The sequence below is a fragment of the Silurus meridionalis genome, chromosome 9 (assembly GCF_014805685.1).
Source record: "Silurus meridionalis isolate SWU-2019-XX chromosome 9, ASM1480568v1, whole genome shotgun sequence".
Taxonomy (NCBI): domain Eukaryota; kingdom Metazoa; phylum Chordata; class Actinopteri; order Siluriformes; family Siluridae; genus Silurus; species Silurus meridionalis.
In genome coordinates this window covers 25,274,499-25,418,677 of record NC_060892.1, presented here as the reverse complement: position 1 = coordinate 25,418,677, position 144,179 = coordinate 25,274,499, and the positions used below count along the sequence as shown (strand labels likewise).

The 144,179-nt window shown below is 40.7% G+C and overlaps 3 protein-coding genes and 1 long non-coding RNA gene across 6 annotated transcripts in view; 1 reads left to right on the top strand and 3 right to left on the bottom strand.

Annotated features, from left to right (window-relative positions):
• thsd7bb (thrombospondin, type I, domain containing 7Bb) overlaps positions 1–27,983 on the bottom strand; it is a 60,884-nt gene extending 32,901 nt beyond the window's left edge. For both annotated transcript variants that reach the window (XM_046857445.1, XM_046857446.1), the window contains exons 1-2: positions 27,698–27,983; positions 15,601–15,754 (exon numbers count right to left, since the gene is read on the bottom strand). In XM_046857445.1, the coding sequence (XP_046713401.1) occupies positions 15,601–15,727 (127 nt within the window). In that variant the 5' untranslated portion in view covers positions 15,728–15,754; positions 27,698–27,983. The remainder of the gene's footprint in view (positions 1–15,600; positions 15,755–27,697) is intronic.
• Positions 27,984–31,727: 3,744 nt separating this feature from the next.
• On the top strand, positions 31,728–36,928 carry lims1 (LIM and senescent cell antigen-like domains 1). 2 transcript variants are annotated; one of them, XM_046857447.1, is made up of 10 exons: positions 31,728–31,917; positions 33,366–33,528; positions 33,711–33,777; positions 34,052–34,172; positions 34,652–34,801; positions 34,889–35,039; positions 35,266–35,358; positions 35,473–35,521; positions 35,595–35,670; positions 35,812–36,057. In XM_046857447.1, the coding sequence occupies exons 1-10, from the start codon at positions 31,889–31,891 to the stop codon at positions 35,945–35,947; spliced, it is 1,035 nt and encodes a 344-aa protein (XP_046713403.1). In that variant the 5' UTR covers positions 31,728–31,888; the 3' UTR covers positions 35,948–36,057. The 2 variants fall into 2 exon arrangements, with proteins under 2 accessions (XP_046713403.1, XP_046713404.1); XM_046857448.1 differs by lacking the exon at positions 35,812–36,057 and adding an exon at positions 36,129–36,928 and having other exon boundaries at positions 31,730–31,917.
• LOC124391100 lies at positions 35,921–40,219 on the bottom strand. Its single transcript, XR_006926904.1, has 3 exons — positions 37,863–40,219; positions 37,003–37,131; positions 35,921–36,047 (listed from the first exon to the last, which is right to left on the bottom strand). It is a non-coding gene; the product is annotated as an uncharacterized LOC124391100 (long non-coding RNA).
• A 16,548-nt stretch (positions 40,220–56,767) lies between these two features.
• cntnap5l (contactin associated protein family member 5 like) lies at positions 56,768–135,620 on the bottom strand. The gene is made up of 24 exons (XM_046858268.1): positions 135,372–135,620; positions 115,233–115,343; positions 110,440–110,633; positions 98,140–98,287; positions 97,280–97,483; positions 94,922–95,106; positions 90,042–90,185; positions 88,498–88,768; positions 88,116–88,265; positions 86,531–86,702; positions 86,214–86,320; positions 80,307–80,426; positions 78,607–78,807; positions 76,695–76,851; positions 75,369–75,439; positions 74,912–75,115; positions 72,303–72,521; positions 70,223–70,459; positions 67,691–67,921; positions 67,058–67,191; positions 61,976–62,063; positions 59,734–59,946; positions 59,500–59,574; positions 56,768–57,692 (listed from the first exon to the last, which is right to left on the bottom strand). Exons 1-24 carry the CDS (start codon positions 135,448–135,450, stop codon positions 57,514–57,516), a joined length of 3,894 nt encoding a protein of 1,297 aa, XP_046714224.1. The 5' UTR covers positions 135,451–135,620; the 3' UTR covers positions 56,768–57,513.
• Positions 135,621–144,179: the final 8,559 nt, after the last annotated feature.

Sequence of the window (144,179 nt, the reverse complement as noted above, 5' to 3'; positions counted from 1 at the left end):
AGGTCAGGAGCTCGGTGTGGATGGTACGTTCAGCTGAACGCACCACCCTCTGGAGGGCTCGTCTGTCCTGCATGGTGCTGTTCCCGAACCAGGAAGTGATGCTACCCGTCAGAACGCTCTCGATGGTGCAGGTGTAAAAAGTCTTAAGCACCTGAGAGGGTAGTTTAAAGTCCCTTAAGCGTCTCAGATGGTACAGACGCTGCCGGGCCTTCTTCACCAGGGTGTTGATGTGACAGGACCAAGACAGGTCCTGTGTGATGTGAACACCCAGGTACCGGAAACTGTCCACTCTTTCCACTGGAGTCCCGCAGATGTTTAGCGGTTGGTATGACCGCTCCTGCTTCGTGCTGAAGTCCACGATCAACTCCTTAGTCTTGCTGACGTTCAGGAGAAGGTTGTTCTCCTGGCACCATCTCTCCAGGTTTTAACTTCCTGTAGGTAGGCCGTCTCGTCGTTGTTGGAGATCAGGCCCACCACAACGGTGTCGCCAGCAAACTTGATGATGGTTGTGGAGTTGGAAGTGGCCACACAGTCATGTGTGTACAGTGAGTACAGCAGGGGGCTCAGAACACAACCCTGGGGAGCTCCAGTGCTGAGGGTGAGGGTGGATGAGGTGTGTTTTCCCACCCGTGCAGCTTGTGGTCTGTCCGTCAGAAAGTTCGAGATCCATTGACACAGCGGCAGGCTGAGTCCCAGGACCTCCAACTTAGAGGTGAGTGTGGAGGGAATTATGGTGTTGAATGCTGAACTGTAGTCCACGAACAACATCTTTGTGTAATTCCCATTTCTTTGGTCCAGGTGGCTGTTTGTAGTGTGGAGAAGATGTGCAATTGCGTCCTCAGTCGAACGGTTCTGACGGCACGCAAACTGTAATGGGTCCAGTGTGTCTGGTAGTGATGCAGTGATGAAGTCTCTGACCAGTCTCTCAAAGCACTTCATCACTACTGAGGTCAGAGCTACAGGATGCACCTATAGCTTAGTGAAAGCAAATGAGAAAAGTGTATGTCTTTCCTTCCTGGCTGAGTCTACAAGAATTCCAGCAAAAGTAGCTTTTATCAAATGCTGAATTACAGAAGGTACATTAACAAGCCCGGAAGGCATTACTTGCTATTCGAACTCTCACTAAACCTTGGCAGAACATCAATTCAAGCCTGTTTAATTGGATTCATGTTTAAAACTCTACATGTAAGTCCCTGGACAATCCTATACAACCATTAGTGTATGCACATGTTTCATCAATGCCGACCTCCTTACCATTCCTTCGACCAGGAAACTGGCAGATGAAATGCTTTACGGCTGAAACTTTGGAATTTGTTAAACACTTGGTGAAAGAAACACCCAAAGGACCGATCACCAAATCTGTGTTTACTGAACAAACACGGATGGGCTCTGGTCAATAACTGTATCCTATAAAGTGTATTTGTTTGTACGGTTTACCTGATAAAATGTAATCCATTGAAAATGTGGATGCATGCAGATATAAACCAGAGGTACTTTTTTTGTGTTCAGAGGAAACATTGTAGGCAGTGCTTTCTGAACATTCCATTCCATATTTAGTCCCCCACTCTTCTGGAAAGATGTTCCACTAGATTTTGTGTAGATTTGTGCTCATTTAGCTGCAAGGGTGTCAATAAGAGGAAGCCTAGGGTGCAGTCAGCATTCCGATTCATTCCAAAGGTGTTTATAGCTCTACAGCAATGAGATCTTCCACTCCAAACATGTAAATATTATTTTCATCAATCTGGCTTTGTGTCATGCTGGAACAGGTTTGATTCTTCTAGTGAAGGTAAACTTCATGGTCACGTCATCCAAAGACCTCCTATACCATTGTGTTCCCCCAACTTTGTGCAAACACTTTGAGGAAGAACCACATATGGCTGGAAAACTCAGGTGTCCCAATCCTTTTGTCCATCAATGCATCAATGAGCCTCGGCTTCCCATGACCATGTCGCTGGTTTACCACTGGTCCTTCCTTGAAGTACTTTTAATAGATACTGATGACTGCAGACTGGGGAGATCCCCTGACCCAATCGTCTAGCCATTACAATTTGTCAAACTCCTGCTTCTAACACATCAGCTTTGAGGACAAAATGTTAATTTGCCAAATGTCAAATTGTCAACTCTCTTTCCCAATCCATCCATTGTCATAGTAGCGGAAAGCAGACAGATGAAAAGAGAAAGAGATCATGTTTTTACCCATGTGCATGAGGGAGAAGCAGCTAGTGCTTTATGTGGGCGAAAGGTTTGGATAATAAAATGGTGCATTGGAAACAGCAAAACCCATACCCATATCCAACAAGTCCCTCCAAAAAAATAAACTATATTCTGTTTGCTCTAGATTAGTTTTGTCACAATAGCTAACTCTGAAACTCAGGGTTTCTGCAGGATCTAAAAAAGACCAAAGATCAAAAGAGGTTTAAAGATTAAGTCTTAAATTCACTGTTCTAGGCCTTAAATCATTTGAAACAGTTCTTAATTTTCGACTGTCTATGTAACGCTACCTCTAATGCTCATTAAAATTCTCCTGCAGCACTTTAGAAGGTTTTTTTTTGGGTTTGCTTTCATGGTGTTGTCTTTCACAGGTCCAAATGTAATTTACTGTATTACAACTAGAAATGAGACAACCATGCAACAGGCAATCAGCTTTCTGTCATGCTTATTCATTTTGACTGTATGAAAAGAACAGTGAGGGGGGAATTGCATCGCATTTGATGCCCCATTATTCTTTATCTAACTCTGGTTATAGGTACAGAAAAAGAAATACCGCCGAAGAGTATAATGTGGCAACCTACAGTTCATGCATTCCTGACCTACACATTAAGTCCATTTAGGGTTTACTACAGGGGTTCCTAAACCTTTTTCTGTGAGGGACACATTATTTTTCCTTACTTTAATAGGGGGCTGTAACAGAAAAAGACATGGGCTGGAGTGTATTATTGGCCTTTCAGCGTATGTGTCTCTTTGGCTGGTTCCATAGTGTCAGCGCGGATTGTATTTTTTGAACACAGACATTGTTTCTTGACCGATGAGACAAATTTCTTCATCCAAAAAAATAGTCAATGTTTGGTTAAATTCCTTCCATATTTAAAATTACATTTTCAAAATCTGTCTCTGGCATCGTTCAAAGAGCCGATCCATATGTGGGAGCTATAGTTTGGGGACCCCTGATCTACTACATGACAGGTTTTGCATTTCAGCACCATTTACTGAACAGCACCTCAACAATGATGGACCTGTAATGAATGGACATTTGATGATGAGGATGAGGTTCCCTTTTGAGTCTCAAGGTTTCTTCCTTGCACCATCTGAGGAAGCTTTTCCTTCACCACCATCGCCACTGGCTCGCTTATTAGGGATAAACTTGCAATTTAAACTCTTTTATACAAATTTATAACCGCTTTATCTCTGTAAATCTGCTTTGAGACAATGTTTATTGTTAACGTCGCTCTGCTAATCTCTACTGATAAAATTAGTCCTTATTTTTGGTTATATTAAAACCCTTCTATTGACCTGCACAATTTGCTGCCACATGATCATGATCAGTATAGATGGCATTCCTATCAATCTGGACAGTATAAATATTTCAACACTGGTTCCGTAATGACAATTTCAGGTCTGACAACTGACTTTATAGCTTTATATATTTATGCGATATTTCTAAATATTTACAGCAGTGCCATGACAGTTATTCATTTATTCATCCAGTTCAGTAAATGCTTTATCAGCTGCCACCCCCCCTTTCCCGTCGTGCATCACGAGAGAGTTATTTGCCTCTTTATATAAACCCTGAGGTCAAATGTGTATTATATTTCTGCTTACAATTCTCCTATGAATACTTCAGCGCATGATTCAATGCTTCGGCTTCAAATACAGCACAAGTGAACAGGGTTTGTTGTGTTTCAGGAATGCCCGGAGAAATAAGACCTCGGGCTGAATCCAGTCTTAATTGGGGTACATTCATTTTCCGCTGCGAATGTATTTATCGATTTATTCTGCTATCGCTTTTCTTTGCCAGATATATACATTTATAGTTGAAGCAATAGCGTTCAGTAGTGTAAAATCCATAACAGGATCCTGTTCCTATTGTTACAGTTGTTCATCAAGATTGCATATTATAATAGTATTATAATAGAACGTGCTGCATATGTCCAGGTGTTCCTGTGAATATAAGAGTCCCGTAAGCGGAATACATCATTAATTCAAAACTGAATGTCATTGTAGTGTTATGTTATAGATCGGGTGATCAGTCTATACTCATAGACGACCCCCAACAAACGTTTGCGGACACCTGACCTTTCCTGCCATTTGTGGTTCTTCTCCAAACTGTTACCACAAAGATGGAGGCAATTGTATAGTATGTGGTATAACATAGCCATTTTGCGTTCACTTGAACTTAGGAAAACAAAACCGTTCCAGCATGGCAACATGAAGCGAGCTCCATGAAGATCTGCTTTACATGATTTGGAGAAAAAGAGTTTAAGTGTCCTGCTATAGAGCTCTATAGAGCTCTGTACCCTCACCTCACCTACATCAGTACCGAATGACTTTAACACCCTTGTGGCTGATGGACACAAACGTCCATAAGCATACATAAAATCCAGGGAAACATCTTCCCAGAAGAGTGGAGGGACTAATTGGGATTTGCTGTTATAGTAACTTCCACTCTTCTGGGAAGATGTTCAGGTTCTGATGTAGGAGGAGGTCTGGGGTCCATTCTTATTAATCCCAAAGGTGTTCTATAGCTCCATAGCAGGAGATCTTCCACTCCAAACCCATGTAAAGTAGATCTCATGGAGCACCTAGCTGAATCTACTCGTTCAAATGAAGGGAAAATTCATGCTACTGCAATCCTCTGAAAGTTGGGGGAAAGAACCACCGATCAGGTCCCAATTCTTTAGCCTATTTAAAACCTGCAGAGAGGCAAAAAAAAGTGTTTTTCGTTCACTTATTTAAAAAGAAAAACCCCTCAATCTTCCTTATTGATATTACTGATATGAATTTATTAAATTCCATATTCATTAGCATTGAGTGCATACTGTATTTCTAATCAACGAACTTGTTCCGCTGCTCACACTCTTCTCAATATTTAAGTCCGTAATAACTGCTCTTTGCATAATTGCTTTTAAAAGCGTACATTATTACGCGTCTTAACAAGCGGGCGACGGCGCCGAATTAGCGAGAGCCAAGAGGGCAGGGAGCGTCAGCACGGAATGGCGATCACAGTAAGAATTATGCGGCCGGCAATGTTAATTAGAGTACGGTTAATTATGAAAAATCTTCATGGCTTTGCCGATGGGGCTGCAGATGGAATCCGAGGCTTGATTGATCTCGTTTTAGCAGAGTGGATAAATAACATCTCTTGGATGGGCAAGACATTTCATCCCAAGCCTGTCAATCAGGCTGTTGTCATAGCAGTGGAAAGCAGACAGATGGAGAGAGGGGTGAAAGGGAACGGGGAGGGTTTGTTCGCCGACGCGAGTGTCGCCCAGGGTAAAAGCTAAGTGCGTTGATGGGGTTAGCGTATGGATAACGGAGGCATGCCTGATACCGAATCAGGCAGGTCAGCGGATTTCCAATGGAGGTTCTCCAATGGATGGAAAAAAAAAACAGAACAGAAAAGAAAAGGTCTGACGAGTGTTATCTTTAGATCATTCAGTTGTGCTTCGTGTTTTATCAAGTCATGCTAAAGCAAATCCTGTCATTTGTATTCCTTGGAGGTTTAACAAAGTCGCATCGACTAATTTCAGCCAATCACATGCTGGAACAGGTTCGAGTCTTCGAGATCAAGCGGAATTCTTTTGTCCATATAGTGCACTTCTGGTCAAATATATGAGGTACTAATTGAACAAGTGAATGAATGCAAAGGGGAGGTGGGAGCTTAGTGATTAAGACATTGGGCTTTAGATCCAAAAAAAGTTCAATTCACAGCCACACCAATCTGCCACTTCTGGACCTGTCAGTAAGGCCCTTATCCCAATAACTGCTTATTTGTATAATTGAGATAAATGCAAGTCGCTCTGGATAAAGGCGTCTGCTAAATGCCATAAATGTAATTGTAAATGTCTGATTTAGGAAGACAGAACTTTCCCAAAAAGCCATTGTAAGTCATTCAAAAACATTTTTCCTTTCATGGTTTTTATATCAAAGTAAATGATTTGTGCATCATAAATATATATATATTACATATATTTTTCCAGCTGATTATTAACCGTAGAAATAATCGACTGCAGCATTAATGCGACTTCTAGTTTTGCAGAACGGATTCGGTCTTGCTGTGCTGCACTTTAACGCACCATGGTTCCCATTCAGCTTCTAAATATCACCTCTCCATCTGAGAACCTCTTTCTCTGGCACGCCAATTTAGGGCACGGCATGCACTTTCGTACTCTGAGTGATCCGTTGAAAACCCTTCCTTTCGAAAAGAAAGTGTCCTTACTTAGAACAGAGCCTTTCTATCCGTACAGAGCGTGCTAAACTCTGGTCCTTTTATTTTCTTCAATTTTTTTGGTTGTGTTGTTGCTATGTGAAGGCACCAGACAGCACCAATAAAATTCTTCCTGAAGTAAGGCCAATATACTGTTCTCATCCAAAACTTTATCAGGAGGACCATACGTGTGCTGAGTAACCCCCCACACCACTTCCAACAATTTTGCTCTTAGAACAATTCCTTACTTATGGACTGGAGTTGCACAAGGTGTTGGATATGTTCCTGTGAGGTTTGGTTCCAGGTGGGAGAGAATGAAATCTACTGCAGATTTGTCACTATCATATTCATGCTGTGACTCTCCAAATCTACCACATCCCAAATGTGTTCTATTGGATTCAGATCTGGGGGGAGGAGGCCATAAAAATTTTTTTTTACTCATTGCCATGTCTATGCAAAAAGCTTGAGGTGACTTGGCCTATGCTTGGAGTAGCCATTATAGCAGGGGTCCCCAAATGGCACTCTTAACAATGCCAGAAGCATATTTAAAAATAAATGTAAAAAACATTGTTTTACTCATCATTTCTGTATTTAATAATATCTATAAAATCCATACCGATAGTTTTTCCGGCTTCTGGTCTGCTATCATTACGAGAGCGGCCTCTAGGGGCAAATCACTGACGCCAGAGGCTGCGAGCTGCACGGAGAGCGCTATTTATTATTTATAATTTATTAATGATATTATTATAGTTATTAATTACTATATCCATATGTAATTCCTCAAGCACATTTTTATGATTCTGTACTGTTTTTATTTAATTTTTTTAAATAAAATTCAGTACTATTTTACTATTTTATATTTTATCCATTAGCCATTTTAAAAACGCTATTATTTGTTCGATTCACCCACCCACCATATGCATAAGTAAGTAAATGTTCTCATTTTAATAGCAATGAATATGAACAAATATCCTTATGATAGTAAACATTTTTTTTTAATAGGCAATATTTCTTGATTAAAACTTACCGTATTTTTCGGACTATAAGCCGCTACTTTTTTCCCACGTTTTGAACCCCGCGCCTTAAACAACGAAGCGGCTAATTTATGGATTTTTCCTGGGTTTTTCCCGGTATTACAAACTTCAAGCCAAAAAACTGAGCGACATACCATTAGACCAATGAAAATTCCGAACGGAAACAAAAACGCACTTCACCTGTGTTCTGAGCTGCACGGCATCGGGAGAAAAACTTCCACCGGTGGGGATTTTTAACGCACGACGATGCCAAAAGATAAACTTTCGAGAGAAATAGTTGTGAAAGAAAGGAGGAAGACAGTGAACAATGACTTTCTTGGTCGGCTACTGTTTAGATACAAGCCGTTGTAACATGTTGAGTCTGGGTGAAGGGAGAGCTCACTAACTCCAGTTCATACAGAAATCATATAAGCACAGACAGGTTTCCAAAACTCGTGCTTTTTTTATTTTTCTTAGCAACAGCGTTACGGGTTAGTCAAAGAAACTTAGAAATGACCATCAGAAAATAATAAGGACATATTCCTCGGTCTTGGACACATGCAGTAATAGCGAAAAAATGCGGCGGCAGGCTATTCCCAAAATACCGCTATGCTCCTTAAGGAGCCACGACATATTTCACCCGTTACACCGTGTAACAGACACTGTCTTTTGTTAAAGCCTGTGTAAAGTTCATTAGTTTCAGTATAGACAGGTGCGGCTTATTTATGTTCAAAATAAAAATCTTTGTCAAATTCAGTGGATGCGGCTTATATATGGTATATTACGGTAATTGTCTGTATGGTGCAGAACAGCAGACCGACCCAGCCCCCATTACAGAAAGGAAAAATTATGTGGCTCTCAGAAAAAAAGTTTGGGGACCCCTGGTTTATAGAATTAGTAACTTATACTGTGATAAACAGTGTTAATGTTAAAAACGGGACTGGATTGGTAATAGATACAGTATTAAGATTCTGAAATATTCAAACCAGCCTTTCCGGCAGTAGATCACATATTTCCTCATTGTGATGTTTTATGAACTGAAGTTGAACGGAGGCTGAGCCATACAGACAAAACGATCTGGACACTTGACTTTTCCAGTTGTTGGTGCATTTGCTTTTAAAAGAATGACATTTCTTTTCGATGTTTTATTGTCAGGAGTGGAATAAGTGCCTTTTTTGTTTACTTTTTCTCTCTGTCTAACTACTCCATTATAGAAGCAGTGGTACGAATGCCGAGACAATGGATACGTAGCCCTGGATTTTGCTATTACCAGGAAGCACATTGAAATGCACCTAGTCATTGAACATTAAGCAAAGTGGAGCGTTTTTCTGATCCTTTTGTTCACGCTCTTTACCGGAACAATCCTAGTGTTACGGCTGACACGTGATGGAGTCGGTTGTCACAAAAATTTACATCTTTCGTTTCGAAAATTAAAGTAAAGCCATTCTTGAAAGTGCAAAATTACAGTATTTATCTGTAATCGCTCCATACTTTCATTATATAACCTTTAAGCCTTAATAAAACGTGTCGAGCGAGTTTTCTGTTCATTTTCATGATTTTTTAATGATCAATTACGCAGTTTTAATGTCTTGATTTACAATACGATCTATAGACATAAAATTGTATTTATAGATGAAAATGTGTTTTCTAAACCCTGAGTCTCCACACTCAATTTTCTGAGTCTCCACTCTTCTGGGGAGATGTTCCACTAGATTTTGGAGTGTGAGATTTTGTGAGATCTTTTCAGCAAAAAGGGTGTTAGTAAAGTCGTGATGAGGGTTGAGGAGTTTTGGGTTGCAGTCAGCGTTAAGGTTCTTCACAAAGGTGTTCTATAGAAGGCCAATCAAGATCTTCCAACCATTGTAAAATGATATGTTCATGGAGCTGGATTAAATAGTGATTTTATTGTGATTAAATAGGGACTAGATATGGAATGGTATGTTCAAAATTCACATCCAAATCTTATGGTCAGGTGTCCAAAATCTTTGGTCCATATATTGTATTTTGTATTAATGTTAGAAAAACCTCTAATCAAAGTACAGGAATCATGATGTTCTGAAGCCAGAGAAGACTTGCTGCTCAGAAGGCCATACGTTCAAACCCCAGCACCAGTAACCAGCCTCATTTGGGACCTTGACCAAAGCCCTTAACCTTCACTGCTCAAAGGGGGCGCCATACCATGACCTTTACTTCATAAGTTCGGATGTTGGAGTAAAAAGAATTTAGCTCTTTTGTGAGGTAAAAAAAAACATTTTGAGCATTTTTGAATATAAATTAAGACTTTTGTTTAGGATACTCATCCAGATGAAGATGATTTTTTTTCTTGCCTACGCTATGTGGCTCATTTCCCACAACAAGGAGTTGGCATTAAAGACAGATATGAATCACTTAGAGAAGCTTCCCGATAGACAAAAAAAAAAGAAATAAAATTGTTCGAAATTGTTCAATAATGCTTGTAATGAGAATGTAGCCTAAGATGTAATTAACTTCAGGTCAATGCCTGAGCTTTAATCAAGTCTAAAAGCCTTTATTAAGAGTGCAGAAAAGGCGGTTTTTTCTAATAATGAGAGTCTGTTGAGATCCCGCTATTAGAATAACGATCTCCGGGGAACGAGAACGGCGATATAAAACCGAGCGACGAGACGGAAACCCACAACAGCAAGAAAAACAACACAACAAAATGATCGTTTTCACAAGGACAATAGGTCTCTTTATGTCACAATGGCCTAGAGATCTTTGAATAATTCTCTCTCGCTGGATACACACACACCACACACACACACACACACACACACACATCAGTGAGAAGTGTGAAGAATGTCAGCTCTTGTCAGTAGTAACAATAGGGCAAATGACAGAATAATTACACAGTAATGGTCATAGAAGCAATTACAGTGCTCGTTTCCTCACCCAGGTTTTGGCAGAGAGGATGTGAATACTTTTATCTTGTCATTGGTGTCGCTTGGAAAATGATGTCTAACCAGCTTAGGAAAAAAAAGCACGTGTGCACAAAAACTACGCAACTGAAAGACCGGCGAAAAAATTTAGCCGCGTCCAATCTGCTAGTTAGGATCACTATTTGGCAGCAACGGCATGACCTACCACATGGACCCAACAAGAATCCAGTCTGGTGGAATTGGTGTAATGATGTAGGGAATGGTTTCTTGGAACACGACGTGTTCATTGATTGCATCAGTGCTTAATGAGACAAGTTTTGTTGCTAATCATGTGCACGATATTTATTATTTCCGAATGGCGACTCCCTGCAAGATAATGCGCCACAAACGAGTTTCATGAACTTTTCTGCTGGCTTAAACTATTCAGAACTTTATCAGACTTATGTTTTAATACATTTTTGGCCATGAATATGTATTCAATTAATCCCAGTAGTCTATTCTTTTCATTTCATAGCGTTTACGTTGGAGTTTTTATCCAATCTGATAGCCGTCACATCATGTGTTCCCGGGTTCAAACGTATCGCCATTGAAGGCCTTCAATACAAACACTGTGCAGTTAAAACTGTTTCAAGACTGTTGGTTCAACCAATCAGGTTGCGAGCTGGACTCACTGAAGCGCTGTCCAATAATGTCAGTTCGATTTAATGGTGCACTAGTCAGAACTCGCAAACTGCATATGTAGCAAACTGCACAAGCTTGAATACATTCCTGTGGATTTGATAGCTTTTTTTTTTCCTTCCACAACGGCTGACGAGAAGAAATGGATTATTAGATCGATTAATAAGATGGATTTCATCGTGAAGATCAAAGCAGTCACGCGTTTTCATGAACCCTTTATCAGGAAAACTGTAATTCACTGAAAAAAACAAAAAATTTCTGAGCGAAGTTTTGATGTTTCTTTTAGAAATGATGAGCAGTAGGTGCTGTGGCTACAGTGAAAGGAGACGTGTTAAATTTTGTTTGTTGAGTCTCTTGCATTAGTAATACCATTCCTTCTCGCTGTATGAGATTCCTTCCTCCCACGTCTCTTTATACTAGCGATGCTTTCTATAGCCATGGCGTCGTAAGGACGGTATTGAGAGATGGATTGATTCATGCAGGACGCCACTGAAGGCCTGGGGGTGAAATGCACGACCCAAGAGTGCGTCACAGTGAGTTTAGCGTTCTTCAGAATCCCTTAGATCACCTTTGGAATTAGGGTTAGGGACATTCAAAAAAAACAAATCCACAGGAATTGCATCAAGGGATCTTTTGAACCTAGAGAACTCTTGCGGAATCCATTCAGTACAGTGTTCCTAATAAAGTGTTCAGAGATTTTATATATAGAAAGAGAGGAAGAGAATGAGAGCGAGAAAGAGAGAGAGATTGAAAGAGAGAGAGGAAGAGAGTGGGAGTTGTGATCGTACACCCATAATATTATGACACAGATTTTTGATATTGTAATAACATGCAATTTTCTGTGCTACTGGGTTTTATATTTATGTATATGTATATATAGATCTCCAAATACTCTACATGACAGCTAATATCTCTTCACTACTCTTTAGAAATGCAATATGATTCGCATAATTTGAAGAAAATGACTTCAGCTGCATTGTACTTTGTTCCAAGGGCATGCACTTACTGATGCGAATTCCTTTTCCTACCCCTGCTTTCTTTCTCTCTCTTTTCTCTCTCTCTCTCTCTCTCTCTCTCTGCTGCATGTGGGTGCTCCTGTATCAGAAGTGATATAGATGATAAGGTGATAAGAGACTGGCGAATGCGATGAAATGGCATATTGATATACTTGATGCATTACAGACAGACAATTATCAGTGAAAAAATATTATTATTGTTCCTACATTTCATCTATATGCCATCATTTATTTGCATATATATATAAATATAAATATATATATATGCATAGTGGCTCTAGCCAGATTTTACGAATAAAATCACGATTTGGTGCCCAGTCCTTTCTCTCAGGCCTTTCTGAAGAGTGTGTAAGATCAGAACCATGAGCAGAAATTGATCATCAGAAGACTAATTTTATGGTAGCTTTTCTCTCTGTGCCCATTAAATAATCCAATTTCAAGACCAACTGTGAAGTAAATGGGAAGGTCATGAGTTCACATCCCAGCACTACTAATCTGCTGCTGGGTCTTAAAATTTTTGATACCACCCCTGTGTACGTTGCAGAAGATTTGTCCCGAATTTTGGTTCCTGCTGCCTACACAATACACACGCATAACCTCCAAGTGTGTATAGGTGTTTGGTATATATAAGTGTGTGTGTGCCATTATTTGCTTCTTGTTCTCGCTGCAGTAATTAAAGAATTGAACGAACGAAAGGGCGTGGACGCGCGCTTAATTAATAAAGATAACAGAAAACAAAACGCGGAGAGGGATGATTGCGCCGCGAGACGCACGGCTTTATCACGTCTCGTTTGATTACAGCTCCAATTCTTTTTTCTTCTTCCTGTCCTGAAGGGGGGGCCGGGGGGGCTATCGCTCTTATTCTTCTATTCTGTCTATCCATCACCCGTAAAATGACCGCGAGAAAGGGGAAAAAAAACACCAAGTCGTGGAATGAAAAAGGTCAAAAAAGAAAAATACAATGAAGAACCGCGGGTCCAGACGTGTTTTCAGCGTGTCCTTGCCCTTTGTGCCTGATCTTTCATGTCAAACGAGACAGGGCATCACGGCAACACTAACGTTGTCATGGCGATGGAGACGTCTCATTAGCGGGAGGGATGTTTTGCCTGGTAATGAAATGTACATGCACAAAGGCTCATGGGATACGCAGGACGAAATCGGATCAGCGTGTGTGTGTGTGTGTGTGTGTGTGTGTTTTTATTATTCTTTCTTTTTTTTTTTACTTTTTTGATCACATGAACACGGCTGCCAATCAAACCCAGGCTTTTTAAACGATTGCATTCAGAACCGATTTTCCTCTTTTTTTTTGTCAGCGTTCGCTTGAAACTTTGAAGAATTCTAAATGAGCCGTTTGCTTTCTTTCGCATGCAGATTTGTTTGTGTGGCGCCACGCTTTCTCGCAACACTTTAATGGCTGGAGCTCCTGCCCGATAATCCCGCTTCCCTTCAGTCGAAATACGAGAAGGCCATTTACGACATCCCGTTAATGACATCGGACAGAGAGATGTGGCTCTCGGGGGGCAAACCCCAGCGACGACATCGACACATTTACATTTTTGCCTTCTTCCTTGCCTTTTGATTCACTTTTATCCTACCCTTTGGTCAGCCGTGTGTAATAAGAAGGAATACACTTCTCCTGACTGAAACATTGCTATGTGTTTTTCGAACATGCCGTTCCACATTTAGATCTTATTTGTTGTTATAGTATAATTTCCACTCTTCTGGGAAGATGTTTCACAGGAATTTGTTGCGATTTCTCTGAGATTCAGCCACAAGGCTGTTTGTAAAGTCGGGTACTGATGTAGGTGGTGTGAGGAGGCCTATGGGAAGCCACTCAAGATCTTCCAGTCAAACCTATGTAAAGCAGTTATCCAATAAAAACTTCCTTAGATGTTATGAGAAAGAAACCTTGAGAGGAACCAGACTAAAAAAGGAACCCATCCTCATTTAAGTGACATCAAGAGTGTGATCATAGTCTTCAAACAATACAGAACACGGGAGAGAGAGAACTAGATTATGAGTAATGATCTTTCTACAGACTTCTACAGTCATTTGTGGTTATAAAACCAGGAGCTACTAAGCAACTCATGAAACAGCTCAACATTTGCAATCATCACAGATCCAACACCAGCTCCTCCATGCCAGAGCCTTTAAACACTCAAAGAGGTCCAATGTCCAAACTCCACATGAAGTGGGATCCATTTGGCGCCGGTACGTCTCTAGATGGTTCGGGATGTTTGCGGGTTGGCATCTACTAAATCTATTAAAGGTCCACCGTTGTCCCAATACTTTTGACCTGTTTTACGAGTTATATAACCATAACCACACCTAAAATCTCATTCTAGGCAACGTAGAAGTAATATTTTGTTTCGGAGTCAATAATTTAAGTCCCAATTTGAGAAGGTCCACTTGGACAGCATGTCCAGTTGGACCTCACAAAACGAAAAAAAAAAAAAAAAGAAAACACTGATTGGCTGAGAATGATTTGTATTTTTCCAGTTGTCCTTCTTGTGAGACACATTAGTTTCCATGGTGCTAAGGATCTGTGTAGCAGTGGAGCTCCAGCTGGGCTGTAGGCTCTGGCCATTCTTCTCACATTACACGCACAGATGGACCAAAACGCTTCCTGCTACAGATTCACGCCGTTGATGGGGATCAATACAGCTTTGTATTTATTTGCTATGTATGTTTTCAACGTGTCCTGTCGCTTATAGAACACCCACTGATGGCCACACGTCCGTCACGCTCTGACACAAGCGTCTAGACAGAGAATCCGAGTTCGAAGCTTATAAAAGGGTTCAAATATGGATTTGAAATGCATTGAATACTTTTTTGTGTTGCATTGTCGCCATTGTTTCGCTTTGAAAATCATTACATTTAATATAGCAGGTTAAATAAATATATATTTTTTTTATTATAAATATATATATATATATATATATATATATATATATGTTCACTAGATTTTGTGTAGATTTGTGCTCATTTATGCACAAAGTGAGGTCCTGATGGGATGAGGAGACCTGGAGTGCATTCACATTCATCCCAAAGGTGTTCAATAGGGTTTAGTTCAGATCTCTATAGCAGCCCATTCAAGATCATTCATTCCAACCCGTGTGAATCATTTCTTCATGAAGCTGTATTGTGAAACAGGTTTGGGTCTCCTAGTTCTAGTAAAGGAGGACATTTTAATGCAATGCATCCAAAGGCACCTTATTCAATTGTGTGCCTCTAACTAGATGTTCCAGTGGATCTTTGGAGGTTTTGGTGATTGGTGCTCACTCAGACACATAGGTGTTGGCCTGGGGTGCAGTCAGAGTTCACATTAATCTCAGTAGGATTGAGGTCAGCGCTAAAGCTGGAGATCTTCCACTCTTACCCAGACGCAAACCCTTCCACTGAAATCTCACACACTTATTGCTTCCAAATCACACAATTGAATCTTTAGAAACCAAAAACGAATGTCCAGCAACATTTTAGTGGACCGGCGACTCCTCGACTAGCCTCGGCTCACTCTCGGGTTTAGAAACGCCTGAAAAATCGAGCGGGCAGAGCAAGAAATGAAGTCGCACCTGCTTTCCATGAGAATGGATTCTTCTTGGGAACATCCGTGCTCGCTGCGGTGGCAATTAGGGACAGGCAGAGCAGAGAGTTCTGGATGGAGGAGAAAAAGACCAGGTCGTGCTTCAGAAACCACATCCTCCCTTGCGTTCGGCTTCGACACCCCTGAAAGAGAGAGAGAGAGAGAGAGAAAGAGAGAGAGGAGCACATTGAGATTTTAAATTAGCGGTCATTAATTATGAGTCCCAAGGACTTGCAGTAGCAGCAGGGCTTTGGTCATTTCTTTGCTTTTACACACCTAATTAACCTGGCGATTAAGCGGAGGGTTGAAACGGAGTACTTTTAAGGAGCCATGTTTTCTTCTTTGAAGTGCCACCCTGTGGAAAATGTGCCCTCATTAAATCGTGTGTGTTTCGGAAAGTGGAAACGTTTGGAAATAACTGCGTGGTCACCCGAGTGTGAGATACATAAGATGTTAAGAATAAGCTCCACTCTGCTAAGAAGATGTTCCACCAGATTTGTAAGTGTGCTTATGGAGATTCATTCAGACACATAGATGTTCAGTAGGGTTTGGATCGCTGCAGAAGGAGATCTTAGACTCCGACCCATGGAAAGCTTACAAGCTTTCATTGTCATGCCGAAACAGGTTTGGGTGTCGGAAACAATCGAACGCCTCCCGTTAAAGTGATAACAGTTTGGCGAAGAAGCACAAATGCCCGGGAAAAAGTCATAAATACTAAAAACGTTTGTCCCTGCAGTGTATATGAGAGAAGCACAGTGCAAATCTTCCATCTCCAAATTTTCATGTTAAACCGGATTTGATTAAAATTGCATTCTTCTCAATACAACACCGGTTTCGATGCTTTAGGATCCAAATGCGCATAACGAGAATCGAACTCTGTCGGACACCACATTCGTAGACGACCATTCACACACAAGCACGTTTCAGCAGGAGGAAAACATAATGTGTCTGCAGTCTCCTGCTTGAGCTAGCCACAGAAAAGGCTCTCTCAGTTGGAGAGGTGATATTTAAGAATTGAATAGGGAACTCAGAGAGATAGAGAAAGAGAGGGTTATAAGAGAGAGTGGGAGAGAGCACGATGAATCCGTTCAGCCAAAAAAAAAAAAAAAACACATGAGTCAGATTCACACCATGAAGAAGAAAAAAATAACCGAGAGATAACACGCCGCCATGTCATTATAAGACTCCAGTTTTCTCTCTTGTCCGCAGGAACACAGAGCAGACGAAAGTACACGCAAAGTACACAGCTCATTAAACCCATGTCCTCCTGGAAATGTGTTTCAGGCTAGACGAAAGCAAGCCGCGCCACAGAAAAGAGTTTTTTTTGTTACCGTGTGCTCTAGTTAGCAGTGATTTATTTACACCGGCAGATCGCACGTTAACCCGATTCTTGTATTAAATGGGAAACGTGTTTCGGCTCGAACCGCGGCAGACGAATCTACCGAATCAAATCGATGGCTCTTCGATCGATGCAGACCCTTCATCTTCGCCTGTGTTCCTTTCAGTACACGCTGTTGTTTTTTTTTTTAAAAGAAACAAATAATTGGAGATGTTTATCAGAAGAACTGCATGTGGAATTTCCCTCCAAAGAGAATTCATGCGCAGAAGAAGGACCATGGTTAGTTAAGCATGAACTAGATGGAGCTCTGAGAGGAAAAAACAACTACTACTACCAAAAAACCCCAAAACAAACACACAATATGAATCTGTTGGACAGTAAGAGTTCATCTGGAGTTCTACAGATTTTTTCAACCAGCGCAGGATCGAAATCGTCCTTGATTTAAAGGGATCCTGTGAAAAACCAGACACAATATAAATTAGCCTGAAAATCATCACGCTGGGTATTTAAGCCTGCGAAGCCTTCAAGTGTGTCTGAATCTGATCAGACACATCCAATTAAGTCATTGCAATGGTGTTTGGCTTTCTCTCTCTCTCTCTCTCTCTCTCTCTCTCTCTCTCTCAGTGTCCTTTGTGCTGTTATCTAAACGCGAATCTGATTTGCATTTATGCTTCAAAAACAGGTCAGATATGAAGCTTTTAATGCTCTTCACAACAAACGACTGGATCATTGGTCAGGAAATTAGCAACAATAAATGAAATGCTAAGGGCGGGTAAGAGTGGGCAAGCATGCGGGCAGAAGGACGAGACACTGATGTTTTAATTAATGTTGACAATATAATATAATATCATTTAATATAATGTAACAATGTCGTATAATGTAATATACACATTTATGGCATTTGGTAGACACCCTTATCCAGAGCAACTTACATTTATCTCTTACATAAAACTAAGCAGCTATGGGGTTGAAGGGTCTTGCTCAGGGGCCCAGTAGTGGCAGATTGGTGTGGCTGGGATTTAAACTCACGGCCTTCAGATCCAAAGTCCAATGGCTTAACCACCTCCCTCACCTTCCATCTTGCTAAATATTGTACAACACTGTATATAGCAATACAGAACATATACAATACAGTATAAGTATATATGTATATACAAGTGAACATGTGTGTGTGTGTGTGTGTGTGTGTGTGTGTGTGTGTGTGTGTGTGTGTGTGTGTGTGTGTGTGTGTAAACTGACCAGTTTCTAGCGTTCTAGCAAATTTTCTGCCCAGTGATCCAGACCATTAAAAGCTTCATATTTTGATATTTGAGTTTTTTTTTTTTTTTTGCTCAGGAGCGCACAAGCATTTAAGTCATTTTGGAATGTTCAACCTTTTCTCGGAGGAAAAACTCCAGAGTTATTTCAAAAGATCCTGTGGATTGTCTCTAATCTGCCTCTTGAACTGAATCCTTTTGATCTCATTCCCAGTATTCAGTTCCATGCCAGCGCTCCTTCTGCTGTCTCCTCCCATCCTAAACACACAGACAACACTTCTGTGCTCTTTTATCTCTGCACCGTTGGAGAACAATATTAATTTGTGGAGTTCATAAGCAGAGCATAATTGCGAGAGTTATTGAGTCCTCGGGGTGTGAGACGCAGAGGCCGGTAATGGCCCTTTTTCGGCTATCAGACCTTCAGCTGTTATTTCCGTCTGCCCGTGGAACACATAAACGTCTGCAGACTGACACTTAGCATAGGCCTGGACACTCCGGGTTGAGACTCTTGGCCAAGCCTGAGTAATTACAAAGCTAATCATTTCAGACACGAATCCATTCACGGACACACGCACAAAGACGGACCTCCGAAAATGTTGCCTGATTAAAACGATCAATCTTTTTTTTCTTTAATTAAATAGATTTATTTTCAAAACAGGAAGTATCTGTTAGGACGTCTGATTAAACTGTTTGTTTGACTAATTAAAGGAACACCTTTTCATTACATGAAGCATGATGTAGACATGTTTCCTCCATATTGTTGATGTGTTCCTGATTGATCAGATGATGCTGAAGTTCTATAACCGCAGCTCTAAAAGTTGTCTGGAAGGTTGTTCTAATACCTTCAGGTTTCTATAGTAACAGTTGTTCCAGCATGACAATACAGCTGTGCACAAAGCCAGCTCCATGACCTCGAGTGGAATCTTCTAGAATCTTCTAGATCTTTCTTCTTTTAGAAGTGTGGACGTTATTATAACAGCACATGGAAATTAAAAACGTGGATGAAATGTTCAAAAAGCTCAAAAACACCTCTCAGGTTCTAACTGAACTTGCTAATATTCGCCTTTCCTCGTTTGCACGTTTCTAAATACCCGAGAAGTTTATCGAACCCGATTGCTAACGTCGTTGCTTTAATTAACCTGGACGAGACTTGAATTAACCTCATGCTCCTGCATCTGGAATGCTGCGCAGATGTTGCCTTTTCATCGAAATAAATAAATGAGTAAACAAACCTTATCTAAATAATAGCCTTTCAGCAAAAGGTCTTCGGTCGTGATATCAGCAGGGAGCTGGGAAAAAAAAATCTTTGTTGAACTATGATCATCATGATCCCATGAGATCCGAGATTGCAGAAATAACCTTCTACATATGCCGTTTCTCCATCGTTTAAAGGCTCAGGCATGGAGGAGTAGGTGTTGAATCTGTAATGATCTCGAGCTAATTTAGGAGTTGCTCAGGAATGTTTTATTTAGAATCACACTCTTGGTGTCACCCTGATGAGGATGGGTTCCCCTTTTGAGTCTGGTTCCTCTCATACTATCTAATGGAGCTTTTTTTTCTTGCCTCACAATCGCCCCTGACTTCTTTATCTGAGGTAAATACACATGCATGTACATTTAGTTCTATAATTCTCCAGAAATAAACTTGAATTGAATGGGAAATTGGATTGGATACCAGATTTTTGAAATATTAGTTAAGTTAAATCAAATATTATTAAAGGTGCAAGAAGCATTCGCAGGGGTCCAAGCACCCAGATTCAGTGAGACTCAGTAAATCAAATTAAAGATGAAGCACAAATCTGAAACATTCAAGAGTTATTTGTAGTTTCATTCGTGAACCATGGACAGATGGAATTCAGACTCTAAGAGGTCTGGCACCTGCCAATTCTCATGTGCTCTGTGCTGCTGTTTTTGGAGCTTGTGGTTGTGATTGGTACTGCAATTGTATATTCAGGTCCTAAATGAGGGTCTACCATCGTGCACGTTACACAGACTTGTTGTGTTTGATGAATGTTGCACAAAATTTACAATGGAGGATTAACAGGACGAAGGAACCAATTAGAACAGGAACGGGTCTCTGCGGTCTTTGGCGCATGCAGCGTTAAAGCTCAAGCAAGGAACAGACACCTTCTGAAATGGCCACCAATGTCTAATCAGCTGTGGTTCTACCATGCCATGGAGGTGTGAAATGAGGGACGAGGGGTTGAGACTCGACAAAGGCAAATTTTTTGCTATTGAGGAGAAATCTCAAAAAGGTTCGAGAGAGAGTGCTGAGTGGGTATTCTTTCTCCAGTTTTATCCAGACGCTGAATCAGCGTCATGATTTTAAGAATCTGAACCTCCACACCAGAAAAATGATAAAAAAAATCATTATGTTGAAGTTGCTTCAAAGAGGAACGTTCTAGCTTGGGCTCACCTCCACTGTACTATCATACATCCTATCATGATCAACCACATATTCTATATGTACTATATGAACAAAAGTATTGGGACGACAGCCCTATGTGGTTCTTCACCAAATTTTTTGCACAAACTTGGAGGACGTTTTTGGATACAATAGCATAAATTAGTTTCTTAACTCAGGCAAGGCTCAGGCAAGGAGGAGTAGGTGTTTAGTCTGTAATGAATAAGAGAACTTGATTTATGAAGATATCCGACCAAAATGTCTTCAAGCACACTCCAAAATCTAGTGGAACATCTTCCCATAAGCATGAAGGTGCGACATGGACACGCTTGGGATTGATTGGAACACTGACTGCACCCCAGGCCTCCTCGCATCACCTACATCAGTACCTGTATTTGGGCTGAATGAGCACAAATTTAGTTTACATGGATTGATTCAAAATCTAGTGGAACATCGTCCCAGAAGACTGGAGGTTATTATAACAGCCAATGGAGACTCAATGTGGAATGTTCAAAAAGCCACTTACCAGAGCCACTTACATTTATCCCATTCATACATCTGAGCAGCCATGTGGTTAGGGGCCTTGCTTAAGGTCTAAGCTTGGTGATGCTGGGATTAAACCTAAATATTGATCTAGATGATATTGTCACAAACTCCCATGTTCATGGTTATTAAACGGATTAACTATCCTAATGTGATCACCTATTTTGTGTCTCATCTCTAATGTTTCCTGATTTAGATCCTGTTATTGTTCTTTTTATTTGGCTTTAAGCCTATCCCTGTTTCCTGTCCTCTATTTCTCTTTGTACTTCCTGGTTATGACATTGATGCCTTTACCTGATGAACTGAGTACTACTCCTGTTACTACACATTTATAACACGTCTGGAATGAACGAGAAGAATCTCTGGTGCGATTTATTTTTTTTTGGAGGCTTTGAAATGTTTTCCAACTAATCCTTTCATCCCAGAAACCATTCTTCTGTGCACACCATCAGGCTCCATCTGCTCAATCATTTCTTCTCGTGACTTGTGCGCACGTGTGTGCGAGCGTGTGTGTGCGCACGCATGTGCATGTGCGTGTGTGTGTGTGCCTTTCAGCATAGAGTAACAGTTGACATGGTGATGAATCATGGCGTACAGTGACAAGCTAAACTGACCTTCCCTGCTGTCGAGTCAATTACTGTTCAATTAGGACGCGGGGAACTGGTGGAGAGCTCGGAGCAGAAGCATATGGCAGATACGCACTAACCCGCTGCAGGGATGCGCCGCAATATCTCGGCGTCGCGAAAAGTGCAAAGTGAAGCCTTTTATTTCAAAATCTGGAATTGAACGTGTGGTTAGGAATGAGCAATATTGAAAAATGTCATTTTAGAAGAACCGAAGAAGTACTCCAGCATTGAATTCAGTTCTAAAGTGAAATTATACAACGATTTGCACAAAAAATACAACCCCAGTTAAAAAAAAAGGACAATGTGTCAATATGCATGATTTGCAAATCTTATAAATCCACGAAAAACATTCTAAGAAAAAAAATCAAGGTAATTTTGAATTTGATGTCTGTAACAGGTCTCCAAAAAATTAGGAGCATCACATGTTCTGTCTATATACAGGAGAAATGAGAAGACGAGTTGCTGGAAGAGGAATTTTGTCCCATATGTTGTGCCATATGTTGTCCCTTGGTGTCTGATACCCGATTCTAGCTGCTCAGCGGTTCAGGGTGTCCTTTGTTGTGTTTTTTGTTTCCACTCTCTATAGACTCTATATAAGAAGGAGATCTTCCTCTTCAACCCACGTTAACGGTTTGTTCACAGGGCATGTGGGTTTCCAAGAAGGGAAAATCTCATGCCGCCGCATTTAAAGACATCCTATAAAACTGTGTGCTTCCAAATTTGTGCTCACAGTGTGGGGAAGAACCAAATAAGGCAGGAAAAGTCGGGTGTCCCAGTATTTTTCTTCGTATAGTGTATGAGTCATCATGATCCCATGCAATAGCTTCGATTTTTTTTCAGGAGCGTTCCAAAAAAACGGACAAAGCTTTAAATCTTACTGCATCAGAGAAACAGAAAGTTTCAGTATTAGACACAGAGATTGTGGCCGCTCTGGGAGCTATAGACTTTGTGCCGAAGACAAAAATTGCTGTATGAGAAATGACAAAGCAAAATCTGTAACATTTCAATTTGGAAATGGAGAAATGGGATTAACCATGATCCCTTACTATAAAATCATGCTTCGGATATCTATATTTTTCTGTATATAAATAAAACCCTCTTAATGCTGGTGAAGGGAAGATCGGATCATTTTAGTGAATTGGTTCCTCGAATCTCTTTCATCGAAACGAACAAACATTTTAAAAATAATTTAGTTCTTTCGTTCTTTTGATCAGAAATTAAATAAAATGTTCCATGTTCAATAAGCAGATTGACTCGGAGATTTCGCGATGCTTCGCTCATGCGCATCAATCAACGAATCACTCTTCGAGACGACTCGTTCTTCCGAGTCACTTTAAAGAATCGTTTAAAAAAGGAACGAATTCGTTGACGTCAAAAACTATTTCCAAACTGAGAAGGAAATCGAATTAACATTAAGCATATGGAAAATAGAGATAACGATGCAATAAAAACTACGAGTAGCATTCATTTGACGTCAGTACAGGATTCATTCGACTGTACAAATGTCGGTGGCGAAGATTAAAGACTTTCTGCAATCCTACTTATGATGGGGAAATTCATGGAGTAGAAATAAAGATGAAGAACTTTTTTATCTGAGATCTTTTATACTGCTTACACAGACAAAAGGTTTCTAGCTAGGGATTTGCATCCAAACTATAGAGAAGAAAATGACTTCTATGACAACGGATGGATAGATAGATAGATAGATAGATAGATAGATAGATAGATAGATAGATAGATAGATAGATAGATAGATAGACAGACAGACAGACAGACAGACAGACAGACAGACAGACAGACAGACATAGCTACATTGGTTGTTTTTTTGGGTTGCCTTTTTTGGTGAAGGCTTCACGAAGCAGGACGATAAAACAGATGTTATAAGATGTTATGAAAGGTAATATCAATAATAGGTAGAATTCAATTATTGTCCACATATCTCCAAAAATGTTGTAGAACATATTCCCAGAAGAGTGGAAGTTTATATGGAAGGTGATTTGAGGGCTGAATGGGGAATGGGATGTTCAAAATGAACATACAAATCCAAGTGTCCTCAAGTGTTTGCCCAGAAAGTGCAGTTCTTCTACATCCCTACTTTTACTTTACATCACTTATAGAAGTGGGAACTTTTGAACATTTTTTTTTCAGTAGAAGTGTAAACAAGATTTGCGGGGATTGTTGGTTTTATTCATCACTGCTGTTTTCATAGCATTACTGTACACGCACCCTTGCTGCTGTGTTCCAAAGCGTTAATAAGGAGCGTAGGTCCACGTGGTTTGAGTCTAATAAGGTTTTAGAGATCCGTAGCCACAGTTCTTGCATAATTAAAAGTAGCACTGGTACCGAGCGTACGACAATGCGCGAGTGTGTGTGTGTGTGTGTTTTGGCTTGTGCTCGAGCCCCACGGGCAAGACTTCATAATGAGGCTAATTAGCAGATTAAAAGATATGCTCTAGACAAGCTCTTGTGAATAGCAATGAGAGTGAGCGGTACACGCGGAAACGCACGGCCTGGAACACGCGGAAAAGCACGGCCTTTTCTTCTCTTGTTTTCTTCGGAACGCAGGTCATGACAGGCGGTTTACAGACCCAGCATGGATTTCAATACGGTCGCTAATGCCTTCTCTTGACAAAACGGCGAAGAAGAAGCAGGAAAACCACGAGCGTTTGTATGAACACACTTGGATCTAATTAAGATGCTGAATATAATTACGAAAATGAAGAGAAAACCAATTAAATGGTAGAAAACTCACTCATTAAAAATGAATCATTTTGCCAAAGTAATGAAATTTAGAATAATTATAAGGGTGATGGCTGTGGACGAGTCTGCGGAGTCTGCTGTACAGCCAAAAGTACTGGGACACTTTTCCAGCCACATATCATTCTTCCCCTAAAAATGAACGGATTATAATTTTTTATGATCACCTACATCATGTGAATCAGGCATTGAACTTTGGACTTTGAATTCAAATTCCAGCTACACCAAGATACAATTTCTGGGGCCCTGAGCAAGGCCCTTAACCCCAGGATGAAATCTTTGTAAGTTACTCTGGATAAGGGCATTTGCCAAATAAGATAGATAGATAGATAGATAGATAGATAGATAGATAGATAGATAGATAGATAGATAGATAGATAGATAGATAGATAGATAGATAGATAGATAGATAGATAGATAGATAGATAGATAGATAGATAGACAGACAGACAGACAGACAGACAGACAGACACATATTTGTGTTGGTACATGCAGTGTTTTATACCGATATGTGTTTGTTTTGCTAAATCATTTCTCCTGTTTTCACTGGACGTCGTGTGACCCCTTCTGCCCCCGCTATGAATAATTCATAATCCGATTGCATACATTAAGTCTTTTCCTATACGACTTAAACTCTCACACTCGGATTCAGCCCTGAAATATGTCCATAAATGAACGGTTTGTTTACAAACCAGCATTTACAAACACTGTATCTGTAACAGTTTATTGAACCAAATCTAGACAATTGATTAAGCATTGAAAAAAGTTCATGTGAATATTTGAATATTTGTATTTCATCAATAATATCAGAACTATCAATCAATCAATCAATTAATAATTCATATGTGCTTTTTGAACATCTTGTTCCACGTTTTGCCCCTATTCGCTGTTATAATAATCTCCATTCTTCTGAGAAGGTGTTCCACTAGATTTTAGAGTCTGCTTGGATGCGGTAGCATGAAATTTTCTCTACATATGAACAAGGAGACCCAAACCTGTTAGTGAAGTCAAGTATTGAGACAAGTAGGTGAGAAGGTGAGGAGACCTGGGGTGCGGTCAGCGTTCACATTTATTCCAAAGGTGTCCAATAGGGTTGAGGTCAGAGCTCTATAGCAGGCCACTCAAGATCTTCCACTGCAACCCATATAAACTATAATGCTGGCTTTGCGCATAGGGGCGCAGTCACTGGAACAGGTTTGAGTCCCCTAGTTCATTTAAGAATTGTTGTGTGCCTCCACCGTTGTAGTAACAGTTCATGGAAGAAACACATATGGCTGGAAAAGTCAGGTGTCCCAATACTTGTGCTTATGTGGTAGATATGACAAGAACAAATCTCTTTTGCCAATACTCCTGAACAACAATAATGTGAATGGAACAAAAGCTGGATTTCTGAACTACACTGAAATAATAGCTGGAAAATGCCAAGAATATGAGAATGGGAGCTTTTGAAGGCTCTCCGACCTTCTTCTGCGCTAAGCTTTTATTATCGTTCAGACCAGTACGTGGTCTTATCTGTCCATCAGGCAGAGCGGCGGGTCGTAAACACCAAAGCGGGATTTGCGACAGTGATAATTGTGTGTTCGAATGAAATGGTGGCGCGTTTGATTTTTATAACGATACCGATTTTGATGCTTCTGCACAAATCACACCATCTAATGCGAAACATTTAAACTATTTAAATCTTTTGACGTTTCGAACTTTACTTCTTAACTCCGGGTATTAAATGCTTTTAATTCCGAATACAGATTTTGCTGCGAAGTTTAGCTGTGATGTTGGACGCGTATGAAGCTATACAGACCACATTTTTTTGACACCTGACTATAACATTTTATAATAACTTCCAATCTTCTGGGAATATGTTATACTAGATTTTGAAGTGTGCTTGTGGAGAATGGAGGTCATTACACTACAGGTACTGATGTAAATTAACTGAAGATGCCTGGGGTTCCAATTCATTGTTTTATAGGGTTTAGAGCTCTATATCAAGAGATCCTACACTTCCAATTTCATGCTGGAACAAGTTTTGGGTCTCCTAGTTCAAGTGACAGGAAAATTTCACACAAAGACATCCTATGTACCTCCAACTTTGTGCTACCAGTTTGGAATATGTCTAGAAAAGTCAAAATCCAAAGAGGTAGTGACCATCATGTGAAAATACTTCTTCCTGGTTCAACACTGTTTCTACAGTAGAGTTAACGGCATCACCTTTAGATGCGAAAAAGCTCTTTTTATTTGTAGAGCGCAATTAACAATGGACATTGTCTCAAAGCAGATTTAGAAATAAAGCAATTTTATAAAATAAAGTTGAATAAAATGATCAAAACATCGTATAAAAAAAGTTTAGAGCCTATAAGTTTGTTCCTTATAATTCCCTTATTATTGTTGATCCCTAATGAGATCCATAATAAGTTGATCCCTAATGAGCGAGCCAGTGTTGCCTGTTGCAAGGAAACCCCCACCTGTGATGGCATGAGGAAGAAACCTTAAGAGGAACCAGACTCAAAAGGGAACCTCCTCCTCATCCTCTTCACCAAATTCATTACAGTTCCATCATTGTTGAGGTGCTGTTCAGTGGAAGGTGCTGAAATGCAGAATTTTTCATGAAACCTGTGGTCCTGAACTATTCTTCCATTGTTGATGCAGACTGTTGATATTAATTACAGTCCAAATCCATCCTCAAAACTTTTTCAGTTGCTTGAGTCACTTCAAACTTGTACAGTTCAAACTTGTTGGAAAATTCAACCACGACTCAATTAACAAGGTTAGCAACAAGCAACATGCATCGCATTTGAGCATCTCAAACTCCGGACTCGCACCTTAGACCTCCTACAAATTCTTCTCCTTCCCTGTTCACTTCTCAGAGGCTAATTAATAATTCAGGGCAGTTCCTAAATATGTTTCGAGATGAATAATTATCCTGGTAAATGTCCAGTATCCTGGGAAGTCATTAATTGACGTTGCAGTCTTTCGTTACATAGGATTCAATAAGCATTGTGCAATATGACACTTCTTTTCTGTTCTTCTCACAAAGTTCACGTCAATGCATGTGGTAAAGACCAACAGTATAGTCACAGATACATCAGGAAAGCCTACTGGAAGCATCAGCTTCTCAAAATACACCTCACACTCAGACACACATATACACACATTCCACATTCTTACCTGAAGCTTCTGTCTTGCTTTCTGTGTTTTTTTTTTTTTTTTGCTACTTCACGATCCTATGTGAAACGTCTGGAAGAAACAAAGAGCTGCTAGAGACATACAGAGAAAGAAAGAGAGAGGAGGAATTGAATAAATCAGATGGAGATATGAAGAAAAAAAGAACCAAAATCAGGCTCGCTTGGCTGTAAAGACAAAGTAGTGAAGGATGCGAGGATCCTTGTGGGTGTGTGGGTGTGTGTCAGCGAGAAGATGCCGAGCGTAGTGGCAGCTTCACTACCAAGCCCTCTCTCTCGCTCTCTTCCTTCCTCTCGCGTCTCCTCACTCGCTTTTCTCTCTCTCTCTCTCCCTCCCTCTCCCTTCTCTCTTTCTGTCTTCCCCCTTTTTGCACACCCTCCCTGACATCGTTTTGAGTAATATAGCACCATTCACACAGTGCCCTCTGGGCACTTAAGGGGCTTCAGGGGCACTTAAGGGCTTTTGTACTCATTGCACATCTTCTTATGATGTGGCGGAAATCTGGTCATCACACCTGCAGCTTGCATGAAAACGAACAAACATGCGGTTGGTTTATGGAGACGTATAAACATTTTTTTAATAAATGATAATCCTGAATTTTATTGACATTTTTTGTTGATCGATTTGTTTGATTCATTTATTAAAAAGAAATACGAGTAATACGCTTCTGCGACGCACTTTGGTGAACGTCTTTTGTTTTTGAATATACAATAGTATAATGTTATATATATTGAAGGCATGAAGACATGAAAACCTACTCAACCCTCTGTTTCCTTATCGAAAGCTACCCAGGAATGAATAATACTACATTTTCCCCTTTGTTGAGTAACTGATGTGCAGCATTTGCTGTACGAACCCCTGCGATTGGCCTCCGTCTACAAAAACAATGTGCTTCATAGGGTTATAGGGGTCGTACTACAGCAGTGTTGTTGAGCTGCTTGAACCCAGAACGTGCGGATTCATTATTTATATCGGCGCAGCTCCGACGGTGGTCCAGGCTGTAATTTAAACGAGGATTTTTTGCGTGCCGGATTCGCTGCAACATGACATGCAGTGTGACACCCGGCACCCGCCCACCCACCAGTTGCAATCGGGGATAGCAAAGGCCACGGTTTCGCTAAATCGTGCAGTAGAAAGAGGCAAAATGTAGGGAATATTCTAGCACTATCAGCCCCTTATCTGAATATTAAGCACTTCCGTAAGTCGTTTCGGATTCGTGATGGGTTGAGGTGAGACCACCACTCGAGATTTTCCACTCCAAGCCATGTAATCTTTATGAAGCCGGTTTTGTTATGCTGGAACTGGTTTGGGTTGAAAAGTGAGGGGGAAAATTTCATGCAAATGGATCCGAAGACCCTACAATGGTGTACCTCAAAATTTGCGGTAAAAGTTTGGGGGTATAAAAACGTGTGGCTGGAATTTGGCACAGATTCAGATGGGGTCCATCCATTATTATGACAAACAGAATTACCCTAAAGTGCCACAATGTGCCTTGTGAACATCAAAGTATCGTAGCATTTTCATAAAGTGAATTAAATCAAGTATTAAATTTGGACTTCGAGTGTTTTTTGTTTCTGTAATAGTCTCAGTGAGGACATGTGTACATTTTATTTTCACTTCGACTCTATTACAGCCTCTAACTCCTGCTCTCGAGAGGAGAAAGTCTCCCATGAGCCATAATGCGCAATACTCGATACCCCATGAAGGCCCTGCCATTCTTCACCAACCATTATCAAGCAATAGAGGCCACATTAACGCTCTTCTGAGACATACAGAGCTGCATTATTAAAGCCCGAATGCGAGCCCCTCACTTTCTATTGAACCATGTATCACACACATATTACACAGAACGTTATAGGACGTTTCGCTGGAGGGGGAAAAAATGTGATATTTTTTCTGTCTCGGTGGCATTATAAAAATATCGCATAAGGACTTTTAATTCCAGGCGTCTTTTTTAAAAGTCGAATCGAACGAAACGGCGTTAAAATCCAGCGTGCGGACGCTTTTCTGGGCGGGCAGTGATCATTTACCTTCCGTCCAAAAGTCTCCATTGATAAATGATGGCTTTCAAGACTCGCCAAGCAGCAATGACCTTGAAGTGAATGATAGAGGTGTAGCTTTTTTTTTGTTCTTTCTATTTGACATTATCATCTCGTTTTATCTTACTACACCCAAGGCAGACTGTAATTGGACTATTTTGTATGACCATGAATATTAATTCAGAGGCCAGATGTTTCTGTCAGTCGTACGAGCGCAGGTTCAGTCATTTTGCGCGGACGTCGGTTGAACTGAATGATGTGTCATTTGTCGCTCGTTATCATAATATTATAATATTTATGATCAAAATCTGAGAGATTTGGAGTAGGAGGATTTTTGTGAGAATTCGGGACAATCTCAATGTTTTCAAAAAACAAACAAAAGCAGCTGTTAAATCCAGAGGAATGTGTTTGTGCAGTTTGCTACAGATGCGGTTTGCGAGCTCTGACTAGTTGCTCTGCGAAGCAAATGAAAATCCCGAAGTGATTGGACGCCTTCTAGAGGGCCTCTGAGTGACCAAGTTAAAATATGATTAATCAATGTTCTGTTGCTTCTTTAGGACCACTGGTTTTGGGGCAGTTGCACTTTAGGGCTTTAGTACAGTGGCAGTTTAAGGCTCTGGCTCACTGATCAGATGGTCAGAAGGTTTTCGGTTCAAGCCCCAGCACTACCAAGCTTCCACTGTTGAGCCCTTCACCTGATTTAAAAAAACCTGATTTTATTCAGGAATGAACAATGCATAATAAACGTTTATCGGATTACTGTTTTATTGGATGCGAGACCCCTGAAGAAATACAACAAACATCTAAAGAACCTGAAAAATCTAAAAGCTTCTGCCGCACCACAACAATGTGCAATGATTATTACATTTGTCAATTTGTACTGGTGTTATTTTACTTCTGCTCAAATCACTGAATAATTATAAACCATTTAAGTAATACCTTATCTGGTGTTATTTTGAAGGCCCTTCAGGAGCTTGTTGTCCTGCTGAGTTGTGTATTACACTGCCATCTTGTGGTTGTAAATGTAGCGCGCAAACTAATTAGATTTTTATTCAAATTTCGAGCTCCTATTTCTAAAATTTCAGGTGGTTCCGATCTTATATTTCTCACTTATATTTCTCTAACCCGGTTTTAGAGATACAGATGAGATCATACGTTCGCATACATTTTCCAGAAAATGTAAATAAATAAAAAATAGTGCAACAATCATGCACCAAATTAGTTAGTCCTTGAGTTGCCCCTTGAGTGCCCCCTGGTGGCGTGATAATGGCAGTCCCAGTTGCATAATATAAAGCCATAAAATAATGTGGTCTTTTCGCTATTTATTCTACCGTTTCCAGTACACATTTACAAATGTAAAGGCTTTTACCTCATATGTTACACATTAAAAGGATAAAAGAACCATCACACTAAAGCCAGTTCCAAAAAGCCAATGCCTCTGCCACAAAGCCACTACCCTAAGCCTCTTCTCCAGAGCCCACGTCTCCAAAGCCATTACTATAGTGGCACTACCCAAAGCTTCATTGCCACTACCCTAAAGTCACTGCCCCAGAGCCACTGCCTCAAAGCCACTACTTGAGGCTCTCTAATAAGAAGGTTGTGAGATCAATCCAACCACTAAGCACACAAGTGAAACTGTTGGGCCCTTAATCAAGGCCCTTAACCGGTCAGTAGTTAGTCGCTCTGGATGAGGGATTTGAGGCAACACTAGACATTTTATTTTCCATGTTTGTAAAAGTCCAGTCCTTGGTTATAGTCCATTTTTCCTGGGATGTGTGGTCCATTGCTGTTATGTTTGTAGGCCATTGTTCTGGGAAATTGAGTTCGCCGACAATAACAGCGTCGATTTTACACGTTTTTGCGCTTTTGACGGAGAAGTGACTTTGTAAACAGTCCCTTACCTAAATGGTTGTGTGTGTTGGACACGACACCTAGAATTCGCGTTTGCGTTGAGGGCGGAAGTTTGTTGACGGTCCCTTGGCGAAAGGGTGGGGTCACTGAAAATTCGGAGGAGAAACGCAGAGGGAGGAAAAGCGTTCGGCTGCGCGGCGTTTCAGCGTAGAACTGATTGATGTAAAACTGGTTTCAAAGTCGCCGAGTCTTAATCCCTTTTCCTGGATTAGCGGTGTAATAGGGGATGCTGGGTGTCTCAGAAATGACGGGCAGGTAAGACAAAGTTTTGCTTCGAATCCAAACACTTCGCTTTTCTTAGCCACGGATGCTACCTGGGTTCTAACTAACACCCATTTTATTGTTTATCAGCAATATCAACTTCTCTCTCTTTTTTTCAACGTTAAATGTATCCTCTTTTATTAAATGGATAAACATGAGCTAATTCCTTGTATAACTTTTCTCCGCACATTGCTGAATATTATATGGCGGACATCTTGGTTTACAAACGACGCGTCCCAAATCTCTCCCTACTCCCTATTGAAGTGCACTACGCAGGGTGTGGAAGTAAACGTAGAGAATAGCGCGCCCTTTCATTATGTCCGTTTGGAAACATTTGCGATGGAACCAACGTTCATAAATCGATTCAGGGGGGAAAAATGTCCTTATTTGGTCAACAGTTTGGGGCGATACCATTTACGTTTGAACAGTTTTATTTGTAAATTTTGAGGAAATGGCAAAAATGTTCTTGCAACAGAATTGCGTACTTTTAAGGTATTATCTTTTTTTTACTATAACAAATGTTAAATACGTATGTTTTTCTTGGTTTATTTTAAATGGTTGATTTTGGACACGCCCACTAACATCCCTCCCCTCCCCCATGTGTACATATTTGAGCAGGCATTAGGGAGTTTGTTACAGATGTTTGAGGTTCTCCCAACCTTTTCCCCATCTCCTTTTTGAGCCAAGAGAAGAAACAAGTCATATAGATAGATAGACAGATAGATAGCTAGATGTGCTCCATAGATACTCTGTTTAATGCAGCACTTGAGGCACACAGGAAGTCCAAATCCGGAGATGGTGAGTGTCCTTCATGGGTTCCATGTGATGCCCATATTAGGGAACATCTCCTCATCCCCAGAACATCACGCCTCATCAACCTCAAGCGAAACCCTGGGGGCAGAACCCTACAGGTCTAAAGTTTTCCAGTCCATGTAGATGTATGGAAAGGTTATTATTACAATTATTTTTTATTATAACGGTTTAGGGTTATTTCGCAAGAACTTCCTTTTCACCGGTTAATGGGTTTGAAATCAGTATTTGCAAATTTCATGCAGAGTTACTACTAGGTTCAATACGCTTCATGAGGCTCTATTTGGATTTGCTTTAGAATGGATACTAAATTCCCTGATTCTCCAAACTTTAACATGGGCTTTAACTGATGTTTTCACAAGAATGTCATCGAGACGGGTGGGGTGGATGGGCCGCCCAAACTTTTTGTTTACATTACTGTAGGTTGAGTTGCAGCTCGGGGAAGCGGCGAACGTTTCCTTAGGGTCGCTCGCAATCAGGAGTATTTCCAGTCCAGAAATCACCATCAGATCTGTTAATTACTGTTGGTACTTCACTCTGCAGTCGCGGTTTTTCCTTCTCGATTCGACATGTCATTTGATCACAAAACGTATTGGCGGCAAATTAACGAGCTGCCGTTCTTCTCCATCCAGCAGCAACATGGCCAATGCCCTGGCGAACGCGGCGTGCGAGCGCTGTAAAAGCGGCTTCGCCCCGGCCGAGAAGATCGTCAACAGTAACGGCGAGTTGTACCACGAGCAGTGCTTCGTGTGCGCCCAGTGCTTCCAGCAGTTTCCGGACGGACTCTTCTACGAGGTAGAACTTAATTACTATTGTAATTAAACTTGCCTCCCAATTCCATTATTGCCTCCTGTAATAGTGTTTCTTATCTGGATGAACTTCTGCATTAAACTAATGTTTACACCAGAGTCCAGAATTATTTGACATTTTGCTCTCTCTCCCTGTTTTTTTTTTTTGTTGTTGCTCTGTTGCTGTAGTTTGAAGGCAGGAAGTACTGCGAGCATGATTTCCAAATGCTGTTCGCTCCCTGCTGTCACCAGTGCGGTAAGATTGATTCAAATATAACACTCAAAAATGACCCCATGGTCTTTTCTCGTATAATTATTTCGGGTGGTAAGGGAGGAAACCTGTCAAGATGCAAGAGCAGATGATTTGCACCAAAACACATCATAGAAATAGGTTTTAAATGTTATTATAGCGGAAAAAGCTCCTGTAACATTTTGTCCTAAAGCAAAAAAAAGCACTGTAAATTGTGTGTGTGTTTGTATGGAGAACAGAAAAGTAATTGGCGTTGATGCTTTTTTTTTTTTGTCGGTAGGCGAGTTCATCATTGGGCGTGTGATTAAAGCGATGAACAACAGCTGGCACCCGGACTGCTTCTGCTGTGACATTTGCCAGGCGGTGTTAGCCGACGTCGGATTCGTCAAAAATGCAGGCCGGTAAGTTTTCAACTAGGCTTTCTTTTAGATTGTATTGACGGTTATAGCGCTAAACGGGCGCATTTTATGAGAGCTGCTTCTCAGCTGAGCGGAAAGTGGAGATAGTTTGTTTAAAATATATAAAAGAATGTTGTTGCAGTTTCATAAATGACCAGTAGATGGCAGTCATGTATGTTGAAGCTGCTACTGTTGATACAGCTAAAGAGCCCTGATTAAAAATTATATATATTTAATTAAGGCTCTCACAGTGAAGCAACTGCGCCCTTGTGTGTGTCAAACATTTTAAAATGAAGAATTAATGTACAGGCACAAGTGTACAGGTTTTTTTTTCATTTTTTTATTCAATGTCAATGATTACTATGATCGAATCATTTATTAAATCTGGTCACATATGTCTTTTTATATCGGAAATGAGAACAACTCTATGTACAGTATAGTCGTGTCACTATATTAATACTACACTATACAATGTTTTGCAGCCATCTGTGCCGTCCGTGTCACAATCGGGAGAAGGCTCGCGGTCTCGGGAAGTACATTTGCCAGAAGTGCCACGCCATCATCGACGAGCAGCCTCTCATCTTCAAGAACGACCCGTACCACCCGGATCACTTTAACTGCAACAACTGCGGGTCGGTGCGCCGTTCAGGACTCTGGTGCGAGAACAAGTTAATCTTACGCGTGTGAATGGGAGCTGATAGACGTGTTCTGTTCCACAGTAAGGAGTTGACTGCCGACGCTCGGGAGCTGAAGGGAGAGCTGTACTGTCTCCCGTGCCACGATAAGATGGGAGTTCCTATCTGCGGCGCCTGCAGGAGGCCCATCGAGGGCCGTGTGGTCAATGCCATGGGCAAGCAGTGGCATGTTGAGGTTTGTCAACATTTATACCTGACCATTTACTGTTTTTTTAAAACACATTTAGACACCGTTTTTAAGATACAGTCAGTATTCCAGTTCATCCCAAATGGGAATAGATTTGAGGTCAGGGAACTCCAACCCCCATATCTTCATCAAGCTGGCTTTGTACACATACTTTATATATGATATTATTGAGATTTAATCCATTCATTTCACAGCATTGTTTTTGTGTTTGCAGCATTTTGTGTGCGCCAAGTGTGAGAAACCCTTCCTGGGTCATCGGCATTACGAAAGGAAAGGGCTGGCATACTGCGAGACTCACTACAACCAGGTACCACCGTCCCCCTCGTCTTCTGCTTCCGTCTTTTCCCTACAAAATTACATTAAATATCCAGTGTAGTCATTTGAATTATAAATCTTCTCACCACCCCCTTTTGTTTGACAGCTTTTCGGCGACGTCTGCTACCACTGCAACCGCGTGATCGAGGGAGACGGTAAGTACAGAAACCATGTGCGCTCTTGTTGTGTGAAGAACGTGCCATTTTATTAACATGATTTGTGTTACAGTGGTGTCGGCTCTGAACAAAGCCTGGTGCGTCAACTGCTTCTCGTGTTCTACGTGCAACACCAAGCTCACGCTGAAGTGAGTAACACACACACTCGTGCTCTCTTCTGTAGTGTCTGCTTGTTCTTCCTCCTTTTCTAAAAACACTTCTTCTGTCCCCTGTTGCTTCCATCTTTCTCTCTTTTGCCGAACCTTCACATCCCCCCGTCCTCCTCGCAGGGACAAGTTTGTAGAGGTCGATCTGAAGCCCGTGTGTAAGCACTGCTATGACCACTTGCCCGAGGAGCTCAAACGGCGTCTCGCTAAACGCGAACGCGACACTCGCGAGAGGAAGAAGAAGCCGGACGCCGTCTGACTCCTGTCCTCCTCCTCCTCCTCCTTTTTCCCCTTTCCATCTGTACTCTTTTCTTTAGTGGGGGTCAGTGTGTTTCTCCTTTTAACCTGCTGTGTTCATCCTGCAAAACATGAATTTACATCAGACACAGTGAATTCAACACTTCTGCAAAGCCCTGTAGGTATTTATTTTCTGTTCGCAGGAACAAGTTTGTGGAGTTCGACATGAAGCCCGTGTGTAAGAAGTGCTACGAGAAGTTTCCACTGGAGCTGAAGAAACGGCTGAAGAAGTTGGCCGAAACCGTGGCCCGCAAGTAGACGTCACCCCCAGGGAAACGGAACGAGATATTCTGATATATTTTTGCCACACAGTGGGATTTAATTCAGTCTGCAGTATGTTAACGCAAGTATTATAATTCAGCCTGTGTGCAGCTTCACAAGCAGCACAATGAGAGAATGTGCGATTTACACACTAGAATTTAGCACGAGACACTGCTTTTCTCATATAACCAAAGCCTGAGATATACACAGACCTACACAATGTGCGTATATATAAATGTTTGTTTCCTTTTTCTAACCATATGATCTGTGAGGTCAGGAGAAGTCTTACAGGAAAAAAAACCCTACTTTAAATAAATGACCCTAAAAAAAAAAAAAGAATTCCTACTATGCACAGTATTAAATACTTAACACTCTGATGGTCCTCAGCATAGTCTACACACACACACACATGACATTCCACAACCTCATTTTTAAGTGTCCCATGAGAACATTCCCAAGAAGTCTTCTACATCTTAGACCAAAAAATAAAAACAGACCACGAACACGTCGAAGGGACCAGCCAGGTAATTCAGTTTCCATTTTCATGCTGAAAAAAATATGTAACCACAAGCTGAGCATTATATGCAAATATATTCCTCTTATTTATGCAATACCATTTTCATTGTATCTGCTGATTAATGCTTTTTAAAAAAGTGTGTAAATAAAAGCATGCAAGTATGTATTTGGGTGTCATTCTGAAACTCGTCACTAGATGGCAATGATGCTCAGTAGTAAAAGTGTGCAAATGCTACCTACCTTCAAGAAGACGCTGATCTTAATGTAATGAATGTGACCTACATCACTCCTAATGACCCCATTTGAAGTCCTGGTGTGTGATGTGGCTTGATGTTAAACTGAATTCTCCTCAGGTCTTTCAATCAGATCCTGTAAAGCAGAGGGGAACATTAACTGTGCCTTTAAAGCTCTAGAGCCCACCTCAATAATTCATGCCATGGAAGAATAGCCATCCTTGCCTGACTTTGTTATTCAAAGGTAAAAACAAATTGATTTACTGCATTAGACATTTGGTTCTTTGCACATGCCCAGTTTAATGATTTGCCTGTGTGTGTGTGTGAGGTTCGGGACAGTGGGGACTAATAGTGAGTGACTAAAAATCTATCAGGGGGGCCGGATGCAAAGCAAATGCTGGTGGTTCAGGGCATTCGAGCAAGTGCTGAGCGTGTTTTTTGAGTTTAAAGGATTAACATCGGAAGGGAACATGGCAGAAGCCACGTGAATATTGTTTAAATCGACCTGATGTTACCAGGACGAAAGCAATACGACAAAATCGCTCCGTTTTGCTAAATAAATGAAGTGCAATTTGTTAAATTGGTAAATTACCCCAGACTGAACATTTTTAAGAATCCTGGGCCAAAAGTCGACTCTGACTGTCCTCAGAAAACATAAGTCCTACTACAAACAATTACGATGTATGCAGCTTTCTTTTCTCTGGGCATGGGGTGCGTAAATCCTGGCTTACATGTGGAGAGAGAGCATCAGGATGCACTTTGAAGGTGATACACTGGTTGGAGTTCTGCTGGGAAAACCTGGGTACTGGTCTGAAGAACTTTTCACTTTCCATCACCTAGACAGGCGTGTGTGTGTGTGTCGCTTACCCGGTGATGTTCTGCCGGAGAACACTTGGGTCCTGTGGAAGTTATTTCAATGTTACACCTCCTGAAGGCCCTGTTGCAGCAGGATCTGTGCACATCCACATTGCAACACAATAGTTCAGGAACAGATAAGAAGTTCAAGGCTGTTCAATCAACCTCCATATTTACCAGGACCTACTTCTATAAAAAACCCGTACTGTGACTCGAGCTCACGTCTCGACTGGCCTCCTGTGGCATACGAGCGAGGCACGAAACTCCCTGAGCCGGCAGCAGCCTCGGCCTCTTCTTCATCTGCTGAAAAAAATCTGCTAGGCTTACAGTCCCAAAACAAACAGGGCTGAGTCATGCTCTTGTGGCGAAGAAATGACATCAGCAGATGGTTTTTCCAGTGTTCAATTAAAGAAACCTTTGTAACATTTGCTTGTTCAAGAAGTCAGAGTAAAAAAAAATAACATACTGGAAGTTCCAGCCGCTTTCACTAATAAAAGTATCAGTTTCTTTATAGACTCGAACGCAGGAGAGGTGGCTACAGATTCAGTAGGGCAATTAGTGCTACAACTACTGTACGATCAACATCACGGCATGTAAAGAGAAAGACGATCCAACACTAAGAAACGAAGATCAGTCAATATGCAACATTTCGATAACATTAAGAATAGGAAAAGGAAGACCAAGAGCTACCTCTGCTGCAGAAGATAGTTTATTTAACAGGAATGCGTCTGAGTTCAGAGGAGTCTGCATGAGTTGGAAGAAATGTAGCTAAAATCAGATGCATGATTATACAGATCATAAGCAACATACGATTGTATAATTCAGCATTAACCTGAACATAGTTACAAGGCGATAAGTCAGGAAGTAGAGCAATTTATTGATATATTACATTTGGGAAAAACAGCAGCAACAAGCAGAGGAACTTACTTGGGCCAAGAAACACAAGGAATGGACATTAGATAAGTGGAAAACTGTCCTTTTGTCTGATGGGTTTTAAACATACGGAGGGTAAACGGACGGTTTCTGAAGGTGTGGTGAGGAGGAGCTGTGATCCTGTGGAGACGCTTTGCTGGTGACATTTTTCCCGAACAGGACAATGACCCCCAAAACACACCTCTAGGTTCTGTAAGAGCTATCTGTCCAGTAAGGATCATGCTACATTAATCTAATGCAGTATTTAAGTCCAATTGGGTTTGGGGTGAGTTGGACCGGAAAGTGACTTTATATCATAAATTTGCTAAAAGCAAAAAATCATCAGGTCAATGCGATGTTGCATATTTGTATTTGTATCCCCCCTGTACAAAGCTAATTTTTCCACTTTATGATTTACCAATACTGTGATTTACTTGGATAATCAGGATATCCCATTTTTTGGCTTTTTCTCGAGCTCAAATCCTGTAGTTTGAGAGCAAATTCGGAGTAATAAAGCTCTAAAACTATGCAAAGCTCCAGGATCTACACCCACTCCAGGAGCAGAGCCGAGGCTGCGTCATGATGTTCGGGGGGTTTTGGTGGGATTCTGTTGGTCTTAATACAGCTTAACCTTTCTGCCCCTTTCACTTGCTCGGGTGCGAGTTTTAAATGTCATCGGCGGACTCGTCTGATGAAAGTTTCCCTGCCTTAGTGATTTCATATGAAGTTATTAAGGCTGAGCAATCGGCTGTCGTGCGCCGATTTCAGTATCCGCACAGACACTGACATTATCATTGGATTATACAGAGACTGTAGTGGATGTTCTAATAAGTTTTGCTCGGAAACCCGGCTCGATCCCGGGGAGGCTGCGGCTCGTGTTATGACATTTACTCCATTATTCCTGAACTTTAAGATTCCGCGGACCGCATTAAGCGGCGTAATGGATCTGCGGGGCTTCTCGCCGCTTAGCCTCCAGATTCATGGCGAGGTAATTCATGACTCTGTTCACATTCAGCGTCGGACAAGCGTTTATTTTGCAGCTAACGCACGCTCAGAAAGTATAGTAAAGTACGAATTCGGCTGCTGATGGCAGTTTGCAGATCCGTTCATGTGTCGTAACCGTTTGAGTGTCAGAAATATTGCATAAACTACGAATAGTTATTTTTGAAGACGACGGAAAAAGAATAGAAATGGTGTTTTCAGTAATATGTCTGATTAGAAAGTGGGTACAAAGGTTTACTTTTTGGGAAAATTCAAGGACAAGGATTAGATGTGTTGGGAACAGTTGTAGTTAGTGACGAGTTGTTGGGAACGGTGGTTAGTTGTGAACAGTGATTCGTTGCTGGGAACGGTGGTGAACAGTGATTCGTTGCTGGGAACGGTGGTTAGTTGTTGGTAACAGTGGTGAACGGTGGTTAGTTGCTGGAAACAGTGGTAAACAGTGATTTGTTGGGAACAGTGGTGAACAGTGATTAGTTGTTGGGAACGGTGGTTAGTGGTTGGAAACGGAGATGAACAGTGATTCATAGCTGGGAACGGTGGTGAACAGAGATTACTCATTTGGAACTATTAGTAAAATATTTTTACGGATGGTTCTGTACTTCACGCTGGAGGTATTGGTATCTGGTATATGACTTTGCAGGGCTTGGTGAAGGAGATAAGAGGAAGCCTTGTCCTTAATTAAGTCCTTAATTGTACCACAGCAGAAGCACAGAAAATAATGCCAACATGGTCTGTTGTCTGTGATGTCTACAGAAATGAAGTCTGCCCCGTCTACATGACGTGCTGCAGCAGAAACCAGGTGTGTCTGTTTTTGAGGGGACTTTCCTCCCCCTCCTTCTTTTTTCCCTTTAAAACAAACTGTGTAATGAGTGCAGATGAAAGTGTAAGTCACAGAGACATGAAAAGGCAGATCTGATCTCCCAGCAGGGCAATCCCCTGTACATCAAATACATCTAAAGAAAGAGCTTTGGAAAACGTCCTCGGACCTCTCCCACCCGGCACATCGTGCCTCGTATTTCACAATCTCCCCTCTGGACAAAAGATACAAGCTCTTAATGAATAAAACAAGCACCTTCAGAAACTGTTCTCTTCTCTTTCAGCCATGAAAGAACTCGTAACTGCTCTTCAGAGACCACAGCAAACAAACGGTCCTTCAGGAGTGACCTGGTGGGACAGTTGCATCGGCTCTACTTAATAATCCATACTCGTATTCCTATTTAAACCAGTGCTGCTATTGGAACGTTTGTGCAAGAGCAAGTTTGGCCTAAAGAGGGTGCTGTAGCACAGCATGGTTCGTGTTATTCCTGGATTAATTTAAAAAAACAAACAAGAAAACAACAACTAAACACCCAGAAATATATAAAATCATACATTATAGTACATTTTGCATAATATGTTCACAATTTCTACTACAAATGTAATTAAATCCGAAGAAAAATTGGCTAAAACCATTTATGACCTCGCTGAGGTTTTACAGGGATAATGGATGATTGGATAATTATTGGAAATTGGATAATTATTGAAATTATTTGCCTGTTGAAAGAAACTGCATGCAAGGACGCTAAAAAAAAAAGCATCGCTTTTTTTTTTTTTATAATATAGTAATCATTAAGGGTCATCCTCCATTCAGAACCTGTCACAGGAAAACTGCTGGAAATATGGGGAGGATTCACCTGTCAATCACGGTATAAAGATAAATGTACAACCTAGGGTGCAACTCAGGGTGGCGTTCTGAGCCCGCTGGTGTTCCGCAGGGTTGGGGTTTTGAGCTTGCTCCTCTTCTCTCTGTTCACCAGTAACTTTGTGCCTTTACAAAACCCCAGAGTCATCATTAGATCACAGTAGAAACATGAAGTTGGCCTACAAGGAGTAAAAAAACATCAGGTGAAAACCAGCCAACACATTCGACACATCACAGGTGCCCAATTACCAGCTTTTACACCCCTTCACCTCAGTAGATTTATGTCCTGTTGGGAGTTTTTTCATTCTGATCTGTTCACACTTTGAGTCATGATTTCAGGCAAAGAAAAAAGATCTTAATGAAAAAGAGGGGGTTCAGGGGTGGATAGCAGGATGGATGGAAAGGTGCATAGATGGATGAATTTTACTAGCAGCGATGGATGGATGGAAATATGGATGCATGGATAGTGGGATAGATGTAAAGATTTATAGATTGAATGATGGATAGCAGGATGGATGTAAGGAAATATGGATGCATGGATAGCGGGATGGATGGAAAGATGGACGCATGGATGGAAAGATTTATAGATTTAATGATGGATAGCAGGATGGATGGAAAGGTGCATAGATGGATTTATCTTACTCGCAGCGATGGATGGATGGAAATATGGATGCATGGATAGTGGGATGGATGGAAAGATGGACGAATGGAGGGAAAGATGTATGGATTGATGCACGGACGGAAGGCTGGGAAGATGGACGCATGGATGGAACGACGTATGGATAGCTTGTATGGAAGGCTGGAAAGATGAATAGACGAATGAATGGATAACAGGATTGATGGCTGAAAAAAAATGGCTGGATGGATGCATAAATGGATAACAGGATGTCTGGAAAAGTGTGTAGACAGATGAATCGTGGCCAGATAAAAAGATGGGTTTACGGATAGGGGTAAGGAAGAATTAAAGGGATGGATAGCTAGATGGCCAAATGCTTGGATTACATGGATGGAAAGATTAGAAGGGGTAGAAAAATTGGAGGAAAGGATGGATGTAAATTCAATACTTATTGGAAGTGTGTATGTATATATTTATATATACACTGCTGGTTGACTGTAGTGATCTTCTCATGATCTTGTAGTGCAGTGCATCATCTGTTTTCATGTTATTTTAACATGCTCTTGACTTCACAGCCAAAGTCGGGTCATCCATTTTAAATCCAACACCACAGGCACAAATCACCTGATTATTCCAGACAGATCGACAGGGGAATTGGACAGAATACCAAATGAGAGCGTGCGCTCTCTCTCGCGTCTCCGAAGTGAAAGAAAAAAACCCCAGCCAAATCCAGGTGGTGAGAGCGAGTGATTTATTCGAGCTCGACAGAAATTCGATGTGATTGAAGCTGACGCTTTCATCCCGTGAAAATTTGGTTTTATGATCAGTAGAATCGCATTGTGCGCCGCTACGGCGGGGAAAACAAATAAATAAATAAAGCTTTGTTTTTTATTGTCGGTTCCCACTTGTAGACTGTTCAGATAATATTACCCTGATGTATTGTCCGGTGTATCGGCGTCTACGCGGATTTTGGAACGTGGTATTGAGTGCGACACTTTGCTGTTGTTCAATCTGTAATCAGTAACGACTTTGGAACCTGGTTGTTCTTTAACAATATACTTTGCGCACTTGATGTGTTGAACGGTGATCGCATTTGCTGTGGGGTTGTTTTGTGTGTGTGTGTAGGCTTACACCATCAGAAATCTCAGAAAAGGCACAGTGACTGGTTTCTGAACGAAAACGAAAAACGAAATTATGCAAATCCAAATTTATATTGAATAAATTATGAAATTTTGCAGAATATTTTCAATTCTATAACATTTTGGATGGATAAGTGGACAGAACGATATAAGGATGGAAGATGGAATGATGGTGGGAGGGAGGAAGTGAAGGATGGATGGTTGAAAAGAGGGAGGGATGGATGGTTGGAGGGCAGGAATTATGGATAATTGGTTGGAAAATAGGGAGGGATGGATGGTTGGAAGGAGAGAGCGATGGACGGTTGAAAAATAGGGAGGGAGGGAGGGATGGTTGGAGGGGGGCAGAAAGGATGGATGGATGGTTAGTTGAAAAGATGGAGTGAGTGATGGATGGTTGGAAAGAGGGAGTAAGGCTCCAACATCAGCTCTACAGATCACAATGAATTGTACTGGAACGCGAGTGCACTCCAGACCTCCTCATCTGAATCATCACCTGACTAACGTGGCTGAATGAGCACAAATCTCCAAAAGCAACCCTAGTGGAACATCTTCCCAAAAGTGTGCAGGTTTTATAGGCGCAATTTGGGACCAGACATTCAAACTGCAAAACCAATCCCATGCTCAGGTGTCCACAAACCTTATACGTACATGGACTGAAGAGCACAAGAAATAAATCATGGTTTAGATTAAACTTTTCTGATACACGAGAAGAATCCAAGCAGAAGGTTTCCGTTAATGAGTGTTTACAGTCATTAACTGGTAGCTGCTGTTAGGTTGTGCCCAGAACCTGCAGGTGTTTTTCTTACAACAGCTTATAGAAACAATTTAACTCTGAATAATTCCTTTTAATCGAGACACAACATACATCAGCCCCATCAGACTAAAAGTACAACCCCGAGGGAGCGATAGTGAATTAGCAGCATGCGTGGGTCCACACACAGATACGATCACCGAATTGGTTTATTTAACCTTCAAGTCAAACCAGAATGGCTGATTTAAGAATAGCAAGAAAAGCCCTAAGCTTCATAACACTGCGATCATGTAGGTTCCGGCTGTTTACGGTTCCACACTGTGCTCTGTGCTTAGTTTTGCTCGTCTACGTGACGGCAGATGGACCAGGAGGAAAGTCCTTCTCAGTGGAGCTCCAGAGTTGCGGAGCTATAGGGTTTCTATAATTAGAAACCCGGGAAATCTATTTTCCGTATATAGTAGTAGGGAATGTGACCGGAATTTACAGCGAGACGAGAGGCGAACTTCACTTACATGAGTTTAATCCTGGCAGAATCGGGAAGATACTTTGGTGTGGTTAAACAGATTAGTAGAAGGATGGATGGTAAAGATATGTATTTGGATGGATGGAAAAGAGAGATGTTGGATAGACAGAAAAGATTGTACATATGGAGGAATGGAAAGATGGTTGATAGATGACAAAGATGTGTATTTGGATGAATGGAGAAGAAAAAATGTATGGAAAAAAGTATGGTACAAAGGGACAAAAAAAAGAATGTATATATGGATGGATGGAAAAGAGATGGTTGGAGAGATGAAAAGATGGACATATGGGATAAACCGTTGGATAGACGAAAATATACAGGTTGATTGAGAGATGGACAGATGGATCGATGGGTAAAAGGATAGTGTATTGGGTGGCTATAAATAGGACAGATGGCTGGATTCATTTAAACATATAAAGGCACTTTAGAAGAGCCGTGACTTGCTTTTATCGGAAACAACCTGCACCTAACCGGAAAAGGCCGAGATCTTGATCACCCTAATGAGGCAGTTGTAGCTGACAATGCATTTGTCTAACAGATAACAGCTGACTAGTCTTTTATCAGGTTTAGCCTCCGAGTGCACCTGCCTTTAATGAAGCACTAATTTGGAGTCTTTTTAAGGTCTGAAAACGACCAGTTCCAAGTACTTAAATGTAAAGAATCCTTCGATGGAATTCCTTTGACACATTACAGTGTTCATCCGAGGAAAATGTTCATTTAGGATAAAAGAATAGTAAGTTTCAGGTGTACCGTAAAAACCTTATTTGTTAAAACCCAGATTTGAGTACTCGGAATGAAGTGTATAACCGTACTCTAGTTTGCAGAAGCTTGTTACGGATTTGTAGTGCCTTAACATTAATTGATACAACACACACATCAATACTGTGTCACTTGACCCTCATGTGTGCACTGCATTCCCCAGTTTGCCTAGCAAAGGTAGACTCAAGGCCTTGATGCATTGTACAGTCTAATATACACGAACGGTCTACTTCATCCATTACCTCATGTTGACTAGAATACCTCCATTAGCTAGGAATACTGGAAACCATAGAACTGAACTGGCAAAATAAATACATTAAGTGGACAAGTCTTCAGTTGGTAACTAGCATATGCATAAATTGTGCATTCAATCTGCATTTTGGAGAATATTTGCCTAAACAGAATCCTGCGATAATACCAAAAATACCAGATCCTAGAACACCTGAACCTACTGGCAAAAGAAAAGTATATTAAACGAACAGGCCTTTTGTTGGTACCCAGAAAATATTACGTGCACACAAAAGAACCATGTGTTGACGATTTCACACTGCCGAAGCTACAGTCAGGTCTCTAACGCTACCCAATATGAACTGCGTACAAAATAAACGCACGCCATCTCAGACTTTTTCTCCTCACAGGCCTGTTAATGTTCCCAGAAACCACTTCAGCTTGAAAACATGCTCTATTAGGCGTTCCGTTTTTATATTAACGGCATATTTGTGTAGTCAATTCGATCTCCCAAAGCCCAACCAGAGCAGGCTTTTAAACTCATTCTGAATTTCCATAAAGTCATTATGTAAAATTTTGGCCCTTGAGATACTCAGAGTAACAATTCCCAGAATCTGCTGTATTCAGTGATTTTTATTTATAAAATATTTCGAAAGAGTTTAATGTTCACTATAAACATTTACTGATGAATTTCTGTTTGAAAAGAGGAAAAGTTTGCTGCAACTAATATTTATCTGAAATATGACAAAATAAAAAATATACTATATATTACATGCTATATAATATTTTATATACACTAGGGCTCTCACGATACCAAACATTTTGACTTCGATGCGATACCTAAAATAAATATCATGATACCAATACCAACTGATACTATAAAAAAATAAATAAATAAAGGAAAATTGAATAATGGACCTTTATTTATTAATAATCATGTTTGCTGTCTGTTTGATCACATCTGATAAACACGCACTCGATGCGAGATAAAAGCAGAGCGCTGCCCAACACACTGCCCCTAGTGTCGACCACTTGGAACTACAGCTGTCTTTTAAAGTACCGGTACTAAAAGGAATCGTATCGTTATTAAATGCAGGGCATCACGAAAACTTTTTAGTACCGGTATAGTGTGCAACACTAATATTATTAATACACTATGCAGACAAAAGTATTGGGACACCTGACACCCAACCATATGTGCTTCTTTTGCAAAATTATCCTGTGCACAAAGCCAGCTCCACGAAATTATGCTTCACATGGTTTGGAGCGGAAGATATTGAGTGGTCTGCCATAGAGCTATAAACCCTATTGAACCCCCTACTTTCTTGTATTTGATCTACACTACGGGAAGTGTATGCATGGAAATATGTAAAAAAATAAAAAAATGCAGAGAAGAGCTTTGAAGTCTACTTACCTCTTATCCTGAGAGAAGGTGGTACCAGTCGAGCAGTGCTGGAGGATCTTAGACAGCGTGGTGCAGTGCAAGGTGCAATGACGTCTCTGGTCCATTTTTGGCCTTGTAGGCAAGTATCATTGTTTTGCTAATCTATGAAGATATGTCCGCTAAGCATGCCGAGATCTGAGTGGAAGCCGTGGTATCTGAGGGAGGGAAAGAAATGATGAGTTGAGTGTCACCAGCATAGCAGTGGTAAGAAAACCCATGCGAGGATATGACTTGACCAAGAAAGTGGGTATAGAGAGAGAGAAAAGGAGGGGACCAATTACTGAGCCTTGTGGGACACCAGTGTAGTGTCTGCATAGGGCAGATGTGAAAGAGAGACCTTCCAGGTGGGAAGCAAACGATTTCCGTGCTGCTCCACGGATACAGAGGAGGAAATCGCTCACATATTGACTGGTCCCTTATACATAGTGCTTCTCAACACAGTTTACTTACTAACTCTTTTTTTTTTTTTTTTTTTAAAACTGTTCTTTTGTTACACTTTTACTGTATGTTCATAATAAAGAAAAAAACATGACAAAATAAATACACTGCCAATAAGAAGAAACAGGTTTATGAACATGTACAGAACATTGTTGTAGGGTTTCCCGACTCCAGAGGTAAACCAGCATTAATGTACAGAGTCTGTGTTTCATTAGTGATTCATTTCAACACGTTTCCTCCTCACTGGGTGTTTTAATAAGTGAGGGTTTAATGAGTGAAGTCTGCTTTCTATCCTGATTACAGCCTGAGAGTCTGCTGTTTAAAATTCTGCTGAAGACACCAACCATCTTCACTCTATATCTCTCTTGCTCATCAGTTTTCAGGTGCTTCATTGGCATGACAAATAATTGTAGATTTGTACTGCCAAAGCATCACAAATAGAGAAATACAAATAATTAAAATTCCAATAAGTTCAAATAAACAAAAAATAATAATAATAATGCACATACATTAACAATATAAAAGGTGCTACATATAATATAATAGAATATTTAAAGAAAACATATATAAATTCTTACAATTAAAAGAAGGATGTGGCAGATCCCCCACTATTTCTAATATTGTGGCAGTCTGAAACATCTATGCAACAGTCTTGATTGATTTCTAATAGGATAGGGAATTAATTTATTTATTTGACATTTTATGCTTCTGACTATCTCACACCCTCACCAGAGACGTGCGACTTAACTTTAAAGAAAGTCCTACAGGACCGACCAAATCCACCTCGTCTTAACCAGCTTCTTCAAGGGAACAAGATGAACAAATTTCGAAGGCGACATTCAGCTCTTTGTGCAAGTTTATTCTCTGTTTCGAACATCTTTCTCCTGATCCTCGAATTCCGAATGGGACCTATTGAGAGATCGCTCTCCTCTTCTATCTGCAATGCCGCATTCGAAATGCTCCATCCGTCCATTCAAACTGCATCCTAATTTCTCTTCCATTCTCACGCCTTGTACCAAAATGTACAATACGTACATGTACCCGAATGTGTTTACTCCGACTAATGGAACTGATCGAATCCAGGGCGCTCGCGGAGTAGTTTCAGGAGGAAAAAAAAAAACCCACCAAAAAGTTTTTTTTTCTCCACGCTCGAATTATGAGGTCACACAGACCCTCGTTATATAGGAACAACGAGCTCAAATTGGTACGTAATAATGACAAAGTGAAATACATTTTCCTCTTTAAGAAAAAGGACCTTAAGATTGTGTTCTTTTCGAACATCCAATTCCACATTGAATTTTTGATGTTATAACAACCTCCACTCTTCTGAGATGTTGCTCAATGCCATAAGTTACCTGATGTAGGGTGAGAAGGACCTGGGCTGCGGTCAGAGATGGAAAGTAATCAAGATCTTCCACATATGGAAACCATATCTTCATGGAAAAGCAGACATTTTTAAAATATCTTATTATTCAAGTGAGCAGTTGAGGGTTAAGGCGTTGCTCAAGGGCAAAGCAGTGGCAGCTTGGTGGTGCTGGGATTTGACCTCACAACTTCCCGATCTGAAGTCTGAGCCATCACGTCCACTGATTTTTTTTTTTTATTTTATTTATAAAGTGCTTTTAACAGTGGGCATTGTACCAAAGCAGAGGGAAAAAAAAGAATGAATATATTAGTTTAGTGCTTATAAGTTTGTGAGTGAGCCAGTGGTGACAGTGGCAAGCAAAAACTCCCTGAGATGGCATGAGGAGGAAACCTTGTAAGGAACCAAACTCTAAAAGGAACCTCATCCTCATCTGGGTGGCAGCTTGTAAGCCAATCACAAGACCGGTCATTCAAGTAAGACCTCTGTCTCTACTTTACCTCTAGATTGATTTTTCTTCAAATGGAGACCCACACTGTGCAGCTGATTATGGTTCTACCTTAACAACCTAAAGATCCATGAAGCTACTGAGCAACTCCAGAACTGTAAAGATGGATTTGGACTTGAATGAATATCAACATTGTGCTACAATGGATCAGGACCACAGGTTGCATTAACAGTTCTGCATTTCAGCACCAATCACTGAACAGCACCTCAACAACGATGGAACTGGAATGAATGTCGGTGCTGAGGATGAGGACGGGTTCCCTTTTTGAGTCAGGATCTTCAAGGTTTTCTCTCTCATGAAGCATCAAAGAGATTTTCCTTCGCCACAGGCTCGCTCATTTGGTATAAACTTCCATTAATAAGGAACAAATAACTGCTTTATCTCTGTAAAGCTGCTTTGAGACTATGGGTTTCGAAAGAACTCTCTCCCTCTATTTCTTAGTACCCCCCCCTTTACAGTGTGGAGTGTTCGCAGCCATGGATCATGTCCTGTGAAATTTACACTGCAAACTCATCGCGTCGCCGTTTCACACACGAGAAAGATATCTTCACTCGAGCAAAGCTCAGAGACCAGTCATGTTGACAGCTCCAGTTAGCTCAAGCACTCCTCTTGGAGAAAAGCTCACAGGAGGGCAGGATGAGAAAAGATTCCCGATATGGCTGGACGGACTGGCAAAGAACCGAAGCGGCAAGAAATGAAATTGGCCCGGCTGTTTAAATGCGCAATTATCATTCAGTAATCAATGCCTGATATGAGCTATAAAAAAGGAGCACTAATTGAGGAAGAATTAACAGCCAAAAGGCTCCGGATTCTCTTCCTGCGATGTTGTGTGTTGGCCTGAGCGACGCAGCGTGGCGCTTTAATCTACAAACCAAAGGCGGCAAATCAACTGGGATGCAGGATGCATCATGCACAGAGAGAGGAGGCTTTCGAAGCGTGCGAACCCGAGCGACGTGTTCATTACCGGGATGTGCCTTCGTTTTATTCGGCCTCTTCTTTTAATGAGGACCACCCAAGCTTCCAGAAGAAGGTGGCTATTGCATGATGAAATGGCAGACACCGGTAGTGTGTGTGAACATCCAGTCACCAAAACTGACGCATTCATTCACAATCTCTACAAATACACAGGCTTAAGATCTACACAGGCACACGATGCAATTAAATATAAAGTGTTGCTTTCAGGAGACATCTTCAGGATCCTTTCACAGGAACAGGACAAACTCATTTCAGTTCCGAATGTTCCTGCTTTAAAATGCAATGTACTGGGAGACGTCTCTGCACTGCTCCACTATCTCAAATACTGCGTTTGAAATCTCTCTTTCCAAACTGCATCCTCATTTCTTTTCCGTTCTCGCACTTTATCGTTCGAATGAACCCTACAAGGTGCACATCTCCGAAATACGTTTGCCTCCGAAAACCTTTGACAACTTGATTAAATCCAGGAGAAGATCCTGGAGAAATGGGACAGGCTTGTCGTGGAGAGTAAATGCAAAAAAATATTTTTTTATATAAAGAGTTTATATATAAATAAAAAAAAAAATTGGGCCAGAATTCCTTATACAAATTTTCTACATTTTATAAACATTTTCTAAACATCAGATTAAAAAATAATACTAATTATGGTGTTAATGGTGTGGGACGTCTTTGGACGTGCTAGCATGAAATTTTCGCTTCATGTAAATTAAGAGACCGAAACGTGTCCCATCATGATGATTTTTTGCACAAAGTTATTATGGGTCTTCTGCTATAGAGCTCTGATCTTAACCCTACTGATTATGTGAACGCCGACCGCACCCCGGGCGTCCTCATGTCGTCTTCATCAGTACCTGACTTTCTAATGCTCTTGTGCCTGAATGAGCACAAAATCTAGTGGAACATCGTCCCAGAAGAGTGGGGAATACCATATGGTTTGGATTAAATGAGTTGATTGCACAAGCAAAAAACATACTGCTTGCGGTCACTTAACGCAAATCTAACAACACGAATCCGTGCACCAATTGGGGAGAGCGAGTCTTTCGCACCAAACTTCAATCGACGAATCTGTCTGCTAGAACACCACGATGTCACAGGTGTCTAGAAACAGCTAATTATCACATCAAATACGAGAGGCAGAGCCTGGTTTTGCCGCTACCTTGATGAGCGAGGTTAATGAGTTTTCCTCGGCCTTCGAACAGCTCGGATCGACATGCACATAATTGTTTTGTTTTCTTCGTTAAGCGAGGATTTAATCGAGGCATTAAACAGCTGCTGCTGTTAAAGGCACCCCACTCGCTGCGCTTGATTTATTTCTCTCCCAAGGGTCAACTGTCCACTGTACCCCATCCAAGGAAGGACTAATTGTATTTTGCAGTAATTGGATTTCTGGTTTTCTTTTTTTTTACTCGCTAATAATCAATTAGAGCAGTGAGACGTGAGCTGAAATGGGCTTGTGCAGCTCTCCGGGTGCTGAAAGCGCACAAACGAAGTAACGTGCACAAAAACAGTGTAAGTAAAGTGTTTAGCCGGCTTTGAACATTAATGGCTCAGTTAGAATATGTTTCCAATTGAGGTATTTTGTTTTCTGGACCTGGAAAGTAAAAGGTACCTCTAGAACACAGAGGGATAAGGACCTTGTTCAAAGGGTCCCAAGAGTGGCAGCTTGGCAATCCCAGGGTTTTAACCTCTGACCTTCTGATCCGTAACCCAAGATCCTTAGCCACAGAAGGTTCAGAGCATTGCTCAAGGGCCCCAAGAGAGGCAGCTTGGAGATTCCCGGGGCTCAACCCCTGATCTTCCGATCCACTTAACCGCTGAGCAACAACTTCCCAGTAGGAGACCTGGAATGAGATGTCAAAAGAAACTACAGATGGAGGGGGCAAAACTTTTGCACATAGTAAAATTGTAAAGCAGAACTGAGCCATGGTGAGCTTTTGGTGGACACCTGAGTGTAAGATTGAATTTTTTAACATCTCATTCCACGCTGTTATAATAAGCTCCACTCTTATGGGAAGATGTTCCACTAGATTTTGTGGAGATTTGTCAGGGATTCATTCAGACATGAAGGTGTTGAATCAGGTACTGATGTAGGGGAGGTGAAGAGAACTGGAGTTCAGTCAGGGTTCCAAATCACCAAATATCCATATTCTTACTCCAATCCTGGAACTAATAGTGTTTTTCTTGGGGGGTTGTTTGTTTGCTCCATGCCCTCTGCTCAATCAATTCCAGACCACGATTTGGATTCGTTCAATAAACAGCCTGCTACTGTATCCCATCAACTTCACCTCAAGCAGACCTGCTGTGAGCTAAAATATACAAACATCTAGGAAATCGGTTAAATACAGTGGCAAGGAAAAGTAGGTGCACCTTTCGGAATGTAATAGTTTTCTGCATAATGCTGATCTGATGATCATCTAAGAGTACTGACAAATATAATGTGCCTAAATAAAACAGTTCAAAACATTTGATTATATAATAAGATCAAAAATGGCTTAAAAAAAAACAGTCAGAGCCCAGACCTGAACCCAATAGAGACGCCATGGAATGACTTGAAGAGAGCCATAACACACGAGCTGTCCAAAGAGAATGACAGAGCTAAAGCAGTTCTGCTAGGAAAACTTTTGGGCAAAATAGTGTATCTCCAGTATGGTTTAGAGACAGTGGCATTGAGTAAAAGACAGGAGATGGAGCTGGAGGTAGCAGAGCTGAAGATTTTAAGGTTTTCGTTGGAAGTGACGACGATGGACAGGATTAGAAATGAGTTTATTAGAGGGACAGCACATGTAGGACATTTTGGAGACAAGGTGAGGGAGGTGAGATTGAGATGATTTGGACATGTGCAGAGGAGGGACATGGGGTATATCAGTAGGAGAATGCTGAGGATGGAGACACCAAGAAGGAGGAAAAGAGGAAGACCAAGGAGGAGATTTATGGATGTGGTGAAGGAAGACATGCAGGTAGTTGGGTTAAAAGAGGCAGATGTAGAGGACAGGGGGGTATGGAGATGGATGATTCGCTGTGGCGCCCCCTAATGGGAGAAGCCGAAAGAAGTGATGTATCTCCAGTATAATGTGTTGTACAGAGTTGCACAGGGTTGAGGTATAATCTTCGACTTGATTAAGCACTGTGTTGTAATAAATGTTGAACAGTGTTGGTTAAGCAGGGTTGCTAAGAGACTAGCTGGAACTCTTTTTTTTTTTCCTAAAATGTTTTATGAAGGCTTCCAGAAGTTAGTGCAGGATGTGTTTTCTTTAAAGGACATCAGACGACAAATCTTCGTCCATTTAAGGCTGTACCGAGTGTTTTTTTCTTAATAATTGTGCTGATTTAGCTGAACTTCTGGATGTTAGACGAGACAGTAAACAGCATGGTGCCAAAAATCCTTCCAGGGTAATGATTCTTCCAGCAGTGTCTTCCCTCATGTTCAATTCTTCAATTTATTTCACCTGCCATGTGCTGATCTAATCTGGACCTAAAGTAAGATTGGACGGTGACGTGAGACCTGTGGGTTGTAAAGGGGTGTCTGATCACGACTTTTTTTTGCATTTACAGCTTTTGTGGGAGGAATTGGGTTAGAGAGCGAGTGGGGGAGGAAAGAAAAAAAAAAAAGGCTTACGTATTTTCATTTTACGCGAAGGATTATTAAGGTGCTAAAGAACCACTAATGCAAAATAAATAAATACAATTAATAATACAACAACAACCATTACTAACACTACTTCGAATTAGAACAAGAAAAAAGGAGAAGTGAAACAAAAAAAGTTTAAGAAACAAAAGGAAAATAATAGGAAGAAAGAAGAGGAAAAATAATTAGAAGAGATGGCTTTAGAAGAAGGAGAAGAGGGAGAGGAAGAAAAGGAAAAAGCTGTAGAGGAAGAATGAAAAGAAGGAAAAAAGAAAAAGGACATGAAGACAGAAAAAGGAGGACATGAAGACAGGGCAGACAAAAGAGCAGCAGAAGAAAAAAAGAGAAGGGGGGGGCACTTTTCTGATATATATTTTTTTCCTTTCATTCAGTGTCTGGTCTTCATGTTTACTGTGTTATATAGAAATGACTTATCAGCATTAGCGTCTTTTCTTGTCCGTCTACTTCTCACTCCATCTCACTGCCACCAGCACTCAGGAGTGGATTATCAGTCACGTCTCAAAGTAAAATCCCCACCGTGTGTGTGTGTGTGTGTGTGTGCACGCGGCTGGACAAATGCCGGATTTGCAGTTTAAGGATTTAATTGAATTCTGAGCGAATCTATTCAGCAAGTTGATCTTTAGACTCTGTTTGCCATCACCATCTCCTTTTTCAGCTTTACAGAAGAGAACACGATAAGTTTCAGCTCGGTAATGGCACGTGTGTGTGTGTGTGTGTGTGTGTGTGTGTGTGTGTGTGAAATATTCATTTTAACTCCTGTCAAAGCATTCCTAAAATGAAGAAGAAAATGAAGGAAGAAAAGAAAAATGGAAGTTTAAAAAAAGAACAAGAAAAAGAACAAATAGAGAAAGAAGAAACTGGAGTAGAAGGGAAAGAAGTGGTAGGCGATGGAGTAGAAGAAAACAAGTAGAACAATAAGAAGAGAGAGGAGGAAGAAAAAGGTGAAAAAAAGGAGAAGAAAAAGAGAAGGAGGAAAAGAAGGGCAAGAAGGTAAAGAAAAGAAGGTGAAGAAAAAGTAGAAGATGTAGGAAAGGAAGAAGGAGGAAAAAAAAAGCTGAGGAGGAAAAACAAAAGAAAAAAACGTGAAAGAGAATAAAAAGAAAAAGGAGATTAAAAAAAGGAGGAAAACATTTAAAAAAATAAAACAAAGAAGAAAAAAGAGAAAGAAGTTAAAACATGTATACAATTGTGACCAAGTTTGTAGTAACAGTTGTGGAAATGACCTCACATGGCTGCAAGTGTCTTTCAGTTTGTGTTACTTAATTATAACATATAATAACCTGTAATTAAGTCACTCATCATCCTCCATAGTGCTCGAGTGTGTGCATGGTTTCAATCCCCTCTTTGTCAGTTTCTTGCACACACACAGTAAAAGCAGTGAACTCTCCATCCTTAACAAGAACCTTGCCTTGTTCGACAGAAGGCACGACTTCAAAGTGCCCCCCGAACGTCGTGACAGGTTTTGCAATCAAATCCGAGCCGTACCTCCTGAGTAATTCGGCGTTGTCTGTAGGCTGCCTGGTTCAGCAGATGGCCAAGTAGAGGCTGTTTCATTACCAGCACATCCTCAGGGCTCTCAATCAACACACTCTCTCTCACTCACTCTCTCTCTCTTTTTTCTGTCACTGCTTCTGTCTTTCATCACCAGGAGGGAGTAATTCCAGCTCGGCTCGCTTGGGTTTTCTCTCCTGCTGTGAGCGAAAAAAGCAGGGAATCGTCACATCATGGCATTGTTGTGTTACACTGGATGTGGTGGTTCTATCAATTAAATATTAACAGAACCATGAAATATCGACTTTAGATCCGATTTCTAATTTTAAAAAAATGTTTCTTATTCAAAAACAACACTATAGGGACAAAATTCCACATTCAGTCCCTATTTGCCGTTATATCAACCTCCACTCTTCTGGAAAGACGTTCCAGTAGATTTGTGCTCATTCAGCCGCAAACTGATTGAGAAAAACCCGATTAGTCCTAGTGCCTTGGCTCTAGATGGCGTTCTCTCTTTGATTGGAGGCCACTCTCTGCAGCTGGAGATGGTTTCGCATCAACGGCATGGCGATCTATGCGATTAGGGAGCAACACGTGGTTCAGGACCACAGGTTGCAAGAACAGTTCTGGATTTCAGCACCAATCACTGAACAGCACCTCAACAATGACAGAACTGTAATAAATGAACATTTGGTGATCAGGATGAGGTGCTCTTTTGAGTCTGGTTCCTCTCAAGGTTTCTTTTTTATAAAGTCTGAGGTTTTTCTTGACACAATCACCACTGGCTTTCTAATTAGGGACAGTTATAAGGAACAAACATTTTATTACTGCTTTATCTTTGTAAAGTTGCTTTGAGACAGTGTTCATTGTTAAAATCGCTCAAAATAAATTAATAACAGATTCCTATAGATTTTTTTCAATCATGTCTGTTAGGTTGCAAATGACACTGGCAATGTCTTAGTCTTGTTCTGGATATAGAAATGTCTAGAGGAGTAAGAAGAAGAATAGGAGGGTGGAGAGGAGAGGAGAAAAAAAGAAAGAAAAATAAAAGGAAGAAGAAAAGGAAGAAAAACTAAAAAGAGGAAAGAAAAAAGAAGAGGAGGTGTGGAAAAAAAAGAGGATGAAGAAGAGGAGTAGGAATAAAAGAAGTAGAAAAAAAGAAGACGAATGACGCCTTGATTTGCGGTTACATTAAAATAATACCTTGTTTGCTTGTGTCAGTTCCGTTTAATTTTTTCCTCGCATGCTCAGTCGCTAGGCTGAATAGCCAATCGGATTTCTATTTCTGCGGCCGATCCACTAACATGAAGAATCGGGCGGGGAAAAAAAAAAAAAAAAAACTGACGTTGAGCCAACAGTGTGGACTTCAGTAGGTTTTATGGAGGTTTGTGGTCAATTCACTAAAGGTCACCTGAGAACTCAAATGACTTCCACCACAGGCTTTGAGAAAAAAAAAAAGCTCTTTTTATTAAATATACTTATGAAATCGATAAACAGTCATATACAACAAGAGCCATATAGAAAACCGATCCCCTGACCAAAAGAAATAAATTTTAAGTAAGAAATCGTTGAATTGTCTCAGGGGGCGGGGTCATGACAAGGTGGTGGATAACGTACATGATCGAAAGTTTTTTTTTTCAGGCGAATCGTTTAAGTCGAGGACTGAGCTGCGTTACGGCCGCGACCCGACGGGCAGCCGAGGACAGACGCCGAGCGTTTCCCCACTGATCGCTTGCTAGTTCCGTTTTTAATGTTGAACTGATTGTCTTATTTGGTCGGATCCTCGTTACGCAACTGATCTTGAAACGTGAATAGTCGTGTATTTTAGCCGCCAGAACGTCAAGTGTCCTTGTCAGATCGAATCTCGAGAGGGAACTGTTTGTAAGTGACAAAGTGTGTGAGTGTGGGTGTATACCGTACTGCTTCCCGACAGCACACATCTGGCACAAAATTGGCACCGTTTCAAAACTCTCGCATATCGGTGAGCACATATCCAGCGACTGGAGGGAGTCTCCTGCATGCAGACCCTGTCATCCTGTCCGACTTCCTGACTCCGACAGGAGGCCTGGATTAAAACAACAGCATTGAAGTGTCAGAAAGGCTTAGGGTCAAGCGCTTGTGTGCAGCTGTGAAGAGCCGCACTTCTGCACCTGACGCAACTCGTGTGCATGCGGAAGTCAGATCCTGTCAGATGAAGTATTCCTTGCTGACGGGACTCGGTTTGCACGGTTCCACATCCAGACTGGGTCTTTTGCTCTTGACGACGGCGGCAGCAGGTCGAGGCCGGGGTTCCCTGTGCTGGTAGAGGAAGCGGATCAACACGGCCAACACGCACAGCGCCGTAAACACGACGCCGGCTACGACTCCTGCGGACGAAACAGCGTTCATTAGCGATTCCATTCGCTGATTTCAATATCCAATACTTTTAGCTCTGATCATTTGCATGTCTAATTTCGGGTTCAAGTGCATGTGGGCATGTTAGAGGTGATCTACAAAGAAGACCTGTTACCCAATGACAAAAATGGTGTTCATTCTTCAGGCTGGATCCAAAGGAAGTTATCTGAACTGCCACAAATTTCATATTCATAAAAATAAATAAATAATAATGTTTGCATCCCACTCAGTTTGCAAAAATATAACTGATCTAAACCTGATGAAAATCAGAAAACATCCAAAGTGTAAAGATTGACCCAACGAGAGAAAAACCAATGCCTCAATTATTAATCGTATTCATCAAAAACGTCTCAATATCACTCTGAATTTTTTCCATCTGCTATTTGTTTTCAATGGTCAATCCTCCTTTGGTTCTCAGAGGATCCTTCTAGTCTTTAACACCATCATGAACCCTCCATCCTCTACGATTCCATCACAAACTCTATCTTTAACTACTGATCTTCCATCCCTCAACCACTGATCCTTCCATCCTCTGACCCACCACTAATGATCCTTCTATTCTTCAGCACTGCTCCACTGACCCCCCATTCTTTACCAGTACTTCACTGATCCTTCCATCCTCTACCACTCCTTCCATCCCCTACCACTCATCACAAACACTTCATCCTCATCCACTGCACCAATGGTCTTTCCATCCTGCACCAATGCTACACTGATCCTTCCATCATCTACCACTCCACATCACAAACTCTTTATCCTATACCACTGCTTCACTGATCCTTACATCCTCTAGCATTGCACCACTGATTATTTTCTTCCACACCAATGCTTCACTGATCCTTCCATCATCTACCACTCCATCACAAACTCATTCTGAACCACTGCACCATTGATTCTTCCATCCTACACCACTGCACCACTAATATAGTATGTGCCATATACATCTAACAATGAAGGTGGTGATGAAAATATGCTGAAAACCTCAAAGCACAATATGAACGCAAAGTAAAAAAGTGTGTGTTTTGTTGATAAGGTAGAACACTGCTTATGAAAACATTTTCCTAGGCTCTTCAAAGGTATTAGCAAAACAGACATCACTGCATGACTCGGAACTTAAAAAAACAAAACAAAAGTTTGAAAAGCGTACATGTAGTGAATGACTCGGGCAAAATGGTTTGTTTTTTTGCTTTTCCTGCTTTGCAGAATTTGGGTAGAGTGATGCTGATGAAGGTTAGACAGTGTTTCACGATATACAGGTACTAGAAAGGTATTGCGATACCCTGCTTTTACATTACCATTACTCATTTTTATAAGTACTGGGACTTTAAGAGTGACCCCTGTAGTTCCGAGTGTTCGACAATAGAGGGCAGTGTGCAGGCAAGTCGCAGCTTCAACGCGCTGAGTGCGAGCCGAATTGTTTATTTTCCCCTCTCAGATGCATTCCGACTTTAATGGTGATGAAACCAGAGGCATTAAACTTTGTAACTTAAAAAAAAAATTTTATTCATATATTTATTTTATTTTTAGTTCTACTTTTTCAGCAGACAGCAAACAGTGTTTATTAATAAATAAAAACAAAGTTCCATTATTCAATTACTTTTTCAGTTTTATAAACTTTTTCCCATAATATCGAGTCCGTATCGGTATCATGATATCGAAGTCCAAATTTTGGTATTGTGACGACCCTATTCAGACTGACGAGCAATTGCGACGGCGTTCACCGACGTCAGAGAACGCTCTGCTTTTCCTTCCGAAATCAAAGCTCCTGTTGTTTCTCACCTCCGATTAGCGCTGAGTCACTCTGAGCGACCTTCGTCAGAGGCGCTTTACCTCGGTCTGATTGTGATGACTCATCTGCAAGAGAGAAACAAGATGAAAGACAGACACCGGAGAAGGTCTGTGAACCGTACATATATCGAGCCATGATAGAATAAGTATCACGTGCATGTGAGGGATGTGCGGGTTTGGAGAAATCTGTACAGCTGCTCAAAGAGGGAATTGGTGAAGTTGTACCTGAGTCTTCATCGGGAGTAACGTGAGGGTCGGGGTGCAATTTTGTGCCGCAGTCAGACTCCTCCAGCCGGCCGTGAACGCTGATGGTGGAGCTCCCCTTGTTCTGGAGCGCTGCTTTTAAAGGAGAGGCGTGATTAAACTGGACGGACGAGAGACAGCCGACAAATCCTCTCGAGCCGGCACGGAGCACTTCCTCATCAGTGATGTCACTTCCTACAAACATAGGAAGTGGGAGGTGGTTGTTTAGTGGTTAGCGGTTTAAGTCATTGGACTTCGGGATCCAAAGGTTGAGAGTTCAAATCCTAGCCGCACCAAGCTGCTACTTCAGGACCCCTGAGCCAAGGCTCTAAACCCCAAACTGCTCAGTTGTATCAATGAGATAATGAGAATTCATTTCTTTTGTGATCGAACTTCAAATTCAATGACCATCCATCCGGATCCTTGATTGAGTTCTCACCAATTAGAAAACAAAACCTGCTGTTATCCACATGGAATGCTGAAATAAACACTGATTAGTATAGATGGTTCCACTTAATAACCATTAAGAGTTTGGACCGGAATGAACACTCAAAAGGTCTTCTATAAAGGCTTAGGACTACAACTGCTAGATTTGATGGCACTACAATGAACGGATATTCAGTGTCAGGATGAGCATAGGTTCCTTTCTTAACCCAGATTCAGATACACTGAGAATGGAATGATCAGTGAAGCAGTGTTTAAGGATGGAAGGACCTGTGGTGTAAGATGAAAGGAGTAGTGGTTGAGAATGGAAGGACCAGTGGTGCAGTGGTAGATGATGGAAGGACCAGGGAATCAGTGGATGAGGATGGTAGGATCAATTAAGCAGTGAAGCAATCACTGGTTTCTCATCCTAAATCACTGCTTCATCCTCATCCATTGATTCACTGGTCCTTTCATTCTTAACCACTGATCCTTCCATCATCTACCACAACACTACTGGTCCTTTCATTCTCAACCACTGGTCCCTAAATTCCCAATCACTGGTCCTTCCATCCTCAAACACTGCTTCACTGATCCTTCCATCCTCAACAACTGCACCACTTGCCCTAACATCCTCAATCACTGCTTCAGTAATCCTATCATCCTTATTCACTGGTCCTTCCATCATCTACCACTGCACCACTAGTCCTTCAAACTTCAACCTCTGATCCTTACATCATCTACATCACCTTCTATTCGAAAACCTAGTTTTTTTTTTATTATCGGTTTTATAAACCAATAAAATCCCTTATTAGGCAGAGAGGGGCAAAAACTATAAACCCGAAAAAACAAGAAGTATTGCAAGAAGCTCGTGGAAAACTACTCCAAGTGTCTGATTCAAGTAGCCAAAAATGCAAGACAATCCATAAAAGCAATGTACACTCCAAAATCTGGTGGAACATCTTCCCAGAAGAGTGGAAGTTGGGGAAATAAGGACTCATTGTGGAACAGGATGTTCAAAATGCAATACCAAGAGCCCAGGTGTCCTCAAAATGTTCTCTGTATAGCCTGTGTTAGTAAATCTATTTCCCCCCCTAAAAAATACTTTTTAACATCCAGCAGTGTTTCAAAAATAATAGGCAGTTTGTCTAGGAACTCAAGGCAACACAAACTCGGAGAAAAAAAAAGGACTTGATGGGTTTTTTTGGCACGTTTCATCAATATAGATGAGTTCATTACTGTAATCTCTTGCCGTCGAGGCTATAGCGGAATTGCTGGAATCGATATGTTCCATTTTTTTTTTCCCTCCTCTACAGTGTTTAATGACTACGGATGGTTTTGTTGGAGCTTGTTTCGCCGTAAATTTATCTCCGACGTCCTGCTGTCTCCACCTAAGAACGACGGTCAGTCCTGTCCTGCTTATTAGTTACCTGTTTATAAAAAAAAAAGAAGAAAAAAAAAGAAAAAGGTATCCTAGGCAACATGGTGGAAATCCATTTACCCTTCACTCAACCCATCTGTCACAGTGCTGACAGCTTAGAATGTGCTCTTTTGCTCCCTTCCTCTCTGCCCTGCCAACCACCCACCCACCTCACTCGAACCTGCCTCGGAAAAAAGAAAAACACCACTCAAATGGCTCTTTATAGGGAGGGGAGATGTAGAGAGAGAAAAAGAGAGAGAGAGAAACTGCTCATTAAAATTCATAGAGAATTATATTAGTACTGATTGCATGCAGCTTTTGGGGCGGAGCCAAACACGTGCACACGCGGATGTTCTTTCCTGAACCAACGCCGGAACTCACCTCGGATTCGTCCCAGTGTTAAAATCCTGACCGGAGCAAGAGCAGAGCCAGGAGACAGACTGTACTGCTGCAGCACTGTATTATCGATCTGAAAACACACACACACACACACATCTTTTATACCACTTACAGAAACTGTACGATTCATTGGACAAGGCCATTCTGAAATTCTATTTAAAGTCAGAGTCCCAAAAGGGGTTCCATAAAACGAGTGTCTCAAGGTTGCATTAATGTGCTTCAGCCCAGTATCTGGTCAGTCTCCTGCACCTGTAGTGTGTGTGCTCCAGTTTCAATAAACAGAAACTGCACTGTAAATACACATCTGGACAAAGGTATGTGGATAAGTGCTCATAAGAAAGAAAGAATCTTTTATATTTGTCACATGTACTTTACAAAATAGTGAAATTCTTTATTTGCATATCCCAGTGATGTTAGGCAGGTGGAATCAGAGCACATGGTCATACATGATAAAGCCCAGAGCATGGAGGGTTAAGGGCTTTGCTCAAGGGCCCCCAAGAATGGCAGCTTGGTAATTGCAGCGCTCAAACCGCTGGCATTCCAATCAGTCACCCAGATCTTTAATCACTAAGCATACACTTTCACCTGAAATGACTTGTGCGCTGCTGTATTAGTACCGTGTGCTGAACAATTGCATATTTAATCCCCATTTGCTCCCAAAATAACTCCCAAGTCTTCTGGAAGGATGTTCCACCAGATTTTGGAGAATGGTTGTGGAGATTTGTGCTCATTCAGACATAAAAAGCCAGGTGGTAATGGAGGCCTGGAGAGCAGTCAGCGTTCACATTCATCCCAGAGGCGTTAGAGCTCTATAAGCAGGAGATCTTTTATATCTTGCAACCGTGTAAAGTAGATCTTCATAGGGCTGCCTTTTGTGCACATAGGCATCGTCATGCTGGAACAGGTTTCGGGTCTAGTTCAAGTGAAGGACTTGACATATATGGTGTTTTTTTGTGACTGTTTTACAAAAGTTCACCTCAGGAATTTCATGATTTTCTTTTTTAGATAAACATTTATATGATATAATTCAAGCTACATAATTAGGATTCTGTTGGTTGTTTGCTTGCTATAATTAATTAATTTTGTTTATTTTTTATTTGGATGAAATCAAGATCAAACCCAGCATGCCAGACGTCTGTGTATTCTTGAATCCGAATACTTTGACTTGATATAACAAACCCATCAAACAAGGGTTTCTTAATATACTAATACAATTTATTCACTTTTTAGGGCATTTTAGGCTAATGGTGTTTCAGTGTTTAAGACTCTGGGTTACTGTTTAGAAGGTCCGGGGATCGAGCCCCAGAATTGCCCAAACTGCCACTGTTGAGGGCACTTGAGCAAGGCCCTTAACTTAAGTGCTGCAGAGGTGCTGCATCATAGCTGACCGCAGTTTCGCTAGGATATGCAAAGAAAACATTTTACTGTGCTGTAACGTACATGTGACAAGGCAAAATAAATTTCTAAACATCATGCTAAATGAAAATCATCATAAAACATTTCTGTATGTTACAATTAAATACACTCGGTAAGAACTTTATTCCTCAGCTTCCAATACGGTGATTGATTGGCTTTATGGTCTGTGCACCACCTTTGGACTGTGGCCTGAAGATGAATATTCCCATGACCTTGATTTGGACCATTTCTGCTCACATTCAGCCGCCACAAACAAAACCTGAGCCAAGCGTTTGCAATCGGACTCGTGTACAGCAAAGCATTCAAAGACTAACAGACGGGGAACAAGAGTGTGTCTATGTGGTCTGATTACCAACTCGCTGTGCATTCATGTGTGCAAAGTTGAACAATGATAAATACACTATTGCCCGAGTTCGAAGTGCTGTAATTCGAGACGTTTTTGTGTGAAAATGTTTCGCAAACATGGTCTACGTGGCCAGGTGGGTCATAACGAGCAAGAGTCAATATTTATTGAGAGATACTCTGATTTCAACATCTCTGGGGGGAAAAAGCATCGATCTTTACTTATTCGAATTCACTGATATCCAGCAGATTCCGTTACGTTTCAGAGTGATGCGCAATTGACTTTTCGTTGTCGGATATTTGATGCGCGATAGATGTAGCGAGGTTCTGTAAAATCCTCATTAGTGTCTTTGCTGTTCTGACGGTAAACAATAAAGAAGCTGTGGTTATTGTATACGTGCACTACATGCAACAAACACTGGCTCATTTACGTTATAGCCATTGATGTTACGTCCATGCTAATCGGAATTACAAAATCCATCTAAAACGATCCAAGTCCACACTTTTATTCGCTTCCAAAAGATGCTCTCTGGCACTGAAACGCTTGAAAAAACACTTGCATCCCTGTCCTGCATATGAGCGAAGCGAAAGAGGCTTCGATTCGCGTCATCTCTGACCGCCATTTATTTTTATTTACATTTGGGCTCAAACTCTTTGAAACTTCATGGCAATGGTGAGAACAGGCATCGTCACGTGACTAAAAATGCGGCATAATTTTCGAAAGCCTCCTTGTTTTGTGAAGGATTCAAGAAATGTGTTAAGAAGGAATGCACAGTGCATGTAGGGGGTGTGATCTCAGTGACCCTGCATTAAGGAATGATGTGTGAATGTAATTGATGAATGTGCAGAAAGTATTTCAACTAAAATTGCATTAAATCTGGTTGTTTCAATTTTGTAAATTTGTATTAATTCCCTTGGAAAGTTTACAATCTTGAAAATTCCTGGAATTTTGCAACCCTAGTGTAAAGCTGTGTAGAGCACATCTTGCCCTGGAGGCAAAGGTGCACTATAGATGTAGCTTTTTCACAGCATACAAGCGTAGGGTATCCAATTGGTTCCTATTGAAACTGAGCTTAATACTCCTGGAGGGAACTCATTCTTTTGGGATTGGATGTGGCTGAGTTTGTTGGTCGCAGCGAAATACGTTGTACCCCAAAGGGCCCAGAGTGCCGGTGACTTTTAAAGTAGAAGCCTTGTGACACCAAACAGATGGGGTGGATTTTGAGGACCGTGTAGGGGGGAGTGGTAGCTCAGTGTTTAAGGTGCTGGGTTACTGATCGGAAGGTCGGGGTTTTAAGCCCCAGTATCACCAAGCTGCCACTCTTGGGCCCTTGAGCAAGACCCTTAACCCTCTGTGCTCCAGGTTCGCCGTATCATGGCTGACCCTGCGCTCTGACCCCAGCTTCTGAGCAAGCGGGGATATGCGAAGAACGAATTTCACTGTGCTGTAATGTATATGTGACAAATAAAGGCTATTCTATTATTATCTAAATTATATTTTAGACAGAGGGCAGTAGGTTTGTTGCGTTTAATCGTTGTTTCTTGTCATCGCTGCTGGATAAAAGTTATTGCTTGCTGTGCAGAGCAGAGCCTCTTTCAACAGGTGCACTTGCAATATGTTTTTCCACCTACATCTGGCCTTTACATCCTGGGGGACACCGTGAAGGACAAGGTCGTTTCTACTGACCGTTGTAGCACAGGTAGGGGGAAGTGCTTCTGGATATTTTGATCTCTCAATGCCATTAGCAAGCAAGTAGGGGGCCGGATTAAATATGCATAGCGAAGCATATCTGAGCTGCTGCATCATCATTGTTTCCCCCCATCAAAGTCATGCTGATCAGCATTAAAGCTCAAGGAGGCAGCTACTATAAGTTTATGGCTGAAACAAGGCAGCCTTTTTTTATTATTATTATTTTTTAAGGTGTTTTAGAAAGCACCAGGCCAGGATGGAAGCAAGTAGGTCTTACAGACAGACAGCCTCGCCAGTGCGTCAAAAAGTGCTGACTGTATGCCGGCAGTTCAATTGGAGCCTTTCTTACCACTAAACATATGATTCTGTCTGTCTTGGTGTAATTGGAAACTTCTACAGAAATCTGATCTGGGTGTTTGTTCCATAAGCCGATAAGACAAAATCGTGAAAGTTATACATACATACATACATATATATATATATATATATATATATATATATATATATATATATATATATATATATAAATCTTGAACAAGGAGTTACAGGGTATATTTAGGGCATTAGGCAGATGCCCCTTTATGCAGATTGATACCAATGAGCAGCTATGGCTCATAAGCTTGGTTGATTTGGTCATACAATTAACACCAAGAAATATTTATGTGTTGACAATATATTCCATAGGATCCAAGAAATAAATTTGTGGGCTACCCTAGTTCATTGTTGAAATTTGGGAGTACAAGTGTTCATCGAAGGAATTTATTTGTGATGTCACACTCCACTTTAACAATAAATTATTGGATCATATACCCAGGTATCGCCAAGTTGCAAGTCTTGTTGCCCTTGAGCAAGGCATTTAACCCTCTGTGGTCAAGACTCTGGGTTACTGATCAAAAGGTCAGAAGTTCAAGCCTTGGAATGGACAAACTGCCACTCTTGGGGCCCTTGAGCAAGGCCCTTAACCCTGTTTGGTTAAGGCTCCGGGTTACTAATGGGAAGATCAGGGGTTCATGCCTAGGATTCGCCAAGTTGCAACTCTTGGGGCCCTTGAGTAAGGCCCTTAACATTCTGTAGTTCTGTAGGCTCTGCGTTACTGATCGGAAGGTAGTGGGTTCAAGCCCAGGTATCGCCAAGTTATAAAGCACCTTTCTTTCTTTTCTCTTTCTTACAATGGACTCAAAGAGTACTTAAGATTTTGACTCCACACATTTCCATAGAAAGGTACAGTATGTGGATATAATAGCAATTGATGACCACGCCTACAAAATATACGCCTACAAAATATACGCAAAGTATAAGCAAAAAAATAGTATAAGCAAATGCATTGAAAGGCAAATTATGACCACGCCCACAAAATAGAATAGAATATTCTATTGAAATTCGTTCTTCGCATATCCCAGCTTGCTCAGAGGTTGGGTTTTGAGTGCAGGGTCGGCCATGTTATGGCATCCCTGGAGCACAGATGGTTAAGGGCCTTGCTCAAGGGCCGCAAGAGTGGCAGCTTGGCGATACGGGGGATTGAACCCTGACCTTCCGATCAGTAACCCAGCACCTTAACCACTGAGCTACCACTCCCCATGGGGAAAAAAAAAAAAAAGTCACTACAATCAAGTTACCTGAACATGAAGCTGATCTCCATCACGATTTATTCGGACCCAGTGGAAGCGTCCGTCAGCAAGATTGGCAGGTTTAAGACGGAACGTGTCCGGACCCGTCTCCTGGTTCAGCCTGTACCAGATCTGCAAACTGCCTGCAAGGCCATAAACAAGCTTTAAGGATGTACAATGATGGCCGGTGGATGCTGCCTGCTTCATTTAGCCACATCATGAATCTGCAAATCTCACACCTGACGTTTCCCTGGCGTCCTTCTCGTTTGCGAGGAAGAACGATGTGTCATTATCGGTTAGCATGCAGGGAATACTTAGCATTAACCTGTCCACTCTGTCTCTCACTCTCTATCTGATTCACAGAAAAGGTGGTTGCTGTAAAGGATTTCTAAAAGCCAGTCATAGCCACTTGAAGAAATGGTGTCTCCCCTCGGTCAGTCCATAAAAGATTGAGAGGAGCAGAAGTAAATGAGGAGAGACAGAGTGAGAGAAGGAAAGAGAGATGCCAGTGGCATTCCTTCTGTATGTTTAAATGTGTGCAGATCTTTTTTTATACTCCTGATTATAGACTGCTCAGTAAAAATGGTAGTGTATGCAGGAAGACATATTTTGTGCTTAATTAATATACAAGACATTTCTTACCATTTTGGGTCAGTATAATCGCCATGTAGCGCTGGTCATAGGACTGTGCAGACAAAAGCAAAGCCGGCACCTGTCTGGTCAAGAACCCAAACGCCACGTTCTCCCGGGACCGAGCCATGTCCGCGTGCTGATTTCTCGCCTGTTGTTTCGGATCCTGGTTCCTCATTACAGAATAGGGTTCCTGAAGAGCGTACGTCACAGACGTGCCTCTCTCAAAAGACGCAGAGATCGCTGAAAAGAGACGAGCGCAAACGTGTGATACCGTACAGAATCCCGCGGCTTCATTGTCACTTGATCCCGACAGGCCATTAAAGCGGTTTTTTACGACTTGTCGTAATCTCGACGGTAAAAACCCGTTTTCTCACAACGTAATTGTTACGCGAGAAAATCTCGCGCCCCGTGAAGGTTTCTGGCGTATGTCATGGAGTTCTTGTTGACGTGTTAAAAAGTTACTCATTTCCTACTGCAAATATAGACTTTATCTCTGCATTGCGAGCGACTGGTGTCCCAGGAGAACCTGACAAAAATGGAGGCAGACAAGGAAGGTTTATTGTGAAGATTCAAGATGAACATGAAGTTTACTATTCCTGTTTTATGGCTATTGAATGTTTCATAGTAACCGTTTTGACGTCGTGAGAATACGACTTGGGTCGAGATTACAAGAAAATTAAGCCATGATAACGAGGGAAAAAATTATTATAACGCATGGCCTCTGAGAACTTCTGTAGAGACTTTTTTTTTTTACAGACTTATAATGTCGATTTATTTTTTATTCCAGAGGTAAAATGAAACACTGCTAGAAAGCGATCTGTCTAAATCATAAATTGGACTTTATTTTGCATTATAGTTCATAGCGGCTTCAGTACTTGTTACTAAAATGAGATCGCTCAGGTACTTGCCGCACACATACACGTACCTTTCTCTGATGCATTGAAATGAAAGTAACTGAATACTGAACCTACAAAGCGTTTCTCTCTCTCGAAAAAAAAATGCATCGAAAGCTAAAAAAAAAACCCAAAAAAAACACGACACCACCACGGATGCGGCTGGAAAAAAAAAGGAGAGATAATTGCGTGAAACAAAAAAACAAACCCTATGCTAAACGGAAAACTTTTTTTTTTAATCGCCTTTCCTTTCCGATGCTGTGTGACTCATCAAGCTCATCAGATGCATGAGAATTTTTTTCCCTCCTCGTTCCTGATTTTTCCATCTAATTAGGCAGCTAGCATTCAGAAACTTATTGCTGTGATAGACAATTATTTTCTTTCTTTCAGTTTTGTCAATTTTCATTTATCAGCCTTCCGCCACACTGAGCTGTAAACAGATGTGGTGTAATCGGCCCCCTTTCTGCAATCAGACTGTAAAGAGACAGAGCTATTACGTGACTAATTTGATTGACAGGCCATCGGGTGAGTCCGAGGGAGAAGCCGGGAAGCTGTAATTAGCTTCTACTCGGCAGGTGAAGCTTCTCCTGGATGGCCCAGTAACTCCATGTCAAATTAAAGAGAGGTGACAAGTAAGGACATGCTGTCTGTGGATCGAACTCCTCCCTTCTCACCAGGGCTTTGAAAAGTTGAATTGATCCCTGAGCAGCTTTTAAAATAAGGGGCGTAACGGTACACATGGTCGTACCAAACCGTTTCAGTACAGGGTGCACATGTGTACCGTTTACTGTTACACGATAAAGTGGTATTAAAACGGTATAGTGATACTCTGCTTTTAAAAAATAAACAATTCCTTACTTTATTAGTACCGGTACTTTTGACAGCTGCAGTTCCAAGTGTTTACCAATAGGGGCAGCGTGCGAGCAAAGCGCTGCTCTTGCAGGATTTTAAGCACGTGCCGAATTTTATTTCTCTCTCAGATGCACTCGAACTTTAATGGTGATGAAACGCGAAGCATGAAACGTTGTAAATAATTGAAAATCAACATTTCTTTTTTATTTATATATTTATTTGATTTTGTTTTAAAACTACTGTTTCTGGAGGCAGAAAACACTGGGTGTTTTCCAATAAAAACAACGTTCCCTTATTTGACTATTTTCCTGTTTTTTTTTTTTTTTGCCATAGTATCGAGTTGGTATTGGTATCATGATATTTAATTTAGGTATCGAAGGCAAAATCTTGGTATCGTGACGACACCGGTACCGAATGCAATTATTGTTTTACGTGCGGAACACAGTTTAAGTCAGAGTTTCCTCATGAACGTATTAATCGGCGGAAAGAACGTTTGTTTAGTTTTCGCCTCGCACTTCGAGCCCAGTGTCGTCACTACTCTGTTTGTACCGGATTTCCCATCAAAAATCTTTAAAGCATGAACTAGAACCATATACAATTATATAGTGTCATTGAAATTGGGGTCTTTTCATGAATGGTTGGAGAAAGACAGAAAAAAGAGGTTCTTTTTATTTAAAAAAAAAAATTTACTGAACGGTACTTTTTGGAACCTAAAATGATCTCTTTATGGCATTACTGTACTGTCTCAATGATTTACCAAATTTTTTGACCAATTTAAGTCCGAAACGCTTCTCACCTGTTTTGCAGTTGGCTCCCGTGAAAGCCGTGTGCGTGCAATCGCATACGTAGCTGTTCCTGTTTTCCAAACACTTTCCTCCATTGTGGCACAAACTGTCCCTGCTGCAGTGACCCGGGCAACCGGAATTCATGCCGGGCGTCACCTTGGCTCGCTCGTTCAGGTCAAAGGTCATCCCATTGATGCTGAGGGCACGTAGGCAACCTAGGAAGCCCCTCTGAGTGGTGGGTGCTCCTCCTGAGAGAGGATATCAAATCATTATTAACACACTATATTGACACAAGGATTGGGTCACCTGAGCTTTCCTGCTAGATGTGGTTCTTTTCCAAACCACAAATCTGGAGGCACTCAATTGTACAGGACGTCTTTAGATGGCGCTATAATAAAATTGTGCATTTACTTCAACTTGGAAACCCAAAACCTGTTCCTGCATGGCGATGCCCCTGTGCACAAAGTGAGCTCCTTGAAGATCTGGTTTACATGCTTTGAAGAAGAAGATCTTGAGTGGCCTGCTATAGAGCTCATCCCTACTGAACACCTTTGGGATTAATTGGAACGCTGACTGCACCCCAGGTCTCCTCACCTACATCAGTACCTGCCTTTCATAACACCCTTGTGGCTGATAAACCCAAATATCCATAAGCACACTCCAAAATCTAGTGGAACATCTTCCCAGAAGAGTGGAGGGAATTATGAGTGAATTGGGACTAAATGGTGGATGTTGTGAGGAAAATTCGGCCTGAACAGTTCAAAGTAATTATGCTTAGTCATGAAGCGATTATTTGTTTACATTTTCTTTCCTGTCGAATTTGCACAAAAACATTAATACACACCGTAATTTCATATTACGGTAAAAAAACGGTAAAAAGAAAACGGTAAAAATGCAGATATCATATGAAGTTGTTATAAAGAAGTCATTTTGAATTGTGTTTAGGTTTCCTGCTTTACGACATTCTCACTGTATGAGCAAGACACCACTTTTGAAGTTTGAATGTTTTTTCAAAACGTGTCTTTAAATCTTATAATGCTCGCAACTAAAAATGCTAATCAGAGAAAAGTTTGGTCAGTATAAAACCTCATGAGAACTCATTACAGCAAAAATTAGGACATTGACAAATTTTCCCACAGCAGCAACAAGGCCCATAGAATTTTTCCCCCTTTTTCTTTTAGCTAGTCTGTATCGTTAGCTAACCGTGCTAACCAGATAACTAGCTAACTACAAAATAATCGTATGCGTTTAAGTATTTCAGGCCAGACTCTTTGGTGCAAAACGGTATGCAAATCGGGATGCGTTACGTTCGACCGATTCTTCCGGCACGCTGACCGACACGATGCAATTCCGCTAGACGTCAATCTCGCAGACGTGAGACGACAATGCAATCAGGAGCTGTCACGCCGATTGTCTGGAAGCTGGAAATAAATTATTCATTCGGATTACACGTGCCAAAATTTGCACGTGCTGTCAAAAGGACGAAGGAAATAAATAGGCTCTATGGAAATGTTTTCCAACAATTCTCAGAATCTTTTGCAACGAGAGCGACTTCAGTAAATCAACACATTCTACAGAAGAAATTCAGACTCATTATGATGATGAGTCTGGTTATTGACTGCATAGACAATGGTTCATGATATTATTCATAATATGATTATGATGTACAGGGTGAAGCAAGGCAAAGGGAAATTTTGGATCTTGGGGCGTCAGCGATTGTTTGGAACCAGTACGAGCTCGTTTTTAGCCCCTTCCCGTTAGTTATAATGGAGCAGTGGAGTGGTGCGCAACAAGCGCTCACGGTAAGACCTACTATAAGAATAGTGTAAGGGGGATTTCAGCGTTAGTACCAGTTACAACGTCAACATTGATTACTACACGGGGCGCCGTTTTAAAGAGAGGCAGGACTTTTTTTTTTTTTAAGCCTGAACCTGTTTCGTTTGAAATGAAAAGTAAACAAGACTCAATTGTGACGTTCTCACTGGTAATGATGCTAAAATTCCCTTTACTGAAGCCTAAAAAACACAGGGTTTCTTCTTTCTTGCAGGTTAAAGTGCAAAGTTGCTGTAGATTCCAAAAGCCGTTCCTTACCAACAAAGAGTTGGCTGTTGAGCTGGAGTCGGTGCTGCCCCTCAGCTGCTGCCTCGGTGACCTGAAGCGGCAGCAGGTCGACCTGCAACGATGCTTCTTTCACGTTTCTTTCCGCTCGTAGGTAATGCCACTGCCTGTCATTCAGGCGCACCGGAGACCTTACGGTCAAGACCACCGGGCCGTCCCCGAGGTCAAAGGTGAAAGTGACGACGGATGGAGCTAGGAAGAGAAAAAAAAAACAGACGAGTGCTTTCAGGAAACAGCTCTCACACTACTCTATTTTAATAGGGACGCCTGTATCGGGAACAGCCAATCATTTTCGTGTCGAAAATAATCAGAACTGGAGAATTTCTGTGCTTTTAACTGTGGCATGGAATCCAACACCAGCTGGGCTTGTGTGAGTATTTCATAAATCACTGATCTCCTCCTGATCTCCTGAGGTTTTTCCACACACAGCGCTAGATAACGGTGCGGTAAACAAAAGTACACTGAAGCAGAGCGACGGTTCGGCGAGTAGAAATTTCCAAGACTTTCCAAACTTCTAGATCTGTTCGAGCAGCCACGAAGGACTCATTTCTACTCTACATCAGACGGATTCGACCATTTTAAGATGGATTACTGCAACTCTCTACTGGTAGGTCAACCTTAGAACGCAAATGATCCAGAATGCAGCTGCACGACTCGTGTTCAACCTGCCCAAGTTCTTCCACACAACCCCACTGCTGCTCCCACCACTGAGTTCCTGTAGCTGCACTTACGCATCAGATTCAAAACACTGTTGCTTGCCTACAAAGCCAAAAATGGACCTGCACCCACTTACCTCAAAGTTCTGATCAGTCCTCACACTGCATCACGCTCCTTCAGATCTTTTTGCTTGACTGGTCCAACCTCATTTCAGGGTAGGATGTAGGTATACATCAAGACTCTTTTCTGTTCTTGCACCGAGGCGGTGGAATGAACTTTCCCTAGAGGTCCGAACAGCTGAGTCACTGCCTATCGTCAAATAAAGACCTTCCTCTTCCTGAAACAGTCTCCCTGTTTTGTAACCAGAGTTTAAGCTGATGGTATCCCAAGTCTGCAACTTGGTGAACCAGTTTTGATTTATTCATTTATCGAAACTCAAAGCACTTTTGTACTTTTGTATCGCTCTTGATAACGGCGTCTGCTAAATGTTGCAAAATCGTACAATCGCTCTTTACAACCGTGGGGCGCTGAAAAGCATCTCAGAACGTGCAGAACGTCAGATCCGGAGGTGGATGCGGCACGAGAGCAGAAAGATGACCAGAAGAACAGTGAGGTGACGTGAAGATCAGAAATAGTCAATCAGCGACTAATGTTTCTTGTGAAACAAGCACAGGTCTGTTATTATAGACTTCTGGACAGCTCATATCACGCTGTACCTTCTCCTCTGTTGTGTCTCATCAACACGGGGTTTTAATCCTGTAGAGACTCCACACACAGAAAGTCTTCTTTTATTTTTTCTTTGTGTGTTTTTCACACCATTCTGAATAAACTCTAAAGACTGTTGTGTGAAAACCCCAGGAGATCAGCAGTTTCTGAAAAATCCTCAAACCAGCCCATCTGGCACCAACAAACAAGTCACAAAGATCAGATATTTTCTTCCTTTATTTCTGCTGAGTTTAAATTATATTAGATTGAACTTTACTGTCATTGTGCAGAGTACAGGAAGTGGGCCAATGAAATGCAAATAGAAATGTATCCATCCATCCATCCATCCATCCATCCGGTATTTGTGAACCTCAGTTTACATTTTTTTTTTAAAACAATTCTAAATAAAATCCCTGCATGGTTAAATAATACTTAAAATAATATTTAATAAAAAAAATATATATAAATAAAGCAATGCACTTATTATATTATATTTAAATTGCCACAATTTCAATTGATGTAATACAATTTAATAAATGAAAGAATTTAATTAAATAGTTTACATTTGTTAGATCCCATTTGGGTAATACAGATATACGAGTTTTTATTTTATTTTATATAGAATTTTAGATACCTTCTACTTAACTGCTCTACTTATTTCAGTATACTTGAACAAATGTTTTCATTCCTTCCATCCTTCATCCAATCACAATTGAAACTGGATATAAAACGCTTAAGAATCCACAGCTCTGGACTTCACTGGACTTCAAACGAAAGTGGCAGCGATGTCCTGCATGCGCAAAACATTGCGATACAAATCGTAGTGACATTGCACTAACTCTAGTTTCTTCTTTATACCTCTGCCACTGTTGTGTATGTTTTCAAGTTTAATTATAATAATAAAAAACGCATGATGTGGAAACTAAAACTTGGGTCCGCCATTTAATACAGTCGTGAGGAAACTCAGACTGTAACTATGTTCCGCATGTAAAAAGGATTGCTTTCAGTACCGAACCGAAAACCCTGTACCGTAAATAACCATATATAAATATAAAAATATAAAAAATACCAAAAAAGGGTGCAAGATGTGAAGATAAAACTCTTGACACATATCTGCAGCAATGTCCAGATCTAAATGACAAAGATATCTAACTAATTAAACAATCAGCTTGGATTAACCTGAGAAGGACCTTCTCTAATGGTTCTGCTGTGTTACTCACAGCTCAGCTCCAGCCTGATGAAGTCCTGCACTCCGACATTCTCCAGGAAGAGACCAGACAGAGCGCTAGTCTTGAAATAAAAAGAGACATCGATGCTAAGCTCGGCTTGCAGCGTCGGGAAATGCAGATACGAGGACTCCAAGAAAAACGAGGCCGAGTTCCACAGAAATCCTGAGGACATTGGGGGACAGGAAACAATATAATTAAAGAAAGATATACATACATATATACACATATATACACACACACACACACACACATATATATATATATATATATATATATATATATATATATATATATATATATATATATATACATATATATATATATATATATATATATATATATATATATATATATATATATATATATATATATATATATATATATATATATATATATATATATATATATATATATATATATATATATATATATATATATATATATATATAAACATCTCCGATGGCGATCTCGCTGAGCGGTAAATGATCTTTGTAAGACAACAGGCCCGTATCGTTGACCCTGCAGACAGAGTGGGAGGATAGAGTGTGTGTGTCTGTGTGTACGGGCACCAGGAATAATGAGTAAGCATGAGAGGGGAGAAAGAAAAAAAAAGGGAAAAAAAAAAAAAAAGATTTTCTTGGCCTGCAGCTTAAAAAAAAAAAAAAAAAGAAAGAAAAAAAATAAAAGACCTGGCGGCTGCTGAAAAGGTGCTAATGGTGAGCGTGTGAAGCTAACCTATCTAGCTTAGCTCGCCCACAGAGATATTTTTAATACGTTGGACCAAAAGAAAAAAAGAACTGAAGAATTTTTTTCCATGATTGTATTATATTTAATGTAAGCACTTTTATACTGTAAAGGTGTTTTATACTTGTCACATGCAGGGTTCTTCAAAGATATTTGGGTCAATGAGCCCATAGGCGATAGAGACAAGGGGCAGGCCCCCCCGATACAAAATGTGTCAAATACAGCCACTGATATTCATTAAATCCAATCATATTACGTTAGTTATATTATGTTAAGACAATTAGAACTATGTTTTCGTTGTACAGGCATCATTGTCTGTACATTTTCATATATTTAAAAAAAAAATGTATGCATCGTAAAGATACTTTGCACTTAAAAATCTATTTATTAAGTTGTTGGCATTTTCCTTTTACTATCAGGTGGATGAATATACATTTCCAAAAACTTCAGGGTTAGGGTTTCATTTCAATAGAACTTTAATGTAATACGTATAATATAAAAAAAAATATTAATTTTTTATTTTTATTTTTTACCAAAAACTATGATTCAGTGGTATTTAGCAGACCCCCTGCAGTACCGCTGTGAAACACCCAAGGGGCCACGGACCCCTGGTTGAATGATGTACAGCATTTGCATACGGGAAGGTGGTAACTTAGTGGTTAAGGTGTTAAACTATAGATCTATCTGACGCTCATGAGTTCAAAGCAGTTCAAAGTTCTGAGCATGGTCCTTAACCCATAACTGCTCAGTCGTTCAAATCCATTAAATGCAAGTATGGCCAAATGCTGTAAAGGTAAATGTAAATATCCCAGCGATGCTAGGAAGCTGGAGTCAGAGCGATGATACAGCACCACTGGAGCATTCAAAGGGTCTTGCTCAAGAGCCCAAAAGTTGCAGCTTGGGAATACCAGGCAATACCTTGAACCCCCAAACCATCAGATAAGAACCTTAACCACGTTCCCTGTGTCTCCTACCGGAAATGGAAAGCTCACACTTTTTCTTTTCAAAAATGTCTCGGACGGATCTTTACCATGTTTCCTGGTCAGCGTCACAGTTGCAGAAGTAGTTCATGTCCCTGCAGTTGCCTTCTAGGCTGCAGGAGCACTGCTGGACTCCGGGCAGCGAGCCTCCCCAATACGTCCGCTTAACACCGTCCCTGTCCAGCCACCACGACAGCGGAGTGCCATCTGGAAAACACAACACGTTCCCATCTGCGCTGCAACTTTCCGACGTTATTGCTTGCCCTCGTGATTTATGAATTATTATCATTATTATTATACGGTATGTGGCGACCACTAAAGAATACAGCGGGTGCTAAATATTCGCTCAAACATTTTAATATTCAAGGACTTCAATGTCAAAAAAATCTAACAAAAAACAAGAATTAATTAATATTTAATGCTTAAAAAAAAAAAGCTGCAGGATGCGAGATCATATTAACAGTATGAGGACAAAAGTTTCAGGACACCTGACTTTTTCAGCCATGTGTGGTTCTTCTCCAAAATTGAAGGCATTCAATTAATATGGGACGTCTTTGGATGTGCTAGCATTAAATTTAAACTAAAAATCCAGATCCATGGCTTTAACATGGTTCGGAGTGAAAGATCTCCTGCTACAGCGCTCTGATCTCAACCCCGAGGCCTCCTCAACTCACCTCTTTCAGAACCTGACTTTGCTAACGCCCTTGCGGCTGATTGAATCTCTACAAAATGTAGTGGAACATCTTCCCAGAAGAGTGGAGCTTAATATAGCAGTAAATGGGCACTCAACGTGGAATCTTCAAAATATGGTGAGTTGTCCACAAACTTTTGTCCATACCATGTGCACACCAAAGAAAATTTCCCACTTCGTAACTACCTCTTTCTCTGAAGCGTAATTTCGAGACATGTTTGTGTACAGAGTGATCTCTCGCTTAAGGGATTTCCAGTGGAGTTTACTTTGGCAGAACAATATGAAACCGAAGCCAGAAGAGAACAAGTGTACGCTCAAGAATTAGCTAGTATTGGAAAAAAGGAATTTTTGCCACGTCCACAATAGTACATTTGCCTTTTAAAAAAGCATATTTCTCCCTTCATTTTGGCCTCACGTTCTCTCCGAGATGCCGTTCTTTGAAAACGATCCCCAAACGGCCGTTCTCGCGTTACAGTGTGGTCTTCAAAACCGTATGCTTTTCGAAAACCATAAAAAAACTAACATGTGGACATACGGCTGAACGTTTTTAAAGGAAAACACCATTTTCCAAATTTACCCGGAGTAGCGGAGACGATCAATAGACCATAATATTGGTATGTGGCCTGGGGTGCAGTCAGCATTCCAATTCATCCCAAAGGTGTTCTAAAGGGTTGAGATCAGCACTCAATAGCAGGCCGCTTTAACCCCTGAAAAGCATATCTCCATGGAGAGTCTATGTGCATTGTGATGCTGGACCAGGTTTGGCTCTCCTAGTTAAAATGAAAGCCAAATCTTTATGCTACCACATCCAAAGGCGTCCTACACAACTGTGCACCTCCAACAGTTCGGGGAAGAACCACAGATGGCGCCAAAGTGTCCCGATACTTTCGGCATTGCGCACGTGGTCAAAATAGCACCAGTCGCACGGCTCCCGATGTACACAGAACGACTTTTGGCAGAGACTTATTAAGTTCGGTGCTCCTTGTGACTGTGCATGCAGCGTTGTGCTGCCATCTGTTGGCGTGTTACAAAACTTGAAATTTGTGGATGCCACCTCGTATGTTTTATTATTTCAATCGGCAGATCATTTGACTTGTTTCTAGTCTGTTTACAATCTTATATTTAGATGTTAATTGTTTGCTGTTGCTCAGAACAAGGAAACAGACTTGCCGTGTGGTGGTGCAAAGAAACATGGTTAAAGGAACTGGTTAATTAAATAACAGTACCATTATTATAAACATAGATAAACAAAAAATTTTGACAGATCTCACCCCAAGTGTCAAAGAGGCGAGACTTCCTGCAGCGATACGTCACTTCCTGCTGGCAATGCTCTGACGACGCCACCAAGGACCGGATGTGATAAGGTGAGATCGAGTAGTTGAAAATGAGGACATAAGGGCTTCTGGGGGTGGAACCTTGAACGCTAACAGGCTGTAAGTGATCGTGGCCTATGACTGTCCACGTCTGGTCTCCTGTGGAGAAAAAGATATGTGATTGTATTTCTTTTTTTTTGGGTCAAAGCTGCAGTTGCGCCAAGTTGTGGCGGTCGAGCTTCTCGAGCGAGGCTTCATTTTGCCCACATGTGCACATGAATGAGAACAAGGAGATTAGCGGCATGATGAATCGAGATGCAAATACCTGATGAATATCAAGTAGGGAACAGAAGGTCATTTATTCACGGGCGTTGTGAAAGAGGAGTGTTTAGAGCTGCCGCTCGCTTGGCTTCCTTCCTTATCCTCGATGCAAATTCAAAATCTGCCTCATGTGCGATGGACAGAAGTGTTTGCTGAGCCTTAAAGATTCAGAGTTCTGTAATTGGGGTCAGGCGGAAAAAAAATATATTTGCAGACGTTTTCTCAATGAGAGGAAGTTTGAAAGACAATAGTAACTAAGGGAAAACCATCACTAGGTAGCGTGCGGTCATCCTTAGCTGGCTTATTGAACTTAAATGTCCGGCCCCGGCGCTCTCCTGCCGGCTGAGTCAGCCTCCAGGAAAACTAAAAATAATGGAGCGATCAGCCTAGCGAGGCCAAACCTGCCAGTCTCTTTAGGCTGACACTGATTTTTTTCCCTTCCCTTTTTCCACCTACAGTCCTTCCTGCTGCTGACATAATGGACCTCTTTTCTCTGGTGAGAAGACATGCTGTATTACAGGCTCATCCCACAGTCAAATCAGCCAGCCGTCTGATGCGGGAGACTGCGGGGACGTCGAAAGGAAAAAAAAAAGGGATAGCTGAAGCCGCTAATGAGTCCTGACAGGGGATGCTGAAACACCTCAGAGCGCATGATGGACCAGCATCGCTTTTCACATTTCGATGCTGATCTGGTTTCTATAAACAGGTTAAAAATACCTCCCAAATGCCATAAATGCTAATCTTTTTCCACTTCTGTGCACTTGGCGTTTCCTCTGGGTCCTCAGGATTCCTCCACCAGACAAAAACACACATTCTAGGCTAATTAGCATTTACAGATTGTCTTCTGGAGGTGCTCCCTCGGATAAGCTTTTGGCTCCATCCAGCTATCGAACCTCTCTTTCAAGTTTAAAGGGCAGCACAAATCTGAGGCACAATCCAAAAAAAAACATGCAAGTCAAACATACATTTTTATTTATACCCGATTTTAACATGCTGTTGGTATGTGGGGACATTTGAAGGAACCCTTTTTAGAGTGACGCGAATCAAACCAATATTGAGAATCAAACCATGAGCTGTGCGAGAATCCAAAACCTTGTCTTTAACTTGCCATATAATGTCTGCACTATTACCCATATTTCTACCCCTCCACCCCCCTCCGAGAAAGACAGCGAGATGCAGAGCTCATTGAACGACTTGTAAAGACAAGCCGAAGCGAGTTAATGAGATGTGCGATTTCTCTAGACATTTTCGCAGGCCTAATTAACACCCTGTAACTGGAAATACATGACGAATTCATTAAAACCTGCAAGAAAAAAAAAAAAAAAAAAAAGTAATACCTCGAGTTGTACAGTTGACTTGTGTGGACTCCAGGGGCCCGCTGCCGTCAGGATCGATTGTGAAAACCCCGGAAGGACTTGCTGTATTTCTGTATGCTTCACACGATCGCTCGTATATCGCTGTGAACAAACCAGAAAAAACGACAGAGAAAAGGAATATTGGTTAGTACTCGAGTAAAAGTAGAGAAACACTAAGTCAAATATTACTCCAGTTAAAGATCACACGAGTTTAAGTACAAAATGCACTAAAGGGTCCAAGGTACTATGATTTATTACGGCTATAATGTTACTGATATCTATTCATATTTAGCTGCTAGGATTTTTGACGATGACCAGGTTGAGCGCATTTCTCTGGTTTTGGATTTACATTGGCTCCTTTTTAGATTTCGGATTGATTTAAAAGCTCTTACGTTGATCTAGAAAATAGATAGATATATCGATAGATCTTTATTGCCATTGTATAGCACAGGTACACAGCAACGAAATGCAGATTAGCATCTACCAAAAGTGCAAACAGTAGCAACTGTGCAAATTGACAAAACCCTACATGGTACGGCACCTCGTTACTTGTCAATTTTTAATTGTCTATACGCCAACTCATGATCTTCGCTCCTCTGATTCTTTAGTTGTTCCTCCTACTCGTTGAGGTTCTCTCCTGGTTCAGAATAGAAAGGCTAAATCTTTGTGTTTATAAATCTGCTCTTTAAATGTACATATTCAGGATGGCCTTCAGGTGATTTTTTTTTTTTTTTGGGGATGTTTGTTTAATTTAATTGCATTATTATTATTTACAAAATGTTATTTCCTATTTACATACTTGGGAAAAAAAATGCTTTGAGATGAGCAATATAAAATAAAGATTATTATGATAATTATCATTATCCCAAAACCTTATTTTCAGCTATTTTAAATAAGTACGTAAATAAGGACCCCCCAAAGGTGTTGTGGTGAGTTCGAGTCAGGAGTTTCTTCCATCATTTATTCATCTCTAAATGTTCTGCTTTCTGTTGAACCAATGCAAAAAACTCTCTTAGTGATAAGTAGATACCACCAATTGGCGATCAAAACTCTCGACCCTGATTGGTGGCTTGCTGCTTGCTTGATCAGTAACATTTTCATCCACTCACTCTGTAAAAAATAAAAATAAATAAATAAAAAAAGAAGTTTGAAGTACAATAACCAATTACATTTACTTTATTACTTATACAGGAACGAATTGTACATTTTAACACTGGAGTGTGATCTCAAATTCAGGTGGCGACAAATGACTGAAGCCTAAAAATGACTATTCTTATTCAACTCTCGCAAAGCTTGCCTTGACAAGAGTGTCAACTTCCAATTTGGATGAATAAAGTATGTCTGTGTGTGTGTCTGTGTGTGAGTATGTCCAAGTGTGTCTGTCTGTGTCTTTGTGAGTCTGTGTCTCTGTCTGAGTGTGTGTGTGTGTCTGTCTGAGTGTCTGTCTCCCTGTCTGTCTTTCTGTGTGTGTGTGTCCCTGTCTGTCTTTCTGTGTGTGTGTGTCCCTGTCTGTCTGTCTGTGTGTGTGTGTGTCCCTGTCTGTCTGTCTGTGTGTGTGTGTGTGTCCCTGTCTGTCTGTCTGTCTGTGTGTGTGTCCCTGTCTGTCTGTCTGTCTGTGTGTGTGTGTCCCTGTCTGTCTGTGTGTGTGTGTCCCTGTCTGTCTGTCTGTGTGTGTGTCCCTGTCTGTCTGTCTGTGTGTCCCTGTCTGTCTGTCTGTGTGTGTGTGTGTGTGTGTGTGTGTGTGTGTGTCTCTGTCTGTCTGTCTTTGTTACTTCCAATCTTCCAACTAATCTTTATGTGTTGTTCAAACAAATAAAATCCCTGAGATGGCATGAAGAACATTAGAGGAACCAGACTCCACAGGGAACTCATCACCCAACATACTTTCATTACAGTTCCATCATTGCTGAGGTGCTGTTCAATGATAAATCATCATTGTCTGATATTCATTCCAGTCCAAATCAGTCCAAGGTCCTGAGTTGCTCGGTAACTTCACGGATCTTTACGTCTTACGCTCGCTAGTATATTATTAAAGCTTAGTTAAAGCTGTCTAGACCGCACCTGCATCTGTCTAATGCTTTTAACGCGATGTTACTCGGCTAATTCCCTTCATGCTAAAAAGATGCTGTAGCAAAAAACTGCCCTCCTGCAGCACAGCACTGAAGGGTCATCGGCGCTAACGACTTGCTAAACCGCCGCACAGCCACGTCTTCAGATAAAACCAAACTCCAAACCGCAATTTGTGTTTTTCTTTCCGTTCCTTTAATGCAACTGACAATCGTCAAACATCTTTCCTTCAGAGGCTGAGTTTGTGGATTTATACTGAGACATAATTAAGCGGGCAAACAGCTGTTTCTACTTAGCGCCTCCCAAATATAGCGGCCATAACCACATTAAAATGCGTGTCTGACAGAACGGTAAAATGTTTCATTCACAGGTACACTATATGAAAGATTACGTTGCAACACCTGACTTTTCAAGTCACAGGTGGTTCCTCCTCAAAGTGTTAGCGCAAAGTTGGACGCAATGAACTACTGTAGGAGACTCTAATCTGAAGATCTGGTCTACATGGTATGGAGTGGGAGCACAAATCTCCACAAACATACTTATATATATATATATATATATATATATATAGTGGAACATCTTCCCAGAAAAGTGGAGGTTATGATAAGAGCAAAATGTGGAATGTTGTTTAAACAGCACATACCAATCATACCAGGAGTCCACACACTCATGCTCCCAGTGAAATGCTTGTCAATGCCCAGAGTTTGTTTTCTCTGGCGTGGTCACGTAATTTCGCCGCCACAGTTATTCTCTAGCAGACAACATTTGGCACTCGTATCTTGTTTACTTGGCCCATATTTGTTTATTTTCAACGAATTTCTACAGTAGGTGCGAGGCGTGACAAGGTCAAAGACGGACAACATCGCATCGATGTTTCTCCCGACACATCGTTGGTTTAATGCCAGTTTTTTTGAGTAAACTTTGCTAGTTTAAAGGTTTTTTTAGCTAATACTTTAAATAACAAAAAACTAATTGTAATAATAAAAATAGTTTCTGAAACTGCTATGAATGGGATCCTTTTGCTAAAAAAAGTTTACAGTTTCACACGTAACATTATGACCACCAGCCTGTTGGACCCCCCTTTTTTTTCTCCATTGAGCATAAACAATAACTTCTTTAGCAATTTGAGCTACAGCAGCTCCTGTGTTGGAACACGTTGTGCAGGTTGTCATAATGCTAATCCTGATGTGAATTAACTTTTTATTCCACACTATTCTAATTGACTATGAGCGTTACCAATGACATTTTGCACCTCTGTTGAAGAGGTCATTAGGGCTCAACACTCTTCTACCCACATCCGCTGCCTAGGAGGACTTTCTCTCTGACAGAAGTGAAGTGTGCGGTAGGAACGACAGACTGGTTCAAGGTGGAGGGTGGACTGCATCAATGATCGGCTCTGAGACCGTTTTTTGTTTGCAATGGTGATCGACAGATTGACGGACGAGGTCAGACAGGAGTCTCTGTGGACTATGATGTTTGCGGATGATATTGTGATTTGTGGTGAGAGTAGAGAGCAGGTTCAGAAGAGCCTGAAGATGGAGGTACACGCTGAAGAGAAGGGGAATGAAAGTGAGTAGGAGTAAGACAGAGTACATGTGTGTGAATGAGAGGGAGGGCAGTGGAGTGATGCGGTTGCAGGGAGAAGAGGTGGAGAAGGTGGAGGAGTTCAGGTACCTGGGGTCAACAGTGCAAAGTAATGGAAAGTGTGATGGAGAAGTGAAGAAAAGAGTGCAGGCAGGGTGAAGTGGGTGGAGAAGAGTGGTAGCAGTAGTGATTTGTAATAGAGCTAATAGTTCTACTTTGACATGATCCGGTCATTTTATTTGTTCATTGAAGATCCTTTTCTGAAAGATCTTGTCTTTTTTTACCGACTTGTTTAGAGCTTTGTTTCATCGAGGTGTACAATTTGATTTGTATGTTAGGAAATAAAACCTCGCCGCCGTTTAGCTTTTCACCAACGTGTGTCTTGAGGACTAGAGCAAATCAAATACCAAGTCAAATACTCAAATACTGTTCAAATCAGATACTTGAATACTTTCACTCAAGTCAGAATGGAAGTGGAACTTGTAATGGATGTATGCAATTAGTTGTGCAGTAACGTATCTCTACTTTTACACAAGTACAAGTTTCAGGTTCTCTTTACACCTCTGCTGGGTTTCTGCAGGTTTCACCAAGTCAAATTTAAGTCTTTTTTAAGACCATTAGGAATTAAATATAAGACCCATAATCACGTGAAAAACACGAGCAACACAAATTCATTGTTAGCTAAATTTAGATAAATAAAAAATTACTTTTGAAGACAACGAATAAACCCTGTTCTGGTAAAATAATATCCAGAACACGATAAAGCGAAGACGTCACTCTCGAGCCCAATTACGACTTAAAGTAATTCCAGCTCAGGTCAAGGAACTTTAAAAGGAACTGACTGAACTCAAAGACTATGCTGACAGTGCTGCTTTATCTACCCCTCTAATGATCTGTTCCAGGGTTTCCCAGCAAGCTTTTAATACAGATATGGATATTTGGCTCTCCTAACAAGAACTAATACAGGTAGAAATTGTCATTGTGTCAGTCATTATCCACTGTAATAGAAAAACAACGTTCCAGGGGTTTATTGTGAAATGAGTCATTATAACAGTCTTTATCCTGTCAGTGTGGCAGCAAAGAAATGTTCTGAATTGTCCATTCAATATTCACATAATGTTATGCAATTTGTCTAATTCATGTCTGAAACAGAAGGATGTACGCTGGGATGATCAGACATCCTCTTTTATTCCTGCTTATAGACACGTCAGGATTCATTCGGAGATCGCAGTTTTCTTTTCTTTCCGAGCGGGAAATCAATCGGAAGATATTACGAAGCAATTGTTTGCTCGGGAAGAGAGCAATGCCGCTTTACCTACAGGCGTAGAATAAACTGAACTAAAATAAAAAGACATTTGGCTCCTACTTTTTAACTCTATTAAATATCTTCTTATTTATGGTTCTTACCCAGATTTGGAGGGGCACAATTGTGTAAGACGCCATAAAGATATGCTTTACATGACTTGGGACTGGTAGATCTCCTGCTAAAAGGCTCTAAACCCTATTGAACACCTTCGGGATGAACTGTACGTTTTGAAAAACGCTCTGGAAAGTGGATTTCGAAAACGATGACGCATTTTTAGTCGTTGCTGCGAATTTTCAGCGTTTTTTTTTAGACGAAAACGCTGTTCTCGAATGTATTCAATTTAGTGTGGATGTCACTTTTGTTTTAGAATAAATATTACAAATTTTATATTTTAGAAAACCAAATAGGGCAACAAACATGGAAACACAATGGAAACCCCCTCCCCCCAAACTAATCCAAACTTGGAAATCACAATTCAAATTCCATACTTTTTAACACTTTTCCAGAAGGCGTAAGAACCCTGGGGTAGGGATTTGGCTGGAGCTAGATCATTTTCGTTTAAAAACGATTTCAATAAGAAAACCTATTGAGGATTTGTTATGGTGGGATTTGAAGTGCACCTCCTGCATGTACGAGAACTTGAGAATAAAAAACAGCTCGAGGGCTGGAATCGCTCTAATCTGCTCCAACATTGCAGTGGAATGGCTGCAGCTCATAGTCTTAACTGGCTTTTTTTTTTAAAGTCCTTTTTTTTTTTAAGTCCTAAAACTCTCAGCTCTTTTTTTCAACTCCTGTTCTGAACTGTGAAAATAACTATAATGAAACATCTGTGCTTCAGAACAACAATACGAAAAACTGAGTTAATTTATTCAAATCAGTTGTTTAAAAAAAATAAAAAAACACGTTATAAAACTAGTGTTAATTAAACTTACGGTTATGGCAGGTTGAACCCATGTAGCCTGTTCCAGAGCAGTTGCAGTAGAAGTTGTCCCAGGTCTGGTAGCAAACTCCACCATGTTCACAGAAATTAGGAACACATCTGAAAAAGTAAGGACATGCAAGATTTTTTCAATTCGATAGTTTAATTACTTTATTATCAATATTTATTTATTTAATTTTTACATTTTTCGCAGTAAGAAAATGAATCATTGTTATGGTTGCACCAAAGTGGAGAGCATGCAAACTGTTTTTTATTTCAGTGTGTGTGTGTGTGAGAGAAAAATCAAGTGAAGCCTCTGAAAACTCCGACCTGTCTCGGATGCCGCAGATGTCGAAGCTGAGCTCGCTGAAGTTGGCGCGTTTCTCCTGTTGAATTCTGCTGAGGTTGATGGGTTGGTTGTTGAGAAAGAGCAGACGGACGCACCCCTGATAACCCAGACGAGGTTTCTCACAGCCGAGTTCGTACTGCGATAGCGGGCAAGCTGGAATGGCACATTTAAATAAGGAGTAGAGAAAAAAAAAAATCATTGTAAAGCAAATAAGTCCCGCTTTAAAAAAAATAAATAAATAAAAAAAAAGACAAATGCAAATATTAGCTGAATCACACTGACATTTTTCCCAAGCGCAGGGATTTAGAGGATTTAGCTCTGACAGCGGAAGTCGGAGAAAGATTACATAAAGCAGCTTTAATTTATTTGCGACAGTAAATGTATTTTCTTTGTAAGGATCAAAGCATTTGGATTTAAAAAAAGGTTTAAATTTGCTTAGAAAAGAAACAACTAAAAAATGAAAAATATATTGTAAATTGGAAGAAGAGCAGTTTTGCATTGTAATAATATAACTATCAATAGTTTACTAACAACTGCCTCCAGTTACCCAGGGGCAGAGCAATGGGGTGGGCCACCATGGACAAACACAGCCACCCCACTGGCCACCCCACTGGCCACCCCACTAATTAATTCTATTCAATGAAATTAATCTAATGTTCATTTAGCTGCTTCCTTGGCTACATAAATAAAATGAACTAATTCATTAAATACATTTTTCTATTTCTAAATTATTTTTAGCTGCTCAATTAGTTAATATAAAATAAAACAAAATAGATTACTATAAAGCCACGCCCATATGTACGTAAAAAAAGAATTTAACTAACTAACGAATGAGCTAAAGAACTGGAGAGAAGATTTTCTTTTAAGCTGCTGCATTGGCTGAACAAATCGAATACAATAAAAATCAATCAATCAATCAATCAAATGAATAAATAATTAAATTAATTAAATGAGAGAATTCTCTCTTTACCTACTGCCTAAGCGGAAAAAATAAAATGTTATAAAATAAACAAACAAATTTATAAATAAATAAATGAATAATCTAAGGGAGCAGCTCCACGGAAAACGTTCTCTTTCTCGTCGAACAAAACACAGCGCGTTGATTTATAACTCCTTCCGGTTCCAGAAGCCGATAGGTCACGCAATTTGTCAAAGACGAGGTCGGTTTGGAATTGTTTATCAATACGGTTGCATTTGTGTGTGCAAAATCGATTGCGAGCGAACCGGGTGGAAGCTGGTTGATAGAGAGGGTGGCGTTTCGACGTTTGAGCCGATTTCAAAGTACAAATAAAAACACCGTATCACCAAAACAGCTAAAATCATGGGGCACTTTTGGTAGGTTCTAACCGCTGCATACCAGGCACGTCCTCAAATTAGCTCAGATCCTTACACGTGCCCATTTTTCAGCATAAAACATCACCTTCAAGAACTGACTGTTCACTTGCTACATGGTTTATCTCACCCCTCAACAGGAACCATGGTAACGAGTTAATCGACATTATTCACTTCATTACCGAGTGGTTTTAATGTTACGGCTGGTCCATGAAAGTAACACTTATGTCTTACCTCCAAATACAACCATTGTTTTCTGCAAGCTGGTGATGAGATGAGGGATCTCCATGAGCACTGGCTTCTGATTGTCGACGGTTAGATAGACCTGCTGACCTTTAAGCTCTAGTGCCACCGAATGCCACTGTCCGTCACACACACTTGAAACTGATGCACAGAAAACACACACATAATATGTAACCATGACTGAAGATAGATTAGTCACATTTTTGCCAATGATGCCTCCAGTGGTCAGAAAAAGAATGAAGAATCGGGGGTTGAGGCAGATTTCAGAAATCACTGAGATCACATTTATTGTTATTTTGTTTGATTTTGAATCACTCTCAGGTTCCAAACGAAACAAATTGCATCCCTGTAGCTAAACGAATTTGACTCTCACCGGTGCTAATTTGAGCAGTGTCTTGTAGGAACCTTCTCAAGACAAGCAGCAGAACCCCATCGCTGATCTGCAGGATGAGAGATGATGACTTTGGGCCCTGACTCAGCGGGACGGTAAGCAGACGGCCGTCCCGAATCCAGGTGCGCAACTGGAGGCGTAAGGACAGAACGTCCGCTGCGAAGTCGCTCGGAAAAACCAGAAAACTCCTGGTGGCGCTTAAAAATGTCACGGACACTGGCTGCGACTCGGAGCAGGAGAAAGTCACATTGCCCTGTTATGAAATAAAAGAATGGAGAAAGAAATTTAATGAGCGCCATAAGCATTTCTAATATACTGGCGACCGGGGCGTTCCTAATAAAAATAATTCCTCATGAATTAGCCACCTAATAATTCCTAATAATTTTCCCATCGTTCCTCACAAACTGGCTGCTGGGGCATTCGTAATTAAATGGCTACCAAGGTGTTCCTAATGAAATGGCCGCTGGGGCGTTCCGAATAATTTGGCTTACGTTCCTAATAAAATGGCCACCAATGTATTCCTAATAAATTCAGATGTTCCTAAAAAAATCTCCAAATTATGAGAGCACTTATGGCCATTTTATTAGGAACACGGGCAGCATTAGGAACACTGACGGACACGTTATTAGGAAAACCGACACTATAAGAAACACTGATGGCCACTTTATTAGGAACACCAAATGTGTTCCTAATCAACACAGTAAGAGGTAATAAAGCGAGGTGTGTGGTGAAGAGAGTGATAAATCCGTCTCTGCTGAGATACAGTTAGAAAGTGAAAACGCTTGGAAGGAATCTCATGTGAAGGCAGACAGAAGATCGATGGGAGTGTGGGAGTGAAGTAAGACAATAAGAAGAAATGAAAGAGCTGAGGTGGTCAGTGAAGGTGCAGTTTGAGTCTCAGTGCAGGGATGATGTGATGATGGAGACTTTGGAGAGATGGAGACTCTGGGATGATGATGATGATGGAAACCCAGGGATAATTATTGAGAATCGGTGATGATGGAGACTCAGGGATGATGGTGATGGAGAATCAGGGATGAGAGAGACAGAGAGAGGAGGAGTGAAAGAGAGAGAGAGTGTAGGAAAAAAGGGACGAGAACTACAGGGGGAGAGTAAAAGAGAGATCAAAATAGTACTCATATTACAACCTCAAGGAAAAGAGAGGGGGAAAAAGAAAAGAGAGAGAGAGAGAGAGAGCACTTGCTTCATTTCTGTTAATTAGACACAGAAAGGCCACTTCTACAGTTACATGCACATAGCAAGTGTCACCTCTGTCATCTCTCTTTCACGCATACACACACACCAATCAACTTGACATAGTGACAGGAAAATCTCTCACTGTAATTAAGCAGAAATGTGTGTACCTCCGTGACTAACTGTAACGACTCGCATTAACACATTTCCAACAAACGCCACAAAAAAAACTCAACAAAACGTGTTTACGAGTTGCTATGACAACAGCGATTAGCAGCTAACGGCCTAGCAGACTTGACACCATGCTAGCGGCTAAAGGCCTAGCAGCTTACTACGGTGTAGATCTGCGGCTTGCGTCTCTTCGCCATGTCGATGATGTTCACTCCGTTGTAGTACAGGTTCTCCAAGCAGCCGTGGAAGTTCTCCCTCAGGAAGGTCCCGGGTTTGCCTGGTAGAGGGATTCCTCCGAAACTAAGCTTGAGTAGATAAACACACACACACACACACACACACACACACACACAAGCAAGATGCTAAACACAAAAGGTACAAGCAGAGGTCCAAGTTTTATGGAGACCAGGTCATTAGATGTATGCTTTTATGCTGCATGTATGCTGATAATGATTAATATGTTGTCCTTTTTTTCCCCAACTTCCCTTTGAACATGGCTGGATGGATGGAGTGACAAATGAGTGCATGAATGTATAAATAGAGGGATGAATAGATAAATGGATGGACAGCTGAATGAATAAATAATTTAATGAAAGATGGATAAATGGATAGGTTGGATCAATAAAAGGGGCAGACAGATGAATAAATAAATGGAAATGGAGGAATGGATAGGTTGTATGGATGGATAAATGAGTTTACAGACTGATGAAAAGTTGAAGGATAAATGGATGGATAGATTGATAAATGAGAAGATTGATGGATGAATGAGTTAATGAGTGGATAGACAGATAGAAAAATGGATGGATGTATAAATGGATGCATGATTTAATGGATAGGTTGGATAGATAGACAAATATGTGGGCCAATAAAAGGGCAGAGGGATGTTCTATACAATTGTGTATCTCCAACTCCGTGGTAACCGTTTGGGAGAAGAACCACACATGACTGGAAGAATACGGTGTCCTAACACTTTGGTCCTTATGTGATGAATATAAATCTCAAGAAATGAAGCAATTTCTGAGGTAAATTCTAAAGAAATCCACTCAGATTTCAATCTAAATGGATTTCTTTAGAATTTACCTCAGAAATTGCTTCAGAATGTACCTCAGAAATTAGTTTTTTTATCTATTGTTTATTTAAAATAAAAACAGTCTAAAGATCGCTAAATTTGTGTAACTTCCACACTCTGTGAATGTCAAAACTCGATCAAGTCATTTGTTAGCTATCGCAAAATAAATCTTAAATTAAAAATGTTCTCTCATTACAGGCAGGACTTTTTTTATTTTTTTTTATTTAATTCAATTACAGTCCATAAAGTCTAAATGTACCTTAAAAATGATACGATTTTAAATAACTTTTGTATGAAAGGGTTGATGAGAATTCAACATACCAGGAGTAATTAAACAAATTAGCAATTAATTCCCAAGGCTGAGCGGAAAAGGTGATGAGTTTTTATAAATACGCGCTGATGCATTTCGACTTGGGGGCATGAGATCTATTTTTTTCAGACCTCAAGAATGTAAAGAAAACGCAAACAAACAAAGAAATGAAATGCGGCAAAGCTGTAAATCGCAGTATTTTATGTAGACGGGAAAGAAATGCCGGTGGTGCTGCTGTTACCAGCTACTGCTTTGACTGCAGTTTTCAGTTGCTTTTCATGCATCCTTCGTGGAACATTCAAAGGCCAAGAGTCCTCTTCTGAATTACAATCACTCCTTTATTTTCGAAGAATACATTTTGGAGCACTTACTGAAGACAAGGACGCTGTTAATGCCAGACGCTTTTCTTTTTTCCTACTTCCCTGTGAACAATCACAGATACTAAGTAGGATATAAATATAGCTGGATGGATGGAGTGACAAACGGTTGCATGGATGTATATACAAAGATGGATAAATGGATGGCGAGATGAATGAATGGACAATTGAATGGATAGATGGGTGTATGGGTAGATAGATGAATAAATAAGTGGATAGACAGATGTATAAATGGATAAAAAGATATATGAATAGGTTGGATGGACAGATAGATATGTTGGTAAATAAAAGGAGACAATTGCAAGAATAAATGGATGGTGGAACTATGGATGGATAGATAAATAAGTCGATAGACCGATAAAAAAAAAATTATAGATGGATAGGTTAGATAGACATATGTGGGACAAAAAAAAAAAAAAAAAAAAAAAAAATGTAAGGATGGATAGATGGAGGGGAGGATTTATGGAAAAATGGATGAGTGGATGGATGGATGGATAGACACATGGGGTCAATAAAAGTATAGACAGATATAAGGATAAATAAATGGATGGAAGGATGTATGAATAGCTGCAAGAGAGACGTGTGGATGAATAAATGAAAGAATTGATAGATTCAAATAAATGCAATGGAATCAATATTACATGATGGATGTATAAATATATGGATGGATGGATGAACATATGGTTGAATAAGTCAATGGATGGATGATGAATGGATTACCATACAGACAGATGTTTTGATGAACTGGTGGCAATCCATCTATCTATGTGCATGTCATTTTAATCATTCAGTAAATTAGTCGTCTGTCTGTCCTTCCATCTGTCCATCTTTTTGTCCTTACAGCCATTTATTCATTCACTCCTGTTTTTGTCCATAAATCCATCCATTTTATGTTATGATATTTTATCTATCCAACCAGCCATCCAGCCATTTATTCATTCATGTCTGTTTTTGTTCATCCATCCATCCATCCATCCATCCGTCTATTTATCTATCAAATCATTTGATATGGGATATAAACAACAATGAATGGATGGATCGATAAACAGCCAAATGGGCAGATGGATGGATGGATGAAGGAAGGCTATTTCATCAGCCTTGAGATCAACACCTCTTACCTGTTTGTACAATTTCTTATATACACACACACCAATTTTCTCAAATGGTGAGAGAAAAGACCTTGCTTTACTTTTACGAGGTTTCCTTTTCCTTCCAGTTGATTGCAGTTTAAATGGAATCGATAAGTAACAGTGTCGCCGAAGTGCTTTAGAAATTGCGAGCGGAGCTCCGACACTGGAGCGCTGTTTAAAATGTCAGTGAGTTTTTGTTCCTATGCTCTGCAATCCCGTTACAAAAGCGAGCCTGTTCTCATGTCTGATCGGAGTCGTTCATTCACACGGTGGCAGACGGCAAATGACTGACGGCTTTCACTTACAACTTTCATCTGGCCAGTTTAACGCCGCGCCGGCTTGCAACTAAATAACACTTAATTGGCTTTATTTAAAAGGCAGCATGTGCAATGTGTTTCATTTAACTTGTAAAATGGATGGAAAATAATTGCGGCAGGAGGTCAATAAAAAAAAGAGCGGTAATTAGTTATAAACAAGGCGCATGCAGTTTCCGAGTGATGCCTACTGTTTGGACCCACATACCACCGATCAATAGAGTAGGAGCAATTAGACAATACAGTTCTAAAGTAGGATAGAACCAATGATGGACGGAGAGACAGGCAAATGGGTAGATGAATGAATAAACAAAAACAAATTAATGTATGAAAGGATGGACGGACAGACAAAATGGGTAAATGGATATATATGGATGCAGGTCTGGCTGGCTGCCCGGCTGGATGGATGAATGGATATACAGAAAGTGAAAGAATAGATGAACAAATTAACAGAGAGTTAATTGGGTAAATTAATAAAATGACAGGTACATGGATGGATAGATGGCTGGACAAATGAACAGATATTTAATTGAATGAATGGATGGATAGATTGGCATATAAATTGATAGACAGAAAAATGGGTAGGTGGGGAATAAATGGTTTGATAAAAGGATAGATGGATGGATGGACAGAAGAATGGATGTGTAAGTGAGTGAATGAATGATTTAAAGGACTGATGAATAAATAGAAATATGGATAAATGAATAGATAAAAAAAAAATAATTAGGTGAATAAATAAATGGCTAACATTATTATTATTATTATTATGGCTATATTACTAAATAGCTAGATGGATAGATGGATGGATGGATGAATGGATGGATGGACAGATGGGTAGGTGGGCGAATGAATAATTTGATAGAATGATGGATTGATAGAAACCTGGATAATCAGATGAACAGGTGGTTATATAAACGGATTAATTGATGCATGGATGGAGGGACAGACAGATGGGGAAGGGATGAATGGATAGATGGATGGATGGATGGTTTGATGAATGGATGAATGAATGGACAGACAGACAGATGGGTAGGTGGGTGAATGAATGGTTTGATAGTTGGATTAATGTATAAATTTTTGGATGGCCATATGAATGAACTTGTTTTCACTCCGACTCCAAACATCATTCTTTATATAGTTACTGGACTGAAACAATAATCTTTTGGTTGAATGAAATTAAATTCAATCTTTTCAAAAAACGAGAAAATTCATTAGCTTCCATTCAAACTTGTACCCGTTACCCATCTAGCATTTAGCAAGTAAACGCGAACAATCTATAAATAACGACGAGGCAAATGGAGGAATAATAAAAGACAAGCCGCACGCCGCACTCCCGCCGTTTAAATATTAGAATATGGTTTCTTTCTCACAAATTAACACTCCCCCGTCACATGCTACAAAGAAATGCAGATTTTTTTAATGAGTTTTTCCACTTCCCTGTGTCTTACATGAATGTAGTCAAACAGCTGCGAAGAAAAAAAAAAAAGTTTAACCAGTCAGTATAATCAAATTAATTTTTTTATTTTTTTTTATTTAGTAGAGTTGAATGTCTTATTTTAGACTTAATTACCACATGCTTTTTTTTCTTAGTGCAAAGTGATTCAAATGAAAAAAACGTGACTATGGATACTGAAAACGTATCTAAAATATTATATCACGATATTAATAACGGCACTCACAGAAATGGACATGTTGTCTAGCCAATTTTTCCACACTAATACATAACTGGTGGTCAGAAATGTGAACAATGGAGACAATTGACCAATCCACTGTTCTTGCTTGGTCCAGATTATAAATATTAGATTCAATCTGGTGGACTTTGGTGTGATGGTGGTCCTCACCTCATAGTCTACCTCCAGAGAGTCCTCCTGGCCCTGCGTGCGAAAATGCTGCATGTCTTTGTCCACCGTAAAGTTCACCTGCTTGTTGAAGCGCTCGATGAGGACGGAATGCCAGAGATGGTCATCCAGCAGGCTGCCCATCACCACCGAAGTGTGTCTAGCGCTGGACTGCGGTTTAGCGTCGTCTGCGGTTAAAGAGAACAAGAAAGACAAAGACGGGATCCGTCACCAAGCTGAGGTAAACTAGGAGCGCTTTGACCGGACGTCAGCAATTATTTATGAAATCCTGAAATCCTCGTGTTCTAATGCGAACTTTAATTTACAACCTCGCAGATAACGAAAATCGCTCTTCGGCTCGCCGTCTGGTCGGAATATTGAAGGATCGCGTCAGAGGCCATAACTAAATCAATCTACTGCAATAGTTTTAGCATTTATGGCTAGCATGCTAGCACTGCTGAGTACCTTAGTCCTTTGTCCGAAGGGGAAGCGTTCCATGCCCCCAAACGTACACCTGGAACTGCAGAAAGTTTTGTGTGGCTCTAAAAGCTGAAAACCGAGACACGGATATGATGGACGAAGGGATACAGAGGTTCTACTGAAGCAGCCTGTTTAAAATGATAGATAGATGAACAGGCAAATAGATTGTTGAATGAGTGAATGAATAGATTAGCAAATAAATTGATGTGCTGATGAATGGATGTACAGCTGGATAGATCAATAAATGGATGGATGAATGGTTTGGATCAATGAAGATGGATGGGTAAACAGATGGATGGGTAAAGAGATGGGAGGATAAAGAAACGAGTGGACAAATGGTTTTATAGATCATACAAACAGATAGATGGATTGATGAATGGGTGGAGAGACAGATAGATGAATGGTTTTTTTTTTTCCATGTTATTCGACAAATACTGATTCTGAACTGCTCCAGATGATGAAGGTGCACAGTTGTGGTTGTAGCGTAGAGGTTTGGAGTCTTTACCATTTTACTAAAGCAAGAAACCCAGTTTTCAACCTCCATATGTGAAATATCTGTAATGCAACACGTTATATTGCGTTCTTGTATTGTATTGATGGTTTCTATAATTGCTACATGATAGTGGTGGATTAATTTGGGTTCGTCCCCACTGAAGGCCCAGGTACCAAATGCACGGCCCACCACTGGGTATAATATTTATTGCCACTCCTCTGCCTGCTACAAGCCACAAGCAAAATTATAAATAATGGCACCAGCAGGGAGACACAATTATAGTGAAGGTTCAGCTGCCGAAGTATCAAGTCATCACCGCCTGTTTTTTTTTTCCCCGCTTTTGTTTGCTAATTTTAATGTTTATCAGCAGCCCAACATGAAAAAAAGATCATGCAAGAATAATATTTCGTGGCCCATAAGACCTCGTTAGAAAGCGGATTTGACGTGAAAATGTGTGAAAGGTTCAGACAGAACCTCGTGTGGTTCCATGTGAGAAAGGTCACAGATGCACAGAGAGGACCGGCGAGGACAGGCATGTTTGGACAGTTTGGACGCGTGTTCGAGGAAGAGTTGCTATAGCAACGGCTGTCGAAAACGTGAACGTGCGAGCACCTCGGCCTCGTGTCACGGTAAACAGCTAACAATTCCCTGACCCTTTTCCCCAATCACTTTACTTCCAGGCTTCTCTGCTGCCTTTATTATGCCCAATCCCCTTTATTCAATAAACCCCACCCACTTCTTTTATTAACCCTTCTCTCTTTATATATTAAGCCCTGCCCCCATTCAATACCCATCTCCATTCATTTATTAAGCTCCGTTCCATCTTTTATTAACCCCTCTCTCTTTATCTATGAAGCCCCGCCCCCTCTTAATACCCATCTCCATTCATTTATTAAGCCCTGCCCTCTTTTATTAACCCCTCTCCTTTATTTATTAATCCCTGCCTGCCTTTCATTTACCCCGCCTTCATTTATTAAGGCCCACTCCTTCTTTTAATACCCTCTCCCTTCATGTATTAAGCTCCACCCCTTTTAATACCCCTCCTCCGTCATTTATTAACTCCAACCTAATTTATTAACCAGACTAACATTTATTAAGCCACACCCCTTCTTTTATTACTCCTCTCCCTTCATTTATTAAACCACGCCTCCTGCACTCATTCACACCACAAGTCCAAACTCTTTCCATCGTTTGTTCACACAACTTCCGTAACCCATGCTTTTCATTTTCCCTCTCATTTCCTTTTCCTCTCTCCTTCATCAACCCTTCATCTTTTATTGTCCAATATCTGTCCACCTTTCCCTCCCTTATATCTTTATATATACCCCCCTCCTCCATCCATCTCTCCCTCTCTCCCTCTCTTTTTACATTTTTTTTTAAAATCATACCCAAGTTAAGATGCAGTGCAAGTCTTCCTCTCTGGAGCTCCAGGGTGATGTAATCTCCTCTCTGGCCCTCTCCATGGAGCAGAACTCCGTCGGCTTGCCTGCTCCGGAAGCGCACCGAGATCACGTTCTTCACCGTGCTCGTCGATTTCTGATTAAAGCGGTACAGCAGAGCGCTGTGTCCATCAAAATCCGCCACATCAGACTCTGGGGAAAAAATAACCACATCCGAGAGGTGAGGGGAAGAAAAACAGAACATATAAAGTTTTGCTCTGTTTTTCTTGTTGTTTTTCTCAGTTGAAGTTTCTTTTGTTTGATCTCACACCAGTGCAGGTGCACTACCTGAAAAATATACGATACCCGATTTTCTGATTTATTAGTACGACTCCAAAAACCGCTTCTTGGAATGGAGCTGTGAATTCGCCAGGTGTGTGAGAGAGGGAAAAAAAAAATGCCTTATTCTTTATATTTGTTTGACCAAAAGAAAAAGAAAGACAGACAGACAAAGAAATACACAAAGAAAAAACAAAGACAGACAGACAGACAGAAAGACAGGAGGAAAGAGACAAAGACAGAAACAAAGAGACAGACAGAGACAGACAGACAGAGACGGAAACAAAGAAACAAAGACGGACACAAAGACAGACAGAAAGCAAATAAACAAAGAAAAAAACTGACTGAAAAATTAATTAATTAAATCAAATTTGAATGCATTAAAATGCATTTTATTAAATAAACAAATAAGGCCACAGAAAATAAATAAATAAAAAATGTATTTGATTTATTTAACAGATTTGATATGTTTCTGTGCAGCAGTTTCTGCTATTCAGTGTGGGTGTGTGTGTGTGTGTGGAGTTTCTTACTGTAACTGCAGCCATAGATCTCCAGTCTGAGGCCGACTCCGCCGGTGGGGTTTCCTTCCAGGGGCAAAAGGCGCAGAAATCGAGTCCTGATGGAGTGCAGGAGCTTGTGCTGGACCACTGAGTCGGAGTCCGAGTTCCCTGTGAACGTCTGCAACATACGATATTTATAAAATGTCACTTGGCTCACAAAGCACACTCACTCGAGCGGAGACGTTCTGCACAGTGCTGTTTAATGGGTTGGTTTGGGTTTCGGTGATTATTATTGAAACCAAATGGAAGGGCAATGGAGCATGTGATGAGTCGCTCGGTGCGTCTATTCTCATCAAAATGCGATTAAATCAAATGAATTTGTAACTCGGTGGAAATTCTGGCCTCAAAGAGAGACAGTGGACACTTCTTCCAACACGAGCATACAACTGCACAGCTAAGGGCCTTGTTCAGGGGCCCAGGAGTGGCAGCTTGGCATGTCTCAAGACTCACAACCTTCGAATTCAATGCCTTGAACACTAAGGTCATGCCTTTTTTGCTTAAAAAAACTACTTTTATCATCAGTGGAAAAATGTTTTCTGAAGGACAGAAGATTGACTTGATGGAGAACAGGAGTGGTGGTGGTGGTGAGCCAAGCATGAGAAAGCAAAGAGATATTTGACTAATGGGGCAAAGCAGGAGAAAGTAGATGAACATGAAGAATAAAGAGCATATTTATCACAAAAAACTTCCTCGGACATCCCTGAAAATGTCGAAAAATAGCGGTTTTAGCGATAATACGATTTTGATCAATGGGTTTATAGGCGTTCTCTCCAGGCCCATTATGTCTACAGACCTTTTTTTTAAAGAATGAAGAAATTAGTCTTATTGGTCTAAGTTTTTGTGTTATCTTGGGTTCATTTGTGTTGTTTTCTGTAGGTCCTGAAGGAATGCATTTACTGTGTACAGTACTGTATATAGTTAGTAAATAGTTTATTGCCAATAAAAGACACTTGAATTGATTTAGCAGTAAGAGGTTGGGATTAGGTTTAAGGGCTAGGGTTAGAATTAGGGGATATGGATAGGGTTAGAATAAGGAAGGGTTAAAATAATGGGTTTAGAATAAGGAAAGGGATTAAGATGAGAAGTTAGATTAAGGTTATGGGGTTGGGATGGGGGGGGGTAGGTTAAGGGGTCAGGCAGGGTAAAGAGGTTAGAATAGGCTGAAAGTTAAGGGTATAAGGTTGAATGGGGTTAAGATAGGGGATGGTTAAGGGTAAGGGGTTAGTCTAGGGTAAAAGGGTTATTATGGGGAGGGTTAGAGAGTTAGTAAGAGTTAAGGGTAAGGGGTTGGTATAGTGTAAAGGGGTTAGGATAGGGGAGTGTTAAGGTTATGGGGTTAGACAGAGTAAGAGTTAAGGGTAAGGGGTTAGGATAGGGTAATGGTGTAATGTTAGGGTTAAGGGTTAGGAGGTAGTACAAGTGAAATGGATTATTTTAGGGGAAAGTTAAGGGATGAGGTTTAGATGAGGTTTAGGTAAAGGGAGGGTTAAGGGTATAAGGGTTAGATAGAGTTAGGGTTAAGGGTAAGGGTTCGATAGAGAAAGGGTTAAGGGTAAGGGGTTAGGATAGGGTAATGGGGTTAGGATAGGGGAGGTTGAGGTGTAATAGATATAGAGTTGAGGGTGCGGTTAGGATAGGGTAATAGGGAAGGGGAGATTAGTGTCAGATAGGGTTAGGGACTAAGTTAGGGTTAGAATAGGATATGGGGTTAGTTTTTAGGCAGCAGCAGGACTTTAAATCCCAGCACCCCAGCTGCCACTGCTGGGCCCTTGAGCAAAACAGCTCAGTTGCTCCTGGAAAGGATAAATGTAAAAAAAAAATATATATAAATGGGTTAAGGGTCAGGACGGTTAAGCGATAGAGTTTTAAACATTGCCAATTCTTTTTTATTATTCGTTATTAATTCTTCAACCCGTTAACGAAGAAAAGGAATATGGAAAACAACACCTTCCACCACGGCAAGACAAACCCGAGACTGTGCATATGGTGCAAAATAACCCAAACATGAAATCAGGTACAGAAAGTCACGTGACCGAGTGAGTGCTGGGATCAGGTGACGCTGGTGGCTACTACAGTTGGCACAGACATGAGGGATCTCGGCTGTAATTTGTACATTATTTTCCTACTTCAAACATAATTTAGATTCAGGGGTAGAAAAACGATTTTTTTTTCCAAATTTGCATTTAGCATGGTAAGCTAGTTAGCAAGATGCGTTGATGCTTTTACGTGAAAAGAAAAAAAAAAAAAAACTATGAATCCTAAAACATCGTAGCAAAGATGGGATTCACTGTTGATTCATAAGTGCATTCATTTGCAAATAAGTGCTGTTTTTTTTTTGCTAAGTGCATAATTAGTGTTCAGTTGAGTGCTTATTAAACAGATGGGACTTCATTCGGTACGTATTGAATAACAGCCAGCGATTCGGCAGTCAGGAGAACGAACCATCGCGAGTTCGTTCCAACGCTAACATGCCAGTACGCAGAGGAGTCCCGATGCTCGTCCCTTCTTACAGCGTAAACGTTACACGGTTTTGCTGTAAACCAGACCACTCCAAAAAGCCAGCGGAGAAAACAACCAGAGTAAAGTGAACTGATCCAAAGTGGAAATGATGAAGGATTGAACAAGGACCCAAATGGGCCAAAACATTACATGATGAATGAAAACTGATCATCTGGTATAACATGGAAGATTTGTGCACTTAATATTTACTCAGCCGAAGACTTAAAAGAAGTAAAGTCACATGCTAAGAGTTAGGATAGGGGAGGGTTGAGGTGTAATAGATATAGAGTTGAGGGTAAGCGGTTAGGATAGGGTAATGGGGTTAGGATAGGGGAGGGTTGAGGTGTAATAGATATAGAGTTGAGGGTAAGCGGTTAGGATAGGGGAGGGTTGAGGTGTAATAGATATAGAGTTGAGGGTAAGCGGTTAGGATAGGGTAATGGGGTTAGGATAGGGTAATGGGGTTAGGATAGGGTAATGGGGTTAGGATAGGGTAATGGGGTTAGGATAGGGTAATGGGGTTAGGATAGGGGAGGGTTGAGGTGTAATAGATATAGAGTTGAGGGTAAGCGGTTAGGATAGGGGAGGGTTGAGGTGTAATAGATATAGAGTTGAGGGTAAGCGGTTAGGATAGGGGAGGGTTGAGGTGTAATAGATATAGAGTTGAGGGTAAGCGGTTAGGATAGGGTAATGGGGTTAGGATAGGGGAGGGTTGAGGTGTAATAGATATAGAGTTGAGGGTAAGCGGTTAGGATAGGGTAATGGGGTTAGGATAGGGTAATGGGGTTAGGATAGGGTAATGGGGTTAGGATAGGGTAATGGGGTTAGGATAGGGGAGGGTTGAGGTGTAATAGATATAGAGTTGAGGGTAAGCGGTTAGGATAGGGTAATGGGGTTAGGATAGGGTAATGGGGTTAGGATAGGGTAATGGGGTTAGGATAGGGGAGGGTTGAGGTGTAATAGATATAGAGTTGAGGGTAAGCGGTTAGGATAGGGTAATGGGGTTAGGATAGGGTAATGGGGTTAGGATAGGGTAATGGGGTTAGGATAGGGTAATGGGGTTAGGATAGGGTAATGGGGTTAGGATAGGGGAGGGTTGAGGTGTAATAGATATAGAGTTGAGGGTAAGCGGTTAGGATAGGGTAATAGGGGAAGGGGGAGATTAGTGTCAGATAGGGTTAGGGACTAAGTTAGGGTTAGAATAGGATATGGGGTTAGTTTTTAGGCAGCAGCAGGACTTTAAATCCCAGCACCCCAGCTGCCACTGCTGGGCCCTTGAGCAAAACAGCTCAGTTGCTCCTGGAAAGGGTAAATGTAAAAAAAAAAATATATATAAATGGGTTAAGGGTCAGGACGGTTAAGCGATAGAGTTTTAAACATTGCCAATTCTTTTTTATTATTCGTTATTAATTCTTCAACCCGTTAACGAAGAAAAGGAATATGGAAAACAACACCTTCCACCACGGCAAGACAAACCCGAGACTGTGCATATGGTGCAAAATAACCCCGAAACATGAAATCAGGTACAGAAAGTCACGTGACCGAGTGAGTGCTGGGATCAGGTGACGCGCTGGTGGCTACTACAGTTGGCACAGACATGAGGGATCTCGGCTGTAATTTGTACATTATTTTCCTACTTCAAACATAATTTAGATTCAGGGGTAGAAAAACGATTTTTTTTTCCAAATTTGCATTTAGCATGGTAAGCTAGTTAGCAAGATGCGTTGATGCTTTTACGTGAAAAGAAAAAAAAAAAAAAACTATGAATCCTAAAACATCGTAGCAAAGATGGGATTCACTGTTGATTCATAAGTGCATTCATTTGCAAATAAGTGCTGTTTTTTTTTTGCTAAGTGCATAATTAGTGTTCAGTTGAGTGCTTATTAAACAGATGGGACTTCATTCGGTACGTATTGAATAACAGCCAGCGATTCGGCAGTCAGGAGAACGAACCATCGCGAGTTCGTTCCAACGCTAACATGCCAGTACGCAGAGGAGTCCCGATGCTCGTCCCTTCTTACAGCGTAAACGTTACACGGTTTTGCTGTAAACCAGACCACTCCAAAAAGCCAGCGGAGAAAACAACCAGAGTAAAGTGAACTGATCCAAAGTGGAAATGATGAAGGATTGAACAAGGACCCAAATGGGCCAAAACATTACATGATGAATGAAAACTGATCATCTGGTATAACATGGAAGATTTGTGCACTTAATATTTACTCAGCCGAAGACTTAAAAGAAGTAAAGTCACATGCTAAGAGTTAGCGCTACTGTATAGTTATGGAACAGGGTTGGGGGTTTGGGGGTTTAGAGCTAGCGTAAGTCTTGGGGTAAAATGTTAAGGATTTTGCTTAGAGATTAAATGTAAGGATAATAGGGTTATTCTCCCAAAAACAGACAAACCTGAATTGGTAATTCCTGATAATCTCATGAGTTCTAATAAAAATACTTTTATAACAAGTGTTGTAATAAATGTCCCAAAAAAACCCCCACTTTATCCACAGACTAGCGGCGGGTTGTTAATGAACGATTTGTCTCCGTAGGTTATTTACAGGAAACAGAATTGAGTAGTTCACCTCATAAATTCTCTGGTCCGATGGTTCGAGTTGTTCGCGACTCACGAACGCTACACAGATCAGGTTTTCTGACATCGTTACAATAATTATGGGAATGTTACATTTTCTTTCTGATTACAGAAAAAAAAAAAACTTTGTTCATTTTGATGATTCAAAGAATCGAGTCGCTACAATGATCCGATCTTCCAGTCGCTACCAAAGACCGGATGATAATTGTTGGCTCGTGTTTAAATGTCAGAAGGACGCATAGGAGAATGAACGAGCAAAAAAAGAAGCAATGAATAAATCCATGCTTTTTTTTCCCGTAGCCAAGAAAAGTTTGGTTTAGACGGTGCCCACATTTCGATTTGGATGAAGAGTGAAGCCAACTTTTACAATCAATTCTGATTCAAAGATGATAAATTTTGTGTCTAATCCGCCTACAGGATAAATACTGGATACTTATTCACCTGTCAGACGCAGGAGCATAAAACAGCCGCGCTAGAGAGCCTGCGATAACATTATCTTTTAAAACTGCTTTTTTTTTTGCTTGAAATTTAAGTACTTTAGTTTTTTTTTTTTTATATATATATATATATATATATATATATATATATATACAGAATGGAGACCTAAATAGCTAATATAGCATTTATATTTTCTTCCCTTTTCATGACATACGAGGTTGTATCAAAAAGTTTCGAGACTAGCGTTCCTGCCACTTCTGGAATGCGTCCTGGAAGTCTTCTTTTTTTCAAAATGCGTCAAGCACCTTGCCGGATCGTCGCAACGGTGTCGAACCAACGCCGAAAACGAGACCATGTGGATTGTTCTGTTATGTTCTTTCTGATCCCACGTCATCTTTCAGCGGCGTTTCTTCTGCGTCACCGTATGTCAAAACGTACGTCACGTTTTCGCCCGGTCGTAATAGCGCCAGCTGGCACCGTTTGACTCGAAACTTTTTGACAACGGCACCCGAAAAGCGAGGTCGCGCATGGAACAGTTTGTTTCGTGTTAATATCCAACGCAAACAAAACCAGAGTGTAACCCGAACGTGTAGACGAAAAACAAGCGATGAGCAACGACGATTAGCAATTAAAAAAATTAAAAAAGAGAAATCAGAAACGCAAGAAAGAACGAAACTCAGCGCAAATGGTACGGTGCCCGGGTCGGAAGAACGGAACAGAGGACCTAGCAGTTATAAAGAAGAAACGAAATGGTGTATCGAAAGAGTTTTACGTTACGTCTTTTTTCTTATGATTTCATTTAAATGCTGGTGTGGAATTTAATGAAAACATCACTCATGGTCATTTGTAGTTGGAGTGAACTTCAAGTTTATATCTCAAACCGATCTGTAAAGAAAACCTAAAAATCCCCCTACTCCCTCTCTCTGTTCCATTCACCATTTAGAAGCCAGATGAACCCCATGGGGAGATGGAGAGAACATGTAAACGTTCCTGGGCTCAGGATCGACCCGCAAAGTTTAAACCATATTTTTTATCGACCGCGCTCTCCTCCTTGTTCTCAACACGTTTCAGAAGCCGAATATAAAATTGCAATTTATAATCTTTGGCATCAATGCCGAAGACATTCGGGGTTTCGGAGCTGAGGAGAAGAAGAAACCACTGATGGACTAACCACCATGGTTGAAAAGGCTTGTGAAAAAAGAAAAAAAAAGGAAACAGTAGCTGAAGACAGACCCAGCGTTGTGAAGATCACCACAGGGCAGAAGACGACGTATCTCAAGGGGTTCCTCCATACCACAAGATGCAAACCGTTAATTAGCAGGAAATATTTTTCGTGGTGAGGTTTTTTGAAGCTCAGAATTTAAGTCACAAAGAGACCCATGTAGATGAGGTGCAGAACATTCTGGAAACAAAGACAAAGGCCGGAGTGGGACGACCAAAAGGATCTGCTCATGATTTACATTAACAGCATTTGGCAGAAGACCCAGAGAGACCTACAACTGAGCAGTTGAGGGTTAAGGGCCTTGCTCAATGGCCCAGGAGGGGCAGCTGGGTGGGATCAGAACTTGAGATCAACGTAATCCCTAATATACCAACTTTAATCATCTGAACCATACAAGATTATTGGATCAGGCTCACTAATCTTTTTGATGATGAAGAACATCATTGGAGTAACTAAAATAATTCAGAAGCCTACAGAAATTTTGTCTGGTGTTCTGGTCCATTGTTCTCAAATTCTCATGTTCCCAAATATCCTTGGTGTATAGAAGAATCGAAGGAACTGTACTTTCCAGTGAATGGAGAACCTTCTCCACATGGGAATCATCCCATCTTCCGTTCCCCATTTGCTCTTATAAAGCAGCTCCACTCTTCTGGAAAGATGTTCCACCAGATTTTGTTTAGATTTGTGCTCATTCGGCTACAAGGGTGTTAGTAAAGTCAGGTACTAATGTAGGAAAAGGAAGTGCAGAGGTCTGGGGTGCACTCCAGTTTATCCCCAAAGTGTTCTAAAGGGTTGCAGATCTTTATGGAGCTAGGTTCATGCAGATCGTCATGCTGGCACCACTCCTAGTACAGGTGAATGCTAGCGCATCCAAAGACATCCAATACAATTGTATACCTTGATCTTTGTGATGATCTTTTGGGGAAGAACCAAATATGGCTGGAAATGCTTGGTGATCCAATACTTTTGGTTCAAATAGTATAGTCTTCACTCCACACAGTACAATATAAAAAAGATTCAAATAGAATTTACTGTACATTACAATTTATATTTGGTTTTAAAGAACAATTTCATTACATCAGGGGTCCCCAAACTACAGCCCACGGGGAAGGCTATATGACAGTGATATGACATCAGGAATGACAGGTTCAGTTGCCAGAAATGTTCAGTTGCTACCTTATAATCAATACGCTCACGTCTCACAGCGGGTTCTCACAGCGAGAGCGTTCAGACACGACAGCAACACGACAGCGAGTCGGACAGAACGGCCTTCCCTTGAAAAAACTGAGGGGGGAGAAAAAAATATATCCATAAACATGTTTTTGGTTTGATTGACCTTTTAAGAGTGTGTTAATGGGATCTGTCACCGCGTGATAAATGTGCCAAGCCACGTTAGCTGCTCAAGCTCAAGTCGCCGTCGGTCAATGCCATCGATCTGAACGGGTGCTGACTTCGGACACCGAAACCTTGTTATGTGGAATGAAGAGAGGAAGAGGGTGGGCTGTGCAAGAAGGAGGGGGAAAAAAATAAAAAAGCCACACAGTAGCGTGAAGCTACACTTCTGATCCTATTAGAGCAAACGTTGAGAGCGGTGCACCTTTAACTCCGCCCACTTTCTAGCTCAAGAAGGCATTCGCTTTTCGCAGACTCTCGTCCAATGATCTCGTTTATACGACTGAGCGGTGGAGGGTTAAGGGCCTTGCTCAAGGGCCCAGCTTAGTGGTGGTGGGATATGAATATGTACGTACACATACAATGTTGACAATGTTCAATAGTAACTTTTATTGAGGGGGAGGGTACCAGGCAGCCACTCTTGGGCCCTTAAGCAGTGCCCTCAACACACCATAGGTGCTCATGTGAGGGAATGGGGATTAAGTACCCTGCCATGGATGCTCTCAAGCCCCACTGCGAAAGGAACCTAACCCTGTAAACAAAACTACAGAAACGGCAAGCAAGCCATCAGGCCCCTGCCTCCCAATGCCACAGGAGGAATTCAAAAGTAAATAAATAAATAACCAAAAAAATGCTATTTCATGCACTCCAAATAAGGGGAAGTAGAACCTTGTTATCTTTCCATAAGCACGTCCTGCTGTAGCCGCCATTTCTGCTGTCTTTTTGATGTTCGATTTCAGGCTATAGCTCCGCCCACACCACGCCTCCAGAAGCTCGGCTGTATTTCCAGATAGAAGTGTAAAGCTGTATATTTTATACCGTTTGATAAGACTCTTAGGAGAAATGAAGAGGACAGGAGATCGGTGGAATGCGTGCCTTTTTATGCCTCATTAGGTTTCTCATGTCGAGACATTTTCGCTATAGTGCTCCAACAAAACTCTGTTCCAACAAAACCGCTCCAATGTTTACTATTATTTTGCTCTCTGGATTATATAAACTGACATGAAGAAAGAATTTGAAAACAACAATTATCGTAGAATCATGGTGGGGGGCTAAAACTTTTACAATTTGCTGTATAGTTTGAGCAGCACACACAAAAGTGGCATACAGAGCTGCTGGAAAATGGAGTTCTGAAATTAAACATATTGATTTTCTGTGTGTGTGTCGCGGTGTAGTATTGGTTAAGCAGGTATTTTACACCTAGAGAATCAGAAGAAGGACCAGAAGCATGGTGCTTGAGGCTAAAGCAATCGATCTCACAGCTGTCACAAGAGAAGAAAAAAAAACTCCACACTAAACTAAGCATAATTGGAGTCAGTGTGAGTTCCTTCTTCAGCTTGAACAGTAAGTCTGTGGAGTCTGAAGTGCATTTGATCGCAGATACGGTGCAGCTCGCTCGGCGTAAAAGCAAAAACACTACTGACACATACAATATATGGTGGGAAGTATGTGGACCATCATGATGGGATTCCTTTTGAATCTGGTTCTTTTCAAGATTTCATTTTATAGAGTGTGTCCTCACCACACAGTCACATGTGGGATTAACCATGTGTTTATGAACCTCGATTTGTAAACAGGAGCATCGTCGTTGTCAGGTTCTAACCAGTTCCTGAGAAAAAGGGAATTGTTTGGACATTCCAAACAATTGTGGCAACAGTTTGGTGAAGAACCACATACATGTGTGACAATCAGGGGTGCACATACTTTTGGCCATAACATTTGGACTGGTGCTTGAATTGGTGAGAGGCAGGAATCAAATGTGTTTCCTCAGCAGCAGTTTTATAGCTTTTCTCAGAAGCTTTGGCATGTCCCCCCCGGAAACCTTCCAAAGGTTCTAAACAACAACAAATGTAATGACCACAAGCCTCTAGACTGCGAGCAGAGAAGTCTGTGGCTAATGTAAGACTGTTGAATTTTCTAAATAGGTGAACAAATGACCAAAATACATTTATCTGTCTACCTGTCTGTCTGTCTGTTTCTGTTCAAACAGGCAGACTGAGACTGGCAGACACATAGAAAGACTGTTTCTTTGTCTCTATCTGTTTGTCTGTCTGAGAGAAGAAGCCAGACAGACACACACACACAATAATGGCCTTTAATTAGCTCTCGCTATCCGACACACTCAAACACACATACCCAAGATTATGATGAAGTGTCCTTGCATTACAATGTTACTGCTTTACACTTATTTCAGTTTTAATTTTAAAACTATATATTTTTGTGTCACTATCCTGCCAATAAAGTGACTGCATTTAAAAACAGGAAGGTGCCGCTGAAACCTGCATAACATCCCATGCTATTACAATAATAGCGAAAGCAGTTGACAGAATAAGAACGATAATATGCACTTTCAGAGAGGTGAGTGATGCATGACTAACCAACCAACCCACACACTTTCTAGCTTAAGTTTTTGAATTAGTGTAGACTCAAAGCCACATGCATTAATGTCCATTCTCCCAAACCTGCAGTGCACTCGCTCATTTTATCTCTATAGATCTAAGTGGTAGGACTTGTTTGTTAAATGTGATTAACGGTTGCAGTGTCGAGTAACGGGTAGCGCGCGTCGTTAGCTCTACACTGGCACAAAGCAGATGGCATCAGACCATGCGTGACTGTCTGATTCTGAAGTTTCCCCCACACATGATGCGTCACGGTACAGTTGGCCAGGGACGCCAGCGCAGCTCCCGCGAGAGCTTCAGCAAGCCGGACTGTTCGTCATTTCACTCCTAGACTCTCCATTAACCTCCACATTTTCCCGGTCACTGTACAATGTGCCCATGCGATTGACGAAGTCACTCCAAACAACAATGGGCAGCCTAATTAATTAAAATCTGAAGTGATTAAGCAAATGAACTTGCCACTCGGCGTGCTAATTAACATGCAAGCCGCGCTTTCAAAGGCACTTTCTCCAAACACTTTCGCAGCTGAGCACGAGCCCCTAAAATTCCGACAGTAATTACGAAAATCTCATGAAGCAGATTTTAAAACGTTCCGGTTTACGCTGGAGGACTAGTTAGGACTTCTGTGGTTCAAGAAAAGAACTCAGGTGGTAAAGACCACTTATACATGGCTATAACTGATACCATACTGCCACCCATACACCTACCTAACAACCTTCCAGCCACCCACCCAACTCTACCCATCACCCAACTACCCAGAGTACATCCACCCACCAAACACCACTTACGTACCTACCTACGCCCCACCTACCTACGTGCCCCACCTACCTAGCCATCCCTTACCTACCTAGCACTCATCCCAACCAACCCTACCTACTTAACACCCACTCCAACTAACCCTTCCTACCTACCCACCTAGCCCTATTTACCAACCAAGCACCCACCCCCAACCAACCCTTTCTACCTACTAACCTAACACTATCTACCTTCCAAGCACCCACTCACCTGCCCCAAACAACCTTTCCTACCTACCAACTTTACCTACCTACCTACCTACCTACCTACCAACCAAGCACCCACCCCAACCAACCCTTCCTACCTACCAACCTAACCTTCTCCACCTACCTAGAGCCCCACCCAATATGACCTACCCAGGAAGCCAGCCACCCACCCAGCTAGCCAGACAAACAAATAGATAGATATACTGTAGATGGATAGTCCATATTTTGTTGTACAAGCTCAAATCTAAATACAGTCCATAATGCACAACGCCCTGTACGAAACAAACCACTGAAGGTACTGGTTGCAATCTAAATAAAAATAAATAAAGGCCCTTTGTGCCTCAAGTCAAGTTGGCTTTTATTGTTATTCCAACCATAAACAGTGCAGTACACAGTGAAACAAAACAACGTTCCCGCAGGACCACAGTGTCTGCACTAAAACAGTCTAATAGGAGGAAAAAAAAAAAAACTGATTTGGGCCAAATAGGATCTAAAATAACAGTCAAATGACACTCGTGTCACTGTTTTAACTGGCAGCAGATACCATAAAAAAGCAATAAATTGTGCTGGCGTCTGCATAAAAACACTTCTTATAGACAAACTAGACTTAGTCAACCTCAATGTAACTGTTCGGATGTGCCGATTTGCACATGAACACACATCAGTCATGATGCAGTTACAGCCACCGCGCTGGAGCACTACGCATGCAGAGTCTGCATATTGCTTTAGACTTACCCATGGCATGTTTTCTTGTCTGTAGGATCTCCATGTCTTTCCCGAGTCACTGTACTGCAGCTGATAGCTGCTCACCCAGTCTGTGCTGCCCCATCTGCCCTGAGTGGTCACTGCAGTCACCTCCAGCCGGTCTCTCAGGTCCATCTGCAGCCAGGGCCGACGATCCTCACTGTCTGGAGACCATCCACCAGAACCTGCACGATCAGAACGATCATGAAATCGAGTGAACCACAGTAACAAAGAAACAAAAGAAAGAGTTTGCTTTCGTCCCGCTTGTCCTAATTTAGCAGGACACCAACAAACATAACGCAGTTTAATATTACACAAAAACCCCTCCAATGATCTCTCTGGACCTTTCAGTTGAGCTAAAACTTCCACACTTGTTTCTATTCTTCTGTATTCTAACAGAGTCCGTGGCTCATGCAAACGCTCGTCTCATTTCTCCTTTCCAAGCGTATTGCGAGTGAATATAATGCTAATGAACCCATGTAACTAGATTCCCTGGAGCTTAGAGAAATCAAATTCCGAACCCACAAAACAAACAAATGGAACGAGTATAAATGCCTGGTGTTAGATAGGCAGGGTGAAGGAAGGGTTACTGGGATTCGGTTCTTCTTAGAGCCTCAGTTTTTTTCAGAATGTTTCACTGATTCGCATAGAAGCCCGTTTCCACCACTGAAAAAAAGTAAAAAGGTTATTGTGACTTTTTACATCTCACACTCCGACACTTGAGCGATTAATCGTGTGCTCGGTCTCTTAATTATTCTGCTGTTGGTGCAACAATTGTATCTGATTAAATGTGCATCAATACTTTCATAAAAAAAAAAAAAAAAAATTCGCAATACTTCGCTTTAAGAAAAAAACACACTTAAAACGTTTTAATTAACGAATTAATTGAGAGAAAAAAACAAAAAAAAACAAAAAAAAACAAAAAATAGATATCGCCTCTGGTCAGCTCCTGGTGCTGATCTCCTGCTTTACTTCTTACTCTGAGCTCGTTACATACTGTAGATCCTGCTGCATTCTCTTAGGTTTACAGACTTCAAGCCTTTATCTGGGTTTCTCTCACTCCTGTTTACCTCTCTGTAAACCCCCTGTTTGGTTTCCCTACTTTTGGCAATAGAGTGTACATTATGGAAAAGAAAATATCCATATTTACGTCAAATAAATCAAATGTATAAAACAAAGGTTTTGGAAAAAAGGAAGAAAAAGGAAAACATGAACCAGCACTTATCTACTACTCGGATAGCTCATTTATAGGTAAAATACTGATAATGTTCTAATGTATTTTTAATTTTATTTACAGATCTGGTCAGTTATGTTGCATTATAACTGGAAATATTGATTACATATAGCTTTAAAAATCTCGTGCTACTTTTTCATGCCTTGCTCCTTACTCTGAGGTCATGTTAGTCATAGATCCTGCTTCATTCCCTTAGATTTACAGACCTCAGGCCTTTCTGGGATTCTCTCGCTGCTGTTATTCTCTCTATGGACTTCCTGTATGGTTTCCATTGCTCTTCACATACTTCTGGCCACAAAGTGTATGTTATGAATGTTGACTTATGCACTCAATTCATGCTTTGGCAACTAAATACAATGTAAACGCTTCAGTTTGTGTGCTGTAGTGCAAACAAATAGGTGCCACTTGTATGAAGGATAATCACTCATAAGCTATTTCTAAGCTGCTATTCTTAAGTGTAGGCACAATATTTATAATGTTCTAATGCAAGTGTTTGTTTTGGCATGATAATTGAATAAAAAAATTACATTATAGCCTTCTAATCATCTGCTTATGCTTTGCTCCTTGATCATGCTGTACACAGATCTTGCTTCATTTCCTCAGGTTTATAGACCTCAGGCTTTTCTCTCTTCTGCTTGCCTATATACTTTAACCAACACCCTCCTCCTGTTCCATTTCGCTCTGTGTTTTACTACCGTGCTGTGAAAAAGGATTTCTCTTTGCATATTTGTCACACATACTGAATATAAATCACATTGTTTTATATCACAAAACGATAACCAAAGTAAATACAAAAAAAGGTTTTAAATGACGATTTATTAAGTGGGAAAAAAAGCTTTTTAAACCTGCCTGGCCCCAAGTATAAAATTGCCACCAAACCTAATAACTGGTTGCGTGGAGGCAACAAGCGTTTGCGATAACTGCCGATTCTTTCGCATGGCGGTGGAGTGATTTCGGCCACTCTTCTTTGCAGAATTGGTTTTCTAGCATGGTCAATCGAATTTAAGGCTGGATTTGCGGACACACGGATACGTTCGAAAACGCATATTTTTCTCTCCACTCTGTCCACGCAGAGACGCCGATTGAAGTTGACGAATACGTAGCTTTTTTCGAAAACGCTCTCCAAACAGGATCGATTGTAAAATGCTATTTTCGTGGCGCAGCGCCAGATTTTTTTTTCAATTTTTTTTGGATTTGTTTTGTTTTTGAATTTGTTCATTTGTTTTCCGATTTGTTAATGTGTTTTGCACTTCTCGGCCACCGTAAAAACCCCCAACTGAGGTGTTCATGTCGTCTAAATGAATGAAACGACTCAAATAATTATTCGCCTCATCTGTAGTCCATTCCATGATTATGTATGTGCATCGCTACACCTACAGCTTGAACCAATGTGTTTATGTTTCGGCCGTATTCTGGAGTACAATCTGCAATGAAAATGCGATCTCCAGACCGTGCTGCTCTAATGATGCATTCGCTTCAGGAGATGGTTGATTCCTTACTGCACTAGCAACTTAACATTGTTTCAGGATGTGCACGACATAGATCTATATCGAATAAAACAATGTGCCCAGTAACACCAACAACTCATTTACATACAGATGATAATAGTGTAGCTCACTGATATAAAAACCTTTTACGACTCGCTCATTTTGCTTTCAACACGCCACCCTTTTTTTTTTTTTTTTTAAATCCTCCTAAAGCTCAAAGCTGAGCAAATAGCAAAAATGTAAGAGCTTGTAGGAAGGAAATATCGCAGGTTTATCATGTTTGCACCTGGACGTTGCCGGCTTCCATTCGGTCTCCTTTTTTTTTTTATTATTATTATTTCTTGCTTGGAGGAGTAAAAAAAAAAATTAAAAAGAACCAAAGACATGGAGAATGACAGAGTAGCAAACACCTCATAAAAACACTGTCGATTCAAAATACATACAATAAATGGAGAGAAAAATCATTAGATTGGTAGGTGCTTTTTTCTTTTTGAAGAACCCATTCCACATTTAGTCTCCATTTGCTGTTTTAATAACCTCCACTCTTCTGGGAAGATGTTCCACTAGATTTGGTGCAGATTTGTGCTCATTCAGTCACAAAGTTGAGGAGGCCTGGGGTGGAGTGATCATGAAAAATCCATCCCTAAGGTGCTCAATAGCAGTAGATCTTCCACTCTGAAACAAGCTTCCACATTGACAGACATCCGTAAATACTTTGTGTTAGTTAACCAACTTTGTGGTTAACTATTTGGGAAAGAATTACATATGGCTGGAAAAGTCAGGTGTCCTGATACTTTTGCCAGTACTTTGTAGATTACTTTTATAGTGTATTTTACTACTTTTCCTCCTGCATGCTTCTTCAATTACATAAATCTTAACTAGAGGTTGAACGATTGATCAGTTCTGGTGATTAATCTGCACTGATAGTTGATTGCTGGAACTGCAGGATATCAGCTAAAATCCATCCCGATAGTTTTTCCGGCTTCCGGTCTGCTGTCATTACGAGAGCGGCCACTAGAGGCGAATCACTGCGGCCACGTGCTGTTTTTACACGGTATTATTTATAATTTATTAATTATATCAATATATTTATTCATAGATACATTTCCTTTAGCACATTTTCATGATTCTTTTATTTATTTTTGAAATACTGTGCTATTTTACATGGAGTGTGTGTTTTCTATCCAGTAAATCTATCCATCGGGAAAATCCACGATTAGTCGACCCCTAATTTTGACCTGTAGAGAGTTCATATAGACGCATGTATTTTACTTATTTATATATCGATAATGAGTGATTATATTTGTTTATTTTTCTTCTTTGGAAATCGATCATTATTGAAATTTCAGGCCGTGTGATGTGGCGATTTCTTCCCTGAGTTTTTTGTGTACTCAAACCCCATGTGACATAAGCAAACAGACTGCGATTAATATTATAATTTCTTCATTTGTGTGTGTTTTTTTTTTTTTTTCCCGCTTTTTCGACTCCATGAAGATCTACTTTACATGGGTTGGATATGGTAGAATATCTCCTGCTGTGAAGCACCAATTCTATTGAAGACCTTTGGGATGAATGTGAACCTCCTCACCTTCTCACTTTTATCCTCATAAATAACAAAATGAGTAAAATGTCAGATACTTGACTTTGAAATGGAGTGAAAAACTCCACCAATGGAAATACTTCAGTAAATTACAGCTACGTGAAAAAGCTACTTAAGCACAGTAACCAACTACATTTACGATTGATGAATTTCAGTCCATAAGCACTTAAAAAAAACGTATTTTATCGGTTACCTACAGCGAGTGCTCCTTTTAAAACATACTAGCAGTGCTTACACAGTCACTCAAAGACAATCGTTTGCTTGTGGAGGTCAAACGGAGACATTGGGGAAAAGTCTATACCCATAGTGTTCGGTGCGCACTATGTACATCTTTAAGTAATGATATTCTGAAATAGATTTCTGACTAGGGAACTCTCAGGCTTTATCGGCTGCATGGATAAGCCATGAAAGTAGCCCTCTGGAAAATCAAACCGCAGAAAAAAAAAGAGCACCAAACGTGTACCGTCTCTGGTGTGGAGTTTGGCGAAGTGAGGCGAGTGGCTGTCAGAAGACCTTGATGAACTCTGGAAGGAGGCAGGGGAAAGGGATGCCAGCAGGGGTTCTTCACAGTAATCTACATATGAGACACGGAGAGAGACATTAGTGGGTTATTTGACAACTCAAACATCAAGTCACATACAGAGAAAAATGCTTTACGCTTGTGACATGGATTTTACAGCACAGTGAAATTTTCTCTTAGCATATCCTGCAATTCGATGCCCCTGGAGCACAGAGGGTTAAGGGCCTTTCTCAAGGGCCCCAAAAGTGGCAGCTTGGAGAAACCAGGGCTTGAACCCCCGATTTTCTGAATGTAAACCAAGAGCTTTAACCACGGAATGACTACATCCCTAGTTTTCCCATATCCCAGGTTGTCGCGACGCTGGGGCCAGAAAGTTAAGGACCATTCTTCAGGGTCCCAACAGTGGTAGCTTGGTGATAGTGGAGTAGCCCAGATACAGCTTCTACCCTGGATCACAGAGGGGTCAGAGGGTTGAGGGCCTTCTGATCAGCAACCCAGAGCCTTAACCACTAAGGAAAATGTTCACGACTACAAATAAGAAAAAGATTGTTACTACTATAGCTTGTATTGAAATAATGTAATACAAAGAGGACGAAGAAATAAATCATTTTCCTCAAGTTGCTACAGTAATGCCAACATCTGACCCCCTTAAAGACCTTCGAGTGAAATATACAAGGCATACGACTTATTCCGGAAAAAATTAAAATGCCAAACATTTCTCACTCGCAACATTATTAACGTATACCTATGACCTGTCATTAGACAGCTTACGCAAATCAAAAAGCAAAAACCTTTGTTGCGAATCTCCTCACGAATTCTAACCTCCATCTCATACCTCAGAGAAATACATTCATTCCGACAAAATCTTGCACAAAAAGAAGCAGAAAGCGTTTCTCTGTATTACGAGGAATGTGCATTAACTGTCCTGCTCGCATGTTCCCTGCGCCTTTGTATAATAAGGATGACAGCACCGCTGACCTTTGCGAACACAATCAATGGCTTGGGGAAAAAAAATCTCTGATAAAATACTGAAAAAGAAAGAAAACCAGAGGAGAAACGACAGAATTACTGCTAATAGCTTCCTGACATTTTTGACACATTTATTTAATTATTTACGTGGCCGCCGTGCTCTGTTTTTCTTCTGTTTTATTTTTCTGTAATTTAGATGATGAATGGAGCAGTGAAAAAATGCAAGCGATCTATGAGATTTGTAATAAAAATAAATAAATAAATAAATAAAAAAGTACGGTACTCTGCTAAAGCAAAATATACACTAAATACACATTATTTGGACATAAGTATGTAAGACACCTGACTTTGGTTCTTTATCAGACTTTCAACAAATATGATCAAATATGAACACCTTTGGGATAAATTGGAATGCTGATTGCACCCTAGGAACATCCTCACATCATCTACATCAGATAAATGTTTAGTATTCTCGACACATTTCCTGCACATCTGACCAGCAAATCTTACAGCACAGCTGGTTATGGTTCCACCTCAACAGCCAAAAGCTCCATGTCATTAATGTGCAACTCAAGAACTTGGACTGAAATTAAATGTCAACAGTCTGCTACAATGGTTCAGGACCACAGGTTGCATGAACAGTTCTGCATTTCAGCACTGAACAGCACCTCAATGAAGGAACTGTAATGGATGGACATTTCGGTGAGGAGAATGAGGTTCCTCTCAATGTTCCTTCCTCATGCCATCTCAGGAGGTTTTTCCCTTTGCACTGGCTCATTTATTAGGGACGAACTTACAATTATAAGGAACAAACATGCATTCATTTATAAGAGATTTCGCTCCGTAAAGCTTTATTGTGGCACCATTATTTTTGGTCCCACTTTTATTTCAATAAAATATCAATTAAAAGAAATCAATTAACTACTATGAAATATTTATATACTATACCATTTACTATATCTACTATTTACTGTAATTATTATTATTAATAATATATATATGCACAGATGCTTCAAGTCCAACACAATTATTCTGAATAAGTACAAAAAATAAATACAAATTATATACTGTATATATGGTTTAGAAAAAAACATCCCAAAGCCAAATTAACAACCGGCTCCGTTTTGTCTTCAGGCGCTCCATCATTCTTGCAGATTTCGTTGATATTAGAAAAAGAAAAAAAAAATTAAATCTTTATTCAAACTTCCCCATCATCCAACTTCTCTAATTCCTATGATCTATTTAGAAAGACCTGAAAAATGCCTCGGAGTCCTGATTCTTCACTGTGAAATGTGTAATATTCTGCATGTTGGCATAAGGAAAGTCACGTCCTTGTGCAAGCAATATTACGTTATTATTATTCTTTTTTTTTAACCCCTTAGCATTTCGTTTCAGCGTTCAGGGTTGAACTTCTCTAACGAACCTTGTTTGTGCAGACTGTTCGCATTAAAATACGGGGAAACAAAAACAACAACAAAAAAAAAAAAATGCTCATCATGCAAGAAAAACACCCGAACGAACAGCAGGTTGGGGAGCTATTAACTGCGTCCAGGGAGCGATCTAATGTTCCATCTTGTTTCCTTTATTTCCGAATAGGCACTTTATTCCAATTTGAATGATACATCAGAAAAATACTTCCCTGTTTAGACTGGTTTTATCTTAAACATTTAACAACAAAGAGTGCTAAAAAAAACCCCGTCCATACAACTATTCAGATTCACACCCAGACGAGGAATAGTGCCAGTCAGCACTGCTTTACACCAACAACGAAGCATATGGTTAGATTTTATTCACTGTCTGTACTTTTTGCTTATTTATCGTCACTGGACGAAGCTTTCTGTTAGAGAAGAATTGAAAAAAGTGCACACACTGCAATAAGACATGACTGTACAAATCTATTTGTCGAACGTTTTAAATCGGGAGGTCAAAAGTCTGGTCTCAGGATCTCACCCACGGGTCAAAAGCAGCTCTGGTTTATGGCTTTCCTTTAAAAATAAATAGATTTTTAGGGGAATGATGGGCCAACATGTTGCAATTTTTGTTTTAACCTGATGGTGGCAGCAGACTGGGCTTACTCTTAGCTACCGGAAAATGCAAAAATAATGAATCATGACAATTGTTTGACAAAGATAGTCTAAAAGGAATAAATAAATCTGGGCAAAGAAAGAAAGAAAGAAAGAAAGAAAGAAAGGAAGAAAGGAACAGAGTAAGGAAGAGAGAGAGAGAGAGAGAGAGAGAGAGAGAAACAGAACCACATCAATATTGCCAGAAGTCCTCTATCATACACTTGATGGCCCACAGGTTAAAATGGTCAACAGCCACATTTGGGCAATTAATCCCTATTATTTTTTTTATTAACTCTTTTTGCTCCAGAGGCGCTACAGCATGCGTTCACACAACACTGAGCCCAAGTTCCTTATTTCTTTGTAAAGAGGATCCTTTTACACTGATTGAATGCACATTGCAGTCTGCACTTTGGGCCCCATGTCATTATTTCCACTTATCCAATACTCCATGTAATATATGGCCACATTTTTGTGGAACCTCCCATTCCACAGCGAGTCCTTATTCGTTGTTATAGGAACCTCCACTCTTCTGGGAAGATGCTCCGCTAGATTTGAAAGTGTGCTTTGTGATGACGTGTGAGATTTCATTTAGCCACAATGATGTTAGTAGAGTCAGATTAACCGAGGCCATTTATCATCTTATTTGTCAGACAAAAGAAAAAAGACCATGCACAAAACCCCAGCTTTCTAATCACAGATCCTAAAGTGCCGTCACTTCTAGCCATGTTTATTGCGAGACGTTCACTGAAACAAAACTTATTTATCGTCACTGGACGAAGCTTTCTGTTAGAGAAGAATTGAAAAAGTGCACACACTGCAATAAGACATGACTGTACAAATCTATTTGTCGAACGTTTTAAATCGGGAGGTCAAAAGTCTGGTCTCAGGATCTCACCCACGGGTCAAAAGCAGCTCTGGTTTATGGCTTTCCTTTAAAAATAAATAGATTTTTAGGGAATGATGGGCCAACATGTTGCAATTTTGTTTTAACCTGATGGTGGCAGCAGACTGGGCTTACTCTTAGCTACCGGAAAATGCAAAATAATGAATCATGACAATTGTTTGACAAAGATAGTCTAAAAGGAATAAATAAATCTGGGCAAAGAAAGAAAGAAAGAAAGAAAGAAAGAAAGAAAGAAAGAAAGAAAGAAAGGAAGAAAGGAACAGAAGAAAAAAAACAGAAGGAAAAATATATGAATCATTAAAAAAATATATATATATATATATATATATATATATATATATATATATATATATATATATATATATATATATATATATATATATATATCTCACAAATAAATGGAAGATAAACATATCTTGGCAAAGAAAGCAAGAAAGAAATGAACAGGAAGAGAGTGAGAGAGAGAAAGAAGTAATGAAGTAGAAAGAAATAAAAAGAAACCGGAGGGAAGAAGAGAACGAAAGAAAGGAACAGAGGAAGGAAGAGAAACTTCGAGAATGAAAGAAAAATATAAAACGCAAGAAAGGAAACAGGAAGGAAGAGAAAGTAAGAAAGGAACAGAGAGAGAGAGAGAGAAGTAATTAAGAAAAGAAATAAGAAACAGGAAGGAAGAAGAGAATGAAAGAGGAAAAAGAAAGAAACAGGAAGGAAGAGAAAGTAAGTAAGAAAAAGAAAGGAACAGAGGAAGAGAGAGAGAGAGAGAGAAAACAAAGTAATGAGAAAATAAATAAAAAGAAACAGGAAGGAAGAGAAACTAAGAGAATGAAAGAAAGGAACAGAGGAAGGATTTGAAATGACTGACAGTAAGCAGAGGCTGAGGCAGAAGGTGAACCAAAGTCTCCAAGTGCTCATGTCGAGGTCGATGACGAAGGACCTTCTGCTTCCAAACCTGCCCACATGGTCAGTATTAAAAAAATCAGCCATTTAACAGAACCAACGCAGTTCACAAGGCGGCTGGAATTAACGCTCCGGAGGACGAAAGCTGGGACAGAAACAGGGACAAGAGAAGGACAGAAACGCGGATTAAATGCGAGTAATTTGGAGGCCAACCGCAGGATGAGCTTCGAACCGCATCGACAACTTCACACTGTCCACTCGAATCACCGTACACGCCGCTCGACAGCTCGGAGCCGTTTAAAGCTCTTACGATCGTTCGTGAGCGCCGGGTTGCCATGATCACTGTGATTACGCTTAATGACTGATTAAGGTGTGATTATTGAATTTCCACCAATCAGCTTGTCAGTCAATAGCGCACCTTAGGAGCTTTTTCTTCCCTCCAACTACGTCTTTGGATGCGGGGCTGAACTACAAGACTCTGACCTGTTTTAGCATGACAATTCTCCTGTTCCATGAAGGAAAATGTGGAAGATCTCAAGTGGCCTTCTATAGAGCTCCGACTCAAACCCTGCTCAACACATTTGGGATCAAATGGAACACAGACCGCATCTCAGGGCCTCCTCACCTCACCTACAGTACAGCAGTCTCTGACTTGACCAACACCCTTGTGGCTGAATGAACCTCACACACATCTCCAAACCCAAATCTAGTCCAACTTATAAGAGAAAATAGGAACTAAACGTAGAATGGGAAGTTGAAAAAAAGAAGCAAATACCAATCCTATGTTCAGGCGTTCAGTCTTTTCGTCAACGTAGTATATTATACAAAGCCCTTATATAATAGAATAAAAAAAAGTAAATACGTTTCATTAAAAATCAAATCTTTCTATTTAGGAAAATGTGCCGCATTTATTTACAGGAAAAAAAAAAAAAAAAAAAAACATGCAAAAAAGTTATGTTAAACTCCCATCCATCTCCTTAATTCCCTTTTATTAAAAACCCAGGAGGATTTGATTTGTCCTTCCTTTGGCTTTAACATGCAGAAAAATCCACCACCTGCCTCTTTTCATCTTCGTCTGTAAACCTCGTCTCGAGCCTCACCACCACTTGTTCCTTTTGTATTCATATCGATATTTTTTAGTCTCTGCTTCATATTCACACAATTTGTCGCTGCTCCAACACAGAAATATCGCCATTGTGGGACGAATAAATGTTTCTTATCAGGACACTTGAACCCCCCACCCCCACCTCCCAAAAACCCATTTTTTTTCCCCCACCCTATTTCTCTTTGTTCGTTTCAACCTCTCTATTGTACTACACTAATTGAGTGTCTGTTTGTTGCTGGACTGAGACGCAGAGTTCACGCGGCAGTGATTTCATCATCAAATTAAGACAAATTAAACACGCTATTTAGGTTTGAGGAAATAATTAGTATGTACGGTTACGTTTTCACAAACTACGTTTTTTTTTCCCTCAGAGAAAAATAGGTGAAGAAAAATGAAACGACGGCAGGAAATTGAGTTGACGGCTTGTCAATGGTGGCCTGCACGGTAATGTCGTTTTCCTGATTTCTTTTCGATGCGATTATGACGATGAGTTCAGCATTTGACTAGAGATTAACAAACGAAAATCTATCTACTAGTCATCAGAAAGAATCAGGGGGTCACACGAGCGTCCAGGCCTTTCAATGGTGTCCTGTCTGAAACATTCCACCTCTCAATCGTGATTCCACGACTATAGAAGCCGTCACAAACCGGAATCTCATATGGCGGGAAGGAATATTACTGACGCAAGAAACCCAATGAACACGTCTCCTTTCACTGTAGCCACGGCTGCACCGCCATCATACAACCTCTCGGACAGAAACCTTGATATTAACCTCAAAATTTCACTTTTCCTGGGGATTTGAAATCGAGGCAAATTGTGCGTTTTCGTGCAAGAAAACAAAACGTAGAAAAAGTTAATGGAAAGAAAAAAAAAAGCTCAACTCCGTTTCGGCTGAACGTTCTTCGCGACGTCCCGCTTTTCTCGAAAACGCGTCTTCGTAATTGTCCTTGTAAGTGCGACCAAATCAATTTCTCCTCCTCGGTTATCCATCGTGGATCAAGAAAAACCAGCTATTTAATCCACATGAATATATTTGCGCTTGTGCAGTTCGCTCTCGATCTCCGACCGTCAGAGAAAACGCTGACGTTATTGGACGCCCTCTAGAGGCCCCCGGTGTTGTCAGCTCGCATTCCGATTGGTTGCATGAACAGCTTCAAGCAGCATGTAGCAACATGTGGTATGAAGGCTGAAATGTGATTGGGTGGAAACCTAGACAGACATGGCAAGAAGGAGCACGTCCAAAACAACGCTACAGTATAAAGAAAATAGACTATTGGGAAAATTTTATACATATTCATGGACAAAATCGATAAGGCAGTGATTCTGCACAGAAAGGAAGAAAAGGTCTTTGCTGACCCTGATGGCCTTCCACTGCAATTGGTAAATGCACTAACTGGAGCAAAAGTATTGGGAGTTTAACAAAATCATATGAACCCCTTTCTTCCTCAAACTATTACCACTAAGATTAAGGCACACAATTGGACGTCTTTGGACGCAACAAAGATTTATTTTTCCTTCACTTGAACAAAGGAGACCCAAAAACCTTCTCCATGCTTTGAGAGGGTTGGAAAGGAAGTTCTTGAGTAGCCTTCTATAAAGCTCTGACCTCAACTCTATTGAACACCTTTGAAATGAACTGGAACGCTGACTGCACCCCATGCCTTCTACATCAGTACCCGATTTTACTAACGACCTTTTGGGTAAACGAGCAAAAACTCCACGTGTCAAAAAGCGCAATCTTCTGTTCAGGTGTCCACAAACTTTTGCGCATGCAAGTATGTTTTTCTAAGTACTTCATCAAAGTGCCAAAAGTTGATAAAGTGCTGTGAATGAAGTTATCATCAAACTGTTGTTCTAAAAATCTGTCTTTTTAACCCCCCCCTTCTAAGCAGACGGCTACAGCTAAAATGATTCGTGTTGACAGAAAAGCGTCTCATCGCCCAGGGGAACGTACCTGGTGAGAAACCTACTAAAAGTGAAAGCACCTTGTCAAACGTCTGCTCACAAATTCTTTTATAGAAAGCCGTCGAGTTCAGGTGAGAAACTGTGATAGTTGACGCCAACCTGAAAACTAAAAAGGAGCTAAAAAAAACGTGCTAAATAATAACTCTGGTCAGATGAAAGACATGTTCTACATTACATTTTATTAGCAATTACATTTTGTTTTACGATACCGTCAGTTCCATTGCAACCCCGTTCTTTATTTGAATTCTTTTATCGCCCTGCGTACTGTGATGTGGCAACATTTGGATTTCGAAAGTATCGGGACACCAGGATATTCCAGGCATATGCGGTTCTTTCCCAAAACATAGCACAAAATCCAAGGCACACAAATTGCCAGAGAGTCACAAAGAATACAGATTAACATGGCAGAGGTAGAGCTGCGTCTTCCTGCAGCCAGAACTGGAAAAAGACGTCTGGTTTTATTTCATTCAATTTTTTGCACTCGAAAAGCCTGTTTGTAAAAGGGTCACACACACACACACACACACACAAATGAATCACATTTGACCTTATGTTATTAATTAAATAATCATAAAAAATCTTGGCTTTTTATATTGGGCCTGTCAGTAACTTATTGAAAAATAAATAATTATATATCCATCCATCCATCCATATATCAATTCCTCCATCCATCCATCCATCCATCCATCCATCTATCTATACATCTATCCATATATCAATCCATCCATCCATATGTTTTTACATAGGTTGCAAATTTATAATTTCATCCATCCATCCATCCATCCATCCATCCATCGATATTTTACTAGCATTGTGGAAAACAAGGCCATCCGGCCATAAATGCAACTACTTTCATCTCGAGAGGAAACATTCCAAAGACCACAAGACGTCAGAAAACTAATCCAAAGACGTACTAATAAGGTCATAACCAGAACAACCAGAGGAACTGAAGTGTGGTTATTTTCACCATCGGGAAATCGATTACGTTGCCTAAAAAATCTCAGATCTGGATTTTCGGCTTTCAGCTCTGCAACTGCGAAACGACCGGCGTGTCGACGGAGCTCGCTGATGCGAGACACCCGTCCGATCCGTCAAGGACGCATCGAACAATGAACGCCAAACGCATCTTCATGGAGCCACTGAGATTTTTTTGCCTGTAATAACACACTTGTATCCACTCAGCTCTTCTTTCTCAAACCTGCAGCTAGCTTTCAAAAGAATATCGATAGGCTCAATCTGCTAATAAAAAATATATATAAAAACACACTATACAGCCATTTCGATTCCATTATGCCCGAGGCTTGACTGTAGAAAATAGCAAACAATCCACACTGCAGAATTGCCTGGAAATTCTAAAGTCAGTAGGGAAAAAACCCACAAACATCTGCTGGAGTGTCTGTAGACGGTCATTGAGTAGCACAGTGAAAGAATGCAAAACACAAAGAACACAAGTGCATAGAAAAGAATGGCGCCTTCTCAGGAAGGACAAAACATGCACTAGACGGACAAAAGCACTGGGATGCCTGACTATTCCGGTCATGTATTGTCCTTTCCCGTATTTATTTTGAGGCACACGATTGTATAGGACGTCTGGACATGCTCGCATGAATGCCAGCTCCACAAACACTGGGTTGGAGTGGAAAATCTCCCGCTATAAAGCTATTGAACACCTTTGGGACAAATGTGAACGCTGACTTTCTAATGGAACATTTTCTGAGAAGGAGGTTATGCTAGTGCTCTTGCCACGAAAACTTGGTGGACAGCTAAACTTACGATTCATATGGGATTTTTGAACATAGCATTCCACATTAAGTCTCTGTTTGCCGTCAGCTCTACAGACCTTCTAGTTCAAACCAAAATAAGAGAAAATGAAATGCTGTGTAACGTGGCACATCCAGACATCTAAGATTTAGTCATAGTCTGGAGATGAACCAAAAATGACTGGAAAAGTCTGATGTATATTGAATAGTCAAAAATCATTAACTGAAATCACATCTCTGGTGATCCTCTTAATTTAATTCTCAACAGATTTTTAAACTCAAACGGACAGAGGACCGAGCCTAATCATGGGAACGAAAGGGAAACCTAGTAATTCAACATACAGATATATTCAGTTCAACTCAGTTTTCTTCGTATAGCACTTTTAACAATGGACATTAGCAGCTTTATAAATAATTATGATAAATAGGTTATAAAAAATATATTTATATGCTAATGCCTATAGCAAGGAGAGAAGAACCAGACTCGAAAGGAAACCAAGCCTCATCTCAATGGCACCTAATATCCATTTAATATCGTTTGATGATTTAGATTGATAAATGAATATCAGATCAATCCTGTGCTGGAGTTGAAGACACAAGAGTAAATTGTTTAACTGATTCGATTTCAAAGATTGAAATAATCCAGTTTAATTGGAAGATCATTTTAACTAATTTGAAGCATTTATTTCTTAAAAGAAGCAAATGATTAAAAATGAAAAAAAATAAAAATCGAATCGTTTAATTGCCTAGAAAACTTGCTTCATAATTACCTGGCATTAGGAAATTATTAATTAAAGATTATTTTTAGGAATAAAAAAAAAAACCAATACATCGCTGTAAAGGAAATTTAGATCTTGAATGATATCTTTATCTATCTATCTATCTATCTATCTATCTATCTATCTATCTATCTATCTATCTATCTATCTATCTATCTATCTATCCATACATACACACACATTTTATATACATAATAGAAATAATTTTTGTTTTTTTACTTAATTTTTTGCAATGTTTATCCTTTTTTTTTTTTTTTGTCTTTTATGGATCGTCAAAGCGAGTAGCTTTGACATCTGATTTACAAAAGGTTTTTCTTTATCTGAAAAGATTTTCATAGTGCAGACACATTAATCCATGAATGTACACAAACCCCCAGCAACAACACAAGCTGTACATTGGCACTCTACAGTATTCATATTCAAATCTTATTTTCGTGTATCTCAGAATTGTCTAGTGTTTTCTGGAATAAAGACGCCGCCTGCTATGCCTGCTGCAGCATGCAATCTGTTGTTGAATAAGCGTGTGCTGTAAGTCACAGCAGGACTAATAGCTGGTATCGGGAAAACGTGTTCCATTAGATTAAAAACAACATGCGAGGAAAACCTGGGTAAGAGTACTGTTGGCATCTTATGGCCGTGGAATACTTTTAATCCTGGAATATACACGACATGCAGAAAAGATAATGAAAACAAAGATAAAGGTTTGTATGTGCTAGCGTTCCATATTTCGTTCTTATTTGCTGTCGATAATCTTCAGGGAAGGTGTTCCACTAGATGTTGTGTAGATTATTAAAGTCAGGTGCTGATGTAGCTGAAGTGAGGAGGCCTGGAGTGCAGTCGGAATTCTAATCCGTCCCAAAGGTGTTCCGCTCTGTGGCAGGAGATCTTTCGCTTCAACCCACGTAAAAGAATATCTTCATGGAGCTGTCTGTGTGTGCAAAGGCATCGTCATGCTGGAAGATGGTTGGATCTCCGAGCTCAAATAAAAGAAAAGATTTCATGCTACAGCATCTAAAGACGTTCTATACAAGTGTGTGCCTCCAGGTTTAAGAGCTCAGAGAAGAACCATATAGGGTTAGAAAAGTCAGGCGTCCCAATACTTTTGTCCATATAGTGTATTTTCTGGTTTCAGATCGATCGAGAAAGATAGATAAACTGTAGACAGACAGACAGACAGACAGACAGACAGAGACTGTAGACAGACAGAGAGACTGTAGACAGAGACAGACTGTAGACAGACAGACTGTAGACAGAGACTGTAGACAGACAGACTAGACAGATGCCTGCTTGGTTAAATGTATACAAATAATATTTTATAAAGAATTTGATAAAATAAACCAAATGCAATACACTTATTATATTGATTTGATTCAGTAACCAATTAAATTCACTCCATTAAATTGAGTAAATAAAAGTGAATTAATGGGAAAAAATTCAAAAGAGTTTATATTTGTTAGACCCCAATTTGGTCATACAGATGTTTATGTAAGTGTGTGTGTTTTACATTCAAATTTCTAAAATAATGATCTCAACTGTTCTGCTTATTTCAACATACAAATGCCTTCATTCCTTCCATCCTTCATTCAATCACTCCTCGATATAAAGAAATTGTCAGGATTGTCTCCTTTTAAGAGTCTTGAGGCTGACCGTAGCCGCCGCTGCATGAACATGACGTATCACAGGGGTGTCCTGAGGGTCTCAGAGGTCAGATTAACATGGCAGCGGTAGAGCTGCATCTTCCTGAAGACACCAGTGGTTCCGTTTCATCTTCAACTACAAAGGCGTTTGTGAACGGGGCCATGCGTTAGAAGTCAGAAGGCGCGTAAGTGAATTGATGATTTGCTGACTGTCTGAAACACAGAAAGTGAACTGTTCCATATTAAACAAAGAAGACCTGCTTCCAGACATTTCTCTGTTCAGGTCCCGAGGTGGTGAAAGGAACTTCACAAACGATCTGATATCGGAACACTTCAGTCACTAGCAGTCTGCAAGCAAAGCGTAAAGTCCTCGATCTTTTTGCAATCTTTAAATTAGGACTTTATTTTTAAAAATCTCTCTCGCAGAGCTTTGAGATTGATGTTCTTATTCCATGGAACCAGTACCAGGATGTATGTATTGATATGGACTTCAAAACGCTTTTGTAAGCCGCTCTGGATCAGGGATGTCTGCCAAATGCCACTATATGTAAAAAGTTTGTCCTTGTCCAATATGGCAACCTTTTTTTTTTTTTTTTTTTTTTTAAATACATTTATTTTTTACTACTGATTAAGAATATAGGGCTAAATTCAGCATCTTTGTCAAAAAAACGAAGAAAAACCCCTCAATCAATGACTTTCCTGTTGCTTTGTTCTCCCCCTATTATAGGTAGCTAAGAAGCCTTCAAGAACTCTTTGATGTTTCCACAATCGTGTTCCATTTCTCCTTGGGTCACCACAGTCTCCATATAAACTCCTGTCCATCCTCGTCACTCCACGCAGCATCTTCAATTCCACCTTTAGCTCCGCCTCCCACTTTATCATCAATGCTACGGTCTCGAAACTTCTGCAAGAGTGAAAGGCAAAGTTTCTATCGCACAACAAACGTCTGGCGATTTTGGATAACTAGAAATGCAAACAATATTAATTCAATGGCTATTTAATCAATTTCGCGAACAAACAACGCAACTTGGAACTGCTGTTCAGTCTTCGGGACTGGAATCTGAATGCGGTACGTTATTGTGATTAAGCACTTTCAGGCAAGATGGCATCCTCCGTGCCCTCTCATATATGCTCGTCAGCGGCACTCCGACTCCTACGCGGAGTTCGAAATGCGCACTTCAACGGGAAGAAGAAAAAGAAGAGGACGTTGTTTGTTGTCTGTTCTCGTGCATCGCGAGTGCACTTTGTGGCATTTACTGAACGCAATTTACAGACTGTACAAAGACGGGAAGAAAAAAGAAAAAAAATTGAAATAAGGACATATAATACAAGAATAGATGTTTCGATTCTTTTCATTCCGGACCACCGGGGCACGTTCCTTTCGAACCCTATACGCTTGTTTTCTTGCCAAGTATCAACTGCACTATAAGGGGAATTTTTTTTTTCCAAAGTGTGGGTGCTAAAGACACAGAGGATCTCGAATCTCTGATGCCTTCGTAACTCTGAAACTTGCTTCTCAGAATGATCAAAACATTTCAGAACCTTTGTGTTCAGGAAAGGAGAGGGTTTTGTTCATTTTTTACTTGGGCCCCTGAGCAAGGCCCTTATCTCTCAGTGTGCTAGAGGTGCTGCATCATGGCTGAGTGTCTGCTCTGGTCTGACCCCAACTTCCTGACATCTCTGGGGTATGCAGAGAAAGAATTACACTGTTCTGTAAAATACATAATGAAGAGTAAACGCCTTTGTTGCTTTATTCCTTCTTTACTTCCTTCCTATAGGAAGGCATAAAGGAAAGAATATAGAAAGAAATGAAGTAATTGTGAAAAATTCCTTCCTTCCTATATTATTCCTATAAAGCCTTTTACACTGATATTCATTTCTTTCTTACTATATTCCTTCCTGTATTCCTTTATATATTCATTCATCCTTTCTCACAGTATATTCCTTACTTTTATCAATTAATTCCATCCTTCATCCTTCCTAAAATCCTTCCTTCTCTTACAGTACACACCTTCCTTCCTATCGATATTAATTTCCTTCTTCCTAAATTCCTTAATTTGTATATTTGCTTCTTCCTAAAGTAATTCATTCCTTTCCCCCACATTCAATTCTTCCCATATCAATTTCTTCCCATCTTCCAATTTTCCTTACTTCCTTCCTTCAAAATGTCCAACCAGAGAATCTTCAGCAGGAGTCTACAGAACCCGACCTTACGGCAGAATGACGTTCCTCACAGGTTACTAAAATAATGCTGGCTGTTCATTACCGTCCTCTGATTCTGCAGCGGCTCTGCGGGGAGTCGGATGCGCAGCAGACATGGCTGTGGATCCCGCAAGGAAGAAAAATGGCTGCCTTTTTTGCTACATCGCCACTGCAGAGATCCAAAAAAAACTAGATTAATGAAGAAGAAAAAAGATGCAGAGGAAATGACCGAGTGAATGAGTGCCTTTACTGCACTGCCGAATCCAGAGGCCAGAGCTGACATCAGGGTCTTGCTTGAGAGACCATTGGGGCTGAAGCCTTGCGTGTAAGGAGAGCCGATAAATTGCTATTTGAAGCCTATGACGCATTGTTTTTAACACCGTGGCATATTTGCTCCTGGCCCTTGAGGAGATAATGGGAAACTAAATAGGCAGAAAAATCTTGAAAGCCATGGCAACAGATGAAGACAAAGTTTAACGAAAAAAAATAAAAATGCCCAATGCCATCTGCTGCAAGGCACCTGGACAGACTTTTGGCCAAGGAGAATCTTTGCAATTTAACAATTTAACAACCAGAGACCTTCAGGAACACTTTGGTAACATCACATCAGAGCAAAGTCAAAATTCAGGTTTGCAAGAGGGGAATTTATGCGTTTTTGCCTGAACCTTGACCAAGTCTCCATTCCTGGATTGATCAGGCTTCGGGAACACGGTTTACAGCTACACCAATGCTTGGGTAACTCCCAAGCTAATTGGCTAACCACTAAAGGGGGTTGGGATATTTTCTAGGACTTTTTCCTCGGCTAAAGACACCTAGGTGTAGGTACCAATTGCTTTGCGAATAGAAAACCAATTTAAAATCCGATTCAAGTTCGCACCACGTTAGCAAAGCAAAGTGTGCGAGAGTTACCTCAGAGCCCCGGGATGCCGAGGTACACCTTTATCCGGACAACTGGCAGAAAATAGAAGTGGACTTTTCCTTAATGACATCAGAAGTCATGGAGGATTTGAATTCCTATTATCAAGGAAACCAAGCCGAGGAACGTTAGCAAACCCCACTCCAGAATCCCTCTGGTAACCGTTCACCAGAATCCGTACATACCTTCGCGGATTTATAGACAAAAAATCTTTACCATATATGAACTCCTAATGGATAGTCACGGACTTATTTCGAGCTCCTTTACATGGGGAATAGGTTCTTTTCGCAATATGTTCTTCCAAACTTTAAATAGTTCTATTCTAAAGCACACTATAATCCACACATCACCGCACGTGCATCAATGATCCTCGGCCGCTCACAATCCAGTCGCCGCTTCACAGATGAGCTGCAGTTTTGGAGACGCTCCGACCCAGTCGTCTAGACGTCACAATTCGTCAAACTCGCTCAAATCCTTACGATTGCCCATTTTTTCTGATTCCAACATTAACACATTAAATCACTTGATGCCTATTAAATAAATCCACCTACCAACAGGTGCCATGATGAGATCAGTGTTCTTCACTTTACCACTCCATGTTATAATGTCAATGTTATTCCTGATAAGTGTACGTTCTACATTTCCCAGACAGATATGGCTGATCACTAATCTGGAAAACTTGAAGTCAATGACAAGCACAACAATTTGACTTCTGCAAAGACTCACAGGTAGGACACTTTACTTACATGCTACACATTTAAACTACAGACTTACCAGCCTAAAACAACGGCTGTATAGTATAGACGTTAACTAGATGTTAAGTGTAGTTCAACCAATCTTTTCTTTCTTTCAGCTAATCAGTGTTGACCGGGCCAAGACAGACGATTCGGATCAGGACGAAAAAAACACAGCCGACCGAATTTACGGCTTCCTGCTTAAAGAGGATACCGACGCGAGTTCCACAGATTATGCATCCGGCGTTATTATTTTTATTTGGCCTGAAAGCACGCCATTGTTCAGCCTGTTGTTGACCTTTCTGATGGGCCCTCTAGTCCGGCTATCCATTAGATCGGACCTGTTGCCCTGGTTACACAGCTTCATTGTGCCACAACACACCGAGAAAAGAACGTTTCGGAGCCCTTTGAGCATCTCCAGCATACCGATATGTTCGGTGTGCATGCTCTGATGATACACCCATCAAGCGAATTTTGGTGTCCTGTGGGGGTTTTGCATTGAAAAGTATAGCATTGTCTGGGGATAGCGTGATGATTTACTGATGAGTGTGCATAAACTACTCAAATCTTAGAGTGAAACGTGACTTTCTTACAAAGAAGAAAACGATGCCACTGTGGGACTTGAATTCGAATCACAAAACGGAACTGCAATAAGTGCACATTTTATTCAACTCTGCTGGAGTTGTATTCCTGCCAAAAGGTACAGTATCGATGCCTCGATACATTAATAAACCTATCGACCTGCCAGGGCTCTCGGGTTACCGACCAGCTGTTTGTGTTCTTTTTTTATTTTGAAGACTTTATTGACCGAATCCTCCTTCATATCCGACTGTGTGGTGATTATAGTATCAGAATGTCGACTGGTTCTAATGCGGGAAAGAGCTGCATCAGCACTTATGTTATGCAAGCAATCTGTTAGGGTATAATTCTGGAAAAGTCAAGAGGCTGATTTACAGTAGAGGGGGATCTTTCATTGGGGTCAGGGTCATGGGGGTGAGCTCATTATGGGGAAAAGCAAACAAGAACATTCAAGTTCATAAGAAAACTGTCCAGGCAGGAACTCATTCAATTCCAATTCACAGTTTCTTTCCCATGATAATTCCAGTTTATTTCTTCATTGTGTTCATTTATTTTTTTTTATTTGAATATAAATTGTTAGGATCGGATTGTTCAAACACGTCTAAATCCACCCCGATATCGTTTCCTCTGCGGTTCGTCGTCTTGGGCTTAAGATCGTTGCGCAAACTTGTTTGAGACGAAAATGTAATTACGGGTAAAGACCGTAAGCTCGCGCATCTCCGAAGACGTGTTGATCTATAGCTCTGCTGTCAGTAATTGAGTTAAATTATACACCTTCCTGAGGAAAAAGCAAACCGCGGAATATAGACGTTATACAGCGACTAGCAAAGTGTGCTTGTACGCATGCTTCACGTATTTTGTTGGGTTACGGAGTTGGAAGTTTTTTGCATTTTATCTACATCTTAAACATCAGAAGCTGCAAAGCTGTAATGTCCTTCAGAATTAAATTTCCCCATGAAGATGTGCTTTCCATGGGTCTGAGAGGAAGATCTCCTACTATCGGGCTCTGACCTCGATGCTGATGTTCTGGGGGTGTGGGAAAAGATCGAACATGTAAGTATTGCAATATTTTGTTTGCCGATTCCGAAAATCGTACTAAATTCATGGGAGTTGTTTTGTTTTGATCCCAACCGCTAGACCCTTAAACAGTGAAAGAATGTACAGTATTAGCATTAGGGGCACGGCACTAATGTTAGCATTGATATCCACCCGTTTTCTTGGGGGCGCTGCTGTAAACAAATTATTAGGGGTATAACATCCGCCGGAAAAGTCCTAGCGCTGTTGACCGACTTGCGCCGATGTTTTGTTTGTGTACGGTTTGTTTTTCAGGTGGGAAAATGTTAAAATGGCGAAACAACATGTGCTGTCCGTGGTTGCACTTTGTGACTGAAAAAATCAGAAACATCCCAATATATCGCCTTGCTTGCAGTAACACAAAATATCGTATCGCAACCCCCCGTATCGCGATACGCATCGTATCGCCAGACTCGCAGCCCTAATCGGTACCACCCTCGTGGATGAATGAATACAAATCTCCGCAACCAGGTATCAGGTGTCCCAATACTTTTGTCCGTAAAGTACAACACTGACGCTAATCTCCTGAAAACGTCTGATTTTTTTGATGTAAACGTTATAACTTTCCGAGTCTCGAGCGCAAAAATTCACTAAACAACCACAAGCCCCTTAAAATTCACTGGTTAATTCCAGGACCCTCGTGCCAGAACATATTTTCCAAATAAAAGGAAAATATGTCACACTTTCTATAAATCCTATACAACACAAGAAAGAGTTTCTGTGGCTGGAAAAGGAAGAAAGAAATAATTTGTCCTAATACTTTTGAACTCAGCCTGTACTACAGTATACATGCACTTTTTTTTAATCCTATTGTTGTATGAGCGACGCCGTCGAACTCGTTTAATTATTCACTTCGTTCGGTTCGCCAGTTAATTACAAAACCCTTAATTAACCACATTTTCCTGAAAGAGGGGAAAAAAAAACCATGATTCTAATCCCAAAATGTTGTTCTCCACGACCGGATACCACATCGCTTTATATACAAGTGCCCCAAATGCCTTCAGACACGGGGGCAGTTTTTTAAAGCACAATGTAAAACTTTATTTACAAAAATGTGCTGGAATAAAAAAAAAAAAACACAGAATTTTGCCTAAATTATCTGATAAGGAGTTTCAGCTCACAATGTTCAATGCAACATATACACACATATGAAAAGACATGTGCATTAGATAGATAGAAAGAGATCAAGAGATAGATAGAGACATTAGTCAGATAAACAGACATGCCTTCAAGTCGACTTGGAAAATTACAAATGCACACAAACACGTTTTTCCCCCTCTTAGCTCGTGGGTGCTTCAATACTAATCATCATCTTTTGGTTAATAGTGGGAAAAAATTTTCTCTCTCCCTCTCTCTGACACACACACACACACACCCTGTCTCTCTATAGGCGTTTCAACACTTGTCAACATTTGTCTGGTTTGTCATTTTCTATGCAAAGACGTCTGGCTCGTTAGTTTCCTGCACTACAGCAAAAACATCAACAACAACAAAACAAAAAAAACAATTGAAATATGAATAATCTTAGAGGTGGTTGATGAGGTCGGAAGAGCAGTTGAGAAATCACACCCTCCATTTACTGTACCATCACACCATCTCAATCCCTCACTCCCAAACACACACTGAGCAGCGCGGTGAACTTCCGGGGAACGTCGAACTTATGCGTTTAGAGCTGCACGCGCGCCACAGCTGGTTTCCACGCGCTCTCGTGCCCGCCAGAAGAGATTTTATGACGTCATAATTACGAGCACGCAAACTCGTCACGCGGTGGAAGAAAGATTGAGATTAAGATTGAGAGAGAGAGAGAGAGAGAGAGAGCGCGCGCAATGCTGTTCACCGAGTGGATTTTTACGATCGGATTTTTTTTTTTTTGGACATTATTTCCGCACGCCCTTTTCTTCTTTATCCTCCTTCCTTCCGTCTCGTCACCCTCAGGTAGACTCATGCCTTCATGTTAAAATCATTGGTGGCACATTTTCTCATTTCTAATCCATCATCGAGACTGGAAAGCGAGCACGTGAGTGAACGCGGAAGGAAATGCGGGCTATAATCGGTCAGAGTTCCACACCATCAAACCCAGACTGTACCTGCCCCTGATACAGATCCACTAAATCCGAAAATACAGATACATTGTGCCATAAAAAAGAAAAAGAAAGGATAGAATGAAAAATAAAGTCATGCGCCGAGACACTTGGTGCGTAAAAACACACACAGGCTGTATTTGTCTATATATTTAAAATAATAAATAAATAAATAAATAAATAAATAACAACGCATCCTGATGTTCTCTCCTTCCAAGAAGAAGGTATGTATTATCCTACACACACACACACACACTTTCGGTTCTTTTTATTATCCAAAACGCGAAATTACGCACCAGGACGCACGCAAAAAGGCGCGCCGCACAAGAGGACACCGCGCGCGCTCTTCCTTTATAATACTCCAAAAAAAAATTAAATACCACAATAAGAATTGAAAAGAGGAAAACACTCACAGCTGCTGGCGCCCAGAGCTGAAGTGAGAGCGGTGAGGATGGTGAGGAGAAAGACGCGGATGGAGCGGTGGAATCCCATCGTTGACCCAAAAGAAAAAAATAAAGGGGAAAAAAAAAAAAAAAAAAGAGCAAGCCTGATCCTTCTTTCCAAACGGGATCTCCAGCCAAGGTTTAGGCTCCAGCGGAAACGGCTCAGAGACTCCCAAGTTTCTCTGCTCGCGCTACTTTCGTTCTCCCACCTCTCTTTCTCTCTCACATACACTCGCGCGCACAGAGAGAGAGAGAGAGAGAGAGAGAGAGAGTGCGAGAGGATCACTGGAAGCGTCACCATTAACGTATTTCTCTCGCGCGCGCTCTCTCAAACACACACTTCAAATTTCAAAAGGACTTCATTTGCACAATTATTTACACACAAATAAAACCAATAGCTGCACAATAGCTTTATTACGCCTCCTGAGATCATCACCTGAATGCTTGAGAAGTTCTCAGAAGTTGAGTGCTGGGGGCAGGTCATCTGATGCAGCACCAACAACTTCTTGGACAGAAACGTAGCTCCTACAGAACCTAGAGGTGTGTTTGAGGTTGATGGTCCTGCTGAGTACAAAACAGATGGGATGGCATGTTGCATCAAAATGCTGTGGTGGCCATACTGGTTCAGTGTGCCCCAAATTTTGACTAGATCACCAACAAGATCATGAGCAAAACATCTCCACACCATCACACCTCCTCCTGCAGGCTTCACAGTGGGAACACCACATTCAGGAACGCTCTGTTTACCCTCTGTCTGAAAGAGGAAATCTTAAATTTGCATTAATCAGACAGTTTTCAAGAACAGTTTTTCACTGATCTAAATGTCCATTCCTTGTGTTTCTTGGCCAGAACAAGTCTCTTCTGCTTTTTCTTCAAATCGACCATGCAGTCAGACTCACACAGTCTCCATTGAACAGTGGATGTTGAGATATAAATACCAATCGAACTATAATCTGCATTTTCTGAGGCTGGGAATTCTAATACATTTATCCTCTGCAGCAGAGGTAGCTCTTGGTTATCCTTTCCTTTGCACAAGACACCTCATGGTCTGAAGCACATTAAGGAAGGAAGGAAATGATACAAATGAACTTTTGAATTGTAAACCATTCCAGATGACTACCTTGAGAACGTGCCGAGAGAACGGCATGAGTTTTAAGCTCGCCTAAAAGGTAGCCACTTTTGAGCAGATACCGATGCGATATGATCCGATAGAAAAAATATCACCTGCAATTCAATAAGGTACGAATGGTTCACTTTTTATTTCTTTGCTTAGGACAAACAGCAAATCATCGATTCACTTAACTGCCTTCAGACTTCTAAAAACACGCCCCTTTCGCAAACACGCCTTTGTAGAAAAAAAGATGAAATAAAACCAGATGTTCTTTTCCGGTAGTGTCTTCAGGAAGTTACAGCTCTACCTCTGCCATGTTGATCCGTATTGTACGTGACTCTCAGGACACGCCTCCGTAGCGTCACGACACGTCGTATTCGCGTAGCATCGGCGGCGAAAACTGGGAGAAATCGATTGTCGTAAAACATCGGTCACGAATTATTGATTGCATAATACAAACGGCAAAAATCGATGCATCGCCGTTAACTTTTATGGCGATGCGAATCGGAGAATCTTAACCCTTTTTTTTTTAACTATAAGTTTACTATAATTTACTAGAACAGCTTTAATCCTCAGCAACTTATAAAAGTACCTTGAAGTCTTGTTTAAAAATAAATAAATAAATAAAACAACCAATAATCATTCTAGTTGACAAGTTCAGAGACTAACAGATCCATTTGAAGAAAATTTGCCCCAAAAACAAAAAAAAACAAAACACGTCTGGTATTATATTACTATCATTAATTCAAGAATATGAAAAAAAGAAAAAAAAACCCCAAACAAATGAAAGCAACGTCTGCGTACATACAGAGGACGCGCCAGTCTGTCGACACGCATCCATAAGTCATAAACAAATACCCCGGTGCTCGTCGCGCTCACGAGGCGAAGGATGTTTAATGAAAGGGATGCTGGCGTGTAAATCAATTCCGTCTGCTGAGGAATCTCTCTTTACTCGCTGTGCGAGACTTCAAACACATTATCACCTGGGCCTGGTCTAGACCTTTTCTTCTCATCTCTTTCTCATTCTCTTCACCTCGTCCTTCATTCCCCTTTTACACTATTCAACCTTGATTTGCTGTTATGATCCATCTCTACTTCTCCTGAGATGTTGCTCCAATAGATTTTGTGGAGATTTATTCAGGCACAAGGGTGTTAAAGGCAGGTACCGACTGAGGCGAGGAGACCTGGGGTGCAGTCGGCATTTTAATTCATTTAGGTTCAATAGGGTTGAGGTCAGAGCTCGAGAGCAGGAGATCCTCCAGTCCAAACTGTATGTTCTGGATTTGTGCATAAGAGCATAGTCATGCTGGAACATGTTTGGGTTTCCTAGTTCAAGTGACAAATGAAAAAATGATACATTTTTTTTTATTGAAATATTTCATTCGTTTTTTGTGATTCAACATTAATTAGCAGACCCCCTGCAGTACCGACACAGTCCACTAGTTGAAGACCCATGCTTTAAGATGTCTTTGGATTCGGAAGCATGAAATTTTCCCTTTCACCTGAACTAGAAGATCCGAACCCGTTTCACCATGATGATCCCCCCTTGTGCAAAAGCCAGCTCCATGAAGATATGCTTTACAGTACATGGGTTAGAGTGGAACATCTTGACTGGCCTTCTCTAAAAACCTAAACCCACAACATTTCGGTGACTTCGTAAACCGCCATCTCATCCTTCGAATACGACCTTCAGGACGTTACTGGTGAATTATTCGAATCAACAAATTGGCAGATTTGGTATTAAAAAAAAAAAAACGGTTTGGGAAGCGTTTAAGCCTCAAACGTAGTTCACTGCAGACGGCGTTTATTAAAATAGGAGTCCGAATCGGATTTCACGCTGTGACCGCTTTCTTTTGGTGGCTTTTCGGCTCGGTATTAAAGCGCATTCCTGACCTTCGTTACGAGGAGATGTTTTCCGTGGCGCACACGATCAAAAACGAATACGGCATAAATTAGAGGCAAAGCAAAGAGAAGTGATCAAAGATGTGGCACTGCAAAGGGGATTTTAGGATGAAAAGTTAAAAGACCACCCTCTTGAACTGATTAAAATAGGAGACAGAGACAAAATGCATTCAATAAATAAAGCAAGAGCCATAAATAGATGTATAATAGAGTGATCGATAGAAAGAACACAGTAGACAGACAGACAGACATGGATCGATAAATACATAGATCGATATATATGGAAAACGGATCAATGAATACAGTTGATAGATATCTAGATTGATATTAAAAGAGATCGGTCGATAGATAGATAAATAGATAGTAAGACAGACAGTACAGTAGACAGACAGACAGTACAGTAGATCAATAGACAGACAGACAAACACTGCATGAATTACTGGTGAATGGGTAAAAAGATGTTCAAGTAAACAAACAAACAAAATATTTGCTGCTGTATTCCCCTGAAGACTTTGTTTTGAAGGAAGGAGGAGAAGAAAAACAAGTAGAAGAAGATGAGAGGAAAAAATAAATAAATAAAACTCCGCACACTGCATATACAATATTGATATTGTGACTCGGTTTCAGCGAAAGCTCTGTGTGTGTTCCATCCAGAGCCCATGCAGGATTTCAGGCCCCACACACACACACACACACACACACACACACACACACACACACACGCGACCCCGTGAAGTGATGAATGTCGAGAGCCACCGCATTGGAGCTCCAATAATTACTGCGGTTCATAAATTTGCTTTATTGAAGGACAGTCTTTGAAAGCACAATGAAGAGTTCCCACTTGAAACTTCAACGTTCGTAAAGCGGGAATTTTGGGTTCCTATCTATTACGCATAACGTTATCCTTAATCACGATGACTGCAACACATTTTGGGTTGAGGAGAAAAAGAAAAACAAACAAAGACGGGGATGGAATCGGTATGCAGAACAACTCCGGATTTATTACTTTTAAAATAAAAAAAAAATGTGCACTGCGCGTCACACAAGCTGCCACGGCTGGATGCGCACAGCATCATTTGAAATGTTTATCATTAAGCCGTAGAGAGATGGAGAGAAAAAAGGGAGAGAAAGAAAGAGAATGTCTATGTATCTCTTTTCATTTCTCATTTGCCCTTTGTTTTATTCCTTCAACACTGGCAAAACAAGTGGCAATATTATGCCAGTATTACAACAAAAACACCAGGGCGCTGACGTTATCGGTCGCCTTCTAGAGGACCTCGGAATCAACAAGCCGCACCCTGATTGGTTAAAGCAGCTGCTTCGAACGACGTGGTTTCGAATCAAAAGGACGCCTGCAGCGTTCACAGCCATGGCTTTACGGCAAATCCGTTCGATCCCAGGCTGGAATCTGTTTGCATAGAAAACAAAATGAAAAGAGTAACGCGTGGGTCTTCAACCGGTGGTGAGCGACGGTACTGCAGGGGCTCCCCCGATTAACGCTGAATCGCAAATAACTTTGTTAAACGAGAAACATGGGGGAAAAAATATTGAAATTCTATTTAAATTCAAGCAGAAGTTCACATAAATGGATAATAGGCCACCTATTTAAATTGCAAAATATTTGATCATGTTATGAAAGTTGAATATCTCAAAAGTATACAGACAATGACGCGTGTACAATGAAATTGTTTTAAATCATCTTAACTATATAATTTGCCTAATATGATTGGTTTCTATTAACTTTAGTAGCTACAGGTTCCTGCCCCATGGTTCTATCACCTTAGGGGGACCTTGTCCTGAAAAATGTTGAAGACCCCTGGGAGAGACAATTAGCAAAATTGACACTCTGTGATTCCGATAGACATTAGGCACTGGTACCTATTATAATCCTTTTTTAGAACCCTTCATTCTGCTCTACCAAAGCTCCGCCCTTTTCTCGGGTCTATTTTGTCTTCTTTCGGCTGCTCCCATTAGGAGGCTCCACAGCGGATCATCCGTCTCCATACCCCCCTGTCCTCTACACCTGTCTCTTTCACCCCAACCACCTGTATGTCTTCCCTCACCACATCCATAAACCTCCTTCTTGGTCTTTCTCTTTTCCTCCTTCCTGGTGTCTCCATCCTCAGCATTCTCCTACCGATATACCCCATGTCCCTCCTCTGCACATGTCCAAACCATGTCCAGGCCATTAATTGTAGCACAGCACTGAAGTCCAGAGGTGCTTTGTGTTTTGTTTTCAGTCGGCATGGTGAAGTTATTCTAGCTGTGTATTTTTGTGGTTTGTGACCTTGAGTAATAGATCCGTTTATGCTGACTGAGTCTGTTTGCCCAGGCTTCACCCATTACTGACCATGCCCATGAGATTTGGAAAATAAAATCAACTTCCAGGTCCACCCCCCTCCTCCCTCAACCCCCTTTCCTTTTTGACGCTTGGACCCAAATCGATCGGTCTTCACCCTGTGCAATACGACCGCATTAAACCGACCAAACGAGTGCGAAGGAAAGCGTTGGACCACTAACACGACTTCGAAAGCTCAATTCTATGCGGAATCCTCTCAAACTTTGACAGACGGGAAAAAAATCTCAACAATCCAATAAACAATTATACTTCGTCCTTGCAGTGACCTCGGCGTCTCGGATTTGCGGCGTCGCCGTTAGTCATTTCAGCGTTCCAGATGCGTTTTTGAGATTAGGAATAAATGTAAAATGGAGACGAAAAGAAAAGAAAAGAAAATAGAGGGCAATAATATGAATCAATAGGGATACTTACTCAATTATTTATCCGGGATACTATTTCTGCATTTCGGCCTTTCGAGTCTCTGCAACTTTTCATTCCATTAAACATTAATGAGAGAAATATATATATTTCGCCCAGATTTTTATTATCTGCGATCTTTAACAAGTGTATCGTCTCACCTTGTTTACTGAACTCGCAGACCGGTGTAAAGGATCCACCGTCTGCTCGCTGCAAGGAAGGTTTGCTGCATCTTTCGGCGTATAGGGGAGCAACCCGAGTTGCCAACGAAGACTACGTGGCTTAAATACCATTATGATGCCACAGCTAAATAAGCCACACCCATGCACTTAGAATGATGTCATTACTAAAGCAAAAAACCCAATAAGCAAAATTCAACAAGTCTCCTTTCACTGGAGCCACAACCGAACCGCCCGCATACACCGTCTCCAACACGAGCATTAATCTTAACTCAATAAAATTATCAAATACATTTATAAAATATAATTTTTACTCGTCTCTTCTCTTTCCCCTGTGCATTCGTTTACTGGGGATTTGAAATTACCACTAATTATGTGGTTTTGTTCAAATTCTACAGGATAGAAAACGTATAAACGCTTCATGAAAGAGCTTGAAAAAAGGCCGTCTTGTGAAGGTTGGTCCTCCGCGAAGATGGAGTGGGGTGACCGGAGAGTGAAGGAAAAGCAGTCCAAAGCACTCAACACCAAGTTTCTCAAGTTTGTTGAAAACCCATTTTAGGTGACGACCTCATGAGGACTTTGGACAACTGAAAAAAAATTCATGTTAAAATGATCAAAATAAAAAAAATCAAAAAAAAAATCAAAAAAAAAATCAAAGAAGGTTTGTCCAGCGAGTGTGTGTGTGTGTGTGTGTGTGTGTAGTCAGGTAGTCTGTGCTCTCTGGTCATCCTGTTTCCCAGAGGAGCCGAACGAAAGTCAAGTCAATGCAGAGTCTGTAATTCTTCTGCTAATGGAGTTTTAATGCAACCTCAAGTTGTTTTCGCTTCACCAGGATTTCCAGACCTTCTGCGCACCTACAGCACCACACCAGCAAAAGTATTGGGACACCTGCGCTCAAAGCCAGCTCCATGAAGAAATGGTTTTGAAGAAATGGAGTGGGGATCTCGAATGGCCTGCGATAGAGCTCAACCGATTGGGATGACGTGGTGGTGAGGTTTAGGAGGCAGCAGTCCATCAGTCCATCAGTACCAGACTTGACTAAAGCCTTTGTAGCCAAATGAACACTAATCTCCACGAGCACACTTCAAAATCTAGTGGAACGTGTTCCCTGGGAAAAATTATACCCGTGAATTTGGACTAAATGCGGAACGCCAAAAAGCACAAACATCTTATGTTCCGTGGTATCTAAACGTATAATAAAGGTATAGGATGGTTTGTAAGAGGCGGATGTAAAGAACAGGGGGAGGGGGATGGAGACGGATGATCCACTGTGGCGCCCCCTAATGGGAGAAACCAAAAGAAGAAGAAGAAAAGTATTAAGTATAGAGATAAATAAAAAGGGATTTGCATATGGATATTGACATTAGTGCAAATTTGAAGTGTCCCAGTGTGATGGGGACTAAAATGTACATGAGCTGAAATTAAAGTGACACTGAGGTGTGCCAGTCCAGCGTCCAATTTAGAAACAGACACTGGACTGCTACTATGGATTTTTTTTAAATACTAATATTTGTCAAACATAATTAGAAAAACCATAGGAGGACGATCCGCAGAGGGTTTTTGATGTGCCGCAAACGGCAACCCGCTGGCGTTCTGGAAATCTTCATCCGAGCAGATTCCGGATGTTTAATGCGTTGTGGGTTCGCCGCTTTGCTTCTCTCGTCCTCTCTCGCTCGAGCGCTGAAGCACTTCCCCCCTAGGCTGAAAGATGCTGATCAAGGCAGGTAACCCTTTCAGAACCTCAACTAGAAGCTGAACCAGTCAAAATCCCTGCTTATACTCTGCTAAAGCCGTAATCCCATCTTCCGGATGGTCTCCCTGCTCTCATTAGGTTAGCCCCCCCAAAGCGGCCGTCGCTGCAGGGCGGCAGAGTAGATCAGCGGGCAAAATTGGCGAGTTTGCAAGTGCCGCAGGAAGGGAGAGAAAACTTTATTTACCTTAGTAAAGAAAAATGGAGCTCCGAGACGTTTCTCGACGCTCGTCTCGTTGAGTCCTGAGGCAGAAACACTTTAAGAGGATTTTGAGTTGCGGCTCATTTGCAGAAGCTCGCTATAGAATCAACTCACCCCAGATTCTGAGTTAAAACGCTTTCAATTTAGTTTTTTTCTAATGAAGTGATTAAAAAAAAAAAAAAGGAATGGTGGAGTTTTCTCCATTTCTTCTGCAATTTGACCAGAAACTTGATCCGATCGTTAAAGACGTTCCAGAAACGCCAATCTGATTAAAGATATCTTCATAGTCGCCTTGGGCAGCAAGGACGTCACATAAATGTTTGGCGATCTATTCTGCAAAATGATTTTTGGTACGGTGGCTCGAACAAGACTGAGGAGACCAACAGTCATGCTGTAGGATCTTCACAGCTCAGTTGCTGGGATTGGAGTAATGGTCCAAATCTGAAGGCACTATGTAACAAATCTTTCCACGCCTCAATACACATCATCCATTCAGTAAAGAACAATGGTGGCAGACTCGTGCTGTGGAGATGCTTATCATCTGCAGGAGTCTTTTTAGAACTTGAGAAAGAACGGATGCAGCAAAATATCATGGATCACTGCAGGAGAACCTGCTTTAGTGGATTTATAGCTTGAAGTTTGGGAGAAAGTTTCAGCAGGTGAACAGCTCAATGTTCTACAGTGACCAATTCCTGATAAGCCTCACCAAAGCAACCTAACCTACTGTACCTGGAGCAAACCTGGCAAGAAGAATTTGAAAAAGAAAAAAGCCCTCAAAGACACAAAATAGTCATTTGTGGCGGCTGAATCCGTATGCGAGAGAGTTTTCAAAATAAAACGTTTTTCAGTAATAATTAAGACATGGATTATATAAACTAT

What these genes read in the sequence shown, in the direction of transcription:
- lims1 (XM_046857447.1), top strand. Translation starts at nt 31,889, where the DNA reads ATGCTGGGTGTCTCAGAAATGACGGGCAG. An exon ending in TTCGTCAAAAATGCAGGCCG is followed by an intron (nt 34,173 to 34,651) that starts GTAAGTTTTCAA and finishes AATGTTTTGCAG; the next exon opens with CCATCTGTGCCGTCCGTGTC. An exon ending in GCAAGCAGTGGCATGTTGAG is followed by an intron (nt 35,040 to 35,265) that starts GTTTGTCAACAT and finishes TTGTGTTTGCAG; the next exon opens with CATTTTGTGTGCGCCAAGTG.
- cntnap5l (XM_046858268.1), bottom strand. Translation starts at nt 135,450, where the DNA reads ATGGGATTCCACCGCTCCATCCGCGTCTTTCTCCTCACCATCCTCACC. An exon ending in GGGTTCAACCTGCCATAACC is followed by an intron (nt 80,427 to 86,213) that starts GTAAGTTTAATT and finishes GTTTGTTCACAG; the next exon opens with CGATATACGAGCGATCGTGT. An exon ending in GATTATACTGACCCAAAATG is followed by an intron (nt 67,192 to 67,690) that starts GTAAGAAATGTC and finishes ATGGCCTTGCAG; the next exon opens with GCAGTTTGCAGATCTGGTAC.